The 144,179-nt window shown below is 39.8% G+C and overlaps 9 protein-coding genes and 1 long non-coding RNA gene across 14 annotated transcripts in view; 7 read left to right on the forward strand and 3 right to left on the reverse strand.

Moving 5' to 3' along the window:
• Positions 1-451: 451 nt before the first annotated feature.
• On the reverse strand, positions 452-10,536 carry LOC119504118 (V-type proton ATPase subunit C 1-B-like). 2 transcript variants are annotated; one of them, XM_037796192.1, is made up of 13 exons: positions 10,414-10,536; positions 9,999-10,200; positions 9,414-9,481; positions 7,441-7,526; positions 6,797-6,891; positions 5,965-6,056; positions 5,780-5,875; positions 5,611-5,679; positions 3,960-4,052; positions 3,781-3,868; positions 3,595-3,692; positions 3,379-3,508; positions 452-674 (listed from the first exon to the last, which is right to left on the reverse strand). In XM_037796192.1, the coding sequence occupies exons 2-13, from the start codon at positions 10,125-10,127 to the stop codon at positions 585-587; spliced, it is 1,134 nt and encodes a 377-aa protein (XP_037652120.1). In that variant the 5' UTR covers positions 10,128-10,200; positions 10,414-10,536; the 3' UTR covers positions 452-584. The 2 variants fall into 2 exon arrangements, with proteins under 2 accessions (XP_037652120.1, XP_037652121.1); XM_037796193.1 differs by lacking the exons at positions 3,379-3,508; positions 3,595-3,692.
• A 1,838-nt stretch (positions 10,537-12,374) lies between these two features.
• nol10 (nucleolar protein 10) lies at positions 12,375-38,969 on the forward strand. The gene is made up of 21 exons (XM_037746862.1): positions 12,375-12,584; positions 13,573-13,618; positions 13,713-13,811; positions 13,922-13,999; positions 14,090-14,127; positions 14,733-14,869; positions 15,004-15,069; positions 16,872-16,932; positions 19,620-19,705; positions 19,969-20,047; positions 21,560-21,709; positions 22,587-22,653; positions 24,118-24,170; positions 28,675-28,801; positions 30,575-30,654; positions 32,094-32,192; positions 32,539-32,631; positions 34,333-34,509; positions 36,006-36,319; positions 36,627-36,729; positions 38,117-38,969. Exons 1-21 carry the CDS (start codon positions 12,519-12,521, stop codon positions 38,375-38,377), a joined length of 2,280 nt encoding a protein of 759 aa, XP_037602790.1. The 5' UTR covers positions 12,375-12,518; the 3' UTR covers positions 38,378-38,969.
• Positions 38,970-50,812: 11,843 nt separating this feature from the next.
• On the reverse strand, positions 50,813-54,508 carry LOC119474734. 2 transcript variants are annotated; one of them, XR_005203633.1, is made up of 4 exons: positions 54,385-54,508; positions 53,504-53,608; positions 51,863-51,921; positions 50,813-51,721 (listed from the first exon to the last, which is right to left on the reverse strand). It is a non-coding gene; the product is annotated as an uncharacterized LOC119474734 (long non-coding RNA). The 2 variants fall into 2 exon arrangements; XR_005203632.1 differs by lacking the exon at positions 54,385-54,508 and having other exon boundaries at positions 53,504-53,846.
• odc1 (ornithine decarboxylase 1) lies at positions 54,395-60,035 on the forward strand. The gene is made up of 11 exons (XM_037746930.1): positions 54,395-54,543; positions 55,722-55,872; positions 56,093-56,230; positions 56,703-56,876; positions 57,026-57,198; positions 57,286-57,502; positions 57,594-57,677; positions 57,833-57,995; positions 58,102-58,217; positions 58,318-58,532; positions 58,649-60,035. The coding sequence occupies exons 3-11, from the start codon at positions 56,129-56,131 to the stop codon at positions 58,785-58,787; spliced, it is 1,383 nt and encodes a 460-aa protein (XP_037602858.1). The 5' UTR covers positions 54,395-54,543; positions 55,722-55,872; positions 56,093-56,128; the 3' UTR covers positions 58,788-60,035.
• A 2,147-nt stretch (positions 60,036-62,182) lies between these two features.
• Positions 62,183-69,815, reverse strand: LOC119504329 (G-protein coupled receptor family C group 6 member A-like). Its single transcript, XM_037796392.1, has 5 exons — positions 69,509-69,815; positions 67,764-68,579; positions 66,897-67,109; positions 66,692-66,809; positions 62,183-64,081 (listed from the first exon to the last, which is right to left on the reverse strand). The coding sequence occupies exons 1-5, from the start codon at positions 69,785-69,787 to the stop codon at positions 63,156-63,158; spliced, it is 2,352 nt and encodes a 783-aa protein (XP_037652320.1). The 5' UTR covers positions 69,788-69,815; the 3' UTR covers positions 62,183-63,155.
• A 5,885-nt stretch (positions 69,816-75,700) lies between these two features.
• Positions 75,701-95,651, forward strand: LOC119504263 (matrilin-3-like). Of its 2 annotated transcripts, none has more exons than XM_037796299.1 (8): positions 75,701-76,193; positions 78,100-78,240; positions 78,601-79,293; positions 80,376-80,495; positions 89,521-89,640; positions 89,758-89,877; positions 92,751-92,852; positions 94,407-95,651. In XM_037796299.1, exons 1-8 carry the CDS (start codon positions 75,827-75,829, stop codon positions 94,457-94,459), a joined length of 1,716 nt encoding a protein of 571 aa, XP_037652227.1. In that variant the 5' UTR covers positions 75,701-75,826; the 3' UTR covers positions 94,460-95,651. The 2 variants fall into 2 exon arrangements, with proteins under 2 accessions (XP_037652227.1, XP_037652228.1); XM_037796300.1 differs by having other exon boundaries at positions 75,702-76,193; positions 78,601-79,173.
• Positions 85,171-89,374, forward strand: LOC119504264 (matrilin-2-like). The gene is made up of 9 exons (XM_037796301.1): positions 85,171-85,342; positions 86,107-86,226; positions 86,484-86,516; positions 86,649-86,768; positions 86,950-87,069; positions 87,671-87,790; positions 88,403-88,522; positions 88,626-88,745; positions 89,028-89,374. The coding sequence occupies exons 1-9, from the start codon at positions 85,192-85,194 to the stop codon at positions 89,270-89,272; spliced, it is 1,149 nt and encodes a 382-aa protein (XP_037652229.1). The 5' UTR covers positions 85,171-85,191; the 3' UTR covers positions 89,273-89,374.
• Positions 95,652-97,511: 1,860 nt separating the features above from the next.
• Positions 97,512-121,163, forward strand: wdr35 (WD repeat domain 35). 2 transcript variants are annotated; one of them, XM_037747283.1, is made up of 28 exons: positions 97,912-97,935; positions 98,931-99,048; positions 100,433-100,504; positions 100,652-100,744; positions 100,834-100,962; positions 101,117-101,250; positions 102,656-102,821; positions 102,928-103,073; positions 103,522-103,647; positions 104,519-104,704; positions 105,513-105,548; positions 105,655-105,715; positions 107,983-108,127; positions 108,508-108,577; positions 108,890-108,943; positions 109,532-109,641; positions 109,773-109,992; positions 110,081-110,161; positions 110,495-110,631; positions 112,361-112,564; positions 112,715-112,861; positions 114,301-114,433; positions 114,534-114,644; positions 116,667-116,831; positions 117,093-117,233; positions 117,321-117,477; positions 118,312-118,552; positions 120,726-121,163. In XM_037747283.1, the coding sequence occupies exons 1-28, from the start codon at positions 97,912-97,914 to the stop codon at positions 120,874-120,876; spliced, it is 3,558 nt and encodes a 1,185-aa protein (XP_037603211.1). In that variant the 3' UTR covers positions 120,877-121,163. The 2 variants fall into 2 exon arrangements, with proteins under 2 accessions (XP_037603212.1, XP_037603211.1); XM_037747284.1 differs by lacking the exon at positions 105,513-105,548 and having other exon boundaries at positions 97,512-97,935.
• Positions 121,164-126,629: 5,466 nt separating this feature from the next.
• Positions 126,630-128,230, forward strand: kcns3a (potassium voltage-gated channel, delayed-rectifier, subfamily S, member 3a). Its single transcript, XM_037746842.1, has one exon. The coding sequence runs from the start codon at positions 126,777-126,779 to the stop codon at positions 128,070-128,072; it is 1,296 nt and encodes a 431-aa protein (XP_037602770.1). The 5' UTR covers positions 126,630-126,776; the 3' UTR covers positions 128,073-128,230.
• Positions 128,231-132,885: 4,655 nt separating this feature from the next.
• The window catches only part of LOC119474421 (scavenger receptor cysteine-rich type 1 protein M130-like), a 19,156-nt gene continuing 7,862 nt past the window's right edge, over positions 132,886-144,179 (forward strand). The window contains exon 1 of the mRNA XM_037746452.1: positions 132,886-133,190. Coding sequence (XP_037602380.1) covers positions 133,142-133,190 — 49 coding nt within the window. The 5' untranslated portion in view covers positions 132,886-133,141. The remainder of the gene's footprint in view (positions 133,191-144,179) is intronic.

Raw genomic sequence — 144,179 nt, forward strand, 5'->3', positions numbered from 1 at the left:
ACTATATAGACTACTCTATTGGTACTTTAACTTAAGTAAAGGATCTGAGTTCACCATAGCATTACATTTAAAAACATTCTGAGCAAATATGAGTTAAAAGAAAAATGATATGTACAGAGTTATGATATGCTTTCCCTTCAGAATATACTGTATAATGCACTAAAAAAAGTACTGGACTGCTGTTGAATAATGTGCATCTGTGCATGAAGAGAGCTGCTGTGCTCACTGAAAATGCTTGAAGCCCCATGCTGACCTTAATATTTACAGTATGTTGTTGCATATTTAAATGGTTCCACAGTTCCACGTGCAGCACATCACAAAGTGTAGTCCAGCTGATACTGCGGTGAAGAGGACCCAAATCCATCTACTGTTCACCTGACAAGATTATTTACACTGCTGCTGTCCAAGGGTCCAGTTATCTCTGGCTCATGAGACATGTTGAAAACCAAGATTAGGATCACTAGACGTGTTTTATTTCAGAGTTGAGGGTCTTAAGGCTCCTGGCTCTCACTGGTCCATTCCACCAGGTGAGCGGCAGGGCCCTCATTGCTTGGTCATTGTGCTGGTCCGCTCTTCGTTGACTGCTAGCTGATCTCCAGCAGATTTGTGTTGACGTGGTAGCAGATATAGGAGAGGTACTCATGCTGACAGATTCCTGGGATGTCACAGTTCACCTGATCGGCAGAGGGAGACAGGAGAAGACGGAAAACACATTTAATCATTGTACTGCAAGAGTATTTGTCTGTGCACCATCGATTCAACAGATTCACCTATGTATTGCAATTTTTTTTTTTACAACTTTTAAATATATTTTTAATGCCAGAATCAATATATTTGCTTAATTTGAGTCTATGCGGAGGTAAAAGGAAGTTACCGCTTTTATTGTTGTAGTCTGAGTATCGTGACGTCATATCCGTACCGTATCCGTCAACCAAAACAAACCGCCGCAAGCCGAAACAAGAAAGTACAAAACGGTGGAGGGTCCACAGGGATACGACCTGCACCCTCACATTTTGAATCCAAAGTGGTAAACAATACACATCCAGTAAAGGATGGAAACACTTTGGGTTTCACACATTGACAGGAAAAGCAGAGCTAGACATCACAGCTAAAGCTGCATGCTAACTCTGTCACGGACAGGAAACGTTATCGTATTGTGGTGAACCCAGCGAAGTTAGCGGAAGTTAGTGGAAGTATACCCGTGCGGCTACGTCTGTTTTTCAAAATAAGGTGTTAACAAAGGGAACTGTATATCCAAAATACATATATGGAAATAAGATTGGGTGGATTATATTCACCAGAAGTATAAAACATTACATGTCCCTTATACATAAATAAATAAATAGAAAATGCCACTACATTGTGAGGGAATTGTCTTTATTCTTTGATTTTTGGGTTGCTGGAAAAAAATCTAATAAATAATTCCTGACAATTACTGATATATTTGACTTCAGGACATCGCTGACTACATACCTGCTGAAAATTAAACATTTTTACTGTATTAATTTAGATTTTTTCCAAAGTAAAAGTCCGCAATAAATCGAATTGCAATACTTAAAAATCGCAATACATACACATCACACCCTGGGTTGATTTACCGAGTTGATCACCACCTTCGGAGGACCGCTTTGCGGGATCTCGTTTGTTAGGGTTAGACAAGCCAGATAAAGAGAAAATACCCTGTTGAACTCGCTTCATAGTACAGGCCTCAGGTCACCAGAAACAGCCCTTTAGATGAATGCTAATGATGCTCTGCGTCTGTTGGATGTGCAAATATTCAACTGTTTTCTAACATATTCCCAACAGCAGCTTTATAAGGCGACGGTGTGTCGGTGTTGTGTTTACAGCTTAGTGTGCTGCCCTGAAGTGGTTAACAGATATAAACTAATGCAGGTTTAAAGGCGCCCTGTGGAGTTTTATTGTCAACAAATAAAAGCTATGTTTACATTCAGTGTTACTCACCAAAAGCCACTGTGTCTACCCTCGAGGTCTAACGAATGTGCACAACGTTGTGAAACCTCAAACTTCTTCCCTACCTCTGATAGCGCATTGCTGTTTTTTTATTAAATTAGTGCCGCCTGTAGATCACTGGAATAGTTTGAAACTATGCATTGGCCAGACTGTGTATTGCGTTATCTGCGTGCATAGCGGGACTCACTCATAAAACACTGCTCCGTAGTGCTACTAGAGGTTTAAAAACACAGGGTAAAAGTAAAAGTACAGAAGTATTATCAGCTAAAGTATCAAAAGTAAAAGTAGGTGTTATATATTTACTGTCATATATATATTTGGATAAGATATATGATACTTCAAATTGGGTTATCTAAGAATTGTGACCAAGATATGTACTGTGGACATTTTACAGTTGAAAAATAACTTGTGAGTGCTCAGTGACAATGTATTGGCATCACTGTTTCTAAATGACCTCAAACATATGTTTGGCTATAGGCTGACACACTATTGTGTCCAGGCAGAAACCTCTAGGGTCTGAAAGGTGAAGCCAATGCTGAAGTGCCTTAAACTTGCATTCTTTCTAACAGCCAGCAGGGGGCAACTCCTCTGGTTGCAAAAAGAAGTCTGATTGTATAGAAGTCTATGAGAAAATGAGCCTACTTCTCACTTGATTTATTACCTCAGTAAACATTGTAAACATGAGTTTATGGTCTCAATCACTAGTTTCAAGTCTTCTTCAAAACAGCATGATGTTCATTTAGTAAATTATGGTCCCATTTAGAGTCAAATAGACCATAAAGCAGGGGATGCTACCTTGTGATTCTGGGAGTTGTATGTGTTTTTGTCTTAAAACTCTAACCCTTTCACCGTGTGTTTTCAGTTCATGAAAGTTAATTTTATCATATTAATCACCTAAAAATATCCTATTCAGCGGTCTGGTTGCAAAAAAACAAGATGGCGAAAGCCAAAACGCCGAACTCGAGGCTTCAAAACCGTAGTCCACAAACCAATGGGTGACGTCACAGTGACTACGTCCACTTCTTATATAAAGTCTATGGTTGTGTCACATTTATCCACGACAGAGTAGAAAAACGGACATTTCCTGCATTCATTTAAAACTCCATTATCACTTTTAATTGGAACTGGCTTAGGTGTCATCATGTGACTGATATTTTACAATTAGGTCACCTGAGTCAGTTCTATAGGCTGATGAAGACTGGGATTGAGAGCTTCGGAAAAAGCTACTAAGTGGACCATGCGTTGACATTGTTTTCTCACACATGCTGATCCCGGGGCCAAGAGTGAACACTCATGCTCAAGAATTTGTACATTGTGTCTTTATGTCTTTTCTTCTGTGCTTTAGATGAAATAATGACATAATTATAAGCAACATTTGAAGCAGTGAAAGCAGATTTGGCCTCTTACATCTGTCTTGCTGCCGGAGGTGGTGGGGTCCAGATGTTTGAACAGGTCGGCGAGTTCTTCCCTCAGTTTCTTTGAACGCTTACTGTCTGTGTGCAGCACAAGAGCCTGATAGTTCACCGGTAGTCCATACCTAGCAAGAGACATCCTCATCATGAGACTACTCACAAGAATATGAATCACATGCCATTTTTTTAAGGGGAAATCACCAGCACTGACCTGAGAACTGATTCAACAAACACCCTCAATGCCTTCAAGTGAATCCAGGCAACAAACACCGAGCTGAAATTCACCTTCAGCCAACGCACAAAGACTCCCTATGGAGGAGGTATTCACATTTATAATATACTATAACATACACTCAAATCCTAAAAGAAACTCTATAGAGCATGATGTTGAACTCACGTATTGTTCTTTCTTGTGAAAACTTTGCTGCCTCATCTCCTGCTGCTGCTTCGCCTCCAGATCAAAGGTATACTCACGCACGATGAACCTGTGTGGATCATAGGCTACACTATGGTAATTGACACAGACAATACAGCTTTGACTTGATGTGGTACTCCCTGGCAATCCGTCCTGCTTACTTGCTCTCCTGGGCTATGGCTTTGAATTCACACACAGCTCTTTTGAAAAGTGTAACTGAGAAAATGGCTCCCTCTCCATCCTCGTACAGCTTCCTGATGGTCACACAAGATATAATGACAGGAAATTAGAGCGACACGTGACAACATGCGACAATTATGCTGTGAAAACAGAGTCACATGAAGACTCATTTGGTTTGTTACACTATTACACACAGTCAGGTGTTGTCAGGCCCTATGACCTCCTCATAAATGTGTTGCAGGTTGTGTGAACCGATCAGGACGGCGACTTTTACTTGTATTTACTATAGCCAGCAAGAGCAACCGTAAGTTAAAACTGGAAATGGAACAAAGGAAAAAGGGGTGTGCCGCATACAGTAAGGTTAACAGAGACATTGTTGACTTTGTCAATAGTCTTGGTACATTCATTAATTCAAAGACCCTGGGGTGACCTTGACCTGGGCTCACCCGGTATAGAGCGTGCGCCCCAGGCTGAATCCTGGAAAGCGGCCCAGGTTTGAACTCGATCCATGGCCCTTTGCTGAGTGTCATTAACCCCCCCCCCCCACTCTTTATTCTCCAGCTGCTCTAATAAAGACAATAAAATCCCTAAAAATGATCTTTATCTTAATTTAAAGGCCTGTATTTTCAATAATCCTGGCTGATTAAACCTCTACTTATGGGTGTAGCTATGATGGGAATCACTAAATTTTGCCATTTCAAAGGGGTCTCTTGACCTCTGACCTCAAGATATGTGAATGAAAATGGGTTCTATGGGTACCCACGAGTCTCCCCTTTACAGACATGTCAACTTTATGATAATCACATGCAGTTGGGGGCAAGTCATAGTCAAGTCAGCACACTGACACACTGACAGCTGTTGTTGCCTGGTGGGCTGCAGATTGCCATGTTATGATTTGAGCATATTTTTTATGTTAAATGCAGTACCTGTGAGGGTTTCTGCACAATATTTGTCATATTTTGTGTTGTTAATTGATTTTCAATAATAAATATACATATACATAAAGCAAGCATATTTGTCCACTCCCATGTTGATAAAAGTAGTAAATACTTGACAAGTCTCCCTTTAAGGTACATTTTGAACAGATAAAAACTGTGCGATTAATCACGATTAACTATTTTAATTGATTGACAGCCCTAATACCAGCATCAACTTTCAAAAGCCCATATTAGTGAGACTCTAAACTGTGATGTAATGCGGAGGAACAGTCAAGACTTGATCTGTTGCTTAAAGCTGGAGGGCTGCTGTACAGGACTCAAATGTGTTTTTCCTGTTTGAAAACAAATTTGGGTTTGACAGCACTTTTTACTTCTTCACTACCAAGCACTTTATTTTTCTTGTAAGTTATGCTACTCAGGTTCTGGCATGATGTCATAAAGCATTCAAATATTTAAAATTTTAGTTGAATACAACTTTTCCTCAGAAAAACAAAACAAAACAAAACATTTCCTTTCCTGCAACTGATCCAAGCTACACGGACTCTTACTTTCTGCCGGTAATGGAACACCTGTGCTTACTTAGCCTGACCTTTTAGATGCTGAGAACAGGTACTCTGAGCTTTTCTGGTGCAAGTCTACCGAGATCAAGTGGAATGGCTTGTCTTACAGCCAAGAGTGCATAAAGAAAGCTCACCTGCTGGACCGCGGAACCACAAACTTTGACAGAGATTCATAGGTCTCCTCCCACTGCCGGTAGCTCCCTCTGTGACCAAAAACACGTAAAGAACAACATATGAATATACACGCACAAACTCTTGTGTTACGCCGTAAAATGAGGGTAGAATAACCTTTGTGTCACCGACCTGGTCACCACTACCAGTAGAGTGGTGAGGTACTCTGAGACCACCAGGTCTTCCTTCTTCACTATGTCATTCAGACTGCGAGTTTGCAAAGTCCCGCTGGAAAGACAGACACTCCAGTTAAACATTTCATAGTTACAGTAATATAATGATGTATTTTTGCTTAATATGTAACTGACGTCACTCACGCTAGTATTTTCTCGAGGCTTTGCAAGCTCGTTTTCACACTGTTGTACGCTGCAGCTCGAGATTTTAATTCCGTCTCCATCTGGGAAACTTCCTGACACACATGACATGTAAACATCAGGAGTACATGTGATTACCTCAAAACTAGTCCGATATAAGAACGCATTAAATATCTTTAAAGAGGACCTATTATGCTTATTTTCAGGTGCATACTTGTGTTTTGGGTTTCTACTAGAACATGTTTACATGCTTTAATGTTCAAAAAACGCTTTACTACGTAAAAAAACCCCGCTAAACTAAGTAGTTTTTTTTGTTGCCTAAGCTTAACCAAGTCGATTTTTTCCTAAACCTAACTAAGTAGTTTTGTTGCCTAAGCCTAACCAAGTTGATATTTTCCTAAACCTTACTAAGTAGTTTTGTTGCCTAGGCCTAACCAGGTCGATCTTTTCCTAAACCTTACTAAGTAGTTTTGTTGCCTGGGCCTAACCAGGTCGATCTTTTCCTAAACCTAACTAAGTAGTTTGTTGCCTAAGCCTAACCAAGTCGATCTTTTCCTAAACCTAACTAAGTAGTTTTATTTTGAAAAGACCGGAGCGGAAATTGACTCATGCGTCACGTGTTGCCGGACATTCGTAGGAAAAAATAGAAACATTTTCTGACTATTTCACAAAGTGCCGTGAGACTTTGTTGGACTTTTGACTGTTTCTTTTGCGTCTCCCGACTTTGTGAATAATAAATTGCAGGAGAACTCCTTTAAGGTGAAGATTATGACTGTAATAACTATATTTACATGTTCTCCTATATGTATATATGCTCATTTTCATGGGTTAGTACCTTGCCGATGATGTCTGCCAGGCTGGAGAGAGGCAGAGCTGTGGGATACTTGGCTTTGTCCCACTGAAACTTAGTGGTGTAGCTCATCAGGTCCACTGAGAAACACACACACAATAAGTCATAACTAGAAACCATCTGGAAACACACACCACCACCACACAGTAGAATACGAGGGTCATTCAGAAAACACAAGCGTGAAAGCACTGTAAAAATGCACACTTTTTAGAAGGAGTCACACACGGCACTACACTCCAGCTCAAAGAGCAAATTGCCAGCGGATAAAAAATACCCCTCAGAGACTTGAGGTAAGCTTTCAGGGGCGACACGACGGCTGTCTGATTCACGCCGTGGTCTGATGGGGAAAGTGATCAGAGACACTGGTTAGCCTGGTTTGTGTTGGGCAGCAGTTACTGCCTTTATGTAAGAGGCTAACACAAGATAAAGGGACCAGTGTAGGCTGTGTTATCTCTGTGGATGTTTGTGTGTATACATGCATTTGGAGCTCGCTTTAAGCAGCTCTGAGTCTCGTTTGCAGCGTGCACATAGCCTGGGGTTTCTACGCACTTACTTAATGAGTTTCTATACGATGTAATTAACACCCTCAGCCATGTGCATCAGCATGTGTGTGTTTGTGTGTGACTCACCTCCATTGGCTAAGGCGTTTTCCAGCACTTTGTCACCGGACTGCTCCATCACCTCCCTCATACACTGATGTGTTTTTTTAATCACACTGAGCAGACAAGCAACGGGAAAAATATCATTAGGGTTTACTCAAGTTAATTATTTAGATATCATTTGAATCATTTATTGGCTCATTTCCTGAAAATCTCTTTCCTTCTAATTCTGGCACTGAGGCCCACAATGAACTATAAATGTCCAATAAGGGTTTTATTTATCCACGTAAAGACCTCTAGCTGAAGAGAGATTCAGAAAACAATGCATCAAACTGAATAAAAACAAGTCTGGGGTAAATTACGATAGGTAGGTAGGTAGGTAGGTCGATAGGTAGGTAAGTAGGTAGACAGGTAGGTAGGTAGTTAGGTAGGTAGACTTTAACACCACAAGATCCCTAGATCACAAAAAACGTGCATCACTCACACAAAAAGATGAGATAGGTACGAAAAACGCTGTATTTACAAATCTCTATATAAATGTACATACCAACTACTACTTTAAACTAGATAAAAAAATTAAAAAAAATACAATAAAATAGAATTAAAGATATATTTCCGTTGTGCAAATTGAAATAAAATGTGCCTTGTGTATTGCCACTCAGACAAAATCCCCTGGTTTGATCTACATTTATGTCGCAAATAGGCCATGACATCCTCACTTACACTGCGTCAGCTCAGATATACCAACAATGAATTTAAAATCAGGAGGGAAAACTAACCGTCAGCTGCCCCTGACCATCAATTAATCATGGTGTGGAGCGCATACAGGCTCACAGTTACAAGTTTTAATTAAGGACAAAGCTGCACATTAAAGGGGAACACCACCCACGTTTTGAATTCCAATATGTTATTTCCATGACCGAGGAAAGTTCAATCAATATTAGTGAACATGAGCTACTCTCTCTCAAAGCCAGAAACCAAAGAAGTCTCAAACTTGTGATGTCATCGGGTAGAAAGTGGAGCTGCTCCATAGACAATGAATGGGAGACTGACTTTGTGTTGTTTTCTTTTTATACCTAAATGAGCTTTATTCTATTGTAGTGTTCTCAGTTGTGAAACAGAAAATGTTCCCATATACTCCGAACGTTCCGCTGGATGCTCTCAGAGTCATCCAGAACATCTCTCCCAATTAATTGTCTATGGAGCAGCTCCACACTTTATACCCCTGTGACATCACAAATTTGAGTTTTAACACTCTAGTTTTTGGATTTGGGAGAGAGTTGTTTATGTTTAATAATATTTTTTGGACAGTCTTAGACTGTAGGAATAACCTATGAATTTTGAAAATGGGTGTAGTTCCCCTTCAAGTTACAAACGTGTAATGAATGATCATTGAGACGCACAGGTTCCATGTGCATCAACATATAGAGAGCTACAGGATGAGTCTTAAAAACAGGAAATGAGTTAGCATTTTAGCACTTCTGGTTCCCTCATTTCGAAGTCAATGAGTTTTTTGAATGGGTCTTTAGTTAGGTCTGTGGCTAACACAAGCTGAAGAGAATTTAACGTTTTTTTCTACAACATAAAATACAACGATAAATACCCCACTCGTGAATTTTACTTTACGTGTCTTAAAAAAGGCGGTTACTAACAAGTGGCTCAATGAGACTACTAAACGTCATCATGCCTACTCATTTATAGCCTAACGTTAGCTTTTTACTTCTGGCAATTGCATTTACATTTCAGAAATCATAAAAGTGGTGTTCATTTGTGAAGATTATCTTGCTGTACAAAACATGTAAGTATCATAAACGTTTGTTTGCCACAGAGTATATTTTCTGCAATAATCTAAAATCCAATGGGATTTTTTCATTGGCTTTTTGTTGAGGGAACCCAGGGTGATGCTAACTTCCTGGTTGGCCTACAAAAAATACGTCATCCCTGGAGCGCTCTGTTGGGCAACATATTCAGTTTGGTTTAATGATTCTTGGACTTTTTATTACCTTTCGGTCAGTGTGTCGAGCCTGGAGAGATCATCCGCCATGCTGAGCAGACTGTCCAGTATTCCCACCTGGGGTCACAGCAGAGACAGCACAGTCAGTGTTACTGTGGCTGGTGATGTATCATGGATTTGACATGGAGCAGTCCTGCATGTATAATGACTTGTGAACGCACTGGCTTTTAAGATTCAGCCTCATATGTCCGCATATGTTATATTCAATACCACACACGTTTCATGTTTGAACTCAAATGACAAACTGCTGTTAAGGTTCCTGGCAGCCGAGGTGAACATTGATCACGTTGAGTGAAATGGGTCGGGTGGAAATTTTGCCTCAAACTGTAGAGAGCAACCTGAGCCTTCATCCCTTCACAGGAGAAGGACACCAAACACCATCATCCTCCTCAACCACACTCTACTGTACTGGTATAAACGCAAAACTAACATACTCTACTCGCTTGTTTGTTTTTAACAATGCTGTTCTCACAACAGGCCCTTCCATATCCGGTCCTTATGTACATATTTAATCCCTATGGTTTGCTTGGCCCCCTCGGGCTCTTTCATTAGGACAGACGATACACAGCCTCACCTTGAGATCTGGAATGGAGAACTTGCAGCAGGAGGCCAGGTTGGTTTTGGCAATGGTGCGCTTGAGTTTCTCTACACTGGTCAAAGTGGTCTTGTCCAGAGGGACAGAAATCAACCATAGGTCTGTCATGACTCCCAGTGCTTCACAAAGAGACCTCCAGGCAAAATCCTCCCCACAAGAACAGGCTTTGGCACCAAATAGACTGTGACCCAGAGCAAACAAACATATAGTAAGATGAACTCCATCATCGAAAGCATATATAGGCTTTAAGATGACTGTTTTTTGTTTATAGTATTCTATTTCTGTTTCCAAGTCATTGAGCATCATATTAACATTGTCCCTTATGGCAACTTGAAGTCAAATAAAAGAAACTACAAAATGAAAAGAAATCATCTTTGAAAGCAAGGATTCTTACCGTCAGGTTATCTTCATGACCGCCCTGTGTCAGTCCCACTGTGAATGTTGGAAAGTCTGAGCAGCAGCTCCACCTGAGACTGGCTGACAGCCGGCCCACTGCCTTCTAGGATCACAAGAAGCTGTTACATAACCTCAGGTGATTTGAGTAGACGTTACCTAAATTAGTTGACTTTCAATTTGCAACTTTGCTGTCACTCTGCATGTTCCTCAAAGTAAAAAAAAAGAGAAAAAAATTAAAGTTTAATTTGTTTAAATATTTATGTATGGGAACAATTTAAAAAAGCCTGCAGCCTAAAACAACATTGGATTTACAATTTACAATAGTCTATGTGTGTGTGAAAGAGCTAGCCTACATTTGCACAGTTAAGAAATGCATAACACACTGATACTTTGTTTGAAATTGAAAACGGCGACAGAAACATTTCTGGCTAACTACATATAGTCAAGTTAAACAGTAGATTAAAGCTATGCTATTCAACAAAGTGTGTAAAATAAATACCTAACCTTTTGTAGTGTTTTATCATTTTTATCAATAATAAAGTTCCGAAAGGAGATTTTTTTTTATATTGTTAGTAATAGTTGTAGTAGTTAGTATAAGTATAATATTGTTTATAATATATATATTATATTACAAACAAATTGCTGTTTTTACTTGTTTAAAACAGTGTTAAAACTTTGTAAGAAAGTGTATATATTAAGCCACACTAATATAATATATTATAATATAAAATATAAACCTCCCATAATAACCTTTCAGCTGTCAATCACTCGCAAACTCCGATCAAACGGTCAAACTAGGCAGCGCTGATCGAATATGAATCAATATTCTGTTACTGTAATAACTATTTCTCTCCTCAAATGTTTTCAGAAACATCTTGTAGTGTACGGTTTAGCTGTGAAATGAGAAAGTTTGCTTCAGCTGATGGGCGGTGCTTGGTATTTCCTCAACAGATCTCAACATGGCGGATCTGATCTAAATATTCATTCACACAGATAGCTATGCGGGAGCAATTTGGGGTTAAGTGTCTTGCTCAAGGACACATTGACATGTGACCTGGAGCAGATAGATATATATATATAATATATATATATATATATATAATATATAATATATTATATATATATATTATATATATATTATATATATATATATATATTATATATATATATATATATATATAATATATATATGATATATATATATAATATATATATATTATATATATATATCATATATATATATTATATATATATATATATATATATATATAATATATATATATATATATAATATATATATACATGATTGAAACCATTATATATCATATATATATGATATATAATATATGATATAATAATAGATATATATGATATATATATATATTATATATATCATATATATATATCATATATATATATGATATATATAATATATATATATATCATATATATATATTATATATATATCATATATATATATTATATATATTATATATCATATATAATATATGATATATATATATATATTATATATATATATATATTATATATATATATATATATATATTATATATATATATATATATATATATAATATATATATATATATATGATATATATATATAATATATATATATTATATATATATATCATATATATATATTATATATATATTATATATCATATATTATATATGATATATAATATATATATAATATATATATATGATATATATATCATATATATATATGATATATATATATATTATATATATAATATATATATATGATATATATATATATATTATATATATAATATATATATATATCATATATATATATTATATATCATATATTATATATCATATATATATGATATATAATGGTTTCAATCATGGTTTAAATCCAGAATAACTTTGGAGAGGAGGGGGAACTGTGTTCAGTCGGTCTTGTTTCTACTCGGACCTATTTCGCAAAACTCCCTTGACTTCCTGTTTTTACTCGGAGGCAACAACGTGGGTCCAGTGCAGCTCACCGGTCTGGTGTGTAGTAGCAGGATCAGTATCAGTGTTATGTGTAACCAGAGTCTGGTTCGCTCTCCACCATGCAGATCTCTAGTGTGAATGACGTGAAGATCTATAATCTCAGTCATGGAAAGTCTCTTCCAGAGGTAAGAAGCTCCTAATGCTCCTAAAGCTGAGTTACATTCATCATGTAGGAAGTCTCTGCTCACACTGAGGCACGCTAGCTAGCTAACACAGCTAAGCTGTGACAACACTAGTCCTGACTTTGTTTATTGAGAAAATGTCAATGCCAAACTCTACTCAACAACACACCACCTTAATACAACGGCTCGTATAAAGGAACACACCTAGCTCTATAGTGCAGCACCATTTGAGCCTCTTGTGTTCAGCCTTCATTGTGACATGTCAGTAAATGCTGTGCCAGGAGTATTTATTGGTCTTTTCCCTTGGAGGGCCAAAACTGGAACTCAATGGAGGGCCACGGGCCAAAATGAAACACCTAATGTATTGTATTGTTAAGATGCAAAATGATACTAGGATCCCAAGTTCCCATGTTTACTGCATTCAAAAAAACTGCATGTTTCCCCCAAAACTGCATGTGATTATTATAAAGTGTGCATGTCTGTAAAGGGGAGACTCGTGGGTACCCATAGAACCCATTTTCAGTCACATACAGTATCTTGAGGTCAGAGGTCAAGGGACACCTTGACCAATGGCCATGCCAGTTTTTCCTCACCAAAATGTAGCCCAACTGTAGAGTGTAAGCCTCCTTCCTGACAAACTAACATGACATGATTGGTATAATGGAGTCCTTAGGTTTTCTAGTTTCATATGATGCCACTATCTTCTAACCATAAACCCGAGCCTGGTACGGACTCCAAAAGACAGTAAAGTCGGTTGGGTCTTTTAATAAAAAAAAAAATAATTTGCTAACATCTGGCGGGCCAAATCAAACCTGATGGCGGGCCAACTTTGGGCAGCCCTGGTCCAGACTAAAATAAACCCAACAAAGGTCAGAAGAGAGTAATATGAAACACAGCTATACAATTTGAAAGTATTGCTGTGACTAAGCATTGCTTAATTGGTCATTTGTTTTAATGCCAAATCCTAATCACCTTTACCTCTTCAACGCAGTGGCTGTCAGATCGGAAGAAGAGGCAGTTACAAAAGAAAGATGTTGGTGAGTTGACCTCTACAATTTCAGCATCACAGACTGGTTCATTGTTTTTGAAATGTATCTCATTTTTTGTGACTTTTCATATATTTTTTTCCAGACATCCAGCGCAGGATTGAACTCATCCAGGACTTTGAGATGCCCACAGTGTGCAGCTCTATCAAAGTGTCCAGGGATGGTCAGTTCGTCCTGGCAGCAGGTAAGACGCACTGTTTCAACAAACCTTCATTAAAAGTGAGAGTGACATCAGATGTCAGTCAGAACAGGCCTCCAAGAGTATTTAGGTGACATGTTTTCCATTAATTTCAGGCACTTACAAACCCAGGATACGATGCTATGACACCTACCAGCTGTCTCTGAAGTTTGAGCGCTGTCTGGATTCAGATAGTAAGTTAATAGACACACTTACTTGTTGTATAGCATGCATGTCATGTACTGTATGTCTAAATTGATGAATTGCTTTTCTCTTTCTCAAAGTTGTGGCTTTTGACATCCTATCTGATGACTACTCTAAGGTAAGACATACAGTACAGTAGTATGAGTGCCTCATACAACCCTATTTCAAAACACCCAAACTATCCCTTTGAAAGAAGTGTGAGGTTATCAGAAACTAGAAGAACTAGACATTAAAGTTATCCAAATGTTCACAGGGGTCCTTAGATGTAAGAGTTGTAGTTGTAGTTTTTAATAGGACAGACCTTTTCATGATTAAAACATTTTATTTTATGGCTTATAATCTCATACAGTTGGGGGAAAAAAATTGGTCAATATAGCCAATGAAGACAGGTTCCTTTTCAGCAGAGGAACCACCTATTAATTAACTGCATATGTATTATCTGTTCAATCTCCTAGCACCGATCATATTAACTTCCACAGAGAAAGCATTGCTATCTTTACTACTAATGTACCACACTGTCACTGTCAACTAGTACTGTTTTACACAGTAAATTCATAAATAGCATAGCTGGTTATGGTTAGAATATACTTGATTAACTTAACTGTCAAAATGGGAATGCAATTGAATTTCCATGTTTGTCAAGTCAATCCTCTGTGTTCTCCAGCCTTCTTGACTACACTTGCTTTTAAATTCACTGTCTGTCTTTTGGGTTTGTCTGTACAGTTGGTGTTTTTGCACTGTGACCGCTACGTGGAGTTCCACTCCCAGCATGGACACTACTACAAGACACGTATTCCAAAGTTTGGACGGGACTTTTCTTACCACTATCCCTCCTGTGACCTCTTTTTTGTGGGGACAAGGTGAGAGCGTGATCGATTGATAGATGTGGAGGCACTCTGTTATTATTTTGGCATGTTTTTAGATTCCTCTCGTGCATGTCGGAGGAATATGCTGGCTGGACGACACTGTTTGATGTTTTTGTTTTCATTTTCAGTTCCGAGGTGTTCAGACTGAATCTGGAACAGGGCCGCTTCCTCAACTCACTTCAGACTGATGCTGTGTACGTATAACAAAAGTGTTTGCCATCACTGTTGATAGTTTTTATCTGCAGCTGTACTTGTCTGATCCACTCTAGATTCAGCCAGGTGAAAATATTATAATTGTTATACCACTTAAGTGTATTACTGAAGCCGAGATGTTTTTATGCTGTTATCTCGAGATCACAAGTCAATTATATCATTATCTCGACAAAAAAACAACCTTGTTATCTTGAGATAACAAGATAATTAACTTGTTATCACAAGAAAACCAAAAGCACAGTTCCTGCATTAAAACGGCCCAGATCGAGCTGACCGTGACTACACGTGTGACTCCGTCTGTTTTTCAAAATAAGGTGTTAACAAGGATACATACAAAATACATAATATGGAAATAAGATTGAATGGATTATATTCACAATAAGTATAAACATGTTACCCGTGTCCCTTATGAATTAAAAAAAAAATACCACTAAACTATGAGGGGAAAAAAATAAATGAATTATTTCTGACAATGACTTTTACATTTGAGTTGAAGACATCTCTTACTGACTAGATTTGGAGATATTCCAAAGTAAAAGTCCCGTATTTGTACCTTGAAATAGCTAGGCTACATTTTTGAATACTTGAGGTGCTATAATAACTGGACAGTGACTGACATATTTGACTTCAGGACAACTCTGACTACATACATACTGAAAATCAATTTCTCTATCAATGAAGAGATTTTCCAAAGTAAAAGTCCAACATTCCTACCATGAAATAGCTACATTACTTTTCAGATCTGAAATCATTTCATTATGTATGTAGTCATCCTGAAGTCAAATATGTCAGTCATTTTAAGGAATTATGGAACAATGTGTTTTTGTAGCACCTTATGTTTTCAGAAATGTAACTATGTCAATGTAGAAATGTTGGACTTTTACTTTGGAAAATCTCAAAATCGATACAGTAAAAAAAAATCTTGATTTTCAACATGTATGTAGTCAGCGATGTCCTGAACTGAAATATATTAGTCCTTGTCTGGAATTATGGAGCAAGGGTTTTTATAGCACCTCAAGTATTCAGAAATATACCTATTTCAAGGTAGAAATGTTGGACTTTTACTTTGGAAAATCTTATAATTGATACAGTAAAAATGCCTCATTTTCAGTATGTATGTAGTCAGCAGTGTCCTGAACTGAAATATATCAGTCCTTGTCATGAATTTATGGAGCAAAGTGTTTTATAGCATCTTACGTTTTCAGAAATGTAGATATGTCAAGGTAGAAATGTTGGACTTTTACTTTGGAAAATCTCAAAATCGATACAGTAAAAAAAAATCTTGATTTTCAACATGTATGTAGTCAGCGATGTCCTGAACTGAAATATATCAGTCCTTGTCAGGAACTATGGAGCAAGTTTTTTTTATAGCACCTCAAGTATTCAGAAATGTAGCTATTTCAAGGTACACATACTAAAGCAAAAGTCTACTTTGGAATATCTCTAAATTGATACCGTAAAAATGCTTGATTTTGTTTCCGTATGTAGTCAGAGATGTCTTCAGCTAAAATGTCAATCAGTCATCGAGGAAACGTCGTTTTGTTTTCTCGTGATAACGAGTTAATAATCTTGTTTTCTCAAGATAACAAAACTTGTTTTCTCAAGATAACGTCACAATTAACTCATGATGTTGAGATAACGGTATTAAAAAATAATTGCAAGCAGAGCCGTTCTCTGCTTCTGTAGTCTGTGGTGCGATTTGACATTGACTGATAAGCCCTCTGCTGTCATTGCTCTCAGCTGATGTTCACGCCGCTTGTTTTGTTTTTTCTTGACTTCTCAGGGAAAACAATGTGTGTGATATCAACCCCGTCCATCATTTGTTTGCCACAGGAACCTCTGAGGTAAGTGCCATAGCAGGCTGTGCGTGAAATGAGGCACCGGTTATGAGCAGACTCAAATGAAACTGTGACTGTGTGTGTGTGTGTGGGGCCGTTCATCGCTTATTGCGTTTTAGAATCATATACTATACTATAAATCTTAGTTATGTTTAGACCTGCAATGATTATACAATTAGTTGTCAACTATTAAATTATTCGCCAACTACTTTGATAATCGATAAGTCAGTTTAAGTCATTTTTTTAAGACAAAAAAGTCCAAATTCTCTGATTCCAGCTTCTTAAATGTGAATATTTTCTGGTTTCTTTACTCCTTTATGACAGTAAACTGAATATCTTTTGAGTTTCGGACAAAACAAGACATTTGAGGACGTCATCTTGGGCTTTGGGAAACACTGATGGACATTTTTCACCATTTTCTGACATTTTACAAACCAATTGATCGAGAAAATAATCAACAGATTAATCGACAATGAAAATAATCGTTAGTTGTAGCCCTAGATATGTTAATAAAAATATAGGCCCCTAATAAGGATTAAAATGTCTTTGGTGAAATATATCAGAAGGCTTATTTTCGGACCATGCTGTATTAGGTTTCTTTGTGCTTATAGTAAAACAGAACAGTTCAGTTATTATGCCACAGTGAGTTTAACTTTCATTGGCTGTGTTCAGTAAGACACGGCTGGATTTTCATATTCTTTTGTTAGATGGTTCAGAAATTGGCTTTATTTGTTTTTGAGTTCCAGTACGGTGGATCTTTTTATCTTCTCTCATTTCTTTGATATGGTATTGCTATAGGCTTCACACACCAGCTGGGCTGATAAAAATAAGTGTGCTACAAGATGCCTGAGTGTTAAAGTTCAAATTTGTCAAACCGTCACTTACATTAGGAGCTGCCAACATGAGAAGTTCCCCGTTGCAGCTTTGTATTGGTATTAAACCAAGAGACACCTTCTGGCAAGAACATTGATTTTCATGCACTGGTCAATTTAGAAATGTTGGGTTATTTTCCTTCCATAACATGTCTTCTTTCAGACTAGTGGAAAGAAAACAACCAAATTATACACATTTAGGTGTTCATTTTACTACTTTGTCTATTTGTGTATTTGCTGATTTCTCCTACATTCACCAAAAGTGAACATTAGATAATGTCTCATTTGCATACTTTTAAACATAACATTTAAAAAAAACAATACAAATGCAAAAAGTAATTGTCTTAATGTAAGTAATCAACTGGGGAAGTTTCATGGCGATATCTATTAGTTCGACATTTTCACCCTAATCCCATTTAGTATCTTTCAAAATGTGTGGAATTGTACAATCCATATTATCTATAAAAGCCAATTTCTCAAAATAGGTCTTTTTCTCAGACTCTGAGCCTGAAATCTCCACTTCAGTAGCACTAACATGTATGTATATTCTATATATCATATACTGGTATTTTAGTTCCTGTTTAAGTTTTTACCAATTTGTTGCTGCATTAAAAAGGTTTAAACTTGGAATTTTAATTCCTGTTAATTTTGAAGATTAATTACCAAGTTGCTGGTGTACAATTTATTATTTTAATATTAAATAACAATTCAGTAAATTTATATCTACATATTTATTTGTTAGATTTTGTTTTACAGAGTTAGGAAAGCAATGTATAAGTCAAGCCATGAGGCTTATTAGTTAAACACTGGTATCGGTATCAGTACTCGGTATCGGCCGATACCCAAAACCCAGGTATCGCTATCGGGACTGAAGAAGTTGAATCGGTGCATCCCTTCTATCTACTGTATATTCTGATGGTTTTTACAGAGGGGTTTGTTCATAATATCATTCATTGCCTGACTTATAGAACATTTCATTCCCTAAAAAACATGGCGAAAATTACTATTTTTTAGGGCTGTTGACAGTATTTTCTGATTTATGTAGCAATAAAAAGAGATATCCAAAATCCCCTATGTAAAAACCGTTGACTCTAACGTGTAAAAAAAATGGAAAAATAATTTTGAAACTGGTTTTATCCAATGTTCACATTTCTGGAAATGTATGCAAATTAGCACATTATTAATAAGCTAATGCCTCATTTTCATATTTAAACATACACTTTCAGAAAACTTGTATTCCAAAAAATAATTGTGTTAATGTAAGTAATCAACAGGGAAAGATATCTATGAGTTAAAATTAGGGCACTCAATCGATAAATTAAAAAAAATGTTAATTGTGATTAATCGCAAATTAGTCACACATTTTCTTATCTGTTCGAAAAGTACCTTAAAGGGAGATTTGTCAAGTATTAAATACACTTATCAAGATTGGAGCGGGCAAATACAGTATACTGTTTTATGCAAATGTATATTTATTATTGGAAATCAATTAACAACACAAAACAATGATAAATATTGTCCAGAAACCCTCACAGGTACTGCATTTAGCATAAAAAATATGCTCAAATCATAACATGGCAAACTGCAGCCCAACAGGCAACAACAGCTGTCAGTGTACAAAACAAATTTGCATGCAATTTGCAACGCGTTATTATCGCAATAACTTTGATAGCTCTAGATAAAATATATTTACCCTATTCAAATGTAGTGTCTCCCCTTAAAAAACATATTTTTATTGTCGTGAGATGGAAGCTTCCTCACATCTTTCGTCCCCCTGCATTTGTCTGACTTGTCATGACATCTCTTCCGTTGGATTACCAGGGACGGGTGGAATGCTGGGACCCTCGTGTCCGGAACAGAGTGGGCACGCTGGACTGCGCCCTGAGCAGCCTCGCCGAAGGAGCAGAGTACGTACCGAGCTGCAAACACGGAGATGTCAAACGCTGATGTCAGCCTGACCATGCATATGTAGCCACATGGCGCTTTTCATCCGCCGCACGAAAACAAGCTGCAAGCTGTGCACCATTATGGTCCACTTTAGAAATATCCAGCTCTCATCTGATTCACAGTTTGATCCTGTTTCAGAGCACTGACAGCGTTAATTATTATGTCATATATTTTGTTTTTGTGCCTCACTTGTGTTGTTCTTGTTGTGTTTTTTTCTTGACAGAGTCCAAAGTTTGCCTTCAATTAGTGCGCTGAAGTTTAACGGCTCCCTCTCCATGGCAGTGGGCACCAGCACAGGACAGGTGTGACAAAACTATGTTTTTAGCTATGACATTATTTTCATACTGGTCTATGACTTTGTTCTGCACTTCCCTCTCTATTTGTTGTTGTTGTAAACTATCAGCTGCCCACACGGCGTGAAATTCTGCCTCTTCTTCCTGAGATTAGTCGACTCACGAAGAAGTGGCTGATGTCATTCAGTCTCCTCTAAAAAGTTACGCTGTTCTCAAGACAAGAACTGAGTTTTCACTGAAAAGGTCAGGAGCAGCCAGTGGCCTTGTGATGTCGCCTCTTTTGGTTTAGTGTAGCCATGTGCTGCTGGTTTTGATGACCGTTGCAGTGGAGGATAGTATAATGGTCTTGAAACACATTTGGAAGCCTGCTACATGCAGAATGAAATACACTAGTGCAGTGCCCGTTCAGAGCGCGTGCCCGTCTAGCGTCTGGTCTCGGCCCCCAGAGGTTCTGCTTCGAGGACCGCAGTACGGCTGCTTGTACACGACAAGTGTGAAGTCGATTGGATGAACGGTTGTCGAGATACGCGCATACATATACACACAGACAGATGATGTATGGAACATCAACAATACAAAAAAGTAACTTTTTCCAGCATAGTCCAGAGATGTTCTGTACCAAATTTGGTAAAGATTGCTCGAAATCAGTAGGAGGAGCATCAAAAACTGATCCGAAAAAATCGATTCACCTATGTATCACGATTTTCTTTTTTTTACGATTTTGAAATTGATTTTGCCAGAATGAATATATTTGCTTCATTTGAGTCTATGTGGGGGTAGAAGGAAGTTACCGCTTTTATTGTTGTAGTCTGAGTAAAGTGACGTCATATCCGTACCGTATCTGAATATCGTATCTAAAATAAGGTGTTAACAAAAAGAACTATATACAAAATACATATATGGAAATAAGATTGATTGGATTATATTCACCGGAAGTATAAAACATTACATGTCTCTTATAGATTAGATAGAAAATACCACTAATTTGTGAGGGAAATGTCTTTATTCTTTGATTTTTGGGTTGCTCGAAAAAAATGTATAAATAATTCCTGACAATGATACTGATATATTTGACTTCAGGACATCTCTGACTACATACATGCTGAAAATCAAACATTCTTACTTTATTAATTTAGATATTTTCCAAAGTAAAAGTACCCAGAAGTGTATGAGTCAACTTTTCCCCCACGGTCTAGTGTTTAAAAAGTTAACAAAAAAATCGCAATAAATCGTAATATCGAATCACAACACTTAAAAAACGCAATACATATCGAATCGGCACCCAAGTATCGTGACCCGCAGAAAGGGTTCATTAAGTTTAAAAAGTTACAAATCAAAACGTAAAGTTCATTGTTATAGCGCCACCATCAGGCCAAATTGCATCACATTCGACACTGCACTCCCTTGGGTCCTGAGCAATACACCCGCTAAGTGTGAAGTAGATCGGATGAGCAGAAAGACAGACGGAGGTTCCTCGCTTTATAGTTAGATTTGTGAATATCGGTGTTGTTTGTCTTGAAGGTGCTGCTCTATGACCTGCGCTCCAACCAGCCGCTGCTGGTTAAAGACCACTTCTACAACCTGCCAATCAAGTCACTCAACTTCCACGATCAACTGGACCTGGTCGTGTCCGCCGACTCCAAGATTATTAAAATCTGGAACAAAGACACGGTAAGATTCAGTAACAGCCATTACAGGACCTGACTTAATAGCTAGTTCACACTAAACGACTTTAGGCCTGATTTCCCGCTCCCCGACAGTTTTTGGAGCTCCCGGACAAAAGCCCCAGATCAGATCAGAGGCAAATCCTCGTTGGCTCGTTTTCATATTTGTATATTAGGGCTCGTGTTCACCAAAGCCGTTTTTTTTTTCAGCTGAGACGCTTTGGTTGAGTCTGGTTGCCATGAAACGGAGTACATAAAATATCGGCACAAGGTAGTGCATGCTCTGGCCCTTGCTCTGGATGAAGGGCAGGATGAAGCATGTAGAGAGAGAGGACAAACCTACGTGGGTTGAGGAGATTTTGTGGGCGAGGAAACATCTCGGCGACTACCGTCATTTGGTTCAGATTCAGATCAACTTTATTATTTGTTTGGTCCAGTGCTCCAGACATGAGGACAACATAAAGTCCACAGTAAAAACAATAGTATAACATACACAATAAGACCACGACATACTCATAATAATAATAAACACATTTGATCACGTCTTTGTGGTAAGCTATTTGTCCCGCCCCTCCTCCGCTGTCATTCGACGGCTGGGTAAAAAGGGACCGTGTCGAACGCAGCGTTTTTAACCAAAGTGAACTTTTCAACTCTGCAACCAGAAAAAAAACACCAACGTGCAACCCTCAGCGTCCCACGGTGCTGGCGTTTGTAGTATAGCGTAAATATGCGGTGCTCCTATTGCAAAGAATTAAAAATAAAACGCTGGCCTCAGGAAAGAAAATGCTTTGGTGGACACGGCCCCTTAGCGTTTTCAAGCGTCCTTACCCTAATATCAGGACTTGACTGTCTAGACTCTTATTTCTTCTCTCTATTCACCACAGGGCAAGGCCTTCTCCTCCATACAGCCTCAGACCAACATCAATGATGTTTGCATCTACCCTAACTCAGGTGAGAACAACTTCTGCATCAAGATCATGACATAAGATGAATGTTATTGGTCCCATGCAGGTAAAATACAAGCCTGCTACAGCAGCAGAATGCACAAGAGGAGATACAGCTTTAAAAAACTAGAATACGAAATACACAATGAACATCTGCTGGATATAAATGAAACATGAAAATAACTATATACTGTACACCAGCATAAATAGTAACTTTAAAGAGTATTGAGACAAACATGGTCACTAATAAAGAGAGGAGGGCTCAGAGAGGAATGAAACCGGATGGTGGGTCACAACTTCTAGTATTCATGCAGCCGTCTTTCACCTCCGGGTGGCGCCATGTTACAGTTCTAGGAGTTCACACACTTTGACTTTGACTATGCAGTTATGCCTCTTCTGTCATTGCATACCAATTGGTGTTCACTAAGAACATAACTGAAAGTGAACTTTGACCTTGAAGTCATTATTTGGTCCAGACTTTCGATCTGAGGTTTTGTTTTTCAATTTGTTTTTAAATGACGTTTCATGAATTACTCACCCCGGGGTGTCAGTCAGAACACACTGGAGACAGGAGACAGGAGGGAGCTGGTGATGTCTTGATGAATTGAAGTAAATGAGAGGGCCGCGTTTAACAACAGCAAAACTATATCAAATCATCCGTTTACAAACTCTCACACAACTCGTGCAGTAGAATCCAAACCTCATTTATCCAGTCGTATGCTCTCTACTTCCCACAAGCATGCATCATCACTACAACCTTACTATTTAAAACTAAAAGCTTTTAAAACAATTTAAAAGCTGCTTATACATCCCCTTTTTATTTTCTAAAAAGGGGATGTCTTTATGCTGCATTACATCCCCTTAAAAGGGGATGTAATGCAGCATAAAGGGTTAAATACGGACATACATTACATCCCCTTTTAAGGGGTTGTAAATGCAGCATAAAGGGTACAATACGGACATAGAAAGAAAATAAATAAATAAATAAAGAGATAAATATTAGAAATAAAAGAAATAGGAAAATATAATAATAATAATAATAAAGATAAATAGATACAAACTTATAATGATAAAAAACAATAATAATAAATAAATAAATACATACAATGACAGCACAGTGGTACAGATTAGAGAGCCTGTGGGAGAATATTCCTACCTACATTTTTTAGCTCACAAATTCTAATGTTTTGTCTTTCAGCTACCAAACTGAGTTTTATAGTTTTCTTATTCCCTTCTCATTTTTTGTGGACGTATGTTTATTCTGCCCTAGGATATTCAGATTCAAATCTTTATCAACCACTTTTCACTATTTCACATTTCACCAGTTTAATTTTTTAAAGTGTAACGGGACCTTCAAACATGCAACGACTGGAACTAAATTCAGGGTTTACACCACAGATGAGCTCTATTTATATCTGCCCCCGCTTCCGTCCTCACATTGTTTTGCCTGCATCCTGTGTCTCATTGTCAGGGATGCTCTTCACCGCCAACGAGGACCCCAAGATGAACACGTTCTACATCCCGGTGAGTGCGCAGGCGTTTCCATTCCACACTGGTGACTTTACAACCCGCGGCAGGACAGGTCATGTTCACATCCTGTTCATCAGGTGCCGGGCTGACGAGCACACATGTGAGACAGTTACTTTATGGTGCAATAAAGGATATGCGATGTTACAGAACACCTGTTCGTACACGCTTTAGTGTTTCAGGGGTTTGAGGACTTGTGTAGGAGAAAGCAATCAATGAGCGTGTGTGGGCAGTTTGTTTTCACTTTCATTACTGTGGTTCTCACAAGGCCGCTGCATAATGAGTAAGGCTGCTGTAGGCTTGTTGGCATCAACAGACTTGTCCTGTGACTCTGATATGGTCTGACAGTGTTGGTGTGTGTTTGCGTCTGTGTGTACAGTAAACTAGATTTTGCTTTGTGTAAATGAGTAAAATCCAGACGATGATTGACATGGATGTGCTGAACTTTGGCCCTACTGTCCTGCATTAGAGAGAACAATGCATCGCTTAGCTGTCGGATCTACAGCTGAAATGGAGTTGGACTTGCATTTATGTAGCGCCTTTTTAGTAGGGATGTTAATAATTAACCGTTTAACCGACATTAAGCATTTTAACCTATCGGTTAAAACGGTTAAAATAAATGTTAATAATTCATTAAAAAGCTGAGAAAAACTCATCACTTGAAGGGGGAAAAGCTGGTCCACCTTAAGAGCATACCTTAAGAGGTAGGGCCGGCGTTACAGATACAGGAAGTTGGTTCCAGTCTATAGCTCGCTCAAGCGGAGGAGTTGTAGCCTCGTAGGATTTATTCACCGACAAATAAACTGTACACACACTGTCTGCTACACCTACGTTCACAGCTATAACACCGCCGACAACACAGTCGGTCGTAAAACTTGATGAAGTTACGCCCCGCTAGAGCGTATGTGTGTGGCTACAGCGGGCACGAAGCCAACGGCAACGCTAGCAGCTGCATAATGTAGCACAAACGCACACACTGTTTGTCGGACAATCGCTATCGTTAATCCGGACAGACGGAGTATCGTTACGCTGGCCAGACACACAGCGGACAACCTGCTAAACTAAACTAAATGTGCGGTGGAGACTTTTACTGGGAAAGTGGCCGCCTGCTAAATTAACTCTCCCAGACGGTGAACTGGAGACAGTGAACGCAGCATACGCTCCCGTACGGGTGAACTGGGGACTCCATTGTCTTTTGTGCTCATACACTGCAGCTGGCGCACCGCTGCTGCATGCGAGGCACAAATCTTGTCGGTTAACGGTTAATAATCGGTCAGCGAGGGTCGGTTATCGGTTAAGAAAATGTTTCAAAATTAGCATCCCTACTTTCTAGTCTTCCGACCACTCAAAGCGCTTTACACCAAATGTCAACATTCATCCATTCACACACACATTCATACACTGATGGCAGAGGCTGCCCATCAGGATCTAATCTAAACGCTCAGTCACACACCGATGGCACAGCCTTTGGGAGCAATTAAGGGTTCAGTATCTCGCTCAAGAACACTTCCACATGTGGACTGGAGGAGCCGGGGATCGAACTGCCAATCTTCCAATTAGTGGACGACCCGCTCTACCTGTAGGCCCTGATGATGGTCGGCCGTCAGCCAGTTTGGGGCTGTCGGTGAGCGTCTGTCGGCCTAGTTTTTGCGGTGTGTCCCACGCCGTCGGCTCCAGCCTGCCAATGTTGGAGGTTTTTCATTTTCATCTCATCCGATCATTCCAATACACGGATATTTCCATAGCAACATGGCCATCTGGAATGAAGCTAAGTGGTGAGCGAGAGCGGTGTGAAAATGGTCGACAGACGCCGCTTTGTTTCATGTACGTATCATAACGGCTTGTATATCCGCAGTCCTCGGTCTTCCGGTTTCCCTTTTTGAATGACGAATACAGACTACCGCCACCTGCTGGTGTGGAGACTTATTTCATCTCACTAACGTACGCGCTAACTGGCCGTTGCCTGTAGTCTTTGCGGTATGTTCAAGTGCAACTTGTCGGCCAAGACAAAGGCGACGTGAGACACAACAATCAGCCTTCGTCGCCGCTAGTTCTCTGATGTCGGTTTAGTGTGTCTGGGCCTTATGAGCCACAGCTGCCCCAAACTATTTCGCTCATTTATTAAGTTGAGATTTCTTTGATGGACTTGTGCTTTAGGAAATTGTGACAAACATTTCCTACTACTTTCTTACATTGAATTGGCCAAACAATGAAGCAATAAATTGAGAAAGAAATTGAAAGATGAATCGATGGTGGAAATTTAAATTGATCGTAATGAAAGTAATTGTTAATCGCAGCCTTAGTTGGATCAGAGGATCAGTACTATTGTTGTTGTCTTGTTGTGAAGCTCAGGTTCATCATGTTCCCCAGAAATGTGCATGAACATTATAAAAAAATAAAAAAATACGGTGTGCTCTCCTGCTTACAAAGGGGTTACATACCTGTATTCTAACAGCGCCATAAATTACATTTATACAACCACAATAACCAAAAAATCTATTTCAGATCTAACACTATTCTAGTAAATTAAGACCAACTCTTTTAATCTGATCTATTTTAATTTAATCACTTTTTTCAATTTGAGATTTTGTTTGAGGATTTGTTCTTTTTTGATAAAATATGATGACAGCCATTTGTAAATATCCTTTTCCTTAAAATATCTAAATAATAGTTCATGTTTAAGCTTTGCAACAGTGGATATATTACACTGAAGGAATATTTAAACTTAAACTACTGAACTTCTTTTTTGTTCATATGAAATGTACCCCTAATTATAGAATGACCCATATGTCATGTCTACCTTGAAAGACTTATGGGTTACTGCAATGTCCCGTCATTGGGACTTTACTGTATGTGATGAGGCCAGTCCTTTATTTCAGCTCTCTGAACAGTATTTCCTTGGTGAGACTCAGAGGGATACTTCCTGGCAGTCACATGTAGGTTTGCTGCGGGGACAAAACTCTGTCTCAATCAATAAACCTACAAACCATGACGAAGATAACTGCTCGTTTTGGCTGACTCAGACTACTGAAGCAGCACAATAGTTGAACTTTAGAATGCCTTTTTACAGAACAAGGGTTGTGGATTTTGTCCACATCACTCAGAGCCGTCTCTTCTCGCAGATATCGCTTTACAGCCAGTAAGGACAAAAGGAATGATGACATGTTAAGCAATAACGCTAATTTCTTTAACGCGTTAACGTAACTTGCGATTTTTAGGTTGTAGCGGGCTCAGTTTTAAAGCTAGAGTGAAGATACTGCTATCATATGAAACTACAACACCTACTGAATCCATTGATATCAACCAGTCATATTAATTGACAACAATGAGGCTAAATAACGCTCCAAACTCACACTACATTTTGGTGAGGAAAAACTGGCATGGCCATTTTCAAAGGGGTCCCTTGACCTCTGACCTCAAGATATGTGAATGTAAATGGGTTCTATGGGTACCCACGAGTCTCCCCTTTACAGACATGCCCACTTTATGATAATCACATGCAGTTTGGGGCAAGTCATAGTCAAGTCAGCACACTGACACACTGACAGCTGTTGTTGCCTGTTGGGCTGCAGTTTGCCAAGTTACGATTTGAGTATATTGTTTTATGCTAAATGCAGTACCTGTGATTGATTTCCAATAATAAATATATACATTAATTTGCATAAAGCATCATATTTGAAAAGATTAAAACTGTGTGATTAATTTGAGATTAATCACGATTACAAATTTTTATGAATTGACAGCCCTTGTTAGAACCAAGATCCCAGGAAGAGCGCGGGGCTTTGAAGCACATTTTCGTAGTAGCCAAATGGTGGAATTACAACTTCCGTGTCCGTCACATGATGCCATTGGGCCCAAAAATATTTTTTTGACTTACACTGGTAAAAAGACGTCTGCAAATCAACGGATAATTTTATTTGATGTAAAACAACTTCCCAGTATGGACACTGGAATAACCCTTATTTAAATCATCAGGTCCTAAAAGTTGTAAAATGCACTAAAAGTGAATCCAGAGTTATTTCCCTTCCGCGGGCTGGGAGGCGGGGTTAAAGGAAACGATACTGCCCCTGCTCTGTGGGCCCAATGGATGCGGAAGATCGCTGGCTGATCCGGGTACTTTATCACTCGGCAGTCGAGCCATTTTGGCATCATGCGCCACTGAGCAACATTCATATGAATGAACGACAGCCCGCCTCCGGCGCTGTATTCAGTTCTCACTCTACATCCATGAAATTGAGTTCCTTCTTGACTGCTCAACCTGAGAAGCAGTGACACTCTGCTGTGCCGATGCTTTCGTTGCACCCGTTTCGGGTTACATGTCCGCACACTTCCACGCTTCTTTGGAAAAAAGGTACAGCTCAGTCATTCTCTATCTGGTGCTGGAAACATGAGCTCGGACAGTTGGCCTATTTTTGTTTCAACAAATACATGACAGGTTTCGTACTTACTCAACAGTCTAAATCTGAACCAAGGATGTGTGTGTGTGTGTGTGTATGTTTAGGCCCTAGGTCCTGCACCTCGATGGTGCTCCTTCCTCGACAACTTGACAGAGGAGCTGGAGGAGAGTCCCGAGAGCACAGTGTACGACGACTACAAGTTTGTGACCCGGAAGGACCTGGAGAATCTGGGTGAGACCTTGCTGCCTTAATTTCTCCTCAGGAACCTCACTGCATGTGGAAACAAATGTCAAAGCTCTGCAACTAATTACACAGAAAAGACTTCCCCCAAAACCAAACGATCCCAATTACTCTTTTAGTTTGAAAGCACAGAGGGTAAAAGAGAACCCTCTATAAAGAGGGAATTTAATCCCAGCCCTGAAATGAAAACCCCAAACTATGAATCAATCTGAGCCACTTTGCCGCCTTAGGGGTTTTGGGTGGCTAGACTACCTAACTACAAGCCTAGAGAATGATTGAGAGGTTTTACGTAATGAAAAGCAGCGTGTGTGTGAAGGGGGGGGGGGAGGTTGGATGTGTGTGAGGAAGGAGGGTCGGGGGAGTGGATACTGGAAGGGTTGAATGAACATTGGAATGCAGGCTCAGCAGTAAAGAGATCAAATGACAAGAAGCAGAAAGGTGGTTGGCTGCTGTGGAATAAAAGGCGAGGCGGGGGCAGGGAGGGGGGACGGCAGTGTTGATTTACAGAAGCTGTGTAACGTGGCTCTGTTATGTAACCTTGAGGAGGCCCGGCCTAGAACACACCGACGGGAGATCCTGGGAATTTCATTTCTCCATGTCCCTCTTATCTCACACGCTCTCACTCGCCTCAGGCTTTGACGTAATACATGTTCTCCAACAATCACCCGTGCACGTTGCTGCTCACACCTGAGAGCGAGTAATCTCACGCTGGAGATGATCTCATTTCAATCGCACGTTTTTTTCCTCATACATTTTGAACTAAATCTCACAAAGTAGTTTCTCTGTTGAACAAATTTCTTCTCAGGTAAATCCTAAAAAACAAGAAGACTTAAGAGTCTACAGTCACGCTAGCGGCTCTGTGAGGTCGTACTTTGGCAAAGCTGTGTTTTTGAGCTAAATGCTATCGTTTGCACCATGTGTGAACTGTTCAAAGACACGAGCCAAGAGGCTTGCTGGTTAGGGCTGCAACGAACGATCATTTTCATCGTTGATTATTCTGTCGATTATTTCCTCGATCAATCGATTAGTTGTTTGGTCTATAAAATGTCGATCAGTGTTTCTAAAGCCCAAGATGACGTCCTAAAATGTCTGGTTTTATTCACAACTCAAAAGATATTCAGTTTACTGTCATAGAGGAGTAAAGAAACCAGAACATATTCACATTTAAGAAGCTGGAATCAGAGAATTTTGACTTTTTCTTTCTTACTCAAACCGGTTCATCGATTATCAAAACAGTTGGGGATTAATTTAATAGTTGACAAATAATGTTGCAGCTCTATCACCGGTGCATCACAGACGCATCCCAGTCTAAATATCAGTGTAAAACCCTTTAACTTTAACCCTTTCACAGTGTGTTTTCAATTCATGAAAGTTAATTGCAACATTTTTGGTTGCCTAAAAACGTCTTATTCAGCATTCGGTTTTACTTAGCTCCACCCTCTCATGTCACTTCTGGTTGCAAAAAACCATGATGGCAATGGACAAAAACCAAAATGCCAAACTCAAGGCTTCAAAACCGCAGTCCACAAACCAATGGGTGACGTCACAGTGACTACGTCCACTTCTTATATACAGTCTGTCATTGCCATCCATATAGACACTGCTAACATGGCTAAAAATGTCTAGATGTTTCTACACAGAATTTCTGATAAATTCTACTTTTTCTCTGAAATGGTTTGCTTGAATTTTTAGTTTATTTTTATTAATCTATATAGCCAATTTCCCATTATTGTGATAACTTTGCTTTTTCTTTATTTGTGTCAGGTTTGACTCACCTGGTGGGATCGTCTCTCCTGAGAGCCTACATGCACGGCTATTTCATGGACATCAGGCTCTATCACAAGGTAAGGTGTCTGACTGCTATACAGGGATGTCACAATACCGGAAATGTAGTAGTTGATACCAAAACCAGTGAAATTCCACGATTCCTGATACCCAATTCGATGCCACGGTAAAAAACAAAAACAAAACAATAAATCCCATGTACTTTAACATACACTCCTTTATCACAGTTTGCATACCGGCTTTTAAAAATGTATTATTAATCCCTGATGTTCTGCCTCAAGGTTCTCCCCAAAAACAGCATTTTACAAGATCACATTTTAACTAGGGCCGTCAAAGTTAACGCGTTAACACAAATTTGTTTTAACGTCACTAATTTCTTAAACGCATTACGCAACTTGCGTTTTTTATGTTGTAGCGGGCTCAGTTTTAAAGCTAGAGTGAAGATACTGGTATCATGAAACTAGAAAAACCTAAAGAATTCATTGGTACCAACCATGACATACTAGCTTGTTGTGAAGAAGGTTAAATAACACTCCAAACTTGTGTTAAATTTTGGCGAGGAAAAAGTGTTATGGCCATTTTCAAAGGGGTCTCTTGACCTTTGACCTCAAGCTATGTGAATGAAAATGGGTTCTATGGGTACCCACGAGTCTCCCCTTTACAGACATGCCCACTTCTTGATAATCACATGCAGTTTGGGGCAAGTCATAGTCAAGTCAGCACACTGACACACTGACATGTTATAATTTGAGCATATTTTTTTATGCAAAATTCTAAATTTTAAGGACAGTACCTGTGAGGGTTTCTGGACAATATTTGTTTTGTGTTGTTAATTGATTTCCAATAATAAATATATACATACATTTGCATAAATCAGCAAATTTACCCACTCCCATGTTGATAAGAGTATTAAATACTCGACAAATCTCCCTTTACATTTTGAACAGATAAAAATCGTGCAAATAATCGCGATTAAATATTTTAATTGATTGACAGCCCTAATATGAACACATCATTATAACGTTAGAATTTACCTATTTTTTACTGAATAGAGCTTGAACACATCATAATGTATGTGTAACGCAACCCCCGTTAACGTTAGCTGTTAGCTCTGTTATTTAGCCAGGCAGCACTGTGCTGCTAACAGCTAACGTTACCTAGCGCTCCTCCTGCCGATTTCAACACAGATTTGTTCTTCACAATGTAGCACTATCAGAGACACTTTCTCTGGTCCCTCAAACAATGGGATGCCGTTAGTCTCGGTGCCTGTGGTACTGTAGGAAAACAAGTATCATCACGTTTTCAGAATTTTGGCATCGACTTGGTACCAAAGCATCGGTTCTTGTGACATCCCTACCAGCTATATCAACTTTGTGTTAACTTACAATAATTAGCTGAGTCGTTTTCGAATTCTGACCGATCATGACATAACAGACAAAAACCTTTTGTAAGAGTGTCTCAAAGATTTAACACTTTTTGCTGTTTGGTTTGGCCGCAGGTCAAAAGCTTGGCCAATCCTTTCGCATACGAGGAGTATCGCAAGGATAAGATCCGCCAGAAGATTGAGGAGTCCAGGACCCAGAGAGTGCAGGTCAAGGTGGGTGTCTCGTCTCTCCACATAGTGGTTACAGCTTTACCCGGTTTGTAGAGTAGAACTGTTCCAATCTCTGGCCCTGAGATGTATGCATGTTTGTGAAAGGGAGAAAAGCAGTTCATGTAGTAAAATGTACCTTTTCCCTTGGTTACTGCGTGTGAAACTGTTCAACGCCTGAATGCAAAGCGTCTTCACATCCTGTCACGCCCATCCCAAAAGTTTAAAACAAATACCGTTCAGCTTAGTAATAACTTGAGTATGTCTATGCAAATGTCCCGAACGATGCTGATAGGATCTCATTGCCTGTTCCCTGTGTGTCTAATCAAATGTACAATGTGATCTGAGACAGAAGCTGCCCAAGGTGAACAAGGAGCTGGCTCTCAAGCTGATGGACGAGGGTGATGACGAAGCAGAGCTTACTTCTAGGAAAAAGAAGGGCAAGGTAGGAGAACATAGATTACTAAATCATGGTTATTATGTCTTCATTTGCTCTTCTCAGGTCTCTGGATTTACTAACTCTAAAGATATTGTCTTCATCACAGCAACATGCCGTAAAAACTCATCATCTGTCATGAGTTTTTATTTATTAGGGCTCGAGCACAAAAGTGCCAGGGGCCCAATTGTATCCCTGGAGTGCAAGGAAACCTATTGTTTTTGTAAAGATTATAATTTTTCTGCTGCCAAATCACATTTTTGAGGGGCTTGGGATGCACGAAAAATTCAGAAAAATTGGGACACACTTCAGAACCGGTGAAAATGTAATAGTTCTGCGGTGATTGGACTCGGGCATGGCAAGCGGGCTCCATAGCGCCCCCAAACGCAAGCAAGAGTTGCGAAAATGTTCTTTGATGTTCATGAAATTTGGTTGGATCATTGTTCTCATCTGTAAGAACATATCAACATTTTTTTTTAATTCTTTCACCCAACAGGAAGTCAGCCATTTTCATTTTACAAACCCATGTTTGAGGACTTTAGGATGCACAAAAACTCACAAAACCTCAAACGTTCAAATTAGTAATTATTTCGAGTTGATGTCGTAATTGGTCTTGGGTATGGTATGTGGGCTCTATAACGCCCCCTAATTACTTTTAGCCTTTGAACGCATTTTTGACGCCCTTGAATACTGGAACACTCTCGAAACTTGGTGCATCCATCAAAACCTGTGAACTTTTGTGAGAATATACAGCGATTGGGTTCAGGCGTGTTCAGCGAGCTCCATAGTGTGGCCCTAATGCGCGGAAGGCCATAGTTGGAACAAAGTTGCTCTGATATTCACAAAGTTTGGTACCCACATTGCTCTCATCATTTCAGATATGTTTCCGATTAGCTTTCATTAGCTCCGCCCAACCGGGAGTCGGCCATTTTGAATATTATACTTTTTTCATAAATTTAATGCAAACTCAAACTCCTCCTAGAGGGTTTATCGGATTTGTTTAAAATTTGGTTTGTATAACCCTCCGGCTAATATGACGCTAAATTGCGAAGGAATAGTCGATACCTCAAATGATGATGTCATAGGTCATGTGACAATACGGCATTTTAGGCACTTTACAGGTATGGAACTTTTCGAAAGTCTTCCAAAATGTTTCAACAGATCCATCTCAAATTTGGTCAGCAGAATCTCAACACCTTCATGATGGTAAATTGCGAAGCTTTTGGGTATTCGTGGAACGGCGTTGCCGTAGTGAGGCGGGCAATTTGCATGTTTCACGATGAAACAGGAAGCTGTTGCAATTGGACTTAACATGGTCCAATCAGCCCCAAATTTTACATACTGGATAAGAGTCCAGGCCTGACGACATCTACATGCCCATATTCAGTTATAGTCACAGCACCACCTACTGAAAGCAGAAAGACAGCCTTATGTGACAAAGATCATCCGATTTACATGATATTTACATGGTGTGATCTACACCTGATATACAGCAACATAGTGTATAATTAGTGTGTGTGTGTGTGTGTGTTCTCTAGCACCACACAGTAAAGTTGAGAACTTTGTGTTTTATGAAATTGAAATAAAATTTTAAAGTTTCTTTCTGTACCTGTTTAGCCTGATATCTTTTCCACCACAGCATTTGTAGGCAAGAGAAAAAAACGTCAACCCTAATCATTTCCCCCCCATCTCAACTTTTCAAACCTGCAGGCTCTCCCCAGCGTCCTGGGAGACGACCGCTTCAAGGTGATGTTCGAGAACCCGGACTACCAGGTGGACGAGCAGAGCGAAGAGTTCCGCCTCCTCAACCCCATCGTCTCCAAGGTCGGACAGAAGAGGCAGAAGAAGCTGCGTCTACTGGCTCAGCAGGCTGCCGCCTCCCAAAAGGTAAAGCTTTTGTTAATACTCACGCGAGGCACCGTGGCGCGGACCCTCCACAGAAGGCACGCGCACAATCATACACAAAGGCGTTTATGCTCAACGCTTTGTTATTTGCAATATTCTCCGAAAAGCCAGAGGGCAGACGGACAAAAGATTTTGTGAAGAAGCAAAAAGTCAACGAGTGTTACCGGCAAAACGCCCATAAAACCAACTCCTTAATGCCGAGGAGGAGTTGTAATTAACTGTAAACTCATATCTCATATTCACTGACATACTTTATCACCTTTATACCATCCCTGTAAAGATAGGAGTCAAGTAAATGTATTATAATGAAACAAAGGTTGAAAGGTTTAGAGCTAAAGCTAAAGTGAAGATACTGGTATCATATGAAACTAGAAAACCTAAGGAATCCATTGGTACCAACCATGTCATACTAGCTCGTCGGGAAGGAGGTTAAATAACACTCCAAACTTGTGCTAAATTTTGGTGAGGAGAAACTGGCATGGCCATTTTCAAATGGGTCCCTTGACCTCTGACCTCCAGATATGTGAATGTAAATGGGTTCTATGGGTACCCACGAGTCTCCCCTTTACAGACATGTCTACTTTATGATAATCACATGCAGTTTGGGGCAAGTCATAGTCAAGTCATCACACTGACACACTGACAGCTGTTGTTGCCTGTTGGGCTGCAGTTTGCCATGTTATGATTTGAGCATATTGTTTTATGCTAAATGCAGTACCTGTGAGGGTTTCTGGACAATATCTGTCATTGTTTTGTGTTGTTAATTGATTTCCAATAATAAATATATACATACATTTGCATAAAGCAGCATATTTGCCCACTCCCATGTTGATAAGAGTATTAAATACTTGACTAATCTCCCTTTTAAGGTGCTTTTTGAACAGAAAAAAATGGGCGATTAATCGCAATTAACTCCTTTTTTTTAACTATCGATTGACAGACCTGATATATATATGTAATAAAAAGGTAAATTATATATAGGTAAAGTGACCACAAGTCTTGTGGTGTGTTGTATGAAGCTCTCCCTGAGCCTGGTGGTGCGGAAATCACACACGCACACACCTAATTTAGGCCTATAGCCACGTGTTGCAAAATGATTCATCACTTGACATGACTAACTGTCTGACTCATTCCACTCAACCATAAAATATGCAGGTTGTGCAACGAACTGGCAACCACTTGTTGTGAAGTGAATGCAATGAAACGGGGGAGGGAGGACGCCACATCTAGCGGCGGAATGTTATCAATGTTATCAATTGTACCTTTAATTGGTTTGTGCCAGAAGGGAGCGGCGTAACTAAATAAATATTATACACTGCATGAAGAGTGATATTAGCTTGCGGCGCTCATCTGCTCAAGTGAGCTGTGTTTGCACATACTGTATGTCCTATATACAGTGTATAGGAGGAGGCTTCAGGCCTGTCCTCGGTGCCAAGAAAGAATATCACACTAATAACTCTGTAACGTCTTCCATCCAGGCGGATGAAGACGACGAGGAGCCCGAGGGGCGAGCCAGCTCCGAGGAGGAGAGCTCCGACGACGACAAGAGCTGGGTGGAGGAGGTGAGGGAGCAGCGGAGGTTGATTCGGGAAGAGGGCCGCGACCGCCGCCGGCTGCAGAGGAAGGAAGCGGACCGCAACACCGTCCTGCTGGAGAGGGAACAGAACGGAGGAGAGAAAACCTCAAACACGGCCGACAGCAAGAAGACAAGTCAGCCTCAGTATTATCAGATCAAAGCCGGGGAGGAGTTCAGAAGTTTTAACGATATGGCCCGCAAGCAGCGACTACAGAAGTATGTCTTTTTGGATTATGTATGAAATGGGACTGTTAGAGAAGTGCTGGCTTACTGTGTGGGATCAGACTATTATTCAGATTGCTTCAGGATTTGCAGCTGTTTACGACGGGGGGGGCGGAGGGGGGAATAACCTGATCTGTTCCAGTTATGGAGGAAACGTTGTGGTGCATGCTATCTCTAAATGAATAGATTTACAAACTCACTGGAGTTCTGAGCCAAATGACACTACTCTCTGACCGAACTGTATCCTCTTTGGTATATTGTGTCTGAGGAAATGTGTGTGTGTGTGTGTGTACTCTTCCAGGGCTTCTTTGGAGGACCGTCTGAAGTTGGAGGAGAACTCTGGAACCAGCAGCATGGCCGACACTGCAGTGGGCAGCAAGCAGCTGACCTTCACTCTCAAAAAGGTAAACTGTGACCGCACCGTCCTCTGTGTCTCCTACAACTCACTCCTATCACTCCATTGTTTGATGCAATGAAGTACAGATATAAAAGCCCAAACCCTGTTGTCTACTGTAAACCAACTAGTGCAGCAAAAAAGGCCCAATTGACCTTAGCATCGGCCAGCTCCGAACAAGGTTCAGACAACTATATAGCTCTGTTCCATAGACTCCTGCAATCGTTTCAGATTTTCTTCATTTTCAGGCTGTTTTTTTTGTGGATTTCGAGCTAGTCGTGGTTAAACGCTTTGCCTGGGGCATGTGTTAATAGTGATACTCGTTACCCGGAGAGGTTGGAAGGAGATATATACTAGGGATGTCGAGGTGAGGACATTTTCCCACCGGTTAATAAACCTGTGACAACACCGGTGTTACCGATTACACCAGGCATTTTACAAGAAAAGACAGCGCTCAACATATGTAGCGCGCTGACTCTGATCTGTACCCCCGGGTGGCCGTGTGTCTGGCCTCTCCAGTGGAGCTTTAGCTGCGGAGCCGCAGGTTTCCACCCTGGAGCCGCTGCGCCGCGCACACCGGCTGCAACCGATCCGTCCTCCTCACGGCGATTGCCTCATTAACGTTCTGGATCTCTTATAGCGTTGGGTTTAAATCCGAAGTGTCGCAAAAAATAGGCGCTTTTGCTTTGACACCAAATTCTGCGCCATCGTCTTGTCTGTCAACTCTCTCTCATCCCGTGTGTGTGAAATCGGAGTCCTGCTGCTCTGAGCTGAGACTCCGTACGAAGCAGACACTTTCACTTTCAGATTGTAGTGTCCGTCACCCGAATATGTCTTGATAACACGGCACTGCTACGCAAAAATGAACTAAATGTGTTTTATTTCTATAAAAAAAAGCAAAACGAAGGTGGGGGTGGTGTGCCCAACCACCGTGTAACACCGTTAACTTCTATGCTATGCCAGCTACTGAAGGTATACCGAATGTATACAAATGCTGCTTTTGCTTTGTAAGGATTGCAACAGTGAATAAAGACCTACCCGGCTTTCCAGGAACAGTGTTGTTCCTTTTCTTTTTAACCTGCTTTTGCTGCTGAATCAGTTTGACATCCTGATAAAACCTTCAAACGCATATAGTAGATCCTTCTGTCTGCTTCGCTCTGAAATCGCTTTTTCACAAAAATATTCTGGATATATATGCAGGGAGTGCAGTTAGTGACAGTGTGGGCTATATGCAGCTCTGGCAGCTTGACGGAGCAGCAGCTGCGGGGGCTTAAGCGAAGGGTCAATTGTGGGTTGTATTCATTCAATGAAACATTACAGCAGTCGTCGTTGCAGACACACACCTGGCACTCTACTGAGTTGTTGTTTAACATGCGTCATTCTGTCCTCATTTGCAGTCGGAGCAGCAGACGAGGCAGCAGCAGGCAGAGCGGGAGCACCACGAGGAGAGGAGGAAGCTGAGGCGCTCGGCCGGACACCTGAGCAGCGCCCGTGGCGGGAGAGGCAGGGGCGGCGGCTTCAGGGGCGGCGGCGGCGGCAGGGGCGGCGGCTTCAGGGGCGGCGGTGGCGGCAGGGGCAGGGGAAGGGGAGGAGGAGGAGGGAGAGGAGGAGGAAGAGGAGGGAGAGGAGGGGGAGGAGGAGGGAGAGGCCGGTACTGAGAAGGGCAGCCTAGTCCTCATCCAGGGCCTTTTTGTCCAGAGGCAGTACCGACACAGTCAAGGTGTTGTAGTGGCTTTCATTAACTCAACATCAAGCAAGTTGAAGAATACAGATTTTTACACTCTAGAGACAAACTAGAGATTCTGCACAAGTGGCAAAGACTGACATTGACAGATAAGCCTGCCCCTTTCCCCCGCTCCTGGGTGGTCTGTGCCATGTGTTTAGCCGCTCTCTGCAAATTCAGAGCACATTAGAAAAGATTAACTATGTCGCCACCTGTGTGCTTACGCCATTATCCGAAAGTACCTCGACTACATCCTCTTTTTTTTTAGCAGCAGCGGCACCAGACCTCCGTCTCTTTAGAGATATGAAGAGCTGAAAGGACTTGACATGACCTGCCTTGTCTCAGGCGTCTGGTTTCTCACAGCTGCTCCTCAGTTGAGCCGACTATTTCAGTTAATGGATAGGAAGGAAGTTATGCTTGTGCAAAAAAAAATGTATTTTTTAATGCTCTTTGTTATTAATGTATATTGTTAAGCCAACGCTGGATTAACAACACTTGTACTATAAATTATATTTGGTACAACACTTGCTTGTCTACATCGTTTTATTGCTGGCTGCCAAAATGGCTCAAAATGTGCAAATACTCAAATCAGAGCATGCTTCCTTTGCAGAAGATCACGTCACAAGTCAGAGGAAGGGAGCAGAAAAATGTGAATGAGGAAAGTTTTTTTTTCTTTTTCCTTTCCCCCGCCAACAACTGCAGTTCTTGGAAAAAGAAGGCCCGCCTGGGTGTCCTCCCCATCCCCCAGTGTGCTGATGGTGTGAACCCCCTCTGCTCCAGCATTGGTCCATTTCAAACGGGAGGGAGGTGCGTTTCAGCCCTCAGCGTGCCAACACCGGCCCCCAGGCTCATTTGAACTCACTTGATGTCGCCATGCTTTTTCACCGTGACCCCATCTGTCAGGTTTTTGTGACAGCCTTGAACAACACCTCATTGAAGAGAAATCCCGTAAATCAGCATGTCGGGACAACAAATTTCTCTCTGGACATTTGCTGCGAGAGCCAAACATAACTTCCAACGTCGTAACCTTTTAGAGGAAGAGTTTGACAGTTTGGGAAATACACTCGCTTTCGCTTTCTTGCTGAGAATTACATGAGAGGGTTGATGTCACTGTCGTGTCTGTACGGCGAGCTAAAGCCGGCAGCCGGTTAGCTTAGCTTAACATAAAGACTGGAAACAACTAGTCAAAATTTGCATACCAGCACCTCTAAAGCTGGGGACACACCAAGCCGACATCACGCCTCACGTCACCTTTGTCTTGACCAAAAAGTTGCACTCAAACACACTGCAAAGACTCCAGCAAACGGCCAACTACCACGTACGTTCTGCGCCTGCGTGAGATGAAATAACTCTCCCTACCAGCAGGTGGCGGTAGTATCCGAGGACGTCGGATATACAAACCGTTGTTATGATACCTACAAAGCAGCGCTGGCCGACTATTTTCACACCACTCTCGCTCACCACTTAGCTTCATTCAGATGGCCATGTCGCTGTGAAAACATCCGTGTATTGGAATGATCAGATGAGATGAAAAATTACTTTACTCGTTGGTTTGTTTTCCTCACTTCCGTTTCTCTTCTCGTGCACTGATTCGCTTAAGCCGAACAGCCAATCAGAGTGATTTCTCTCACCGACGAGCTCCGCCGCCGATTTAACATGCTGAATCTGCCGAAAAAACTCAGACACGGGCAGACTAGAGGCGACGGTGCTGGACACACCGAAAAAACTAAGCCGACGGACACTCAACGACGGCCCCAAACTGTCCAAAAAATAAGCCAGTCATGTGCCAGACTCTTGGCCGGGGCCTGTAACTTCCTGTAATGTCGTTTTTACACTTTAGATTTTATACAGAGTAAAAAAACGAGATATAATGTTTTTAATAGTGAGCTTTGGAGCTGCAAAATGTGTTACCTTTTGACAGAGCCACGCAGGCTACTTCCCCTCTGTTTCCAGTCTACGTGCTAAGCTTAAAGTTTGCTGACTCCAGCTACGTAAGCCCCTTTTCCACCTGCAGGGACTTTCCCCTCGGAGCTAGGAACCTTTTGAGGAACTCATTACGTATCGACCACAGGGACCAGGGTCTAAATTAAAGATGGGGTCGACGATGTTGGAAAGCTTGCATCATTTTAATGTAGCATCACCTCAGGAGCTCCGTCTAAACCCCCCCCCTCCGCTCGCCCCCCACACACACACACACACGTGCACGAGCACCGCCGCATCGCAACTACTTCACAGACACAGAGCGGAGAGAGGACCTCAACTCAACAACGCTACCTAATGACAAGTAACGGCGGCAGTGCTACTGCAGGGCTGAGTTTTCTCTTCCATTCTCCAGTAAACGTGCGGCGGCAACGTGCTTTGAGTTCAGGCTGGTGCACGCCAAGGTTAGAGTATGAGCTGGGAGGCAGCTGATTGGTTCTTTCCAAGCGGGCCGAGAGGCAGTGATTGGTAGACGTTTTTACAGGATTACAGCAGCTACTGACGACGGCTCTTTTCTGGTTCCTTTTTCAGAGCTCATCAGTAATGGATCGCTGTCCAATATAACAAATAGCGTATACTGGATAACATCATCAACCCTGCCTTTAAGTTCCGGGGACATTTTCCGGGGCCTTTTTACCTCCAAAAAAGGCCCTGATCATGGGGTAGTACTTTCTGAAAGTACCGGAACTTTCTGGGTGGACTTTGCAGGGATGACCGTCACTGATTGGTAAAACACACACACACACACACACACACACACACACACAACGCTGCTGCTTCAATGGCTTCAACGGCTTCAACTCATGTACCGCTTCATTCATAAACAAGGAAGTACTCCAGTATCGATTTACGACCATTTTAGGAGAAGGGGGAGAGCATTTCTCTTTGTCTGCTCTGCTGTCGGCTTCCCTACTCTTTAAAAAAAAAAAGACAGAAAAAAAAGAGAGACAGATCGTGAGTGGTAACGTTAGAAGAGGGAGACTGTGAATGCTGTGAATGAGAGAAAGAAAAGTTAGTTTCTGATTGTTTCATGGCGGTTACGTTCTAAAGCACAAATAAATAACCATCAAACACTCAACAGATGATTTACTGTGGAGACAGAAGCTCTTAGTTTCACTTTCACACCTTACATCCAATGCGCATCAGTGAATATCGTTGCAGTCAGACGAAACCGAAACGTTTCTGTGTGTTTTTTAGATGAAACAGGTGGACACACTGATCTGCAGGCTGCAAGAGTGTGTTTACTGCTGTGACCACCAGCAGCCCTCGTCACGTCATGTTGCTTTTTCATAATTCTAATTCTAATTTGCCTAATCTTCGCTGGTCTTTAGACTGCGGTGGAAACACAGACAAGAGGACAAGGGCTGAAGGAAACTTTTAGTTCCTTGAAAAGTAGACTAAAAGTCCCAGGAACTTTTGGTGGAAACCCGGCTATATTTACCGTATGGTATCAATCCTCTTATCTAACTCCCAGCCATAACACCAGAAAGCGTTTTTCCCAAAATGTCGAACTATGTGACCTTTTTTTTCTTTCTTTTTTTATCGCCGTGTCACTTTAAATACAGCTAACTAGATCAGAATCAGGGTTTTTTATCACACTTAAAAACAGACATTCAGTGGAACAAAGCATTTCGAGGATGAACAGGAAGCTTTTTATGCAGGTGTTGTTGACAGGTAGGTTCCTGAGGCCAGACGACAAAGCTCCAGCCTATTCACTCCTTTGTGTTGGCAATCTGTCCCTCTGTAGAACAAATAAACATCATTTAGCAAAGTGTCATCTAGTATAGTTCTTTAATCTGCCCCCTTTCTCTTTGCTTTGGCGTCACCATGACAACTGGCAATCAGGCCACAGGAAGTGGGTCAACCAAAGCTGACACAAAGAATAAGGAAAGTGAATTTCCACAAAGGCAAGGAAGTGCTATTTGATATACTTTCCCTTGTATGCCAAACCGTTACATAACCATTACGTGTGCCTCGTGGTTTGAGAACTCTGAAGATTTGTGTCTCGTTGAATTTATCAAGACTTATGTAATGATCAAAGATATTGTTTACTAAAATCAATACAAATCAGAGCTTGATTGCAGTAGGACATCGGGCGTGTTTCAGGTTTAATTATACATCAGATCGGCAATATGTCATCCAGATCAGGCTCTCATGACCACACCCTCTTTTGGGGGAAAACAATCCTGTGTCCCACGGTATACAGAGTAAACAGAAGAAACATGTCTCCAAACTACTACATTAAACAAACGCTATGCAGAAGAGTTGCTGTGTAGTTGGTTGCAGCAACAATAAATCTGCTGATCTCTGATTTGTTCCCCTGCCGTGTCCTAAAAAAGATCTAATAGAGGGTCTCTAGGCCTCCAAGCTGTAGCCCAGACCAGCATGGCTTTATGGCTCCGAGCTGTAGCCCGGACCAGCATGGCTTTATGGCTCCAAGCTATAGACCAGACCAGCATGGCGTCATCGCCGAGTCTGCGCTCCCTTTTGGGGGAAAGAAACTCGCTGTCTCAGGAGAGAAAATGATGACACAACACTATGAAAAGCTGTTGTGTGGCGGGTTAACCGAGGCTTTCACATTGAGATTTGAGGCACATACGATATGTGAATATCGTCTGCTGCAGTAATACAGTCATGCATTAACATTATAGCAGCATCAGACTGTTGTCTCCAAATAAATCTCAGCCTATATATCAAACAGTTGGCTATTAACACGTTGGTTATTTACAGCAACACCTAACGTGATTCAATCAAATATGATGTCTGGATAAGCCATAATATCCAGCCACTGTGTTGGACGGGGGAAGACTGAAGGGACATGGCGGTGATCGACCTTCATTTATTAAGGTATCGCAAACGCTCAGGTTCAGACCAAGCCCCCAGGAAGAGCGGCGGTCGTTGATTCCAATTTTCTTAGTGGCCAAACGGCGGTACTACAACTTCCGTGTCCGTCACGTGATGCCATTGGGCCCAAAAAGACTTTTTCCCATAGACTTACATTGGGAAAGATAGGTCCTTAACTCAGTGGATTATTCTTTTTAGGTAAATCACCTTCCCAGTACGAACACTCTAATAGCCCTTATTTAAATAATTAGGTCCTCAAAGTTGTAAAATGCACTAATAGCCAAATCCAGAGTTATTTCTCTTCCTCCGTTCATGTGAATGAAAACCAGACCGAGGCTGGAGCGAGGGCTGGGAGGCGGAATTAGCAACCCGTGACGACAGCGTGACAGATGTGACAGAGCCATGTGACGCTACTGCACCTGCTCCATGGGCCCAATGGATGTGGAAGGTCGCTGGAAGATCCGGGTACTTTTCCAGTCAGAAGTCGAGCTATTTTGGCTTCATGCGCCACTGAGCAACTCTCACAGGAATGAACGGGGCCCCGCCTCAAACGCTGTATCCAGTTCTCTTAATACGTCCGTGGTTCAGACAAGATCGCAAAATAATTATCAGACATGTGTATAAAACAACCGTTTGTATAACAAGAGATGAATGCATACGAACTTGTCAAAATTACGATCCAAACATACATCAAATTGCATTGAAGTTAACGGGACCTTTGGTTTTCCATCCCACAAAAAGGGGCGTGGCCTTGACTTTTTGCTACCCATATGTGCCGTTCTGATGTATAAACACAAAAGAAGCAAAAAGCAGGGATCCTTTAATGTAACTGATCAAATCACATTTGATGAAGGGTTGTGGTTCCTTCATGGTAGCGTTTCCTGTTTCCCTGGAAGGGTTGTGAGTTAGTGTTACTCCTGATAATAATAAGACACAGAAGACAATGTCAACAAGCATGTTAGCATAGTCATTATGAATATGCTAATATGCTGTCATTAGTGTTTAGCTCAAAGCACAAGAGTGCGTCAGGTTTTTCGGCCGATTCGGCATGTTGGCGCCGGTCGGTGAGAGAAGTCAATCTGATTGGCTGTTCAGTTGTAGCGAATCACTCACTGCACGAGAAGAGAAACGGAAGTGAGAAAAGCAAGCCAACGAGTAAAGTTAAGAGGAAAAACACTGAAGGCTCTTCTCATTTTTCATCTTCATCTCATCTGATCATTCCAATACACGGATATGTTCACCATATCAGCTATGATACAATATAGAATTTCTAAACTAATTATCACACAAACTAAGGATAAAATAACAAATTGTATTATTATTAATTATCATTTCATTGTTAATAGTAAAATAATTTTAATTAACTATCAATTTTCCATTTATAAATGATAGTTATTATAGTGTTAAGTGTTCCCCTGTTGGGTTCATGGTAGAACCATGACTCCTTCAATGTGAAGCAGTGAGCCTCCTCTCTTCAGTTCTTTCCCCCCAGAAGGATCAAAGAGGTGAAATGTGCTGACGCGGCCCGTTCGCCCAGCTCTGGGCCAACCCAGGAAAGCACAAAAGATCTTCCAGTGAAAATATGATCACATTTTTCCTTTTTTTTGCCTTGGTCCCTCCACAGAGCCGAGTGAAACCAACCCTGGGCAACTCAACCTTGAAAGGAGAAGGAATGATGAGTCAGCAGAGAGCCAGATTAAACAACTCTCCTCTCATCATTCCAGGAACAGAGGTGACAAGTGGGCAAGTGGGGCAGCCGCATGCTCATTAGAACAAGCTTTTGATATAATATTAGGCTCTAATGCAGTATTTAGATTAGGGCTGTCAGTCGATTAAAATGTTTAATCGCAATTAATCGCATGATTGTCCATAGTTAATCGCACATTTTTTATTTGTTCAAAATGTACCTTAAAGGGAGCTTTTTCAAGTATTTAATACTCTTATTAACATGGAAGTGGGCAAATATTCTTGCTTTATGCAAATGGATGTATATATTTATTATTAGAAATTAATTAACAATAAAAAAACAATGACAAATATTGTCAGAAACCCTCACAGGTACTGCATTTAGCATAAAAAAAATATGCTCAAATCATAACATGGCAAACTGCAGCCCAACAGGCAACAACAGCTGTCAGTGTGTCAGTGTGCTGACTTGACTATGACTTGCCCCAAACTGCATGTGATTGTGGGAATGTCTGTAAAGGGGAGACTCGTGGGTACCCGTAGAAACCATTTTCATTCACATATCTTGAGGTCAGAGGTCAAGGGACCCCTTTGAAAAATTTAGCGTACGTTTGGAGCGTTATTTAACCTCCTTCACGACAAGCTAGTATGACATGTTTGTACTAATGGATTCCTTAGGTTTTCTTGTTTCATATGATGCCAGTAACTTCACTCAAGGTTTAAAACTGAGCCTGCTACAACCTAAAAATCGCAAGTTACGTTAATGCATTATTATCGTGTTAACTTTGACAGCCCTAATTTAGATCATTAGATATGCAAATTGAATTATATATTAACACTTTTGTTACACTCAGGATTCTATATAATAACTAGTTGTCCTATACTTGTTCCCGTTTGCACTGATGTAAACTCAGGAAACTGTAAACATCTAGCAATATTTGTATTCACCCTGACTCTTCATTCATTCTTCTCTCTCTTCTTGTGTGTCTGACAGACGGGCGTAATACAAAGACACAAAAACAATTTAGGTCACTGTCACAGGGAGCTTTCACGGTGATGTTGAAGATGTGACCCAGATGTGTCAGCACCAGCGCTCCACCCGGAAAGTAAAAAGCAGAGGGATACCAACTGTAGAACACCCCGCAGTGAGTGCATAGACTAAGACATTGTATCTGTGTACCAGCCATGGCTGGATGGTGAAAACAGGTTTTGGGGTTAATATTGTATCATCTCTGCTCTTTGACTTTGTTAAAGGTCCCATATTGTGAAAAGGGAGATTTGCATGTCTTTTATATCATAAGGCAGGTTAAAGTGATATATAAATACTGTGAAAGTATCAAAATACTCAATCCATGGAGAAATACACACAGATCGTATCCAGAAACTGTGTGTTTGAAATAAGCCGTTAGGATTTCTGTCCATTTGTGATGCCACAAATCTACAATATTTAGACCATTTCACAGATTTAAACGTAAACATACTAAATGTGTCCCAGTTTATTTTGCTGTTGCAGTGTATGTGAATGACATCAGCTGACAGGATTTAAACATGGACCCAAGCTGTTTCCAAGCAACGCAATTCCGTTGCCATTCCGTTGAAATGCGCTAAAACGGAGTGTTTCAGACAGAGCATGAATACAGGTATATTCAAACAGACAGTATGAGAAAAAGTATGTGTTTTTTGAATATTAAAGCATGTAAACATGTTCTAGTAGAAATCCAAAATACAAACATGAACCTGAAAATGAGCACGATATGGGACCTTTAAAGTAATTAAACACAAAGGCCTGTAACAACCTTCAACATTGTAAGGATGTTGGAAATTTGGAGTCATTCTGACCTTCAGATTCAAGACACACAATGATACAAGACGCACTTGAGCTGTGTGATATCTCAACATTATCACCGTGACATTTTAAAAAGTAAGCAGCTCACATATTTGTCTTGATATGGTGATATTAACGCCACACTATGGAGTTACAGTCATTTAACTACAAATGTTCCCCATTAAAATGCATGCATTCATATGGTGTGCTCTGCAGGAACAAGGATGTGTATAGTTTGATCTTGTTCTCATGCATCCAAAAGATTCCCCATCACTGTCATTATGTCCCAAATACCATGTAACATGGTGGAGGAATGCTGTATGCGTGTCTATGGTTCTTTGGTTAACAAGAAAGAGTCTACAGCCACGCTGGCGGCTCTTTGAGGCTGCACTCTTTAAGTACAGCGTTGCTTAGAGCTTAAGCCTAAAGTCAACATGCTAACATGCTTACAAATGAAACCAATGTTTTATCAAGCGACTCCTGGTCTTTTTATCAGCCGGGAGGCGAAAGAAGGATCAGACCCGTCGCTGGTGTAAGTTCAACCCAGTAGGAAACACACAGACATTGTAGCTTCAGAGAGAGAGACGTCACTTATGCGACTTTTGGGTGTGTCGTCTTTTTAATTACGTATTTTCACATTGTTATACTTCGACAGTTTTACAACAAACTGCAACTTTCTTGACTTGCAAAATTATCTTTTATATTGAAAAACATCATATGTGTGATTCATGGCGCAATTCAAACGGGATCAAAAAAAAATAAAATTTGTCTCTCACCATTTACCACCGTTCACATTTTTTCCGAAATAAGGTCCCATGGTGGTCCACCGGAAGGGGCGTGACTTGGGCTTTCTATATCAGGACCTTTAAGCCGAAGCAGCATACTAACAGTTCATATTCAGTAAAAAAAATAATTACAGAGCTGGGGGAGGGGGGTAATATTCCAAGAATAAACTCGTAATTTACAAGAAAAAAAAACTTGGACATTCTCTGAGATTAAAGTGGTAAATATACGAGAAAAAAAACTCACAAATGTACAATAAAAAAAACTTGAAAATACTCTGAGATTATAAAATCACAAATTTGCGAATTTCTTTTTATTAAAGAACCACATCGTCTTTTTTATTTCTGGCGATTGCATTCACACTTCAAAAATCATAAAAGTGGTGTTCATTTGTGAAGATTATCTTGCTGAACAAAACTTTGTTGTTAGTATCATAAACATTCATTTACCACAGAGCTTATTTTCTGCAGTAATCCAAAGCCCCAATGGAAAAATCCCATTGGCTTTTTGTCGAGGGAACCAGTTAGCCATGCTTACTTCCTGGTCTTCATCCCTGGAGCACTCTATTGCTGTGAAACTGAAGTTACTGAGTCATGTCGTTAACTTTAAGGCTGTTATTTTTATTGTGCGACTGCACTCAAAACCCAACCGGTCGAGGCAGATGGCCGTCCAACCAGAGCCTGGTTCTACCCGAGGTTTCTACCCGTTTTCTTGCCACTGTCGCACCAAGTGCATGCTCATGGGGGATCTCTTGTTGGGTCTCTAAATGATAGAATACGGTCTAGACCTGCTCTATATGAAAAGCATCTCGAAATAACTTCGGTTATGATTTGACACTATATAAAAATACATTTAATTGAATTACTCTACGTTTTAGCATTTACATTTATTCTGTAATCGCCACATGTGGCCGCAGTGACTGCTGTTCAAAAAATACAGAGGGAGGGCGGGAGTGTTTCCTTTATTGGTGGTGGTGAACCATTTATAAATCCCAGCACTGTGCAATAAAACGTGTAAAGTTCAAACAGTGGCCTTTAAAAAAAACTATTAAGATTTCATTCTGCAATTTTTGTAGCCTTTGTATGTGGTCCCGAGAGTGAGGACATGCATCTAAAAATAGATTACCTAGACAGGATGTCAAGAGGGCAGGAGTAGTGTGACATCAGCCTGACTATGGATGAGTCCAGTCAGCAGAGACCCACAAGACCAAACCTTCAATTAACTTTTTTTTTTAAGGTATTGCGGTAACATGCCAGACACAGCGTGACCTAAATTACAAGCCACCCATTGTCTGTGTATTTTATGTATATACAGATCTTGACATTTACCTCCACTCTGTCCCTGGAGTGTCTTTGTCACAGACAGTAAGTCTAATTCCTGTTTGATGCGTTGCATGCCAGTCTGCATTGACATAACAGAATCTAAATTCAGAGATCGCAATACAGTTTACAACGATGCACTTCCTGTCTGTGGCTGGCTGGTCACAGTTCAGTGGCGGTGTGGTCTAAAAACGGTTTAAACTCTACCCAGCTGTCTGGGTGGAGTCTATGGCATCATCAGAGCTTTAGGTTGATTAGGTTATCTGTGTGTCAACATGCTGCCGGGAAGGGGGTAGAGGGGGGGGGTTTACCCCATTAAAGTCACACTGAGCTGAGTCAAAAGAGTTAAGAAACACCACAAGTACCATCTGTTACATAAGCAGCTTTCTGGACCAGCCAAAAGTGCTCTGTAGGTATATTGACACCAAGCCGTCATGGATTTGGCTTGTTTGCTTTTTATGAACAAGCACAACAAATTATTGTCAGTGAGCTATATACACATACACACACCTACGCCTGCAGCAAGGCCATGGTACATCCAGTTTAGTTACACAACATCAACTATGTTCTGTCTTTTTTTAAACACAGATACATACGACGGAGTATTAGGGCCACACTGAGGAAAAAATGAATGAATCCGAGATTTAGAGAATAAAGTCATAATATTATGAGAATAAAGTCATAAGTTTAGAAAAAAAGTTGTAATATTAGGAGAGTAAAGTCATAGGTTTACGAGAAAAAAAGTCGTAATGTTATGAGAATAAAGTCAGAAGTTTACGAGAAAAAAAGTCATATTATTATGAAAATAAAGTCGTTATATTATAAAGTAGGAATTTTAGAGCGGAAATAGAGCAGCTGTGTGAAAATGGGGAACGGGGAGCATCTTGTGAAGTTATACTTTAGTATAAGTTTCACAAATAATGAAATACTTCATCAGCACCACATTATCATTAGTATAAGGACCTTGAAAAGATTGTGTAAGAAACTGCGTTTATTCCAAAGAAAGAACCACATGGAACTGGAAGAAAATTGCCTCTTTTGTGGAGGTTGAAATTACTTTTTTTCTCGTAAAGTTATGACTTTATTCTCGTAATATTACGGCTTTTTTCTCGTAAAGTTATGACTCTATATTCGTAATATTATGACTTTTTTTTCTTGAAACTGTATGACTTTATTCTCATTAAATTCCGACTTTTTTCTCGTAATATTATGACTTTATTCTCGAAATCTCAGATTTTTTTCCCCCTCAATGTGGCCCTAATACTCCGTCGTAGATACAGACCACACGCTGACACAGATAACTGCTGTTACTATGTGCACAAAAAGGGAATATATATTTATAAAGGCAATAAAAGGTATTGAAAGGAGTAGGAAAAAAATGACTTTGGGGACTGTAACACAGGAATATACACCTGAATATAAATATTTGGGATTTACACTCAATGAATTTATGACTTATGAAGAGAAGCTGGGAGAGCATTAGCGTCTGTTGTCAACAAGATAAACATTTGTAAAGATCTTAGGTACTTTACTTATTCACAACTTTATGATGCATGTGTCTCCCCCATACTAAATTATGCTTCAGACATATGGGGCTTCAAAGATTGTAAAATAGCAGACTCTATACAGAACAGAGCTCGAAGAAAAATGGTCAAAAGATATATTGTTAAAACCAAAATTACGAACATATATTCATATCAAGCACAATTTTTGCACTGAATCTTATCTTCTAGCAAACTTATCATGGAGTCAAAGGTCTTTAGTTACACAGTTAAGAACAGGAATCCGTCCTCTAATCCTTGAAGTTGTTTTAAAAGATTTAAAATCATCCAGGAGGACAACAGGTTGTGCGAAGTATGTGAGTTAGGAGAAGTTGAAAATGAGTCACATTTTCTTTTGTATTGTCCATTCTAATGCTTATAAGTTGGCTACTTTTGTTTCTCAAGCTTTGAAAAACACATCAGGTTCATTTGTTTAGTATTATTTGTAATTTATATCGCTACTCTGGTTTCTGCCTTTGTCTTTTCTTTATTTTCTAAATAATGGTGTCTTCTATGCCCATTTGGGCTGGGCATATTATTTATGCATGACACAATAATAATTAAATTAAATAAAAAATAAAAATCATATACCCCATGACATCACAAGTGGTGTTGGGACACGATTTTGCAGAAGATCTCACTTGAGAGGTGTTATTTGCTCCATCAGCTTTCATCGTCTCGGTACAAAATGAACTAGGTCACAGTTTATTCACTTGAGAAATGTCAGGGAAAGTTGTGGTTTGTTGCACACTGAGCTGGATGGTACAGGAACGTGAGTTGATGAAACAGTAAAAACTGACATTGGGGCCTTTCTTTGTGCAACTATGAACTATGAACAAAGAAGTGAAAGCCAGATGCAGCGATACACATGACACACGGTCACCGAGGCCCGTACACTGCACTGTATCTTGTGGGTGGCCAATAACAATCACCATCCTTGTCCTTTGTGAGGCCTTGTAAATGTGGGGGTTAGGCCACAATGGTCCACAGTGGCGATAACAGAAAGTCCACACAGAGCGAGAGATAGACATTACAAGAGGAGGGGAAGGAGAGACATTTGGTGGAAGAGAGACAAAAACAGAAACAAAAGGAAACGACTGGAGTCGAGAGAAACAATCTCACTCTGGTTTTCTGTGAATACGTGCAAGTGTATTGGGATCTTGTGATTTTGAACAAGCTGATAAACATCTGTTGAAAATGAATTACCCCCAAGTGTGGGCCCACTTCCTGACTGACAGTTTGCAGAGGACGCGAGGCCTGCTAGAACAAGTTCAGATTCAGGGCAGGAACCATAAGGAAACCTGCAATGTATGAAAACGATCGCAGATTAGGTCATCGTACAAATTTACCGCTTAACCTCATTGACCAGTTCAGAAAGGGCTGCGCTTTTGACTTTTTTTTGATAATTAAACTGCTTGGAAAACATGACTTCATTCACCAACCGTGCAGAAGATCTGAATGGAAACCCCGTTGTGCAGAGACTTGATTGTGGCCTCAAGACCTGGAAAAGATATTAAATTATAAGCCCACAGATATGTGGTCCTCGTGAAGCCCTGAAGTTTGCAGTTAATGTCCTGGAACCGCTGCTTGTGCAACATTTCCACATGTACTGTCGGGTCACACTAACCAAATTCTTCATTTTCCTCCATTTGGTAATGTCTGCTTGCGAACGAAATGTCTCTGAAAGCAGCCTTTGGACTGATTAGACTGTGCAGAGAGGGATAAATGTCTGGGGGACAAGAATTTGAGGGCTCTGGGTGAAAAAGTATCAGTAGAAGCACCATAAGAGACTTTTTAAAAACCCTTCATACCATTCTAAGTAGTTTAAAGTGGCATATGTATATGTATTAATAGCAAAAAATGCATGCAGTAGGTAGAATATTTTTGGCATCATTGGGCAAAAATTCCATAATAACCCTTTCAACATATTGTAATTCAAGTGTTCTGAGAGAAAACTAGACTTCTGCACCTCCTCATGGCTCTGTTTTCAGACTTTAAAAAATCTAGTTTGATCGGAGTTTGCAAGTAATTGACAGCTGCTCAGAGACAGCAAAGCTCCAGTTCGGCTCTGATTGGTTGTTTTCCTCCGGTCTGTGAAATCTTGCAGATGCCATGAAGACACCGGAGGACACCGGAGGACACAGAGGAACACGATTTTTTTCAGATTACCTGTCTCATGCACTACTGTCAGGATATCATGACCGTCTTATAAAAATAACTTTTTTTTTAATCATATTTGCTCCAATTCTATCCACCTCAGCTTTAATTTGGCTTTACAGAGCTGTTGTGACATATGCGCACATATGTCACAACAGCTCTGGCAAGGTGTCAACACAGGCATGCCTGTGTTGACACCTTGCCATCTCCGAGTCTTCTTGTGATCTCCTTTAATCCCATCAAGCAGGTCAAGAATGAGACTGAGCAGACTGCCATCGCGCCAGGTCACATCATTGAGGCCACGCTGTCAGTCAGAGCCAGACAGCGTGAGTGAGCATGCACCTCTGGGATTAACACAAATACAGGGCAGGTTTCTTCCATCACAGTTGGCCATGGAGAACCTGCACTGATGATCACTGTTGTCATCGTGAAGTCAGGTAGATTTAAGCATAAAAATGCTTGCGAGGGCTGTGACTAATGATTCATTATCGATTCTATCTAACCTAGGTTCCCTATAGGCTGGAGAATGTTTGATTTTTTTGCTTGAAAAATGAAATGAGATCGTATGCATATGGTGGTGTTTTTACTATGACAGTTTTCCAAAAAATTAGGATAAAAACAATTGCAATATATCGCCTTGCTTACAGTATCGCAATATATTGAATCGTAACCCCTGTATCGTGATATGTATCGTATCGCCAGATTCTTGCCAATATACAGCCCTACTGGCCACACAGTCCAACAGTCAAACACACAAAGATGCATGCTTTTTCGTGAATGTTTGGACTTCCCTTAAAAACTTCAAATTAACATCAAAATAGATGTTTAGAGGGTCAAATCTACATGTATTTTTTCAGTGAGGTAATGAAACCTTGCAATAGACACAATACTGGCCAAGTTTTTTTACATGGGAAGTATCTTACAACCTGGGGCTGGACAGTCATGTGGGTGCTAACTAGTCATTCTGATGGGGTCTTCAACCTGCGAATCTGGAGCCACATGCGGCTCTTTAGCCCCTCTCCAGTGGCTCCCTGTGGATTTTTTTTTAAAAAATTGTGGAAATGAATGACTGTTTTTTGTTTACATTTTCAATTTTATTTATGATTGTTGTAGGTTTAAAGGTACGACGAGTACGAGTATTAGGTCCACATTGAGGAAAAAAATTAGGTCATAATATTATGAGAATAAAGTCATAATATAAAGTAGTAATTTTATGCTTTATTTTCTTTTTTTCTCGTAAAGTTACGACTTTTTTCTCGTAATATTGACTTTATTCTTGTAATATTACAACTTTTTTTCTCGTAAAGTTATGACTTTATTCTGGAATATCTCAGATTTGTTTCCCTCAATGTGGCTGTAATACTCCGTAGTACATTTGCTCTTTGGCCCTCACTGCATTAGACTTATATACGATATACTTAGACTATAAACTGTATTATTTTCATCACAATGATCAAATGTTTTGCGGCTCCAGACATTTTTTTTTGTATTATTTTAGCCTAAAATGTCTGTTTTGATAGTAAAGGTTGCTGACCCCTGAGTTAACTGCTGAGTCCATGTCTGTCTTGTCTTTACCACAACATGTAGTGTAAAGTTCTTAATATAACTTCCTTTGAACTGTCTGTAGGCCTATCTAGTGTGTGTGGTGGTCTACTAGGTAGTAGTCTAGCCCTGTCTCGGACCCTGTCCTGTCTGTTTGTCTTCCTCACCATGTGGATGAGGTTACAAGCCTAAACCGGTTCATACGTGGAGGGGAGGCCGGTTTCAGCTGGCTGCGTTGCCATAGTAACGAGCTCCCTATAAATACCGTGGCGCTATCCTCTGCCGGCTCCACTTCATTCAGTCTCAGTCAGACAGAGGAGGCTCCTCTCGCGTCGCTACTTCATCGTGAAGAGGAACGGCTGTATTTTTTTTTTATCCCAGCATTCTGGACTAATGGACACACTCTTTGTAAATGCTTTTTAAGGTAAGTCGCACTACTACTAACAACGTCACATTTTAGCTGAATGCTGTTACTTCCGGTAACGTAGCAGGCAGATTCAGTTAATGGCGGGTCAAAACAGGACAATGAAAACGGGTCTTATTAGGGTCTGTTCTTGCTATTTCACCGTAACGTCAATTTAATTCAACATTGAATTGCTCTTGAGTTAGACCTAATATTAACTTTGCTAAGCCACGGTAGCAACTTCCAATGCTAAACCGCCTCATGGCACTGAAGAGCCTCTAAACGGAACCGGCATATTGACGTCGGCGTCATTTGCTGCTCACCGATTGGTTCATTTCACGTCATTCTTTCAACTCAAGGCGGATCTCCTTTGTGATTGGATTAAATCTGCTAGTGGGCGGGGTTTAATCACTTGGTCCTTTCAGAGAGTCTTTCCTGTGCAGATGGTGTCTAGTACCGTTAGTCATGACTCATGACACAGTTATTAAAGACTAGAGACTGGGTGTGAATGTCATGTGCATACCTCAAGTTTTGTCAGTTTTAAGATAATTATAATTGTTTAAATAGAAATAATCCGTAATTTTGTGTTTTTAATTTATAAATATAAAATTCCCAGCAGTAGAGAATACATTTATATTATTTGTAATTGCTTTTCCCCATGTTGTCCATGTATCTGTTTTTATGTTTTTTTTTAATTTTTTTCCCACTCACAATGTTGTTTGGTTACAATTACCCAGCACTCTATAGATACTTAAACAATATCCTCCTCACAAACACTAACTATACACTTCCACGCAACACACACACACACACACACACACACTGGTCTTTTTTGATATATTTACTGTATTGTTATTGTTGTTATTTTATATATCTTGTCCTAATTGTTTATCACTATTATGTAGTCATATTATTTCTTTATATTAATCTTGTCTCTAGGTGGAGGCTTCAGATAAGCTCTGATTTTTTTTTTTTGCCTCTTCCTGCACTTTATATTACTCATTTATTTCTTTTGTTATGTTGTATAGTCTTAAATTGTGCAAAATAAATAAACAAATATTGTAATATTAAGTTTAATCTTGAGCTTTAAACTCACTGAAGTTGAGTCTATAGATAGTTCTGCTACTTCTTTCCTGTGCCAGCTGTTTCCCCTTCAGGAAATGCAGTTTTGTATATTAAAATACTGTCTTTGTTTACAGAATCAACACTCTAGGAAGACGCACACTGGCTACTCAGCAGGCCCAGGCCTTGAGTCTTATTTGAAAGGATTTAACTTCACTGGTGAACCTCCTTGGCTTCTCTGCACCTGATAGTAACTGCAACAATAGATTTCATCTCTTTCATATCCAGGTAAGTGTCTGCTGTTTCAACTTGGTTCAATTACAGATAACACTGCAACAAAATGTTCATTTAGTTCAAGTGCCATGCTTGGAGAATTACTCACACCTGCACTGTTATAGACTTTCCCATGAGTGGGGAGTATTATAGACTTTAACAATCAAGGACACAAATGACAGTGTGTTCTGAAAGCTGAATGTAATCTCAATGTGTCCTCCGGTCCCTCTCTCAGTTTACTAGTGACTAATCAAAAGGACTGCTTGTGACCATGAACACCGCCGCTCCCACCGAGTTGGACTTCTCTTTCCTGGAGGAGGGTTTCTCCGCCCGGGATATTGTTGAGCAGAAGATCAATGAGTCATCCATGACGGTAAGAGTCCTGTGCTGTAGGGGATAGATAGATAGATAGAATAGCACCAATTGTTCAGTGATAAATGTCAACAGGTTTAAACAGCGGTTTTAACTGATATCCTACACTGTTGTTCAGGTTACTGGTATTGCATTGTCTGAATTGTATTTCCTTCACTTGACTCTTAAGACCATGGTGGTGTGTATATATAACACACATATTGTTTGCAGTGTATCAAGTTGTTGCTGTTATGTTTATAAGGATGATTGTATTTAATTCATTATTGTTATTCAATTGATTGAGAGATCGATCGATTGTCTATTATACAAAGAGGAGAGAGTAACAAACAGGAACAAAGAATCTCACTGCCATCTCAATGTGTATGTGATCAATAAACTAAACTTGACTTGAACTTGATCATGTAATATTCTTTATTGGAGAATGTTTTTTTGTTAAACGCACATGTCCCCTTTTTTCATGACCTCCATCACAGGATGACAGGGATGCCTTCTACGTCTGTGACTTGGGAGATGTACTAAAGAAACACCTGCGCTGGGTGAGGGCGCTGCCTCGCATCACTCCTTTCTATGCTGTCAAATGCAACGACAGCCGGGCTGTAGTTACGACCCTGGCATCCCTGGGAGCTGGCTTTGACTGTGCAAGCAAGGTGCGTGTTGGAAAATTCCTATAGCACTTTCAGAATAACATGATACAAAGCTCTCTTGATGATTAGCTGAAATTGCATTGGCAGATCCTGTTTTTTTTTTTTAAATTGGCACTTTTTTTTGCTGACTCTTGGCATCGTCCCCCCTCTAGGTGGAGATTCAGATGGTTCAGTCTCTGGGAGTGGATCCAAGCAGAATCATCTATGCCAACCCCTGCAAGCAAGTTTCTCAGATCAAGTACGCGTCCGCCCATGGGGTCCGGATGATGACCTTTGATGGCGAGTTGGAACTCATGAAAGTGGCCCGCACTCATGACAATGCCAAGTGAGACATTTTACCATCCACAATATTATTTTTTTATTCATCTGCCTTCATTTTTTTCCCAACTAACGGTTTCTGCTTTGTGCCCAGGCTGGTGCTGCGTATTGCCACAGACGACTCCAAGGCACTGTGTCGCCTCAGTGTGAAGTTTGGGGCCCAGCTCAAAGCTTGTCGGGGTCTCCTGGAGCGGGCTAAAGAACTGGGGCTGGATGTGATCGGCGTCAGCTTCCACGTTGGCAGCGGCTGCACTGATCCCGAGACCTACTACCAGGCTATTGCCGATGCCCGCATTGTCTTCGATATGGGGGTGAGTTGTGATAGAAATGCACTTACAACTGTGATTTTATTTTGGTTTTCACCCAGCAAAGTAAACTGAGACTGAATTTTTTTGATTCTAGGATGAGCTGGGCTTCAACATGGACCTGTTGGACATCGGAGGCGGTTTCCCCGGTTCAGACGATACTGAGCTCAAATTTGAAGAGGTATCTTGCTTTTTTTTTATCCTGTTCCCTTCCATAGGCCAAATATTGTCTTGTTAAACAATACGAGACAATTTAGCTGCAACATTAGAAGTACTATGAAGATAATTCCTTTAATAGTCTGATATTTACCCATTTACCCATTTCCCCCATGCTAGATCACCGCAGTAATCAACCCAGCCCTGGACAAGTATTTCCCTGCTGACTCTGGCATTAAGGTCATTGCTGAGCCTGGGCGCTTCTATGTGGCCTCTGCTTACACACTGGTTGTCAACATCATTGCCAAGAAGGTCATCATTGACGACGAGTCAGCCTCTGACGGTAACCGCCTCGATTTAGAAAAGTTACTACGATTATAGAATGTTTATTCTGAAAGCAGATTTGTAACATTTCTCAGTAGTAAAAATGATTTCTGCTTTCTTCACAGAGGAAGACGAAGGGACCAACGACAAGACTCTGATGTACTATGTCAACGATGGAGTGTACGGATCCTTCAACTGTATACTCTATGACCATGCTCACTGTTTGCCAACACTACATAAGGTAAGGGAGATTCAAAGATTTGAAACATTTAATACATACACATAAAAAGGTGAAACAAATGCAAATGTTTTGTGCATCTTTCACCTTTTAATACGAATAGAAGCCAAAGCCGGATGAGGCCATGTACCCCTGCAGCATCTGGGGCCCAACATGCGACGGCCTCGATCGCATTGTTGAGCAGTGTGACCTGCCTGAGCTGCAAGTGGGCGACTGGCTGGTCTTTGAGAACATGGGTGCCTACACGGTGGCCGCCGCCTCTACCTTCAACGGCTTCCAAACGCCTGACATTCACTATGTCATGTCCCGCACTGCCTGGTGAGTAGATGTCACAAAAGCCACTTTCTGGAGTATTGTCTGATCACCAGGAAACATTTGCAGATTTAAGTGCGTCTTCAGACAATCCTAACTTGTGTCTGTATTGTCTTCTACAGGCAACATGTGCAGCAGATCTGTTCCCAGGGCATGCCAGCTCCTGCGGAGGAGTCTTGCCTTTTTGAAGTGCCAGCCTGCTGTGGACGAGAGAGCAGCTTGGAGATGCCCACTAAGCCCTGCCAGGCCCATGTGGTTTAAACACATACTGCACACCACAGCAATGTTCTCCAGATCTTGCATCCTTTGGTATTAATTATCAGAGTTTTTTTTTTTTCCCCCCTTCTTCCCAAATGGACGTCGACATTTCATGGCCAGTTACTTGACAGGAGAACGAGAGGGGCGTGTTGCACAACTTTTCTGTGTTCTGTGTGGAAGTGGGGATCAACCCTCAAATGAAATGAGGCTGAATCACACTCTGAGTGTCTCTGTGTGTTCCAGGCAGAGTGTTACAGGGCAGCTCTGTACTTGAGCTTGTTGCTGCAGTCTTCCCGCCCTAATTTGGGGGGGAATAACTGTACGAACTGGAGAACTGTAGTTCATGAAGAAATAGTGTAGGGAGAGAAACCGTTGCTTTGCAGAATAAATCCTTCTCTGAAATGTTTCCCATCACCATAGGACTCACAACACTTGAAACTGTAGCAAAAGTCCAAGAGGTGAAGGGTCGCTCGTGCTATTAATTTATTACTTATTAAAAGAATACTAGCAGATTGCTTCCACCTTAGGCAATCGCCAGTGGTGACTGACATTATTATTATTATTATTATTATTATTATTATTAATAAACTGCTGACCCTTTTTATCCCTGTTAACATCTGGAGTCACATCCCTATCTAGTAACTTGCAAAGAGGTGGTTGGAGGGGTGATTTAATTCCTCAAAAAATGGCTGCTATGTTTATATTTATCTTTTCCATGATCTCCACTTCTGTACAGAACCTCAAGTGTTAATCCTCAAGATGCTGACATAAAATCTAACATTTTATAGGTATTCTTTTCCATGCAAAATTTGAATTTTGGATATAGCTACACACAGAAACTTACAGTAAATGCATGCATCACTTTCTGCATGTCAAAACACCATAGTGTGTGTCCATGCTGCAGCATTTGAATTTGTCATACAGCACCATAGATATATATACACTAAATAGACTACGCATGTTACAGGTGCAACCCCAAAAAATATCTTCAAGATTAACACTTAAAACACGGGGACTCAAGAAGCACACTGCACCTCTCCTCTTCTCCTCCTTATTTTTATTTTTTTATTTTATTTTTCTTGTAACTTGTAGAAGCAGGAAGTCTGTTCATGATTATAAGCAGCAGTGTTAAACCATACATTTGAAATGGATACGAAAGAGACGGGATTGCAAATTCATAATGCTTTCCTATGGAAACTTTTTGAAGTTTTGTATTTTTGTAATAAATAAAACATTAGGTGCAGAGCCAGATGTTGGTTGTTGTGTGTTTTGTTCATATGGGAAAAACATGTATAGCACTATGGACCATAATACACTATTCACAGCATGTTTCAACAGTTCCATCTAGTGTTTGCAGCAGGAACTGGTTTAAAACCAGAGCTGTCTGGGATGTTGCCACAGTGTGGCGTTCTCAATAACAGGTGTTAAAATTAATTTCCCTTACTTTCACTGTTCTTTCTTTCCACTGTGTTTCAAACACATGCAATGTCTAAAAGTAAACCTATTTACTCAAATAGCACTTGTGCCCAGATGTGATTTAAAAAAACAAAACGCTTGTCTGTGCCTGGAATGTAAATTATCCCTCAAGTCAATCCTGACTAGATATTACTCAATGTAACAGCTGGATTGCAAAACATGCCTAATCTTAAAGATAACAAATCAACTTTGTTCCAGAGAGTCACCTCATCTACATAACAGTTTTCATTGAGACCTTAAGGGGAAATAGGAATATATTTTTTGTGTGATTTGTGTAATCTGACCCTTTATAAAGGGGAGTTTGTTACCTTGTAGTAACATAATATGTTGATACTAGGCCTGTCAATCAATTAAAATTAGCCGCGATTAATCGCAAGATTGTCCATAGTTGATCACATATATTTGCATATTTTTTATCAGTTCAAAATGTACCTTAAAGGGAGATTGGTCAAGTATTTAATACTCTTATCAACATGGGAGTGGGCAAATATGCTTGCTTTACGCAAATGTATGTATATATTTATTACTGGAAATCAATTAACAACACAAAACAATGACAGATATTGTCCAGAATCCCTCACAGGTACTGCATTTAGCATAAGAAATATGCTCAAATCATAACATGGCAAACTGCAGCCCAACAGGCAACAACAGCTGTCAGTGTGTCAGTGTGCTGACTTGACTATGACTTGCCCCAAACTGCATGTGATTATCATAAAGTGGGCATGTCTGTAAAGGGGAGACTTGTGGGTACCCATAGAACCCATTTTCATTCACATATCTTGAGGTCAGAGGTCAAGGGACCCCTTTGAAAATGGCCATGACAGTTTTTCTTCGCCAAAAGTTAGCGTAAGTTCAGAGCCTTATTTAACCTCCTTTCTGACAAGCTAGTATGACATGGTTGGTACTAATGGAATTTAACTGAGCCCGCTACAACCTAAAAGTTGCAAGTTCCGTTAATGCATTAGAGAAATTAGTGGTGTTAAAATGAATTTGCGCTAACACATTATTATCACGGTAACTGTGACTCCTAGTTGATACATGTATATATTCACTACACACTTAGTTATCCTTACATTTACAACATGTTTTACATTTAGGAGTTCTTGTAATATCTGTAATCAGTGACAATACACCCATATGAGTAGTAGTAACAGTTATTTGTCATGCCACATTATTGGCCTTTGTTTTGTATCTTAATGTACAGCTTTTTAACTTTTTATATTTCTAATGTATTATAACAAACAGAGGCTTTTTAAAGTTGCAGTCTCAAAGATTTTCAGTTAAATAAATGTCTGTTAAGTCACTATCTATAACCAAAGGAGGTAACACATTGGTGATTGAGCCTATGGCCTATGGCGAATGTTTGTCTCTTTGTATTTGTCTCGTTGTGTTTGCCTTCCATCTTAGTGCAGATGAATTCTCTTTAGAGTGAACACTCCACGGACAAACTTTCAAGGAACACAGGAGGTGTACTGCAGTATTCACACAAAAAATGTAAGTTCATTTATTCACAGTATACAGCTCTACATGACAAAACATCTCTTAAAAATGTGTCTTCACAGGCATAAAACTTTCTGATATCTGAAAGACTATGATCAACAATGTAAAAATTACACACAAAAAGGTCATTATTTAAATAGTATGTTTACCTTGCATAGCCTACACACACACATACACTTCATAGTTTTTCATCTTTGGTTCTTTAAACTGTATGAAATGTTTTGTTAAAGGTACAGTGTGTAGGATTTAGTGGCATCTAGTGGTGAGGTTGCAGATTGCAACCAACTGCATCCAAAAGGCCCTATCTAGAGCCGGTGTTTGGTTTGTCCATTCTGGGCCACCGTAGAAACATGGCTCTGTGAAGAGCTCCCTATGTAGATATGAGCGACTCATTCTAAGCTAAACGGAAACACAACGATTCTTAGTTTCAGGTGATCATACACTAATGAAAAGGTTGTGCATTTTATATTACATTTCTGATAATAGATCCCCCAAAATCCTACACACTGGCCCTTTAAATTGACAATTCAAGAGAGTAAAGATCATAACCTTTCTTAAATTCTTTTTAAAACATCTCAAGATTTAGCAGCAAAAAAAGTAGGATTTCTGGTAAGAAATGTATCATTGACACAACCTTTAGAACTTCTACAAGTAGCAAAAACTACTGCACATAACAGGACACAAGTAGTGTAGGCCTATATACAGTGTGTGACACAACACGGATTGTTAAAGAAACAGTTTGACATTTTTTTGGAAATACGCTTATTCACATTCTGGCAGAGGATTAGATGAGCACATTCATGTTAAATACAAAGGCTACAGCCAGTTAGCTTAGCTTAGCACATAGACTGGAAGCAGGGTGGAAACAGCTAGCCTAGCTCTGTCCAAAGGTAACAAAACAAAATCTGCCTACCAGCCTAACTAAAGCTCAGTAAATAACATGCTATTATTCAGTTGTTGCAAGTATAAAAAAGGCCAATGATGCTATAATTTCACTATACATCAGACCGGGTCATCCAGAGTAGGCTTGCATGACCACGCCCCCTTTTGGGTGGAAAACAATCCCGTGTCCCTCATAGACGGTAACAGAGTGAAGAGATGAAACATGTCTCCAAACTTCTACCTTGAACAAACCCGTAATAGTAATAACGCTATGCTTAAGAGTTGCTGTGTAGTTGGTTGCACCAACAATAAATCGCAAAATGCTGATCTCCGATTTGTTTCCCTGCTGGTGTCCTAAAAAAGATCTAATAGAGGGTCTTTATGGCTCCAAGCTATAGACCAGACCAGCATGGCATCATCGTCCAGGCCGCGCTCCCTTTTGGGTACGGTGACCAGACGTCCCGGTTTGTCCGGGACAGTCCCGGTTTGTCCTTGGATGTGCATGTGAGATTATGATTTTACCACAGTCATGCCTCTCTGCTCATAATGCTTCTTGATGTACGCAGTGATGGCGTTCTCATTATTCAGCTCTTTCCTGAACACCATAATGTGACACTTTGGGGCCAAGTGACAGCCGAGGATGCTGTAGCTGGAAATGAGAATGGCTGCGCATTCAATGGCTTGTTTGTCCTTCCCAACCAATTTGAGATGAATCGGGATGAAGAAAAGCCAAACGATTAAAAACAGCAGCATGCTGATGGAGATTAGCCTTGCATTTTTATACAGATCTGGCAACTGTCTACCTTTGAATGCAAACAGGAAACAAATAAGGGCCAGGAGACCGTTGTAGCCTAACATAGCAATAAGGAGCGCTGTGGAGCCTATTTCACACTGATGAAGGATGGTCCTGCTTGATACCACTCGACAAGGACGTGGGGGATAAAAGCACAGCCATGACACACACAGGGCCAACTGGATCCCAAAGACGATCGTCACCACAGCGATCGGCTTGTTGAGCTTCTTTATCCAGGACCCTAGCTTCAGGTCAAAGTTGAAGCCCACTAAGATTTGGAGCAGGTTGGCCAGAATGCAGGAGATGCAGAGAGAGAAGGCTATGCCGAAGAGAGGCAGGCGGACCATGCAGGAAGCCGTGGTGGGTTTTCCCACGTAGCTAAATGTGAGGCAGAAGCAGGCCAGCAAGGAAAAAAGCTCCAAGAAACACAAGTAACCTCCAACAGCCTTCACAATGGGAGTGCTCCGATAGATCGTAAACACAATAGCAAACATGATGGTAACAATTATGCCAAAGACTTCCATGGAACTCAAAAAGATAATGAAGTGATCTCGCCAGCGTAGGAATTCAACAGTTTTATTAAAACACTTATCCTTCTGTGGAGATGAATACTGCTCTGACCTGCAGCGTGTACACTCCTTGCCTATAGAAGTAAACAAATGCAAATATTTTTACATATTCATCGTGACGGATAAATTCCGTCGAAAAGTATCATGTGTGAAATCCTTAAAGGGGACATACCATGCACATACATTTGGGTATCTGAAGTGCCTACCAACCCACAAACTGGGAAATAACACGACCCAGTCAGTTTGTTGTGGGTTGTCTAGATCAGAAAACATGTGATTCAACAAGCCATTCAGATTTGGCTCCCCTCCCTATGTCACATGCAGGCTCGTGAGAATATACCGGCCACAGCTTGAGAACATGGATGTATTAAGAGAACTGGATCCAGCGTTGGAGGCAGGGCCCCGTTAATTTCTATGAAAGTTGCTCAGTGGCGCATGATGCCAAAATGGCTCAACTTCCGATTGAAAAAGTACCCGGAATCTTCCGCATGCATTGGGCCTCATAGAGCAGGCGCAGTAGGGGCCGCTCGGTCACATGGCTCAGTCACGGGGTCAAAACGTCACGCTGTCATCACGGTTTTGTCTAACTCCGCCTCTCAACCCTCGCTCCAGCCTCGGTCTGGGTCTCATTCACATGAACGGAGGAAGGGAAATAACTCTGGATTCAGCTATTAGTGCATTTTACAACTTTTAGGACCGGATGATTTAAATAAGGGCTGTTAGAGTGTTCGTACAGGGGAGGTGATTTACCTAAAAAAAAAATATCCGCTGAGTTACAGACGTCTCTTTCCCGATGTAAGTCTATGGGAAAAAGTATTTTTTGGCCCAATGGCATCACGTGACGGACACAGAAGTTGTAGTACCGCCATTTGGCCACTACGAAAATTGGGATCAACGACCGGCGCTCTTCCTGGGGGCTACCTTTGCAAATGTGCGCCATATTTGTCTCATAAGCCAATCAGAGCAGACTGGGCTTTTTCAGGAGGGGTCTTAAAGAGAAAGGCGCTAAAACAGAGCGTTTCAGACAGACAGACAGTATGGGGAAAAGAATGTGTTTTTTGAACATTAAAGCATGAAAACATGATATAGCAGAAACCCAAAATACAAGTATGAACCTGGAAATGAGCATGATACGTCCCCTTTAAATATACTGTAGAATATTTGTTCCACATGAACGGAATAAGGGAAATACCAAACCACAGCATCTGTTTACCATTACAGTACGGCAGTGTGAAAGTGAAGTTAATGCAAATTAATGGAAAACTGTCTTTGGACATTTGGGAAAACAAGTCAGGCAACAAATATTATTAAACCTGGACATCATATTTTGCATGCTACTCCTGCATTAGAAAGTTTAAATTGTTAAGCTTTTAGTATGTAAACCTTTTGAGTGCATTATGTAATATTTTGGGCTGTCAATCAGTTAAAATGTGTAATCAAGATTAATTGCATGATTGTCCATAGTTAATCACAATTAATAATAATTAATTAATTGCAAATTAATCGCCCATTTTTTATCTGTCCAAAATGTACCGTAAAGGGAGATTTGTCAATTATTTAATACTCTTATCAACATGAGAGTGGGCAAATATGCTGTTTTATGCAAATGTATGTATATATTTGTTATTGGAAATCAATTAACAACACAAAACAATGACAAATATTGTCCAGAAACCCTCACAGGTACTGCATTTAGCATAAAAGAATATGCTCAAATCATAACATGGCAAACTGCAGCCCAACAGGCAACAACAGCTGTCAGTGTGTCAGTGTGCTGACTTGACTATGACTTGCCCCAAACTGCATGTGATTATCATAAAGTGGGCATGTCTGTAAAGGGGAGACTTGTGGGTACCCATAGAACCCATTTACATTCACATATCTTGAGGTCAGAGGTCAAGGGACCCCTTTGAAAATTGCCATGCCAGTTTTTCCTTGCCAAAATTTAGCTTGAGTTTGGAGCGTTACTTAACCTCCTTTGCAACTTTGCTAGTATGACATGGTTGGTACCAATGGATTCCTTAGGTTTTCCAGTTTCATATGATGCCAGCATCTTCATTCTAGCTTTAATACTGAGTTTAAAAACTGTTAATGCGTAAGTTGCATTAATGCATTAAAGGAATTAGTATTGTTAAAACGAATTAGGGTTAACGCGTTATTATCAAGTTAACTTTGACAGCCCTAGTAATAATATAATCAACAGTTTTTTGGGAGTATAACTGGTATCTCAAATTTCTGTTTCCTGAATAGTCATACATAATACCATTTACAGGGGGAGTAGAGGTTTGGTTAAAACAACCATTGGTGGTGTGAACAAATATATACCCACATTTTACTTACATACGTTATGACGTTATGTATTTTGTTTTTAAAGCGGGTACCATTATACATTTTTCATTAACAAAACAAATGGTTAAAAATAAATACATCATATTTTATCAATAATTCTTTCATATTATTGGCTTATCAACAAAATGTTATATTGTTCCAATCAATCTCACACTATTGTTACAATTCTTTGTATGTACATGTAGCTATGGATTGTAAAAACAATCCTTCAACCTCCCCTATTACATATATGTAATGATATCCACAGTTATGGATCCATAATATGGATCCTCTTAGAAGATAGGATTTGTGTTTTTTGAGGCGGTGGATATTTAATATAGGAAAGAAATACTTACCATTTCCAGCGGAAATCTCTCCATCAGCACATGGAACACAATCATCGCAGCACAGCTTGCTTTGCAATTTCAGCTGCTGCCCTGGTTTACACGTTTTAGAGCAGTTGTAAACTGTTACCTTTGAAAAGATAAAACTGAATCAGTACAACATGATAATCCATACATTATTTGGGGAAATAAATATATGATGACATTTTGACCTTACCGTCACATTGCGCATCTTTCTAACAAGATCATCTGGGAGTTTAATTTTTCCATCCGGCCAGTATTCTCCTATAGTTTCTATGTGTGTGCGCTTTTTGGATTCAGTCATGTTCCAATATACAATTTCATATCCCAAACTAGGGTCTCCATTCTGGTCAAAGAATATATGTGTGGTGTTCACAGTGAAGTTTACTTTCTTGATTTCCATAAGAAGCTGTGGAGACAAACATAAATAAAATGTAAAATGAAAGAAATGTTCTTATTATTGCCTCTCTTACTAGCAAAAAAATGACAAATCATAAAACAGGAACTATTTCAAAAAGGAGACTTCCAAAAATGTTGGGAAGTTTGCAGTCTAAGTTAGAATATTATAGGTATATTTTGTCAATGACAAAAAAAGACATTTTAGTTTAAAGGAATAGTTTGACATTTTGGGAAATACGCTTTTTCCTTTTCTTGCAGAGTTTTCGATGAGAAGTTGGATACCAGTCTGCAGGTTCCAGTAACTGTAAGACTATCCATTAAGTGCAAATTGCGGTTTTAAGAATGTGCGGACTATTCTTGGCCAGGAACGATAACTTTTGTCTGTTTTCCGTCCCCTTCGAGTGGACCCCATGGGACCTCATTTCGGACAAAATACGTACGGTAGTCAACAGCGAGAGACAAATATTTTTTTTTATCATGTTTGAATTGTCTAAGCTAACCAGCCGTAGCCTTATTATTTACCAGACAGACAGAGTGGTATCAATCTTCTCATCGAACTCTGCAAGAAAGCAAATAACCATATTTCCAAAAATGTTGAACTATCGCTGTAAAGACAAAGGACATTAGCAATGCAAAGTATGTCAGAAAGAAAACTTTACTGTACCTCCAAGGCTGTAAATTTGGCGCTACGTTCACACCGGTGGTTGTCACACTTTAGCAAGCGCCTAAGACCCTCAACAATGACCTGAACAGCTAAGTAGATATTGTATGATAAATCCTTCTCAATGTAGTTGGCCAAGCAGGTTGGGTCCAGACATCGCTTGGACCCCTGTTGGCTGTTTGTTAGCGAGCAGTCACTTTCTCTGTTCGCCTCAGACTGATTAGAACAAAGTGGATAATGAGTGAAGTAATGTTCGAGAATGCTGTTAGTGGTCCCGTCGAACCTTGAGATGACATAGTCTTTAAAACCAGGCACGTCATTCCTCTTAGAGGTGAATCCGAAAATCTCCCCGGCCATCTCAATGCCCGAAAGCGCAGAGACCGTTGTAGAGGTGGACCATGCATCACTTGCAATCCACGTTCTGTTGAGGTTGTATTTAATAGCTGCTTTCATGATGACAGCAACATTGGATTCCTTGGTGAACACGATGACGGCCTCAGCAGAGGATTCATTGATTCTGCTCACCAACTTAGCCAGCCTCGTATGGCATTCGAAATGGCTCTGGGAGAAGTCATCAGGCAGGATGACAGTGAATTCAACGCAGACATCCTTCATATTACTGAAAATGTCCACGAGTTTATCACTGCCGTACTTCCCGTACGCATCGTTACTTCCTACAATGGCCACTGTTTTCCAGTTGAACTCCGCAACCAGCTTAGCAATGGCTTTTGTCTGATATTCATCACTAGATACTGTTCGCAGAAAAGTGGGGAACTTGAACTTCCTGCTGAGCAGCTCGCTAGTCGAATAATAGCTTATCTGTAACAAACAGGAATGAATAATGTTGAAATTGTTCTGCATTCTGTTTGCAACATTGATGCATTTAAATGTACAGACAAAGGATTATATGTATTACAATTATTGCATTATATTTGACAGAATCTTAGATTTTGTTTGGCAATGATTTCAATATTTTAGTAACAAAATCAACTCACAAGAAATATAATTTTTACTTTATAACATTTTGGACTGTTTTTATATTGAATGTACATACTTTACTTTGGATTATTTTTTGTCATCTTATTTACATTATTTTTGATCTTATTTGTTATCATCTAAGTTTTACTTGATCATATTTCGTTATTATAATAAAACTACTCCATTTGGAGTCAAAATTATACATGTTAGTTGTTTTTATTGATTTTATACTGTGCACAATTGTAGAATGTGATGATGCACAGAGGAAATGTCATGGCCAAAGGCTCCATTGTGTGCACATAGCCTGTAGTGGATATCAGTAGTATTTTATAGCCAGATTCCCTTTCAAGAGGTAGAAAACCCATTTGGCACACTATCCAATTGGCCAAATGGAGAGTCCTCCTGGTCCTATCCTGACTAAAACCTTTGTAGAATCTATGTGCTTTGTGTTATTTATATCTGATTTGGCACAGTTGTAGTCAAGGAGTTGCTGAATGAATTCAGTGGCATCTCTGTGCATGGCATCATTGCTATAATGGTGTTATCCACTGATAATCTAGAAGCTACTCAGGCATAGTAACAGTCACAATGTTACTTACACTGGGGGATTTCTTACCTATCCACAGAGACTAAGATCATGCATATAGACCTGCTAGTTGTGGAACTATACTTGATTTATTTCAGGTATGTTTGTCTAGGCAAACCACACCTTCCAGCACCGTAGGGCTAAAGAGATTAATAGGACACTTTCAAGTACATAGAAGACAAACCTGGGCAACTGATGACAGAGCAACAACTCGTGCAACGGCTATTGACACTTCAGAATACGCTTCCCCTATCACTGCCTTTGTTTGGGGTTCAGCTAAAGCAGATTGAAAGGTTGCAGGTACTACACAGCTCTGAGGGTCTGACTGGTTCTTCAGCAACTGGAGCGTTGCTCTGATGGCAAAGTTGACATCTCCACAAGTGTCATAGATGTCATATCCTAAGGTGAGGTTGGGCAGAGCCCTTGGTGTGCGCTGGTTTATTTCTCTGATGGCGTATATCATCGCTTGAGTGCGAAGTAAGGCTCGGATATCATTGCTGCAAAAATTGACAGAGCAGATGGAATTTCTGAAATGACTCGCTTATATTATAGTCATGTAAATGGACTAATTTCAATGAGAGCATACTTACTCAGTACAGGAGAGTGGTCCAGGCATTGTGCTTCTATTGGTTTGTTGATGAATAGGGAAAAGTCCTCCAATCATGATGTCCCCAGGAGAGTATGCATGTAGAGGGTCTTCCCCTCCCGAACAGAGGCGAAATACCCCCATGATACTCACAAATAACCGTAACATGAACATTGTGGATACCCAGAGGTAAAACACATGCACACATTTGTTCCTCTCTCTAGAGTATGAACTGGTTCCTGGACAACAGCTCTCATATCTAGTTAGATACGGAGCCAGGTGTCGGAAGTCAGACTGGATCATTTGCATTGTCTGCATGCAAAACAATAACACATCTACAAACCATGCATGGATGGGACCAAAATAACACAGTGATTTGAATTGCTCATAGAGGGCTATTCATTCACGGTCATCAATTATCGTCACGTAGTTTTTACTTTTATCTTCGGATAAGATTCTGGTTTAGACAAGGTGTCTGTTTGGCTGCATTTTTAATCATGCAATGGCACGCTCTTATATATGGAGGACGGAACCTGCCAAAATAAAAAATAAATAAATAAATGACTCAACAAATTAATAAATATGTAATTTAAATGTAGCAAAAAACATAAAAAATTAAACAATTGCTGTTAATTTACAGCAGGATTTCAACAGTATTAAGCTGTTATTGCTAAAAACAGTGCTTTACTGTTAATACAAAAGAAAATAAATACAAATAAATAAATTACGCTTATTGGCCATTTTTTAACTGAACTACAATGCATTCTTAAAAAACAGCACTTTACTGCTGATCAACCGTCTAAAGTATCATAAGTAACAGTTTCATGCAGTATTTTTTTAATTCTGGGAAGAGCAATTTCACCTGATCTGCACATGTGAGGCTGGATCCGTTCTTTTCTTCATCCATCCAGTAGTCATTTTATTTGATTATAAATCTGTGCAAAGTCTATCAGTGATGTTTCCAGTTAGTTTGCATTACTGAATATGTGCATGTCATGATAGAGGGATTCAGCAGCTAAAGCTAGAATTTCACAGATGATTGCATATTAATCGAACAACACAAGGAGCTCATTTTAATTTCTATGTACCGAAATTAATATCTAAGTTAATGTGCGGATACATGTATTTTGCCAGTGAATTCATGCATAACGATAGCCTTGACGGTGTATACATTTTACATTTTATGGAAGTCACTTCAACATTTGAAGTAACATTAAGACTTCAGTGCACGTAGTTTATTGGGTGTTAATTCAGCAGAGCAGATGCAAAATTGAAGGCAAGGTTATTTACTAGCTAACTAGTGTTTTTGAATGATATCTGAAAACCAAATGGTTTAGAGAAATGAGCACCATTGGACATACAGTATCTGTTTTTGCATGTGGACTCTTCACATGTTGCTTCAAAACCACCTCTGACTGTACCATGACGACTTAGTTGTATGAGCATCACTTTTCTGTGACAATCACAACTTCACCTCTCAGCATGTTACTGTGCTCATATTGTCACTGGGGGCAGTTGAAATGAGAGGCAGCAACTGTAAGAAACCTGTTGATTCAGGGTTCTATAGAAACAGATGATCAGAATATTCATAATTGATAAAAAAAAAAATGGTTTCTCAACCACTAATGCACACCACTCAACACAATTAATTTTAAACATCGACTAAAAATCCATGAAGTTGACTGAGGTATATTCTCTCTAAGTTTCAGGTGAAACAGCAGGAAGCTTTATTTGGCGCTGGATGGTCAGCCTTGAGGGCCACTTCATAATGTGAGGGGATCCAGCCCACCTTCTTGATGGGGCTTGCTGCATTATTTTCCACCTTCTACATCTGCAACGTTCAAGTTAAGCTCAAGGTTAGATACTTGAAACCTGTATTTTTTATTGTGGCATTAATCTAAGTGATTTACACAACTTGATTTTTACACAGTGCCTGAAGAAACACTGTCATTTTTCAGGTGCACCGTAGGAATAAACCCTGAGAGAGGCACCAAGGATGGACAGGGCAAAGTCTTCTCAAAGAAAAACTGGCCAATTCACTAACAACAAGAACAACCGTATATCCACATGTATCCACTCTGCTGAGGACACTCGTGGACTTTGAGTGGGACTTCATTTAAAATGGTGAGTTTACATAATGATAAGAGGAAATGAGGGGTACACACGCTGATTTTGTATGTGAGAAGTTACAGTGAAAGTTATTTTGAAACTCATATATCTCTCTCTCACACAGTCAGCGGGCTACCAAGGCTGGATTGAGAGAACTGGTGTCTTTCAGTGGGCCGTAATTCATTAACTCACTACCCACCATCGCCCAATACTTGGACTTCCGCACTTATCCATGTGCCTTGTTAGGGCCTGAATATTCATACTTGGACATGATGTCACATGTCTGCTGGTGTTGGTGCAAATTATTTTTAATTTAATGTTAATTTTTTTTTTTTATTTGTACCACTGATATGCCTTAAGGCTCAGCAATATATTCATTATATTCACATGTTACATGATGTACGGCAATATATTATTTAAGTGTTTTGTTGTAATTCTATGATGTAGCTCAGCTGTCTGTAACTGTTCCACCAAGTAAGGTTAGTAAGATTGACAGATGTCTTCAGAAATGCTATTTCTTCTGAAATGTGGTTCGTAATCTATGTCAGGTTTTTGTTGGCGCTAGCATGCAATTATTCTGCATGTGCAGTTTTCAACTTTATATGAAAATAAAAAGTAAAGTGCAATAAGTCAAGCTGTAGATTTTCTTTTCTCACACATTGGACATGATTGGAAAATCAGTGAATTAGCTCTGTTCTTCACTCACATTTTGTTATGGTTTGCATTCTGTGCTTGTATCCAGCTATAGACAGACATTTTGGGCCTTATAGCCTTAATTATAGCCGTTTTCTTAACATGTGCCTTTAATTGTTTTTATTGTGACTATTCCTATGTCTGTAATTTAACGTCACTAACAAATTAGTAAGATAATGTAAAAGAAAGGGGAAAAACTGCTATATAATGTATCTTTAAACAGTAAATTAACTGTAAAATACTGTGAAATTAATAAAAAAAAACAGCTCATACTGTATTTTTCATTAACAGTACAAAGCTGTAAATTTCAGTGACAGTATAATAATGTTAATTTTACAGTAACAGAAAGGCAACCCTACTGCCAGTTCTTCACTGTTATTTTACTGGGAAATTCTTAACAAAATGTAGTTATTTATTCTTGCATTTATTTTTTCTTTATTTATATTTTTTCTTGATTTTGTATTTATTTTAAATGCATGTATTTATTTATGTTGTAAATTTTAAAAATAAATACATTTAGGCCCATAAATAGGTCATTACTGGACATGAAGTCCTAAAAGTGCTCCGAATAAAGGAACATTTGAACATGCAGTTCCATGACAACTGAGCATCTGTCCATCTGCTGATGAAGACAGTGTGATACAGTCAAAACCTTAAGTTTAGATTGTTTTGCCAGTTGCTGTTTCCCAGGTCAAAAATGAACTATCCAGCTCAAAGGCCATTTCTTTATGGCTATTGCTTATTATGTCAACAGAGGTCAGAATTGTAAAACTTATTACAGAATATGAGGCAGCACGTGTGTGGAATATTGTGGATGGACATTTGGAGTCACTTAACTTTAAAATTCAATTCAAATAAAACTACTAAAACTGTTTTTTTAATCTTTTAAAACTTGTGAAAATACACTACATGTGTGCAACATTAATATATTCTCAGGAAAAATTATTATAGCCAGTGGTAGAAGAAGTACTGAGATCTTTTACTAAAGTAAAGTAACACCACCACACTATAAAAATATATATAATATATATATGCATGCATTCATAACGTTACTTAAGTAGAAGAAGAAGTAGAAGTTTCAAAAGTAAAAGTAATCATTAGGTGACAGAATGTACCCCTGTCAGAATGTCATGTAGGGGAGAGCGGGGTCAGTTGGGAAAGTGCCTTTTTTTGCTCATACTCAGCCACACCCTCTTAACTTTCACCCCAAAGTGGAGACCTTCTGACTATTCCCCACATTCTATTCACAGTTGTGAAATAGCATGTAAGTAAATTGTTGGCTCTTTTGTTATTTTTCTTCTACCATACTGTTTTTTTTTTGGCTGCCATAGGAGTCCAAAGTGTGTCTGCTCTTCCTGGGACAGTTGGGACAGTATTGTTTATAGTTCCTACCTTGTTACAAATCAACAAAAAGCTGACAAAAACAAGACGAAGGCTTTTCCTGATTGAATAAGACCCACTGTGATGTCACTGAGTGAATGTTTACTCAAGTGGCAGCCAGTCAGAAACTCTTTGTTTTTTGTTTTTTTTTGCCAAATTCCATATTTCAGTAACTTATGAAAATATAATCATTTTACAAATGTTATTTTTTTCTCAAAGAAATGTGTGAACAATTGACATTGTAAATATAAGCTGTTCAAAGATAGACTGCAATTTTCTTTCAATTTAAATGATCGACTCTACCTACTGTCCCAACCGTCCCAGGGAGGCAGAGTTTTGGGGAGATGTACTCCTTTTCACATTTGGGTTTGGCTCTAAAAAACTTTGAAAAATTGTTAGCAGACACCTGTAGCTGTTCAGGGATCAAATCAAATTATTTTCATTACTGTTCAAGTTGTCTGTGAGTAATAGAGAGGCAAAGTCCTAATGGGACCTTATTTCGGAAAAAATACGAACTGTATAGTCAAAGGCGAGAGACCAATATTTTTTTGTTCCCGTTTGAATTGCGCCATGAATCACACATATGATGTTTGTCATTTTAATACATAATTTTGCAAGTGAAGAAAGTCGCAGTTTGTTGTAAAACTGTCGAAGTATAAGACTGTGAAAATACGTAATTAGAAAGACGACACATCCAAAAGTTGGTCTATCGCTGAAGCTGTGATTATTGTGTATTTCCTACTGGGATGTACTCAAACCAGCAATGGGTCTGATCGTTTGTTCTCTTCCCCGGCTGATAAAAAGACCAGGAGTCGCTGGATAAAACACATCAGGTAAGATAACGTGTCATTTGTGCGTGGAACATAGCTAAGTTAGCAAGCTAGCTAGCTAGTGTGGGTGACGTATATTGTGCGAGACGAGAGATGTAGTTCACTGAGTCGTTTCACACAAAACTAAATGATACTACGACAAACTGAGACGTTCTTGACTTGCACATGTTTATGTTTTAAATCAACAAACATCACATGTGTGATTCATGGCGCCATTCAAACGGGATCAAAAAATATTTATCTCTCGCCGTTGACTACCGTTCATATTTTTTACGAAACAAGGTCCCATGGTGGTCCACCGGAAGAACCGGAACCAAACTTCGCCTCTCTATTGAAGGTTATTTGGTGTCGATACAAAAGTGTCCCAACTGACCCCGCTCTCCCCTATTATTGAATCATTATTATTACTGATCAATTAAGGCTTAATTTTAATGTTTTATCTAGTTGAGGTGGGGCTAATTTAACATACATTATATACTATTTTGGTAGATTAACAATGCATTGTATTTTATAAGCTGATTATATATTTTTAAAAAGAAAATAACCTTCCAAGGTTCTTGATTTAGGAGTAGTCTATTTTAATAAATATAACTTAACGATTTAGGCTAACCAAGTCCATGGACATCCAGGACAATTCAAACAAATTATTTTTTAAATGAATGAAATTGTAGTGCAGACTTGTAGAGAGTAAATATATCATGGACTGCTGCTGCTCTGATTCCTCCCTCCCTTGTGCACTCCTTCCTTCACCTCCTCCCACAAATGTCTCTGGGCCTCCTGCTCCCCACGCCCTGTGGGCAGTGGACAGAGATCACATAAATAGGCCCACAGTCAGCTGTGGAAGTGGACCGAGGTGCATCCAGACCAGAGACGCAACACACAACTGTGCTTGCAGCCAGGCACCATGACCTCATTGACGTGTGGACTGCTCCTCTGCTCCATCGGCATCCTGCTGGCACCGGGCACTCTGGGAACTTTCCCACAGTTTGGGGCACGCAACCGGAAGATCCACTCAATTAGTCCTTTTATCCCACGGGTGTCCTCGCAAGTGCCTCCATCATCCAGGGTCCATCAGAGCTCCGAAGAGATCAGATCTATCGAGCAAACCTCTGACGAAGTACCGAGGAGTGCTGAAAGTTTCCAGGAGGTCCAGCTGGCTGCTCACACTGTCCGGAGCCTCCAGCAGCAGCAGCAGCTGCAGCAGGGCGCACGACCTGGTGCCAACACCAACACCTACCTGGAGCAGGAGAGACGCACCGCTGACAATGGAGGTAAGTTGGTAGCCTACTGTAGATATTATTACGTGTCCTATATGTTCCTTGTCAGTATCCATCCACCTGCTGAGCATGCCTGCACTGCAGTAACCCTCTCATTCATTCGTCTTACATGCGTTTGTCAGGGTTTGGACACATTTGTTTTCGAATTAGGCGCAAAACTTTTAAATAAATGTGACTACACCTGTAATTAGAACTATAATAGTAATAATAATAATTATTATGCATATTTAAATGAATTATATTATAGAGTAATTTATAATACCAGGGAGTTGTGTAACCTGTGGTTTATGTCCAGGTCTATATGTATTACCAGGGCCGGCTCTAGCTTTTTTGGTGCCAGACATCACAATGGTTTTAAGACAAAATGTATTATTTTTATTTTCATAAATAACTGTATTTATTATAATATAGATAAACAATTGGTCCCTGAAATTGTTGCTTCGAAAGTGTTTAGTTAGTTTTCCTCTACGATATACACTTTTGTTAACAAATAAGTGCAGCAGGGCAGATGAAAAAGTAAGAGAAAGAGAGTTATAGGGGTCAAAAGTGTATTTCTTTCTTTCTTTCTTTCTTTATTTGTTCATTTTTACCTCAATACAGATAATGAGGAAGGGCGCCCACCGGCATTTCAAAAAAAAAAATATATATATATATTATTTTTCTTTTAAGGGGCGACCAGCGCCCCCCAAAAGGTGGCGCCCTAGGCGACCGCCTATATGGCCTATGCCTTAAGCCGGCCCTGTGTATCACCAATACATTCCAGTCAAGCATAAGCTGCGATCTCTGAAAAACCCAGAGGGTTGTTTAACAACACCTGCTATTCCAATTTGCAATTTAAAAAAAGTTATTTAGTTATAAAAATGTACAAACAATCAGTCATAACATTTCAATTATAACAAAAAGAGAAAAAAAGCTAAATCTGAAGTGATATAAATAATTATATGATGATAATAATAATTATAAGAATAAGAATAAGAATAAGAATAGAAAAAATAAGAATAGTTTTTGTGACAGACTTCAGACAAACATCTGAGTAAATTCTAGCTACTGACATTTTGCATCTGCATTTCTCATTTGTTACAAATTTAAGGGACTCAAAATAGCATTCAATTTCAATTAAAAACAACAAATTTAGCTTTATGAATATGACATTTCCCTGATAAGATACAAAAGTTAACAATAGTACATAAGCTATTATCATCACATCCAAAATAAGTGATCATATCTTACTTTAAATAACAATTGCATGTGTTGTTTGGCACAATATATAATTCTCAAAGTTGGGCAACCATAAAACAGATGAATTATACTGTCTTGTTCATTCTTGCATAAAGTACACTTGTTATCAATATCTGAAATAAATTGCAAATTCCTATGTCATTGTCCTTTTTGTAACACACAAGATAAACATTATAAAATATTCAGTAATTAACATCAATATACACCAATATAAGTGAAAACAAAATGTTAAATTTGATTCATGTTGTACAAATTGAGCAAGGAGACATGTCATTTCCAGCTACCATTTTTATTTTGATTAAGAAAAAGAAGCGCAAAATCGACTAGTTTTCCATGCAGCTGTTTAGAGTGAGGCTTCTGGAAGGAAATACCTTCAGAACAGCAGTAACAGTTTCAGACAGTCAGATGTGTGGTTCTGTAATGTTAATACATGAGTGACTCAAACTGGGCTAAGTCAGACCTTGTTGTTCTCCACATGTACCAAATGTACAGCCCCAAAAGTCTATAGCCCATACTATTTTCCCTTCTGTGATATTCACATTGAAAAACTGTGATTAAGCCAATAATCATTATGCATGTCCATCATGTTGATTGAGTTAAACCAAAGTAACTACTACTCTAATGCTTTCCCCTCTGCCCCCACCTCCCTCCCTTTGCAAAGCTGATGGCACTAATTCTGGGTTTCATCGCTATCAGTCCTCCCATCGCCAGCCGCCAAAGAAAAGCCGTCCGCTCTCACAGCTGCAACACAAAGCTGCACCAGTTACATCCCGGCAGCCTGCATCCATCAGAGCTGACGCAGGTACTTAAAGGGGAACGCCACCTAAATTAAGAATTCCAATATGTTATTTCCACGGCCGAGGAAAGTTCAATAAATAATAGTTAACATGAGCTGCTCTCTCTCAAAGCCAGAAACCAGAGAAGTAAGTCTTAAACTTGTGATGTCATTGGGTATAAAGTCTGGAGCTGCTCCATAGACGATGAATAGGAGACTGATATATTAACCCTAGTGTACAGTACATGTGTGCAGGGATGTGTAGGAGTGCATGCCAGATATTTCCATTCTCACAATTTGTGAGAGTTATAGTAATGTGTCTTCAATCTGAATAAAATACACTTTTAATCCGATTAAAACTTCCTTTTTCCTTTTTTTTTTTTACAGCAAGGTCTAACTGCAGAAATCGTCCTATAGACCTGGTCTTCATCATAGACAGCTCCCGCAGCGTGCGCCCTGCTGAGTTTGAAAAGGCCAAGGAGTTCCTGCAAGATATGGTGGACAGCTTGGAGGTCGGCTCGGACGCCACGCGGGTCGGCCTCGTCAATTATGCCAGCACGGTGCAGATTGAGTTCCTACTGAAGACGTATTTCACCAAGTCTGCCCTGAAGCAGGCACTGGCCCGTGTTGAGCCCCTGGCCTCAGGCACCATGACAGGCATGGCCATCAAAATCGCCATGGAGAAAGCTTTCACCGCGGAGGCAGGAGCCCGAGCTAGCTCCGGCACCATTGTCAAAGTAGCCATCATAGTGACGGACGGGAGGCCCCAGGACAAGGTAGAGGACGTATCAGCCGCAGCTCGGGCATCTGGGATCGAGATCTACGCAGTGGGAGTAGACAGGGCTGATATGATGTCCCTCCGCCTCATGGCGAGCCAACCACATGATGACCATGTCTTCTATGTGGAGACCTATGGTGTCATTGAGAAGCTCACTTCCAAATTTAGGGAAACCTTGTGTGGTAAGGATGTCGATAATGGGAATGAGGATATTCCATTAGATGGCGAAATTGATGATTATGGACTAGGCCTAGCTAGCAGAAAAGACGAGAAAGGAATAAATAATGAAAATGACGATAAAGGTATGTCATATCTGTCCTTTAAATTTCAACCTGTGATCATATGGGCAGCACCATAGAGGGAATCTCCATTCTAAAGTCACTGGTCCTCTTCTTTAGTCGTAAGAACAAGGGCAAGGTAAGCAGTGATTTACCGCCGCTTGTTGTGTTTGGATTTTCCCACAAAAAGGTGTTCACTAACTGTTGCAAATGGTGATAATAAGTGTCGTTAATACAGTAAAAAAAAAACACGTCCAGTAAGTCAAGTACTGTACTAACCGACCTAAAGAAGAAGACAAACCTCCGATCACCGGTTGACCTGCCAATTCAGAGCAAATTCTACAACCGTGAACCCTTTAGAATGGCTGAAACCTGATACGATGCTGCCTGTACTTTTCACATGGAGCGCGCTGCTTTTTGCACTTTGCGCTGCATCTTGTGCCTTAATGCCGTGTGCCCTGCTCAGCTACCCGACGGCGTGCTAAGCTGCCCAGCTCCACAATACGGGCTTTTGCAATCTGTGACAGAACATTAACGGCCACTCATCCTGCACGGCATAAACTAAATTAGCTTTGCTAAATTTGATTTAAATGTATTTGAGCTGAAACTCAGATTTTAAGAAATTATTACTAAGATTATATTAACATTATGTTATTTTAAAATATGCAAATTAAAATAAAAAAGACAATAAACCAGTTTAAAGGAATAATTTGACATTTTTGGGAAATGCACTTTCTTGTAGAGATGAGAAGATTGATACCACTGTCATATTTAAGTTAAGTTATTTAATTTGTTATTTGTTATTTAATAAGAGTGTTGCCTTTAGTAGATTTTGTGTTTGCATGGAATATCCTGTTGGAAGATTAAGATTGTTCAGGTGCTCTCTTCCTTCCTTCACAAATAACAGGATTTTATAACCGCAAGAGGAATTTACTATAACAACACTATAGTTGAAGCACAGAGATCAAGCAAGCTAACCTGCATGTGGCTATGTAGAGTTAATAGTACAATTACTTACACCTTACTAACAGAAATATAACTCAGATATAACAATGATTGATTTCACTAGGCCTAAGCCAATCAGACATTGGAGTGTTTCTTTTCAGGTTCGGATGCATGTGCTCAGGGACACAATTGCCAGCACGTTTGTGTCAACAATGACTACTCATACGACTGCAAGTGTCGCGGCGGCTTCGTCTTGAACCCGGACAAGAAAACGTGCTCACGTAAGAATCTTTATCTTGTCTTTATGTTTTTGTCCAATGTCCCAGTGTCACAAAATGTCATTGTGTTTTTCCGTGATTCGCTATATGAAAATGACTGCTGACAAAGGTTTAACATGGCTAAGATGTTATATTTTCATTGAATCTTGCTTAAATATTGATTTGGGATTGTATGGGGAAAACCACATCATAAGTATACCTAGTAATTTCTTACTTTTAAGATATTTAATGTAAGATTTCTGACAGAAGCTTGGAGTTCATATGCTTTGAAGCTCCCTTTGGACATCAGTTATGCTGCATTGTTACTGCATGGTACTGTACGGCTCTTTTCCATTAGCAAAAGTTGTGGATAGTACCTGGTACTTGGTACCTGGCACCTGGTACCTGGTACCTGGAACTTCTTTTTGCACCAGCTTGGTCGAGGTTTCAAGTGAGCTGAGCTGATACTAGAAGGTGGGGTTAAAACATTGCAGATCACTGATTGGTCAGAGAGAATCGTTACTAGTGCAACACGGGACATCCTGCACAAACCCCTTCATTTTTAATTAGCCAGAATACTGTCAACAGCGACCTCATTATTTTAATCACTCGACCAAGATTTTAAAAAATGGCAGCCCGCAAAACTCCGCCATACACTATGCCGTATAATTGAGGAAGTGCAGACGTTCCTCTGGTTGTTTGTCGATGAAAGGATTCAGCGATTGTCGCATTGAAGATGATGTCATGGCAGTTGCACGCGGTGCCGCTGTGGGGATCAGCTGAGAATTCTCAGAGCTCCTTAAAAAGTTCTCAAGATACTCCGCCCATCCGCATCTGCATAGCTAGAAAAATTGGGATGTGCACTGACAGGCGAAAACCTGCAGCACTGAATCCCTGCGAAGCGCTGTATCTGATGATGTGACGTTACTTTGGTCGAGAGGATGCTTGCAACCCTCGCGGATGCGGCAAGCATAAATCACGCTTCAGGGGGTACTATCCGCAATGGAAAACAAAGTAGAGAACAAAACCCGGTTCCAAAAGAGAGTTGAGTTGAGTCGAGCCAAACCATGCAGTGGAAATGAGGCACTTTGTGCTGTGAGCACACTGCATACCATCTCTTGTTACTAATGTTTTGGGTTGCCCTAAATAGATTAGGGCAGACACTATTCAGCACAAATTAAGTGAGCAGGACAATTATGAAGGCCTGGACTGATGAGAGGGACAAATTCTACAAGTAAATAACGACCACTTAGAAGAGGACAAGTAGATACTCTCTTCAAGTCAAAGGCTTCACTGAATATCATAATATCTGTTCAGGAGGTCAACTACCCCTAATGTCCCGGGGTGTTTTAAACCTGGAACTAGGTTTGCTGCCAACTTTCAATTTTGTACTTTAGAGTCTAGATGCAATATTGTCTGAAGCTCATGGCTGGAAAGTCAACAGCTAAACTTCCATTCCACAGCCACCTGTTTGACATATAGAGTGGACAGTTAAGACTTAGGGATAGCCCCCATAAGCTCATCACAGATCTGCAAAAATTAGTAGTTAAAGCCAATTTAAAGGGTGGTGTGCACATGAATGAAATGGAACTGACTCAAGGTCTTCTTGCTGTATGTAGTTGAACTTAGTTGGTTAGATGTGGAAGTGTCTCTTTTCAGGTTCAGATACATGTGCCCATGGACATGACTGCCAACATATCTGTGTCAGCAATGATGATTCATATCTTTGCAAGTGTCGTGAGGGATATGCGTTGAATGCAGACCAGAAAACATGCTCACGTAAGAACCAGAATATTTTTCATAGATTTGTTGCCTGTTTCTTGGCAGTTCCTATGTTTTGCATGACTGAAAGTTTCTATGTATCCTTCATATACTGTACATAGCAAGAGCTGGTGAGGCACTTTGTACGGTGGGCACCACTTAGCTTGACTGAACAGGAGATGCTTTAGCTTATATGAACTGTAATTGCACAATAATGGCTTCATGTCAGATGTGGGAGTTTTTTTCTTTTCAGGTTTGGATTCATGTTCCCAGGGACATGATTGCCAGCATGTTTGTGTCAGCACTAATGATTCGTACATCTGCAAATGTCAAATGGGATTTGTGTTGAATGCAGACCAGAAAACATGCTCACATGAGAATCCGGACTTTTCAGGTAGATGTTATCTTTGTTTCTTGGCACAGTTTTCCCTAAAATCTAGTTATGTTTTAAACAAAGGCTGTAGAAATATATTGACTTGTGAGTTGGTCAGATTATTTTGTGTCACAACAGGAAAATTGGGATTTTCCCAGTCGGCAAACTTTGGTGCTGAAAAGTGAAGCCAATGCAGAAGTGCCTTAAACTTACATTATTTCAACTGGTCAGCAAACAAGAAGTCTGATTGTAAAGAAATCTATAAGAAAGTGACTCCACTTAGAGTAAAATAAACGATTAAGCAGGGTATGTCCACTTCTTATGCAGTCTATGGGTTTTTCCAGTCTTTGGTGTTGTTGAAGTATTCTTGGAGCCTCCATAGCAGCCATTAAACTGCACTTTAAGGCACTTACACACTGGCTTCTACTTCAATTTAAGTGGTTGCCACTTGGATTTGGGTTATTCTTAAAAGTGGATAGTGAGTGCTCAGTTCAGCTTGAATTTGTACAGGGTCAGGAACAGATCAGCTCTTGTGATTATTGTTAGCAGAGTTGCCCTGAGTGGTGCACCACAAATGGTTGTTGTGCTCAGCTACTGTCAGTTACATGTAGAAATGTTTCTTTTCAGATTTGGATACATGTGTCCAGGGACATGACTGCCAGCATATTTGTGTCAAAAATGGTGATTCATACCTTTGCAAGTGTCGTGAGGGATATGTGTTGAATGCAGACAGGAAAACATGCTCACGTAAGAACCCTTACCAATCAATTTCATGTCCATCTCTTGGTGCAGTTCTTCAGGTTTCCCAAAAGTTCATTATTGTTGGTACTTGAGTAAATGTAGAACTAATTCTTTGGAGCGCTGAAGAATTCCTACAGCTTTGTTAGACACGCTTTAAAACTTTATCTTGACAGCAAGAGCTGCTAAGGCACTTTTTTGAGTGTTCTGAGTGTGTAGCAGTATACAGTATATTGAATTGATTTGAAAACGCATAGAATTAGGAAACTGGGATTGATGCACAGAGTTCGAGCAAATTAACATGATTTATACATTTAAAAAGAAGTGACGGCCCATTAAGCTCTCTGTTGGGATGTGCTTGCCGTGTGTAGTTAGACTGAGTTGGTTAGATGTGGAAGTGTCTCTTTTCAGGTTCAGATACTTGTGCCCAGGGACATGACTGCCAACATATCTGTGTCAGCAATGATGACTCGTACATCTGCAAGTGTCGTGAGGGATATGTGTTGAATGCAGACCAGAAAACATGCTCACGTAAGAACTTGGACTTTTTAGGTAGACTTTATGTTTGTTTCTTGGCAGTTCCTGTGTTTTGCAAGACTAGAACTTTATATGTATCCTCCATATACCGTACATAGCAAGAGCTGGTGAGGCACTTTGTATGGTGGGCTCCACTTAGCTTGACTAAACAGGAGCTGCTTTAGCTTATATGAACTGTAATTGCACAATTATGGCTTCATGTTAGATGTGGGAGTTTTTTTTCTTTTCAGGTTTGGATTCATGTTCCCAGGGACATGACTGCCAGCATATTTGTGTCAGCACTGATGATTTGCACATCTGCAAATGTCGAATGGGATATGTGTTGAATGCAGACCAGAAAACATGCTCACATGAGAACCTGGACTTTTCAGGTAGACTTTATATTTCTTTCTTGGCACAGATTTCCCACAAATTGTTTCTGACTGAGTATGCAGCAGTATATATTGAATTGATTTGGAAAAGCATAGAATTAGGAAATACACAGAGTTTGAGCAAATGGCCCGGACATGACTTAAACATTTTAAAAGAAGTGACGGCCCATTACGCTCCCTGCTGAGATGTGCTTGCCGTATGTGGTTAGACTTAGTTGGTTAGATGTGGAAGTGTCTCATTTCAGGTTCAGATACATGTGACCAGGAACATGACTGCCAACATATCTGTGTCAGCAATGATGATTCATACCTTTGCAAGTGTCGTGAGGGATATGCGTTGAATGCAGACCAGAAAACATGCTCACGTAAGAACCTGAATATTTTTCAAAGATTTGTTACCTGTTTCTTGGCAGTTCCTGTGTTTTGCATGGCTGAAAGTTTCTATGTATCCTCCATATACTGTACATGGCAAGAGCTGGTGAGGCACTTTGTACGATGGGCACCACTTAGCTTGACTGAACAGGAGATGCTTTAGCTTATATGAACTGTAATTGCACAATAATGGCTTTATGTCAGATGTGGGAGTTTCTTTTCTTTTCAGGTTTGGATTCATGTTCCCAGGGACATGATTGCCAGCATATTTGTGTCAGCACTGATGATTTGTACATCTGCAAATGTCGAATGGGATATGTGTTGAATGCAGACCAGAAAACATGCTCACATGAGAACTTGGACTTTTCAGTTAGATGTTATCTTTGTTTCTTGGCACAGAATTCCCACAAATCTAGTTATGTTTCTTAATGAACTGCTACTGCTAAGGCACTTTTTGGGGGGAACTGTTCAGAGTGTGTGGCAGTATATATTGAATTGATTTGAAAAAGCATACAACAGTCCAGGCTCTCTCCCTGACTGATGTAATGATATGTCAGTTACCTAATTTATGTGGAAATGCCTCTTTTCAGGCTTTTCAGGCTCTGATCCATGTGCCCATGGACATGATTGCCAGCACATTTGTATAAACAGTGATGACTCGTACATCTGCAAGTGCCAAGTGGGATATAAGTTAAATACAGACCAAAAAACGTGCTCACGTAAGACCTTGGACCTTATGATATGTATGTTTTAGGGTGCCATGCCATTGTTCTGACGGCCCGTTGTTCCGAAACCCCAATAGTTCGATAAATGTCCCATTGGACCAAAAGCCCATTTGTACGACAGCCCACTATCCCGAAAACAATCAACCATCGCTCCGGCCCATTGTTCTTAAAATACAAACTCTCCCTGCAACAAACAGAAGTACATGGCTAATTATTATGTGGAATGATTTCACGGGACCTTCCTGGTCACAAAATCTTTTGCACGTAGACAAATTAGTCTTCAGGGCTTTCTGCCAGAAAGGGTCTATTCTAACCCAAACCATGATAATTTCCTAAACCTAACCAAGTTGTTTTAAACCTAAGGAGATTTCTGGCAGAAATACAATCGGTATGGTATGATGACGTCTTTCTTTATAATAATTAGCCATGTGCTTCTGTTTGTTGGTATTATCAGAGCAATAGGACTTCGGAACAATGGGCATTTGTTTTGGGGATGACGCGCTGTCTGACAAATGGGCCTTCAGCCCAATGGGACATTTTTTGGACTATTGGGGTTTTGGAATAATGGGCCGTCGGAACAATGGGCAGTCCCCTATCTTAGTGCATTTAGACTGCTTAATTACATTTATTTAAATGTACATGCTTGTTTAAAGGCAGAAAATGGCTTAAAGGATTTGGCGAGGCCATCATATTTTTACAATTAATGCTGGTCTATTCTGATGGTCTAAGCGTTAGCTGTGGAAGTGTCTCTTTTTCAGGTTTGGATATATGTGACCAGGGACATGACTGCGAGCATATTTGTGTCACAAATGGTGATTCTTACCTTTGCAAGTGTCGTGAGGGATATGTGTTGAATGCAGACCAGAAAACATGTTCACGTAAGCACCTGCATTTTACCTATATATGTTTATATGCATGCCAGGGTGCAGTGTTTTGTGTCTCCTTCGAAGTCTGTTATTCATTCATTAAAAATGCTTGAAGTATTGGTGTTTGCTGCTCCAAACGTTTAATTTGGACAGCAATAGTTGTTGAAAGTACTGCGCTGTGGATGCGGGTCAGCTCTTGGTTCTAGGTCCAGTTCTTGGTTGTTCTAAATGATTAGGAAGTTAAATTGGAATTTATTTTGAATTTGCAGGAAGTTGGGAGCCTGGGACTGATGCCCCTACAGGTATGGAGCACATGGTCATGACTTAAACTGCAAGTTGATTGGTGCTGCTTTAAAAGCTCCACAATAGGCCAAGTGCTTCTTGATGGCTATAATTCAATTTAGTCAGTTACAAGTGTGAGTGTCTCTTTTCAGGTACAGATAAATGTGCCCAGGGACATGACTGCCAACATATATGCATCAGCAATGATGACTCGTACATCTGCAAATGTCAAGGGGGATATGTGTTGAATGCAGACCAGAAAACATGCTCACGTAAGAACTTTTTGACTTGATATGCATGTCCTAGTCTGTGGTTGACTGCAATCTTTGTTGTTATATACTTGATTAAATGCAGAAACAGGCATAGAGCATTTGTCCAGGGCTTTTTGGACAATCATAAGCTTCACCAAGGAAGTTTGCTGTGGATGTTAGCTGTGGAAGTGTCTCTTTTCAGGTTCTGATGCATGTACCCAGGGACATGACTGCCAACATATTTGTGTGAAAAATGGCGATTCTTACTCTTGCATGTGTCATGAGGGATATGTTTTGAACGCAGACCAGAAAACATGCTCACGTAAGAACCTGAATTTTAATTGTATACTGCCTTTGACGTGCATGTTCTTGTACAAACTGTCCTACTAAATTCCAACATTAGATACTTAATGAAATACTATACTAGTACTTGGTGAAATGCTACAAAAGATAAAAAATATTGACTAAAGTTGCTACAGCAAGAGCTGGAGAGGCACTTTAATATAAATATTATAATATATTATAAGTCAATATACATATATTTCAAATTAGCAGCAAGTTAGGATACTGGGGCTGATGCACATAGATACCTACCACATACTCATCACCAACATAATATAAATGGAATGGTCGAGTGGAATGTGTTGTTGATTGCATACTAGAAAAACAAGCTCATGTAGAAATCTGGACCTTATCATATGTAGCCTATGTCTTCATGCAGTGTGTATGGACTATTAGAAAATGCATAGTGCTTGAATAAATGCAGAATAACCAATAGGGTAAATTCCCATAGAATTACTTTAATTACTGTTGACCCATCTTTAGCTTCACAACAGGCCATAGATTCATTAACTGAATTTTTGCAATTAATGCTGGTCTATCCTGATGGTCTAAGCGTTAGCTGTGGAAGTGTCTCTTTTCAGGTTTGGATACATGTGCCCAGGGACATGACTGCCAGCATATTTGTGTCAAAGATGGTGATTCTTACCTTTGCACATGTCATGATGGATATGTGTTGAATGCAGACCAGAAAACATGCTCACGTAAGAACCTGAATTTTACCTATAGGTTTGATGTGCATGAGAGTTTCAAGTGAATGCCCTAGTACAATGTGTCAGGTCCCCTCCAAATTGAGGTCTTCTGAGTACTTGACTACATTTTTATAAAGGCCTTTCCGTGGTATGGGTGTTTGCCACTAGCCCCAAAGTGTCAACTGGACAGCAAGAGCTGATGAAGCAAAGATTCAGCTCTTGTAGGTTGATTGTAATAGTTTAGGATGGTTAATAGACTTTAAACAGGCAGAAAATTAGGACATTGGGCTGAAGTGTTAAGTGTGAAGTGTAATTTCACATATTTCTGTGAGATCACATTGGGTATGGTTTACATAGCCATGATTTAAATAAATTGCAAAGGGATTGGTGGCCCATTAAAAGCTCCACAAGTGCTCCTTGACAGATGTAATTAGACGTCAGTTACCTGTGGAGTGTCTCTTTTCAAAATTGGATACCCGTGTCCACATGGCTGCCAGGATATTTGTGTGTAGCCTGAAAAGGTTAGACACTTGGGAGATAGTTCCATCAATTGAAACAATGGTGAGACAGAGGCTCCAACAAGTGATGCCATAAGATGTCATATCAGAATATGTCTCTTTTCAGGGTCTGATCCATGTGCCAATGGACATGATTGCCAGCAAATTTGTATAAACAGTGATGATTCATACATCTGCAAGTGTCGAGAGGGATATACTTTGAATCCAGACAAGAAAACATGCTCACGTAAGAACCTGGACGTTTTTTAGAGTTGAACTAGTGTTACATACTAATGGCTCTTTGATTGATGTAAATTGAACCCATCAGATGTGGAAGTGTTTCTTTTCAGGTTCAGATACATGTGCCCAAGGACATGACTGCCAACATATTTGTGTAAGCAATGATGACTTGTTTGTCTGCAAGTGTCGAACGGGATATGTGTTGAATGCAGACCAGAAAACATGCTCACGTAAGACCCTGGACCTTTCTAAAAGATATGATGTTGTTTCTTTGGTACAGTCTTTTAGATTTCCCTTGAATCTCACTATGTTATTTTCCACTTTGTACACGGTCAGACAGATTTCATATCACCTCTTGTAAGTTATGGTATTGATAGGGCATTTAGCTCATTGTGAACAAGCTCAGAGGAATAGAGTACATGACGATAGATTTCATGAACTGTTAAAAAGGAAATTCGTCCAATCGGGGGATTCTCAAGTCAATAGTCAGATGTGGAAGTGTTTCTTTTCAGGATCGGATGCATGTGCCCAGGGACATGATTGCCAGCAGATTTGTGTCAAAAGTGATGACTCGTATATCTGCAAGTGTCACGTGGGATATGTAATGAATGCAGATCGGAAAACATGCTCACATAAGCACCTGATTTGTCTCAATATGCATATTTGTCTGTGGCGTGATCCAGCATCTCAGATATTCCACATTTGGAGCTTCAAAGAACTTTTCATCAGAGCACCAAAAGCCCCAACTGGAGAGTAGGAGCTGGTGAGGTAGTTTGTCAGGCGGACAAACCACATATAAATTCTTGCAAATAGTGTTTTCCATTTTGGGGGTCAGCGTGAATAAGCAGGAGATATAGAGATTGGGAATGTTGAAATGTATTGGTCACATAGCTGAGGCACCCGCATCTTTTAAAGATGAACTGTGACCAAAGGCTCCGCAAAAAGCTAAGTTGTTGTTTTTGATGTCATGAGACAAAGTCGCTGAGGTGTGAGCTTTTCTTTCAGGTTCGGATGCATGTGCCCAGGGACATGACTGCCAGCACATTTGCGTCAACAATGGGAACTCTTACGTCTGCAAGTGTCGAGTGGGATACGTGCTGAACATGGATCAGAAAACATGCTCACGTAAGAAACTTCTTCCTTTCAACGAGACATTGGTGCAGTACCTCAAGATGGTTTGTGTTATTCAGTAGTAGGTCCAAAGACTTCTGCAACAAGAGCTGTGGACGTGTCTCTTTCCAGGTGCAAATGCATGTGGTCAGGGACATGACTGCCAGCAGCTTTGTATCAACAACGGGGACTCATACAACTGCAAGTGTCGAGTGGGATATGTGTTGAATGCAGACCAGAAAACATGCTCACGTAAGGACCTACTTTTTCTTTTTTAACATACATAATGGTGTCTGAGTATTGAAACCTTTCAAGAGATTTCCCATGTTTTGGATCGCTGTCTTGAGTTCTAGCCTCAGGAATTTGTCACCCACACCTCATATATTATTGCCTTGTGAGCTGTTTTGTACAACTAGTGTTGAGTTCAGCCACACTGAGAAAATGTGCCAGACTGGCACTAACTTACCGAAAAGTGCGGCATACGGTTTGGATTCCTCAAAGGAATTTTGAGCAACCGAGTTTCAACAGCTGACCAGGAGCTCCTTGGATTCTCTTTCCCTATAAAACTTGAAGAGGCTTTATCAAAGACGGGTTGGACCTTACTTGACAAGAGCCATTCTCAAACCATCCTATATGATAGAAGACGATTTAAGGTGAGAGGGTAAGGTGTTTTCCAAATGCTATCTGTTTCAGGCTTACTAATAATCCACCATCCAATATCGATTTCCTCCATATCATGTCACATTTCACCATGCAGGCTTTGCCCTCTTAAAGGCTTATAGGCTTGACTAATTTCCCATGCAGAGTAGCACTGGAATTTCAAAAGTCTGCTTTGGCATTCACCTTGCTATTACTGGCCACATGGACAGTCCAGACAGCCTAGAGTGCAGGATGTTATAGCAATGGTGTTACTTCTTCCATGCATGAAGGGATCAATCTGGACAATGGATTATCCTCTGTTGACATTCTGGCTCAAAAGGCCAAAAGGCAATACCAGGCACAGTGAATGTAGCTTGTATCTTAGCAGGTCAGCCATAGGTATTGGCATGGCTTCACCACTGGCTGTACCAGGCTTGGTATAACATGACAACCCACAAATAGAGAAACTGCAAAGTCCTCCTTCCTTTGAAGGCTGCCAATATTGTGGCAGCAAAGAAAGGCCACCTTTTTCTATGTAGACAACCCTATATTACAGCTAGATCCCTAAAGTGTGCCACGATTTACACAGTTCAGTTGACTCAATCCATAACCAGATAAGGGTTTGCCATTATCTAGAAGAAGAGGCCCAGTTGTCCCAAATTCTGCACATGTTGGGCTGAGCTCCCTAAAGGGGGATCAATTGTATGTTTCTTTGCAATGGTCAGTTAAGTGTCCTTTCAATGACACCTTCAGGTTTATAGTTGTGTCTACATTAAACCCTTGATTGCCACAGCACTGCTTCAATACTTTGTGATTTGAGATTCGAAAAAGAAATTGTTTAGAGTTACGGAAAAAGGTGAAGATAGTCGATTTTCAACTTATTCCATGTGGTCTACACTATCAGAAAAATTCTACCAGAACTGGAAATGTAGGCAAAATTAGTGGGAAGAAACACAAAGCAGCTCAAATAGACCATTTCTCGTGGTTGTGAAGCCCACACAGCCCGGACTTTACGTTTCACATTTTGAGGGGGTGCACAATGGCTACAGCCAGACCCTCTATGTAGCAATTATGCATCCATGTTAAAGGTTGTCTATACGATAACCAGATCATTGATATAGCGTCAAATAATTATTTGTTATGTAAAGATAGGAGGAGTATGTCTACCTGAAGTCGCTCTCCCTGTTGTGTTGTAATTCGAATTTGTTGACATAGTTGGGCCTTTTTTGGGCATGCCTTTTAGTGCATGTTTGTGCATGTGAGTGTGCCCCACTGGCTAGCTCACAGCCACCGCTCTACACTGCGCTCATACAGTGGTTACAGCTGATAACACCATCCTGATCGACCGACAGCGCTGTAGTGGAAGCGTAGCACCCACCCTTTGGTTCCCCCTCAGGTAGACACTGTTAACTCTGTCAGCAGTGTGGCTGTTGTTTGCAGTGTTGGCGCTGCTAGTACCATTAGCTATGAGGCACCGGCTCCCAATCTTGCATTCAGCACCTTTAAGGTATCTCAAGATCTCAATGGAAAACCACAAATTCACCTCAAGGATGTAGCTTGTATGAAATAGGTGCCCCAATACTATGACCACAGGTCTGTAACCATGTCAACCAATTTACACAAATCGCTGGAGCTGACAATTTGTGAATGCAGATTGTACTAACAGTACAATAGCTTGTATTGTCTATGCTCACATGTGTAAATTTCAGTGCACTGCTGCAGGTCAGGACTTGGTCAAGCCTTTGGCACTGATAGGGGCCTTTAGATTTAGGGTTACAATGCATTCAACTTTTTTATAGTTATCATAACTTTCATGTCTGTCTTTTTGCATTCTTTAGCTGTGGAGAAGTCTGCAGGTTGACTGCAACCAAAGCCACTGTCCAGCGACGAGCAATACTTCTACTGGTCCAGTCATTAACAGCACAGTTTATAGGACATACAAGTGTGCTGTGCTGCTGGTTTAAGGAATAAGAGACTGCCATGGAAGTTGTGGTGGGAGCCCACTGAGAACTTTGGTCCAAGTAAAGGACCAAAGAAAAAATGGTTGTAACTGATTTGCCTGTTGTGATTGTATCTTTTTCAGTGAATTGGTCTTGTATGTATATGTATTGGTCAAATGATTATTAACATGTGTCCTCTTTAACGCTATCCACGCCTGACCTCAGTAACTGAGCACTCCCAGGTTGTGATTAACTAGTTGAAGTGATTGAATATTTCCTAATCTCACTCACAAAAGAAAAATCATAATTGTACCTGATCTCTGCTATAGGCCAATTGTTCAAACAAAATCCATTGTACATAAGACAACACCTAACTTTTATCTGATTTCGTCAGCTCCAAAATGTTCTCATATTGAACATTGACTCTTTGGGGGAGGAACATAAGATTGGCTGCGTGGCTTTTTGGAGTATTACAAAGAGGCTACACAAAGAAGGTTAAAACCTCACCTGTATTGACCTTCTCCATATTTTCTCTCATTCTTTCAGAGGAAATGAGGAGTGAAATCACTCAAGATGCCTGCATGTGTGAAGCTCAGATTCTGTTCCAGAAAAAAGTACAGTCAACCATTCAGGAGCTGAGCAGAAAACATATCCTTTTGTTGAATTTGATTATAAAATTGAGATTATTATGTGAGAGAAATATCTACTTTGTGCCTCTAAAAATGTAAGACGTGCACTATTGGGCTGCTGCTACAATCACTTTGTCTTATTAGTACTTTTAATGGGAGTACATTTAAACTGAAAAGTTTGAATCTGTCGATTTGTAACAACACAACATCACGGCAGTTGATGAAATACTCACGAAATTTAATCTATTTGATTCTACATAGACACAAATTTCCCTTTTTTGTGATGCTCAGCACGACTTTCACTTTCGTGCATTTTCCTACGAATGTCCAGCAACACGTGATGCACATGTTCATTTCCTTTCCAGTATTTTCAAAATAAAACAACTTAGTTAGGTTTAGGAAAATATTGACTTGGTTAGGCTTAGGCAACAAACTACTTACTTAGGTTTAGGAAAAGATCAACTTGGTTAGGCTTAGGCAACAAACTACTTAGTTAGGTTTAGGAAAAGAGCAACTTGGTTAGGCTTAGGCAACAAACTACTTAGTGGGTTTTTTGGAAAAGAGCAACTTGGTTAGGCTTAGGCAACAAACTACTTAGTTAGGTTTAGGAAAAGAGCAACTTGGTTAGGCTTAGGCAACAAACTACTTAGTGGGGTTTTTGGAAAAGAGCAACTTGGTTAGGCTTAGGCAACAAACTACTTAGTGGGGTTTAGGAAAAGAGCAACTTGGTTAGGCTTAGGCAACAAAACTACTTAGTTAGGTTTAGGAAAATGTCGACTTGGTTAGGCTTAGGCAACAAACTACTTAGTTAGGTTTAGGAAAAGATCAACTTGGTTAGGCTTAAGCAACAAACTACTTAGTTAGGCTTAGGAAAAGATCGACTTAGTTAGGCTTAGGCAGCAACGTACTTAGTTAGGTACAGGAAAAGGTCGACTTGGTTAGGCTTAGGCAACAAACTACGTAGTTAGGTTTAGGAATAGATCGACTTGGTTAGGCTTTGGCAACAAACTACTTAATTAGGTTTAGGAATAGATCAACTTTGTTAGGCTTTGGCAACAAACTAATTAGTTAGGCTTAGGAAAAGATCGACTTGGTTAGGCTTAGGCACCAAAACTACTTAGGTTTAGGAAAAGATTGCGGTTTGGGTTAAAATAACTCCGGAAGTGCTGTAACTTAAGTATGGAAGTTACGTGACAAATAAATCAACTTTGACATCTGGTTTCACAAAGGATGCTAACACCAGTGTCCTGGGTGAAAGTCCTGTATTTTTTGACCCACCCATCGACCCCCACCTCGACCTACTCCCTATAAGGCGTTCGCCGCTCCCTATACCTCCCGATTCACAATTACGTGGATTACATACAAATTGATTTTGTGCTGACCATGAAAAAAAAAGTGTGTAATTTGTGTCTATGTACACAAATCAATACATTGATTTGATGACTATTTCACAAACTGCTGTTCGACTGGCCTGTTTGTTTTGGTGCGTCTTTAGAAATGCTCAGTGTGATGGTGAACTGGTAAACATTACAACTACATGTTTTAAATTTGATTTCCTTGACAGTCTGTTCACTTGATGAACTTTCAGACAAAGTGAACCTGATTGAAGGCCAACAGAAGTATTAAGGACAGCGACGGAGATGACAGAAGACATGTTCACGACTAGCAATGTATCCAATACTTTTGATCAGCGGAAGTCATCTGTAACCCCTCAAAACTCTTAATGTTACAGTAAAATGTCTAAGATTTAGTAGAGGTCTGCATGGTATTGATTTATCGTGCAGTATACTGGTGGCATTACTGTTTTACTGTATATTATAAACCTGCATTTTGCATTCACAACACCGTCTGTTATCATTTCTTACAGTAAAGTCAGATATAACTGGTGTAAATGTTTACATAAACTGTATTTGTATATTTGGAAGCTACATTTCCTCGTAGTGTAAGCCATTGAGTTGAGACTCAAACTATATAAAATAATTAGGGAAGTTAAACAATAGAGAGAAGAGCAAACTTTTAAAAACAAAAAATGATAAACATGTTAAAACTTTACTTTTGTAATGAATGTTTTTGTACCACGTCATTGTTGTGTATCCACTGCTCCGAGAGCATTTCTTGGTAGAACACAAAGCCTCCATCCATAAGCTAATCTCTTATACAACAGGATTATTGTTGTTACCCCTCTGATTGCAGCATTATTATGCAGAGTAAAAGACCACAATAAAGCCTGATCTAATTGGCATTGTTACATCACAGTGATTATAGTAATTCACTGTGATGTAACTTTTTTTTCTTGACCTTTTCTTTGAAACCTGAAATATTACAACAACTATATTGTAGAAAAGTAATTGCTATTACTGTTTTGTTTGTAACAGATAGGTACAATTATTTTAGGGGGAGAAGGAAAACAGTTTAGGGATTTCAAGGGTTACTGGACGGCTTCAATATTTTGCACATTTGACAAGTCTTGGACCAACCTCTGGCAGCAGTCCTTGCAATTAAATACTATTTTCAATGTACTAAGTTTTGAAATTGTGAGAGTTTAAGTCAAGACCAACTCAGTTTTTCCATCCACTTAAAACAGTAGTTCACTGCACAGTATTTTCTTCATACAATGCACACATGTACTATATTTTCTACTTTGTCATGTCCATGGAACACACATTGAAAAGAGTGTTTATGGTGGGACAGACTTTGTTTAAACTGACATTTATGTGCATACATATAATGGTGCTTTTGTGACAGAAAACAACGTGTCTGTATATTTTCTACTGGGTGTATAGTTGTACATGGAAAATAAATATTCTGAAAGAATGGATCCATCTCTTGTATGGTGTGTTTTTTACGCTTAGTTATCAAGGCACTTTTAAAATCAATAAAGTCACGATATGGACTTTTTGCACTTCCAGCCCTCTTGAGAGTGACCAAACCGTCTATGAGAGTTACTATGATACCTTCATTAAACTTTTTTTTAAATATTGTTTTGCATTGATCACATAATTAAATACAAAATTGTAAGCTATTTAAAAACTTGTTGTACACTGAATTGCTGGTTTGTTAGGCCTAAGCCAGGGATAAGCAACCTTTTACTATCAAAAGAGCCATTATAGGCAAAAAAATAATTAAAAAAATCTGTCTGGAGCCGCTAAACATTTGAGCATTGTGATGAAGGTAACACAGTATATAGTCTAAGTATATAGTATATAAATCTAATGCAGTGAGGGCCAAAGAGCAAATGTACTACGGAGTATTAGGGCCACATTGAGGGAAAAAACATCTGAGATTTCCAGAATAAACTCATAATATTACGAGAAAAAAAGTCGGAGTATTACGAGAAAAAAGTCATAACTTTATGAGAACAAAAGTCGTAATATTACAATAATAAAGTCATAACTTCAATAGAAAAAAAGTCGGAATATTACGAGAATAAAGTCATCACTTTACTAGAAAAAAAGTCATAATACTACAATAATAAAGTCATAACTTTACGAGAAAAAAAGTCAGAATATTACGAGAATTAAGTCATACCTTAACGAGGATAAAGTCAGAATATTGCGAAAAAAAGTCATAACTTTACGAGAAAAAAAGTCGGAATATTACGAAAAAAACAGTCATAACTTAACCAGAAAAAAAGAAAACAACACGTAAAATTACAACTTTATAATATTATGACTTTATTTTCATAATATTACAACTTTATTCTCGTAAACCTATGACTTTATTCTCGAAATGTCAGATTTATTTTTTTTCCTCAATGTGGCCCTAATACTCCGTCATACCGTGGTACTATAGACCTACAACAATGATAAATAGAAATGAAAATGTAAACAAAAAACATTCATATCCATTTTTAAAAATCTACAGGGGGCCACTGGAGAGGGGTTAAAGAGACGCATGTGGCTCCGGAGCCGCAGGTTGCAGACCCCTGACCTAAGCTTTTCCCATGGTGGCAGATTATTATGTAGTGGGCCTGCAGTTTACACTATGTTAAAATAAGTGCAAGACATCCCTGCAAAGCTAATAAAGTAATGTTAGCTTTTCCTTAAAGGTCCCATATCGTGCTCATTTTCAGGTTCATACTTGTATTTTGTGTTTCTACTAGAACATGTTTACATGCTGTAATGTTCAAAAAAAACTTTATTTTCCTCATACTGTCGGCCTGAATATACCTGTATTTACCCTCTGTCTGAAACGCTCTGTTTTAGCACATTTTGACGGAATTGCAAGAGAATTGCGTTGCTAGGCAACAGCTTGGGTCCATGTGTACTTCCTGTCAGTTGATGTCATTCCCATACACTGCAACCAGGAATAAACTGGGACACATTTAGAATGTTTACATTTAAAACTGTGTAAAGTGTCTAAATATTGTATATTCGTGACATCACAAATGGACAGAAATCCTGACGGCTTGTTTCAAATGCAGAGTTTCTGAATACGGGATGTGTGTATTTCCCTGTGGATTGAGCGTTTTGATACTTTCACAGTATTTATATAGGACTTAAGCCAGCTTTATAATAAAAAACATGACAATCTCACTTTTTTTTATAATATGGGACCTTTAAAACTGGAAAATTAAACGAACAACTAATTTTAGTGATGGAGCCAACGCGGTGGGGGTGGGACGTGGAACTTCAACGCGAACAAGAAAAACTACAAATACCAGAGATACCACAAACCCACTTCCGGTTTACGGTTACCACGGGCGACGGAGGGAAGCCACAACCTCTGAGTGCTGAAGGGATGCAACACTAAAGCAACGAAACGGAGAATTTGAACAGTTTTCTCCAATGCATGCTAACGTTATCAACTATAACCGTAGTCGGTCTTTTAACGGGCGAGACTACATTTACCGTGAACCGTTCTTTGGTACTAGGTCTGCTAACGGTGTCGCGTTAACTAGCAGAGCTAACAGTAGAGGCTAGCTAACCATGCTAATGATGTAGCATTGCTAGCTTGACAAAGTTACCTCACTCTAGCTAGCTTGACGTCAGGTTGGTGTATTGCTATGTTAACTAGCATAACTACACCGTAAGCAATAGTTTCGTATAATTGGTAGAGGTCTGTTATCACCACCAGCCATGTTTATCTACCTCAGCAAGAAGGTGAGTGTCCATCCTGTGCTCTGTCACCCACATAACCACCTGTCAGCAGGTCAGTTTGAATGTATTGAAAGGATAGGATAGCCCCTTGAGATGTAGCATCTCATTTTCGAGGGGGTCCTATAGACACAAATACAAAAACACATACAGACAAAACAGCATTACATAACAAACATACACTGCAAATACACAGATACAGACAGCTTGCTCACCATCTCCCACCCAGACCCCCATCAGCCCTCTGCTGTTATACTAGAAATATATATATATATATATATATATATATATATATATATATATATATATATATATATATACATATATATATATATATATATATATATATATATATATATAATCAATTACATCAGCATAAAGAACAATTGCAACAGTTTGTGTCTTAAGTTTATATGTAGCACAAATAAACTGAGGATCATAAGTACACAAAAATTAAAAACACAAACAGGTTGTTTTAAGATGAAAAAATAAAGATGTCCTGAAGCAATGGAAAGAGGTAATAGATCTCAGAAAAAGAGGAAGATTATTCCAGTCTGATGGAGCTTTGTATTGGAATGACCTGCGTCCAACTTCTTTGAAAATTCTTGGGACAAAGAAAAAGGGATGTTGCATATGTCTGAGTGAATATGAAGATCTACATGGAACCAAAAACTGTTTCAAATAGGAAGGACAATTAAAATAAACACATTTGAAAATAAACTGAACCCAGTGAAATTGCCTTCAAGATTTCAGCTGCAACCAATTAAGTGATTCATACATGGAACAATAGTGAGTTCTATAAGGACACCTCAAGACAAATCTACAAAGAGAATTATATACAACATTAAGGGGCCTAAGATAAGTGTCAGAGGTGTTTTGTTAGACAATGTCAGCATAATCAATAATAGGTAGTATCAACTGAGAAATTATTCTTTTTCTGACTTAAGTTAAGACACAAAGCGTTGGTTAACAGTGTGGCTTCGATTTCCCGTGTTTTATAGATTGCTATCCCCAACAATATCCATCTGAAATGTGTCTCCTGGAACAAAGATCAGGGCTTCATCGCCTGTGGAGGAGACGATGGTCTCCTCAGAGTGCTCAAGCTTGAATCTCAGACAGGTAAGTTCAGGGGGATGGAGGTTGGAGCTATAACAACCTGGTACACTCTCATGATTTCCAGGCTATTTGTAGCTACCTTACCCCTGATCTGATGGCTGTAGACAGTATAGGTCTAAGCCACAAGTGAACAGCTGTTTGCATGAAAACGAAAATCTGAATCATGAAAGGAAATCTACAAAATACTAAACATACATTACACAATGCAAATTTGCTTGACATGTGAAGTGCTCCACAGCATAACTGAAGGATGTGCTAGATAAAAAAATAGCATATATTCCACCCTAAAATGACTGGAGCACTGTCACTCATGTCATTAGATCAAATCCCTTTCTAACTTGAAAGATTGGTAAGACTTGATGACATAATAATAATAACAATATTAGTAATAATAATAATAATATGGCTGACCTGAATGCTTCAAAGCTTTAACCGCTGCCATGATAATCAACCTCCAAATCAGTATTCAAATGCTTAGTTTTTAAAAATATATATAAGTATGTAATAATAATAATAATAATAATAATGTATAAATCCCCAAATAGCCCACAAAATAAGAACATTATTTATTATTAAAATACAATATTAATTATTATTAGATATTGGGTTTGTTGTGTGTAGAGGTGCGTGTGTGGGCAGCAGCGGTACTGTCCCGGGCACAGAAATGGGGGAGATGGAGACAGACGGACAGAAGAACATGTCAGCCTGTTGCGCTGCGCCGCTCACAGCCCTAAATAATAATAATTATAATAATTATAATAAATAAGTAAATACAGTATAGCCCAATGCCAAGAGGACAACATGTGTAAAAATTGTTATAAAAAAAGTCCACTGTTGATTACCCATACACTAATGTTTTTTGGGCCTGGTTTCAGGTGTTCTGTGTCAGTGTGTCCTTGTTCAGATTTAAATATTCTACATATATTTATTTATTTATTGCTATTATTTTGCTCTAGGATAGAATAAAAGTGGTCAGCTAAAATATATATATATATTTTGGTTTTGATGAATGTTTCATTCATTCAGCCTTGTGTTAAAGTTTATTTGTTACACTCAGAGCCATTATGTAATAGCCATGTGATTGAGATTTGAGGGCTTTTACACAGTGTGTAAGAAATGTTCTGAAACTTTCATAAGCTTTTTTGGCTCTGTTCTGGTGCCTCCGTGTCCAGTCACTGTAAGTAGAATTGTTACCACTCCGTCTGTTGGATAACAGTGGGTCTTGTTATTACGTTATTATGTTGTTAAACAAACAGGGAAAACCACAAACAGCAAAGTGAAAGAAACCCTACAAACTACTAACGTTTCTTAACAAGTCCCTCACTGAGAATTGCCTGGAATATTGTTGAGGTTCTAAAGCTAATCTCTTTTACTGCTTTCACAACAGATGATGCCAAACTTAAAGGTCTTGCTGCACCCAGTAACCTGTCAATGAACCAGACTCTAGACGGACACAGTGGTAAGTTCTATTCAGTAGCTTCCAAACGTGTTACCATTATGCTATGTTGGTAACAGGTAGTGTCCATACACTGTAGTTTGTTGGTGCAAGGACGTGGAATGAGCCACAGGAAAGTTATCTGGAACTTTATGATTTCTCTTCTTGCAGGCGCAGTACAAGTGGTCACGTGGAACGAACAGTATGAAAAGCTGACAACCAGTGACCAGAACGGACTCATCATTGTATGGATGCTCTACAAAGGTGATTACTGCCGTCAGATTAAATAAAATGCAATTTGTCCTGTAATAAATTTGGCTTTCTATAGTTGTCTGTCTTTGCCCCTTCCAAAGGTGCATGGTACGAGGAGATGATCAACAACCGGAACAAGTCGGTGGTGAGGAGCATGAGTTGGAACGCTGACGGTCAGAAGATCTGCATAGTGTATGAAGATGGAGCGGTCATTGTTGGATCTGTAGACGGTAAAATTACTGCTGGCGATCAATCACTATATTTTTCCAACCAGATTTAGCATGAAATCACTAAGGCTCCCTTGACAAGGATTGCTTTGTTCTGCCGAGGGAATGAGTACGAACATGTACAGAAGGATAAATGCCCTTTTTTTTTTTTTTATAGGAAACCGGATTTGGGGAAAGGAGCTAAAAGGAAATCAGCTTGCTCATGTGGCATGGTCGCCAGACAGCAAGATCCTCCTCTTCGGCATGGCCAACGGGGAAGTGCAAATCTATGACAATCAAGGAAACTTCATAGTGAGTGCACAAGTTTAAGAAAATTGAAATATTGCTTCATTTGAATCTGTACCCATGTAGAACTACACAGCTTCCTGACTCATAGGATGCTAATTTTATGAATAAAAAGGCAGGTGCAATGCAGACTCAAGTGTGCAGAGGGAGTGGCAACACACAGCTGGTATTTTCATAGATGCAGGCTTTCAGTGTACATGGAAACAGCAGGTTACGGAAGAATCTATTATAGGGGTGCACAATTAATTTAAATTTTATTGAAATCACAATATGTTCTACTGCAATTTTCAAATCGCAGGATGAGGAGGAAATCGTAATATTTGTGTGTACAAATGATCATACCTTCTAATATCACAAATTATATCACAATTGCAATATCAGTCAAAATAATTGCAATCGCATGTTTTTTCAAAATCGTGCAGTCCTAATCTGTTGTCATTCATTATCAGAGGGCATAACATTAGACTCATTAAAGCTTTAAATTGTGGCAAATTATCTTGTTAATGATCCAGACATAATTATGGATTTTGTAAAGCTCCCAAGTGTAGGACTTGAAAATATCTGACTTTGACGACTTCTACTGATATCGAAAAAAGACACTGCGGTAGACAGCAATGCACACCACTACCAACTCCAATGCTTGCTTAAAGGGAAAATTCGCCACCATTTATGTGGATGTCCACTCATTGTTGATGGTGAAATGGTCAATTGAATCAATAAATTCCTCAGTGCGTGCTATATTGACCGAAAAAGCTGAGTTTTCCTGCTCGCGGAGGCGAGCCAGCAGTGCCAGCAGTGCCTTCATGTACCAGGATGCATTGTGCGCAAACTTTTGGCCCGCCGGCCATGTCCTCTTTCACGGCTAATGCAGCCGCAGCCTCTCTCCGCTGTATTACTATATTCTGGCTCAAACAAATATGGCTGAATGTCCGAGTCAGCCAAAACACTGTAAGATGCGTCCTCGTCCATAACATCCTCTAAACTCATATTTTAGGATTTTCGCGGTTGGAAACGTAGCTAGTTTGCAATACAAGCGAAGAGGAAGTTATTTTTTTAAACTTTATATACACAATGGAACTTGCAACAGGTTTGGGAAGTTCTGTTTTTGAGCACCTAGAGCACGGCGCCCCCTACCCAGGGGCGGAGACTAGAAAACCAAGCTGAAACAGCAGCCTGTGGTTCTTCCTTGCATCCAAGTACGTCACTTTCACGTAAAATGACACCACTGGATGCAGGAAGAACAACAGATTTTGTAGCTGAGAGCTCAGATTTCTTGAATTTATTGCTTCAATCGACTATATTTACCATCAACACTGATTGGACTTCCACACAAAAGGTGGCAAAGTTTCCTACACTTTGCATCGTGTACCTATATGAAATGAATACAAAATAATAATGTGATGTGTTTCAGATGAAAATGACCATCAGCTGTCTCACCAATGCGACTGGAGCTCTCAGTATTGCAGGCATCCACTGGTATGCAGGAACTGGGGGTTACGTTGAACCAGACTGTCCTTGTCTTGCTATCTGCTTTGACAATGGAAGATGCCAGGTGATGCGCTACGAGAACGATGAAAGTAAGGAGGGAAAAAGACCTTCAAAGGCCGCATTATATTCTCCAGGTTACACTTCAATGAGATGTTTACCAATGGTGACGAGCTATGCTGCTGCCCTTTTCTTCAGACCCAGTGTGTATTGACACTCTGATGAATGTGGTCAGCATCCAGTGGAATCATTGTGGCAGCGTTCTGGCGGTAGCAGGTTCCCTCAGAGCCGCGAACGTGGAGAAAGAATTCAACGTTGTGCAGTTTTACACACCATTTGGAGAGGTGAGGGGGAAGACTTTATTCCCTTACTTACACAGAGTTTTATACATGGAGATTAGGCATTATGCGGTACACTACCATGCAGTGTTCCTCCTGTTAGTATCATACATGGGACCAAAAAGAAGAATTTACATGGGATGGACTGAGTTGATAAAGACTACAATGTCTTTTGTGTTTTGTTTCAGTAATTTAATTTAAGAATTAAATACCTTGCAATGCCAGTTTCTCTGTTGTTGTGCCATCCTACATTGTTGAGCGGTTGAAAATGCAAGTAGGCTGGGATTTGTGCTCTGACAGCCAGGAATCTCAGCACCTGGCAAAATAGTTCTTGAGTCATTGATATTGATTAAAAATCATCCCTTGCATGCCTATACTGACCCCAGTGGGGAGATACAAATGACACAAGACAGTAACAAAATTTGAGATTTTGCATTTTTTCTTGTTTAAACAGCATCTGAGAACTCTTAAAGTGCCTGGGAAGCAGATGACAGGAGTTGGCTGGGAGGGAGGAGGGCTGCGTATCGGCCTGGCTGTGGACTCCTTCATCTACTTTGCTAACATAAGACCAGACTACAAGGTAAATGGCAACACGTGTGGTTCGCTTTTAATGAAAGTTTTTTGGTAAGAAACAGTTCTTGAAGACACTTGTAGACAGAAAAAAACTAATCTAGCATGAGCACAGTTAAAGGGACAGTTCACCCCAAAATCAAAACAACATATTTTTCCTCTTACCTGTAGTGCTATTTATCAATCCAGATTGTGTTGGTGTGAGTTACAGAGTATTGGAGATACCGTCCATAGAGATGACTGCCTTCTTTCAAATATAATGGAACTAGATGAAAAAAATACATTTGAACTCAACGGCAATGTCTCTTTCCAGAAATCATGAACCAGTTACTCAAGATAACCCACAGACCTTGTTGTGAGCAGTTTCATTTAGGACCTATTTTCTTTCTACCAAACTACATCACCCAACCGTATCACTGCGTGATGCATGAGTGGAGCGTGCATCTACTCATGGATAAGAGGCTAGTGTACGTGACAGTGCGAAATGTAAACATTAATAGAGTGCTCCAGGGATGACGTATTTTTGTAGACCAACCAGGAAGTTAGCATTGCCCTGGTTCCCTCGACAAAACTAGCTTGTAATGCACACTTGCTTCTGTGCGGTGATAAGATTTAACATTGATAGTTTCACATCATGCTTCCAAATGTTCAAAGATAATCTTAAATAACTGAACTGCCTGAGAAACCAAGAAAAATACTTCCTCTGAACCTGCAGTAAATGTGACTACTAAATAGCTACTGCTCTACAACCCCACTCACTAAATTCTGACAAAAGGGTTGTTTGAAGGAACATGTGTTGTGTTTGATCATATTTTCCTCCCAGAGTTTAGGAGCCCCACACAGAAGGTGAATCTCACCAGCTCTTTTATATCTCTTAACAGTGGGGCTACTGTTGCAGCACAGTAGTGTACGCCTACACAAAGCCAGAGCGCCAAGAGTACTGCGTGGTATTCTGGGACACCAAAAACAACGAGAAGTTTGTCAAATATGTCAAGAGCTTGATGTCCATCACTACCTCAGGGGACTTCTGCATCCTAGCCAGCAAGGCCGATGACACCCAGCCTCAGGTACAAACACACATGGCAACAGTGAGAGAGGAAAGCATTAAAAACAGGAGCGATCTATAAAACAGGTTGACTTGATACGCTAGTCACATGCTGTATGACTCGGACAAGCTTATCCACTGCTTCTGACAGATCTATTCTAACTTTTACATACAATGGGGATGTAAAAGTTAGGGTGGGGTCAAAGATCACAGGAGGTGCGCCAGGATTTGTCTGCTCTGAGGTTGTCAAAATTAGATTTGCGCATGTATAACTTCGAAAACAATCGTAATAACACACATACTGGATCATTTCTACAAAAGTCTTTTTTGCTACTAGTAGGCCACATTGCGTTTAATCCCTGTATTTCTTCTGCACAGTTGCAGATAAAGATCAGACCGCGCTAATATTATTAGTATTATATTATTAGTGTGAACTGGTGGCTGCGTAGGATTGTTTCAGACTTGTGTGATCCAAACATTTCCAATAACTCCAGAGTGTTTTTTAAGTCGAAAAAATCAACATTTATTGAAAAAAGATAGATGTTATCATTTCCAAAATACACAACATGTTTTTATCTAACAAAATATTCTGCTTCAGTCCATATTTGTTGGTGTTTAGCCTTTCAAAAACAATATTTTCACTGCGGTCAAAAACTTCCACCCGCCGCACTCAGATGGAGGCACTGACGAGTTATATACATTAAAGAATGTAGGGGGGGCTTCGAGGAAAATAGGTTGGGAACCACTGCAGTAGAAGATACAGAGTGAGCTGTAATAGGAAGGATCACAAATGTTTCTCTGCTGTCTTGCCCCCTGTTTTTGCCACACAGGAGGATGCTGAGTTAGAGTCTGGGACTCACGCAAGGGTAATGTACAAATTAAAACCACACACTCGAAATGAGAACTATTTGTTTTGATAAAGAATCATAAATTGACCTGTCGAATAAAGTCGCACTACTGTGTGTTTTTCAGTATGTCCTGATTCTGTGCAACTCCATTGGGACTCCACTGGACTCAAAATACATTGACATTGGTGAGTTCATACAGTATAGAAAGACATATTTATCTTAGGATGCACACTTTTTTTGCATTTTCAAGTTAACACATTTTAAACATCTTAAAAGGATAGTTTGGGTGTTTTGAAGTGGGGTTGTATGATGTACTTCTCCATAGTCAGTGTATTACCTACAGTAGATGGAGGTCGACACGCCCCCAGTTTGGAGAAACAGACAGGAGTACCAGCATGGGAGCAATGTACTGCTGTGGATGGTGGCAGTAGCAAAACGGATTTTAGACACCTAAAAGAAAGGCTCACCTAAAAAAATAATAATATCAGTTTAAGTGTACGCTATATTTAGAATATTTTCACTGCTTTACCTCGCCGTCAGACAGCTATACGGTCAACTGAAGCCGTTATTAATGCTCTTGCCAAAGCAGCCAGGCTCCAATAGCACAAACAAACTAACTGATCGAGGCAGCGGTAGACCAGCAACCTCTGCGTTCAGCGAGGTAAAATTAAAGTTTTTTTCAATGGAGTCTGGTTGCTTTGGTGAGAGCATAGATGGATACAGTGGCTTCAGTTCCTCGTTGGAAAGGGTTGTCTGACGACAAGATAAAGCGGTGAAAATATTTGGAAAAAATAGCGTACACTTAAACTGATATCGATTTTTTGCTGCCCCCATCCACAGCAGCACATTGCTTTGCTCCCGTGCTGGCACTCCTGTCTGTTTCTCCAAACTGGGGGCGTGCTGACCGTCATCTACTGTAGGTAATACACTGAGTATGGATAAGTACCTCATACCACCCCACCTCAAAACACCTGAACTATCCCTTTAAATAAACAAGCCATGTGCCCTTCAAGCTTGCATTCAGAAGTGGACTTGGAAATAATCTTCTTGTGATGCACAGCAGTGGGTTGATCAAAGTCCTAATTTACCATAAGGTTGGTGTGTTTCTTCAAGCCAGTGTGAGAGATCGCACCCTGTGTATAGAGAAACGGTGGTTGGCGTTCTGCCACCTGCCGCCCACAGTTCCATCTTTCATGGGCCCACAAGCATCCTATAGCAAATAGACATTTAGCACGGGGCATCTTTATATCTCACAAACATTCAGCATTCTGTCTCTGCTCGACGTGCAGAATGTTTGCTGAGAAGCTCAGGCCAAGACGGTTCAAAGTCTGCAGATTTGAAAGGCTCAGTGGGTCTGAATGGGTTTCAGATATCCCACCTAGGTACATAATGAGAGAGTGAGTTCAAGTGTGTGCCTTTTGGAGGTGTCTACTCTTGTGGCTGACACGTAGCTGAGCCGTGCCTGAGTCGCGCTGCCCACGCGGTCTGTGTGGCTGCTCTAACCTGTTAACATGGACGGCAAAATAAAAAAACAACAGGTTCTGCAGCCGCCAAGCGGCCGTAACGTCCGGACCACACGCCGCCTGCATGACCAACACGTGGCGGCTACCTCGCTGAACTACTGCGTCTCTCATGCGTGTGGTGTCAACACCGGCAGCATTTCTGCTGCTGTTGCGCTGCTACTGCCAGACCTTTCTTTCTACATAGTTTGGCCATTTCATTTCATTATAAATGTCATTTATATTTATTTTAGACAGAAAAAGGTTAAGAAGCGTGTGCTCATTTGTAAATAGTAATGATAGTCCGCAATTTAAAGCCGGTACTATTAATGAATGGAGCCGTGCAAGTCACTGCATTTTCCATAACACTGTCCTGCAAATATTTCAGAATAAAAGCCTTGTGTTAACAAATGAAGGGATTCTGTCCACAGAAAAAAAAAAGCTAGAGGGCTTTTATTTTTAAAGTGTTTAGTTAAAGAAAATACTTTATTTCCACGTCTGTGACATATTCTACATATACAGACATTGAAACTAGTAATTTTGCTGGTATGATGTCAATATATGGTCAAAAGGGAAAAATAGGTGAGACTGTGACCCACACGTGCTGCTGATGCAGGCAGTGTGGCCCCTGCGTAAGTGAATGAATGGCATTTTATGTAACTTTTCACCACCCAAATAAAAAGTGAATATAAAATTACTATTTATGTATGCACTGAAACTGTATGGTTTGACAAGAACAAACTAAAAACTTTAAAATCCTCTTAGTTGGTGACGTTGGTAAGCTCTGCATTTGAATTGTGATGCTAGGAGCTGGGCACACATGATCCACAAAATTACATTAAAAAAAAATTGCAAGTGATACAATTGATTCAGTTGCTGTGACACACCTTCATATACACTCTACATTGATCTTCATCTTTGTAATTAAGTCTGTCATTTGTCTACTTGGTCAGATCCACTGTTTGTCACTATGACCAAGACACATGTGATCGCTGCATCCAAAGAGGCTTTCTACCTGTGGCAGTACAGAGTGGCAAAGAAATTAACTGCCCTGGAGATCAACCAAGTGACCAGAACTAAAAAGGAGGGAAGAGAGAGGTGAGTTAACATTCACAGCACAATGGAGCTGCATCTAAACTGTATTTAACAAAAAGCCAGGTAGTGGATGGGGACACGGCCACGTCAGAACTTGCACGACACATCAAGCAGATCATGGAAAGTTACAGGCAGGCTAGATTCTGTGAGTCAGTGGAGGAAACCTTAGGTTTACTGGCTCACTGTTTCAGTGTAGGATGTTGGCACTTACTGACAGTGCTATGAAAAGGATTCATTCATCCGAATCAAATGCCACTGAGGTTCCAGACTGGCTGGGCATGACCTAATGTTCTGCCAGGGCTGTCCTAGCACCTGGACAACAGTTCACCTCAGTGGTGTTTGTCTGTCTGTCTCTCATTTGTCCTCACTTCCTGTCTTTCTAGGGTCTATCACATTGACAGCAATCCATCTGGGGCCAATGACAGCAGTCCAGATTTTGCAAAAGCCTTCACAGTAAGAGACATTCTTACCTCTCAAGTTGCACAGGTTTTTGTAACATCCAGGTTGTAGCAAAAATAAAAAAAATAAAAACTCTATTAAGACGCTTCTGAGCCATTTTTAGAACAGTATACTGTGAAACTAGTACATTACATTTTAATTTTATATAATTCTTTTTTATAATTTCTACTAATAGTAGTTTAATTTAAAATACATTGTTGGCTCACAAAAGAATCATTTCAATGAGAATAAAGTGTTTTTTATTTTTACGACAAATAAATTGTATAAATCGTCATGGTTCGCATGTATGTTTCTGTTCCGTTTCAGGCAACTCAAGATCCCATTTGTTGTATTACAGCAACAGATAGGACCCTGGTTGTGGTATGTACATATCTGTTTTAATTATACAATTTTGAATCATGCAATTAAAGTAAAACATTGAGTGTTTGGGTGTAGGGCTGCACAATTATTCGCAATCACGATTTTAGCTTCCCATAACACCGCTAATAGAAAACTCCGCTGCATATCAAATCAAGCGCTTCCTAAACAAACAGCCAACCACCAGGGGGCGATCCAGATGTTTTGGCTTCACTTTTGGGGAGCTGTCATGGCGCTGCCTGTGAAAAACTTTCCTTAATGTTGCAGCTGCAGTCCAGAGTAGAAGAGTAATATACTGTATAGTACTCGTTTTGCTTGTCAAAATGAAAATACACTGAATTCAGGTGAAGAAGAACCTTATTTTAAGTCTGATTTTGATGGAAATATTTGTTAATTTGCAGGAATGTAGGACAACAAGTGAAAGCAGTGCACTGTTTATTTAAATATGAAAGCGCGATGAACATATTTTGTCCCTAAAATCAATGAATAATCGTGATACATAATCGTGATCTCAATATTGATCCAAATAATATTGATTGTCATTTTGGTCATAATCGTGCAGCGCTATTTGGGTGTATGTGTGCTTTACAGGGCCGTGAGTCTGGCACCATCCATAGATACAGCCTCCCAAATGTGGTTCTCATCCAGAAGTACACTTTGAACAACAGAGCCTACTATCTGTCCTTGAACTGCAACTCCAGGCAAGCATCGTTTGATGTTACGCAGATGAAACATGTTGCTGTACAGATATCTATTATTAACCAGCTCAAACACAGTTTGTCAAATTTGAAAGCTGAATTATTCATGAAAATTTAATTATTATTTTCTTTAGTCGTCTAGCCATAATCGACATTGCGGGCGTGCTGACTTTGTTGGACCTGGAGGTTCGTGCCTCCGGAGACGACGGCACAGGAAACCAGGCGTCTGCTGGGGATCCATCCAAGTTTGAGCGCAAGGACGTCTGGGACATGAAGTGGGCCAACGACAATCCGGATCTGTTTGCCATGATGGAGAAGACCAGGATGTATGTCTTCAGGAACCTAGACCCAGAGGTGAGGGTCCAGCTGCATTGTCTTATTGTTACTAAATAAACTATAAGCAACTGTTGCCATCATGTATTATTGTATTTTACAAAAACAGGAACCCATCCAAACATCTGGGTACATTTGCAACTTTGAAGACCTGGAAATCAAATCTGTCCTGCTTGATGAAATCATGAAGGTAAAACACAATCATGTTGAAATCTGAAACATAATCAGTAATGCTAATATCTAGATACTTATTTTCTCATAGTTTCAATTGAAAGTTGTATTTTGCCTCTTAAATATCCAGATGGATTTGCAATAGTTTTGACTTATTGTTGACTTGTCTCGATATTATCTGTTGACCAACAGCTGATTGCAAATTGATGAGAATTCATCCCTTTTTATAGTGTTAGCAGGAAATAGAGAAAGGCTTTTCTCATAACTACTTTGTTGTACCTTGAAAGTGCTGAACGGTGCAGTATGCATGTGTTGATTTAATGAAACACTATTATGGGATCTTGCTTGGCAGGATCCAGAGAGGCCGAACAAAGACAACCTCATCAACTTTGAAATCCGCTCCCTGAGAGACAGCCGTGCATTGATTGAAAAAGTGGGGATTGAAGATGCCTCGCAGTTCATCGAGGACAACCCTCACCCAAGACTCTGGTAAACGCAGCGTTTTGATCTTTTGATTCAGCATAAAACGGTTTTAATGCTTAAAGTTTGAGGGCCCTATTTTAGTCAACAAAGTGGAAGGTCTTGGCTGCACAGACTGTGTGGTCGTCTCCAAGTGTACCTGCTATTTTGGTTCATGTATGTGCAGCAGTGCAAAGTGCAAAAGGTCTGGGTGAAGTGGAATATAGAGTAAAGGGTGTTGGTGATTAATAAATTCACTCCCAGCCAGTCACATCACTGGTGTCATCGCTCGGAAACAGCTGAGCCAATTAGTGGTTGTGTGCTTGTTTTTACCACTGACAGGCTCAGATTGTTATTCGTTGGTGTCTGACAACATAATGGAAAGGACCCTACAGAGAAATGAAACCTTTTTCTTACCGTTCACTCGATCCGGTCTGTTTGTTATTTTCGCTCAGAGAAGTCTGACAACACCGGCACTCCTCTCTCCTCTCTCACTCACGTTTCCACCGTCGTCTGTTCCGTCAACAAGTCACATGACACAATGACAAACGGAAAGGTTAGAAAAACGTTTCATTTCTCTGTAGGGTCCTTTCCATAATGCTGTCAGACACTTAAAATAACAACCTGAACCTGTCAGTGGAAAAAACAAGCACTTTTAGTGGACGAAAATTACGGTACCAGGTTGCCCCAAATGATTACATTACAGCTTGTTTAGCGGCTGCTGGTTACAGCGTTCTCCCTCAATACTGGACCAATTTCAAGACGAGTTCTCCCAATTAGTCACTTAGACACAAAAACATGGGAAAATAGGGTCCAGGTTGAAAAATACCAAAGTTATCCTTTAATGAACTTTGGTAATCTGATGTCTCCCACATTGTTCTACATTCCTGCTAATTAACAAGTCTTTGCATCAAAATAAGACTTAAAAATAAGGTTCTTCTTCACCATATTCAGTAACGGAGAGCAGACGGGCAAAACAAATCAGTATATTACTCTTCTACTCTGGACTGCAGCCGCCATAACATCACGATCGCCCCCTTAGGAAGCGCTTGATTTGATATGCAGCGGAGTTTTCTATGAGCGGAGTACACATTTTAAACATCAATATCGCAGTCGATCACGTTCGTTTAATTGTGGGAAACCAAAATCGTGCTCGCGATTAATATTCGCTTCATTGTGCAGCCCTACTCTGATGTGTGTAGAGGTGTGCGGGGTCATTTGGCAGCAGTCTGGTATCGTTTACATGTAATTTAATCAACACAGGGCATAGTGATACAAAGCAGCAAAATCAATTCTCAAAAACTATTCCTGATTGTCAGTTCAAAAGACATTTGAACTTTGCAGAGTGTGGGAGATTTATGGTAAGTCTTCTGAAGCAGCAGTCTGATCGCTGCAGCTTATGTGTGTTCTCTGGCTAGTGTGTCAATTCTTGCAGCATCCCTCAAAATCTGGCAACATCTAAAAATGGGTTTCAGTTCCAGTCTGTTACTTAAGGATAATCTTTGCACTCATCTCATAGAGTTATAAAGTCATAGAATCATTGAGTTTGACACAGATGGATTGATCACAGACAATGAAATGGCAAAAAACACTTAACTTGTCAACAGATATTGATTTACAGTCACAGTTAACTTTGTCATGGATTGTTGAGTGACTTCATACAGCTTAATAGCTAAATTGATCATATTAGAGTGGGTGTAAGGATTTATGCATGGTGATAGTAGCCAACCTCCCTCTCTCTCCGTTATGAACCCGCAAGGCGTCTTCTGGCTGAGGCGGCCCTCCAGAAATTGGATCTGAAGACGGCTGAACAGGCCTTCGTCCGTTGCAAAGACTACCAGGGCATTGAGTTCGTCAAGCGACTGGGCAACCTGCAGAGCGAGCCCATGAAACAGGCGGAGGTGGCAGCTTACTTCAGCAGGTTTGAGGAAGCTGAGCGGATGTACCTGGATATGGATCGCAGGTACATTTAGCCACATTTGACGGTGACATCCACTAACTGATTCAGTTCTGGTTTGCTTTTGTTCCGTCTGACATTTTTAGTGTCAGCATTACCTTGTGCCACCATTCTCTTTAGGCATGATGGCTTTAATGATGGATTTATTTCTTGTAGGGACCTTGCCATCAGCCTTAGGATCAAGCTGGGAGACTGGTTCAGGGTCCTCCAGCTGCTCAAAACCGGCTCTGGGGACTGTGATGACTCTCTGCTGGAACAGGCCTACAATGCAATTGGAGACTACTTTGCTGACAGACAGAAGTGGTATTGAAATTAACTTTCCCTTTCTTTATTTAGTATAGAAAAAATGTAAACACGTGTTTGAAGTGTATTTGTAAAATGCTTTACACAGTATATGTTTTTTTTTGGGGGGGGGGGGTATTTTTTTGTTCTTTGTTCAGGGGATATGCATTATTGGTAGAGCTATAGTAAATTTGCAAATTATGCAAATATAAACTCACATTTTCAATCACAAGACCGTCATTAGTACCATGCAGTATGTTTAGTATATCCCAAGCATCTAAACATTTAGATAATAAGCCATTATTTGCTCAGTTGTATTATAAATTATAATAAATTAATATAAATTATAAATGCTAATGAAAAGATTCCATCATTTAAAGGGATAGTTAGGGTGTTTTGAAGTGGGGTTGTATGAGGTACTTATCCATAGTCAGTTTATTACCTACAGTAGATGGCGGTTGGCACGCCCCAGTTTGAAGAAACAGACAGGAGTACCAGCACGGGAGCAAAGCAATGTGCTGCTGTGGACGGGGGCAGCAGCAAAACGTGTTTTAGACACCTAAAAGAATCAATATCAGTTTAAGTTTAGGCTATATTTACAGTATTTTCACCGCTTTACCTTGCCGTCAGACAGCCCTTTCTGGCAGGGAACTGAAGCCGTTATACGTTTGACTTTGTTTTTTAAGGGGTTAGTTTGGATTCACCGAAGTCACACAATAACACAAACAAACTAACCGATGGAGGCAGCGGTAGACCGGCAACTCTTGTGTTCTGTGAGGTAAAATTATTGTTTTTGTCAAAAAAGTCTGGTGGCTTTGAAGAGAGCATAGATGAATACAACGGCTTCAGTTCCCCATTGGAAAGGGCTGTCTGATGTCAAGGAAAATATTCTAAATATAGTGTATACTTAAACTGATATTGATTTTTTTAGGTGAGCCTTTCTTTTAGGTGTCTAAAATACATTTTCCTGCTGCCCCCATCCACAACAGCACATTGCTTTGCTCCCGTGCTGGTACTTCTCTCTCTTTTTCCAAACTGGGGGCATGCTGACCGTCATCTACTGTAGGTAATACACATACTATGGATAAATACCTCATACAATCCCACTTCAAAACATCTGAACTATCCCTTTAAGGATGGGTGGACATTCTGTCAATTCTATCTTGCTCCCATGTCCATACATTGAGTTATTGGTCCCCCATCATAATCATTCCTCCTGTCCGTACCAGCTGTGAAGCGATACCTTCCTGACAATTTCCATTGGATTAGCAATAGAGGGGCCCTCCTCACAGCATGTATGGACAGTAGGAATTATTAGAACGACCAATAACTCTTCCTGTGCACTGATGATCATGCAAGTATTGTTCTAAGCCCGGTTTTGAAAAAACAACTGTACTTTAAGATCAAGGGAAACTTTTCCTCACTATAGGTTTCAAATAGAAATCCTTTCTGTTTCAAAGGGTCAATGCAGTGCAGTACTACCTTCAGGGTCGTAACCAGGAGAGGCTGGCAGAGTGCTACTACATGTTGGAGGACTATTCGGGCCTTGAAAAGCTGACTACTACGCTGCCAGAGAATCATAAACTTTTACCGGTGAGCCAAATGTTCAGATTTGACCAAAAATAAATCGTGACTCTGAGTCCATAAACCAACTCTCCATTGCCTCTCTATTATCTCCATCTCTGTTTTTCAGGATATCGGACAAATGTTTGCCACTGTGGGCATGTGTGAACAAGCTGTGAAGGCATACCTCAAGTGCAACCAGCCTAAAGCTGCCGTTGACACCTGTGTCCATCTGAACCAGGTGAGAGACAGACTTGACAGGAAACCTGTGGCGCCAGAGTTCCTGAGTGACTCTCTGAACACATACATACGGCGGCATTCCCTTCAGCAATCACACACACTTTGACAGCTTTGTACCTCAGCAGTCACTGTGGCACCTGCTGTCCTCCCACTCCCATCCTCTCCCTGAGTGATATCCAGCCAAAGAGTGTGAACGCTGCTCTCACACTTTGCTCTTCCAATGTCAATTTTAACATTTAGCTCAAGATGGTTAACAGTTCTGAGCTCAGGTCTGGACAAAAGAAAGAACTTTCTTTACATACATAATGCAAGCTGCAGCTGTTATACTTTGTAAAAGAAATGTTTAGCCACAGCTGGCTTTAGTTTGATGTTAAATTTGTGCTGAAATCGACCCCGTGTTAATCCAAAAGGAGACATCATTAGCAGTCCGAATTTTCTCCCCTCTAGGTAGGGCTGTGTATTAGCAAGAATCTGGCAATATGCTTCAATATATTGCGATATATTGTGATTTTTTTAAATATAATTTTAGGAAAACTGTCATAGTATAAGGAACACACCACCATATGCATACAATCTGAGTAAAAAAAAGTCACATTATGAAATGGCTACGACGGGGACTAACATCATTAATCATGAATACAATTGGACTCATTGGATCCACAAGAGTCTCTGCTTTCCAATCATACCCAGTTTATGTAATTCCAAGACTGTTAAGGGACCACCAGTATGCAGAAATATTCAAACACACCGTTTTAGAATAGGAGACAATAACATTAATAAATTATTAATTTGTATATAATTTGTACTGCATGCAAAAAACTGCATGTTTTTTGCCCAAAGCTGCATGTGATTATCATAAAGTGGGCATATCTGTAAAGGGGAGACTCATGGGTACCGATAAAACCCATTTTCATTCAGATATCTTGAGGTCAGAGGTCAAAGGACCCCTTTGAAAAAGTTTTTCCTCACCGAAATTTAGCGTAACTTTGGAAACTTATTTAGCCTCCTTCGCGACAAGCTAGTATGACATAATTGGTACCAATGGATTCCTTAAGTTTTCTAGTTTCAGCCCGCTACAACCTCCGAAAGACAGAATAGTGGCCGGGAATTTTAAGATGCCATCAGATTTTTAAGTTTATTACAAAACACAATATAACGATACTATGTGTATCGTTATTTTCTTACACCCCTACCTCTAAAGCGGTTTCTCCTGCTGCGTTAATGCTGTGTTTTTGACAATGAAATGAACTGGCTGTCACTTTAACTGTTTCCTTAACTTTCCTGTTGGCTCGTCCCTGGAATGTCAAAGTTACAGTGGGTTCTCATGTTATCTAACCTTTATGCTGTGACTAAGTGAAATATGCAGCTATGGGTCATTTTCATCAACCGGGTGCCAGATTTAGTTAGTAATTTAAGTTCAAAACTAGGGCTGTCAATCGACGATATTTAATCGTGATTAATCGCATGAGTGTCCATAGTTAATCGCAAATTAATCGCACATTTTTTATCTGTTCAAAATGTACCTTAAAGGCAGATTTGTCAAGATTAATACTCTTATCAACATGAGAGTGGGAAAATATGCTGCTTTATGCAAATGTATGTATATATTTATTATAATTAACAACACAAAACAATGAGATATATTGTCCAGAAACCCTCACAGGTACTGCATTTAGCATAAACAATATGCACAAATCATAACATGACAAACTGCAGCCCAACAGGCAACAACAGCTGACAGTGTGCTGACTTGACGCTGACTTGCCCCAAACTGCATGTGATTATCATAAAGTGGGCATGTCTGTAAAAGAGAGACTTGTGGGTACTCATAGAACCTATTTTCATTCACATATTTTGAGGTCAGAGGTCAGGGAACCCCTTTGCGAGTTTTTCCTCGCCAAGATTTAGCATAAGTTTGGAGCGTTATTTAACCTCCTTCGCGGTTTTCTAGTTTCACACAACGCCAGGATCTTCACTCTATTTGTAATTTTGTTTTTGAATGAATGTTGTCATTTTCTTCCAGTGGAACAAAGCAGTGGAACTCGCCAGGGCCCACAACATGAAGGAGATTAAATCTCTTCTTTCAAAATACGCTTCACATCTTCTTGAGAAGAATAAAACTCTAGAGGCGGTGGAACTGTATCGGAAAGCCCACCATTTTCTTGATGCAGCCAAACTCATGTTCAAGGTAGGTTTATGTTTCCATGCTCATTAATGTTGAGTGAAAAATTCTATGCGACTTTCAGATGAAGAGGTCTGTTCCTAAATAATAGGATCACATCTAGGACCTTGGCCATTTTATTATGTTATGGCAAACAGACACTAGGCAATTTGATAACTGAGAGAGATTATTCTGTGATGAATATATATACTATGTCTATGTATTCTATTCTGATATGTAGCTTGAATAACTTGTTTGTGGGCATGAACTTTGTGACTGCTGTTCCAGATAGCAGACGAGGAGGCGGAGAAAAGGACCCGACCGCTGCGGGTGAAGAAGCTCTACGTGCTGGCAGCGCGCCTTGTTGAAAATTACCATGAGCAGGTGAAGACGTCACAGCAGAGCAAAACCAAAGGGAAGAAGTCTGAGGTAACATATTACTACTAATACACACATACACGTACATACAGGAAATATATTTGTTCTTTAATAAAAAGCTTTTAAATATTATATTAGGCGACATCTGCGCTCGCTGGGCTGCTTGAGGAAGACGCAACCTCTTCAGATAATCGTATCGTGGACAACGCCTGGCGTGGAGCCGAGGCCTTTCACTTCTTTCTGCTTGCTCAGAGGCAGCTATACGAAGGCTACATGGAGAACGCCACGCGCACAGGTGCCAAATCACAAAGGACACGACACCATATGATGTCATAATTATCATACGGTATTTTTATAAAACAAAGTCATAAATTATAGTATTGCCCAGGTTGTCTCTCCATACATTTTTATGTGTAGCATTATCAAATTATATTAGATACTTCGCGCTTGTGCTCGCATTACGTAGATGCGAGCGAGCATCGGTCAAAACGGTGAGGCGACACACACGAGACTGAACGTGATTGACAGCCATCATGTTGATTAACGTTAGCAACATTAGCCAGCTAAAACCACAATATTACTTTATATTTCACATGCTTGCTCCGCTGCTCGCTTGTTTTCTCACACACATTCGCTGCTGCTCTCTCTCTCTTGCTTCACCATTCACTTCCCCATGCACACACACTCCTGCATGATGTCACATCCGTTGGATTTTCCCGGAACACCGGGCCCGGGTTCTTCACATTAATAGCAGTCTACAGTCTGATAGAGGAAACCCAGAAAGTCGCGGAAGGTCTCATTTTTTAGGTTAGGTTACAGCATGTTCACACATTGGCAATAAAAAAATATAAAAAAACTTTTATTCGTGTAAAAACTTACATACAGTCCCTTTAATTTGTGTAAATACTGTAAGTAGTGCAGTAGTCATTAGATCAATATCCTTACTAGCTATACAAACTAGTAAAAGTAGAGAAAGAACCTGGACAAACCTAAGAATGACAAAGTATTGAGTATTGATTTTGTCATAAATTAAATTCTTGACTTCAACAGTCTTTACTGAGTCAAGTTATTTTCCTATAATAGACACAACCAGACAGAGTGGAAGTCTAACTCTTCTCCCTTTTTAAAGCCCTTCACCTTCGTGAGTACGAGGACATCATCCCGGCGGTGGAGATCTACTCCCTGCTCGCCGTTTGCTCCTCAGCCAACAGGGCCTTCGGCACATGCTCACAGGCCTTCATCAAGCTGGAGTCCCTGGAGAGTCTGGACCCTGAACAGCGGCAGCTTTATGAGGATCTGGCCCTGGAGATCTTCACCAAGCACACCCCAAAGGACAGCCACACGGTGGAGCAGTACGGATCAACAGAGGGGTGAGGGCACCGATGAGTTCAGAGTGAGGTTGAGATGAGAAATAGAGACATATTAAAGGCATGATGAGTTTGTCCGAATCTACATTGGGAGGAACAACAGTAATTGCTTTGACAATTCATTAGGCGAGTGTTTTGAAATGATTAGGATTAAAATATGAACCAGTAGTATTAGTGGCTGTAAATTGCAATAAAAAACAGCCCACATTACTCTTTATTTGGAGTTTCCCCCTGTAGTCAACACAAGCATAATACTGTTCCTGGCCTGTGAAATATGTATTATAATTATATTTAACTTTATTATAACAACTATAATTATATTTTAAAAGTTCTGTCCTCCCTCTACACGCGAAAGCCAAACAATAGATAAATCTCAAGCCCAAATGCAGTTAATTGTTACTGACACATTTAAAATGAGCTCTAATCATCACCCAGAAATGTATTTTTCTCTAGTAACCTTAAAATTGATGTTTAGATGATTTGTATACACAACAGTTTGGGTCAATTTTGGGGGATGAAGTAGATTACTGAGCCAGTAATTTATCATCACTCTCTAAAAGTGAATGCTGAATAGAGGAAATACTAGAATCTACAAATAGTTAATTTAATCCATTAAAGGAATAAACAGAGGGATGAATTCAACGAAAAGATTGTGCAGCTTTTGCGGCTGCTAAACCTGCACAAATAAGACAAAAAGAAACTGTAATTCTCAAAACACCTGCAAAGGGTAAAATGCACCCCTATTGTCTTGTGCTATTTGCACATATTTAAATTAGGTAATATGCAGACATTTGGCACAAAATTGGCCCCTTTCTATACAAATGAGCCTCATTGCAAAACCAGTCCAATTCACAATGATCAGCGCCAATAACCACACACAGTTACAGTGAAATGAATAGTGTCTCCAGAGAGTTGGTGGTAACTGAAGCACATTTATAAGAGGTGTTCGCTCAAACTCATTTATTTTGGGATGCAGGGACAGGAAGTAATGACAGTTGTGTCATGAGAAATAAGTGAATAAAGCTCCCCTACATGTTATTTTAAAAAATACATGAGAAAAAGAAATGAATGAAAAATAAGGTTAATATATAAACAAATGAACAACTTATTTATTTCCTCTCCCAACTTTCCCAAATCCTGTGCTGGCATTTTTCCCCTTTCCTCTCCCTTGATTGCCTTCAGGGGTTTGGATGGAAGTGGCACTCAGGCCAGCCCCACGCATTGGCCCCGACGCATTGGCCGCAAGCGCATTTACATTTTGCCACATAGATAATTGCAATCAGATGCGAAAAAGGGCAAATTGCTCTCAGGTGCAAAACTTTATGGGCGTGTTTGTGCTGTAAAAGAGTGCTGCAGGGATGACGTATTTTTGTTGGCCAACCAGGAAGTTAGCATCACTCTGGGTTCCCTCAACAGAAAGTCAATGGGATCGTTCCATTGGGTTTTGGATTACTGCAGAAAATAAGCTCTGTGGCAAACAAACGTTTATGATACTTAAACGTTTTGTTCTGTAAGATAATCTTCACAAATGAATGAATGCAATCGCCAGAAATAAAAAGCTAAAGGCTATAAAAGCACTACACCACGGTTGCATGAGATCGAGTGAAGACAACGAGGCTGTAATGGCTGCCGAGTCGAAGTGATGACGTTTAGTAGTCTCATTTAGCCACTTGTTAGCAACCCCTTTTTTTAAGACACGTAAAAGCTTCTAAATTCACGAGTGGGGTATTTATTGATGTATTTTATGTCATAGAACAAAACGTTAAAATCCACTACAGACCTTATTTCAGGCATCTAAATAAAAACCCATTAAAAAACCCATTGACTTCCAGACGAGGGAACCGGAAGTGCTAAAACGCTACCTCATTTCTGGGTTTTAGGACTCATTTCTGTAGCACTCTATATCATTATAGCGCACAATTCTTTTGTGAATCGGACCTTGATACAGGGCAGATAGCAGTTTTAAGTGAGTAGGCAATAAACAGTTAAGATAGAGCTATAGTGACAGGGAACAGGGATATGTGGCGTATGCGTTCATCGCCAAAATGTAAATTTAACCAACAGACCACCCTCTAAAAACTCTTTATCTTCCTTTAACCCTTTACAGAGGTTCTCGATGGCCTTACTGCATCACAATATTCCCTGACCCCAACTAATTCTATTTTTCCTCTTTTAGGGCGGAAGGAAAATTACCCACATGCATTGTGACAGGACAACAGATCCAGGAGTACCAGTTCTGGATGTGCAGTGTGTGTAAACACTGCGCTCTAGGGCAGGAGATCAGCAAATATAACTGCTGTCCGCTGTGTCACAGTCCTGTAGCATGAAGCTCCATCCCATAAGAACACTTTCATTTTCATATTTCAAAGCATTGTAATGTACTTTAGCCTGAATATATTATATATTTGTATGAGTTTGTGGAGCACATGAACCAAAATGATTTTACTTGTGGAAATAGCTGCACTTGGTTTCAACTTAAAGGAGCAGTGTGTAACATTTAGGCAGCTCTATTGGCAGAAATGGAATATAATATTAATAATAGGGCTGTCAATCGATTGAAATATGAATCGCGACGAATCACATGATTGTCCATGATTAATTGCACATTTTTTTTATCTGTTCAAAATGTACCTTAAAGGGAGATTTCTAAAGTATTCAATACTATGTCAGCAACATAGGTCAGAGGTCAAGGGACCCCTTTGAAAATGGCTATTCCAGTTTTTCTTCGCCAAAATTTAGCGCAAGTTTGGAGTGTTATTTAGCCTCCTTAGCAACATGTAAGTATCACATAGTTGGTACCAATGAATTCTTTAGGTTTTCTAGTTTCATATGATACCGGGACCTTCACTAGCTTCTCTAGCTTTAAAGCTGAGCCCGCTACAACCTAAAAATCACAAGTTGCGTTAATGCGTTAAAGAAATGAGTGGCGTTAAAACAAATTTGCGTTAAGGTGTTATTTTACTTATTAATAAGTATGTTTTCTTTAGTATATAATCACCTGAAAATAAGAATCATTGTGGTTTCGTTTATATCTACATAAGGAGTGGGTCCTCTTCACAGAGCCGGTCGCCACGTTACTACATACATGTTACTACGGACAAACCAAACACTGGCTCTAGATAGATCCATTTGCGTTTTCACATTTTTGTGTCGGCCACGTTAGTTCTCCTACACGCTTGGCACACGGGAGAAATTTCAGTTGGTTGCAATCTGCAACCTCACCACTAGATGCCGCTAGATCCTACACACTGCACCTTTAATGCTTAACGTTTTTAAACTGAAACCGTCATATATTGTGTCCACAGTCTCAAAACATAGAAAATATATGTTCAGCGAGCTTCAATTTATGTCTTTAATAATTTAGTTACATGTATTTCTTTTACCTTAAATGTTGTAAAATACTTGAATGAACATACATGCTTTGTTTACATATTTTTATATGGAAGTAAACAGTGAATAAACTCTCACATTAATACAAAAAATTCAAATGCGCTTTGCTTGGATTTCATTTTGCTGACCTTTTAATATCATGTTGCATTTCTGATCACTGCACATGTTGTGGTAAATACTGTCACCCAAAGGACACAAAGGCTTTTAAACCATTATCACCAATGCATAGCAATCAATGCCACCACCATCAGTAGTGTTTACTGAGAACACCACTACACTTGGGAATAGGGCATAACAAATAAGTATCCATGCTGACCATCTGTAGGGAATTCTTGAGTACGTCCAACCAGATGACCTAGACCTGGATGCACTGTGCGTCCCAGAGGTCAGTCTGGTAGACAATGAGGCTATGGTTCAAAGGGAAACACTTCTTCTGTTGTGGTTTTAAGTGATGGTACATGATAGGATGGAATTTGCAAGGGGTGAAATTTTTTTTTAGCCTTTTTACATTGCTGTCTCGACACAAATCATTTACGTGAATTTGAATGTTTTTTTTTAAATTGACCCAAACATTGATTGCATAGCAAGTACACTAATGGATGCTGAAAATTACATTATTGAATGTAATGTAAAAACCATATCCTCATGGCTCCACCACTGTAGTCTGCACTGAAGTGGCTCTTGCTGTTTGGTTTCATGTCAGTGATCCATGTTGACCTGCTTCTGATACAATCTTCTCCTGCCATCTACTGTCAGTAAGTGGTATCAGTGAGAAGCCTACTACAGCATCATAAGCAGTCATTGTATAAAAGCTATTTTTCAGGTTGTCTCATCTGACTCAGTGTTCTGTTTGGCATATTTTACGAATACTCTGGTGTGCCACTGCAGCTCGATTTGTCATGATTATAACTAGGGCTGTCCCAGAGACCATTTTTTGGGCTTCGAAGCTTCGGTGAGAAATATTCAAAGGTATTCGTTACTGTTTTATTCCCAGAATTTCACACTAGGTTTCTTCAATTCATATCAGTAATTCTCTTACATTATAAATCTTGTATATTGTATTTTACTACAGTTAATTATTTTTACAACTTTTAATTCTATTTTTAGGTTTTGAAATGAATAATCTGAATTATACTCCACGTCCACATATAAATAAAAGTGGCAATACATGCTGATTGAAACATAAATGTCTGTTTACCACCCACAAAGCCCATTAAGGGTATACTCTTGATTTTGTGCCATCTCAAAATGTGCCCGATAGTAACGTGGCATGTTTAAATGTTGGTGTCACTAACCACTGAGTTTGGCACTGCCACCCTTAGCCATAGTTAAACACTAAATCTTCCCGAGCTCTCTTGTCCACTCTTACTCCTCCCTCAGCAGCCAGGTCATCAAACTATACATCAAAATTGTGTGTGTATGTGCATAACAGTGTGTGAATCGTGGGTGGATTATGAGACAACAGGACCCTGGGCACAGGAATACAATGGCCCCACCATCTCTCCGACATATATACTGTAGGAGCAAGACACACAGACTTTAGGGTTGTTTAGAGTCTTTTTGTTGTTACACATCCGTCTGTTTTGGGTCACTTTGGATTTGTTTTGTCTTTTTGGTGTTATTTTTTTTCTGTGGTTGTTTTGCCCCTTTTTGTAGTTGCTTTGAGTCTCTTAGTCATTTTGAGTCTCTGTATTTCCTTTGTGTCTCTTTATAGTCCTTTTGTGTCTGTTTAGCGTCTCTTTGTAGTTGTTTTTGTGTCTCTTTGTAGTCATATTGAGTCTGTAGTTGCTTTGAGTCTCTTTGTGGTCATTTTGTGTCTCTTTGTAGTCATTTTGAGTCTCTGTAGTTACTTTCTGTCTCTTTGCGGTCATTTTGAGTCTCTTTTTGGTTGCTTTGTGTCTCTTTGTGTTCATTTTGTGTCTCTTTGTGGCAATTTTGAGTCTCTGTAGTTGCTTTGTGTCTCTTAGTGGTCGTTTTGTGTCTGTTTGTGGTAGTTTTGAGTCTCTTTTTATTTGCTTTGTGTCTCTTTGTAGTCATTTTGAGTCGCTTTGTAGTTATTTTGCATCTCTTTGTAGTCATTGTTTGCCTCTTTGCAGCTGTTTTGCATCTCTGTAGTTGTTTTGTGTCCCTTTATAGTCATTTTGAGTGTCTTTGTGGTCATTTTGTGTCTCTTTTGTAGTCATTTTGAGTCTCTGTAGTTACTTTCTGTCTCTTTGTGGTCATTTTGAGTCTCTTTTTTGGTTGCTTTGTGTTCATTTTGTGTCTCTTTGTGGCAATTTTGAGTCTCTGTAGTTGCTTTGTGTCTCTTTATGGTCGTTTTGTGTCCGTTTGTGGTAGTTTTGAGTCTCTTTTTATTTGCTTTGTGTCTCTTCGTAGTCATTTTGAGTCGCTTTGTAGTTATTTTGCATCTCTTTGTAGTCATTGTTTGCCTCTTTGCAGCTGTTTTGCATCTCTCTGTAGTTGTTTTGTGTCTCTTTGTAGTAGTTTAATGTTTCTTTGTGGTCATTTAGAGTCTCTTGATTGGTACGTGTCTCTTTGAGTGACATGTTGTAGGTGAAGGCCAGGGGGGGCCCCTGACACGTTGGGCCCCTGGGCCTGTGCCCGGTACAGTAATCCATCCATGGTGCGAATGATATATAAGCTACTGTACTACAGACCTATTACTATTTTATTTTATTCTATTTCTTTCCAATATATTTAGTAGCCTACTTTTTATTCCTTATATCCCCCTCGGCTGTTTTTTTTTTATTAGTTTTGCAAGTTTCATAAGACAAAAAGTCAGCACAGCAAAACCCAAATGTCACAGAAAATAATCTCACAATAAGATGAAAACAAATGAGAAGCACAAGGCACAGAGCACTTAGCCTAAACAATCATCAAATATTTACAGGGATAAATTGTGGCTCACATTTTAACGCGCTGGCACGCACCTGGACACTGCAACACATGACACCCTGAAGTTTAAAGTAATATAAAACAGCCTGTTAGTGGAGAATAATGTGCCATGTGCGAGCCAGCCGGGTGATCAGTTGTCCTGTTAGGAGCTGCGTTCCCCTCTGTGCTGGACTCTGAGACAGAGACACCACACCACTGCGATGTAGCCTCCTCTGGTCACTCCGGACTGTAGACCTGCAGCCACAGGACATCTGCTCCTCCGGGACAACCTCATGGACAGGTATGCTGCTCTAATCATCTCCTCACACTTTCTAAGTTCATGTAGAGATGCTGGAACAGGAAATATTCTTCCAGTGCTGTGACTGTTGAAATTATTTGTCTAAATCATATTTTGCGCAGTTTTTACAGATGATTTGGTGCATATTCTTCTTAATGTCCTTGGCGCACATTCTGCTTTATTTCACTTTAGTCTTTTACTTTTTTTTTTTTTTTCCATCGAATCTTTTTTTTTAGAGTTTAAAATGCTGACAACTTGTATTGCTGCAGAACTGTGTCAAATCTGACCTTGGTTTGCCATTTCACTGCAATTTGAAACGCTATAATACCGTGCGTAACACAATACAAGGAAGACAGGGCTGCTCCTTTTAGAGATACAAGCAGGAGTGACAGCAGGTATTGATGACTGGGGACGAATACCAAGTAGATGTTTGTATGTCAAATGTTGGTCATGTTTGGCATCATTATAAAGATGTGTGTATATATATATATATATAATTTGGGCGTCACTTGTATAAACAAATAAAAAGAAATATAAGAAAATAGAAATAAAGGCGTATGTAAGATGTAAATGATGTGCATAATGCTATAATATAAACAAAATATATGTAAAGAAATATAAGTACTACAATTGGAAAATGAGAATATATATAAAATTAATATGAAATATGTACAAATATTTGCATTAAGACGTGCGATATATAGCATATAACCACAGTGCAAAAAAGTAAATACAAAATGCTGAGAAGAAGTGGGTTCTATTAAGTGTGTTAAATATAAATGCCAGAATGGTATAAATAAGAAATGAATAAGAATATTTCTTGAATAATTATAAGATAATTCACACTAGGTTTATGCTCTGAGCCACTGACAGCCAATACATTCAATTTTATTTTAATTTTATTTTTAAGAAAAATTGTAACTTGCACACTTTTCTAATATATAGTATGTCGTTGCACACTTGTTATTGTTCATAGTACGTTATTGTTATTCTATGTTAATATTTTATATTTTATATTTTCTAAGCTAGTTGTAGTAGTCTGGTATATTTATAGTGTATTCTAATATATTATTTATATTGTGTATACTATAGATATTACCTCTAGTGTTGATATGTATATTGATTGTATATTTATTGTTCCTGTGCATTTTCTGGATAACCTGCTGCTGTAACACAAGCATTTCCCAATTTGGGATCAATAAAGTACATCTATCTGTCTATATATCTATCTATCTATCTATCTATCTGTCTATCTATCTGTCTATCTGTCTATCTATCTAATGAGCCAGTTGTTCTTGTGTTAAGGCGTAGGTTATTTCTTTGCACATCCAACTTTAAAAGTTGAATTATGGTGTTCAATGCATACAAATGCATTCTGTAGAATACTGTCATGATGTGTGACACAAATAGAAATGTAACTTTTAATGCCTGATGGAAACATTATCTTTAGATTGTGAATAAACAGCCGGTGATGCTGTTGTCGTTTAACCATTCCATGACAGGGTGCCACAGAAACCCAGATGCAACTTGATGCTCGGCGGCTCTGCTGCAATGCACATCATTGTGATCAAATGACACACTGTACAAGAAAGTGTGACGTATTCTAATTTCAGTGTCTTTGTCTGCAGGCAACGAAGCCTCTGAGATTCTCAGCCGTACGACGTCATGATGTACGGACAGATCCTTCATCCGCACGACCCCGATGATCGCTTCATTAACGTCAACGTTGGTGGTTTCAAACAACGAATGGAGCACGACGTTCTGAAGCGATTCCCGCAAACACGTCTGAGTCGCCTTCTGTGTTGCAGCTCCGAAGAGGCGGCCCTGGAGCTCTGCGATGACTTCAGCCCCTCTGAGATGGAGTACTACTTTGACCGCAATCCGCGTTTTTTCTGCTACGTTCTCAACTTTTACCTCACGGGCAAAATCCACCTGGTGGACGGGTTGTGCGTGCTCTCTTTTTGCCAAGAGATCGAATATTGGGGCATCAAGGAGCGCCACCTGGACTTCTGCTGCAGCAACAAATTCCACGAAATGATGGATCTCGCTGAAGACAAGAGCTGGGACCAGGAGAGCGATGAACTGCAGCTCCACAGCTCGGACTCATCGACTGAGGAGCTGTCAGCTTTGGCGGAAGAAATGTTTGAAGGCTCCTGGTGTGCAGATGTCCGCAGGAACATCTGGATTCGACTTGAGGATCCAGGTTACTCCACTTCAGCCAAAGTGATGGCCGTAGCATCCCTAAGCGTGGTCCTTGTCTCTATTGTTGCCATGTGCGTCCACAGCATGCCGGACTTCCACCAAGTGGATCTCAATGATAAGAAGGTTGAAAACCCGGTGCTGAATATCTTTGAGGGCCTCTGTGTTCTGTTCTTCTCTGCAGAGTTTATTCTTCGCTTGGCTGTTGCACCATCAGCCAGGAAGTTCTTGTGCAGCCCTCTCAATATTATTGACTTAATGTCAATTATGCCCTTCTATGTCACTATGGCCTGTGATGTAATGGATGGAGGTGAGAGCCCAGAGCTGGAGAATGTTGGCAAAGTGGTGCAGATCTTAAGGTTGATGCGAGTGTTTCGAATCCTTAAACTCGCTCGCCACTCAGCTGGCCTCCGCTCTCTCGGTGCCACGCTGCGCCACAGCTCCAGTGAAGTCGGGCAGCTGGTGCTCTTCTTGTCCGTGGGCATTTCAATGTTTTCCGCTCTCATTTACTTCGTGGAAAAAGAATCGCAAGAGTCGGAGCTGCAGACTATGCCTATCGGCTGGTGGTGGGCCACCATTAGCATGACTACAGTGGGCTATGGGGACACCTGTCCCGTCACTCCTGGTGGGAAGCTGATAGGAACCCTGTGCATCCTCTGCGGGCTGCTGATCGTGGCTCTGCCCATCACTAACATCTTCAACAAATTCTCCAAGTTCTATGAGAGGAAAAGACAGCTAGATCTCAGACGAAGCAACAACTGAACCCTCGCCAGCGAGTTCCAGGATGCAATGTCAAAACATTTAACCCCCACAAACTCCTTCATCACTCACAAGAAGTTGTAAAAGAAGCTGTGGCCATGACACATGAGCAGGGGAAGAGGATTAGCTGCACAATGTACTATAATGAACTTGGCTAAAATAAATGGGGGATTAGTATTCAAAGGTCAAGCAAGTCTTTTTTTCTTGTGTCGTGACAAATATGTCTAGGGCTTAAAGGAACAGTGTGTAGGATTTCGGGGGATCTATTGGCTGAAATGGAATATAACATTAATAAGAGCGTTTTATTTAGTGTATAATCACCTGAAAATAAGAATCGTTGTGTTTTTGTTTGCTTAAAATGAGCCGTTTATATCTACATACGGAACGGGTCCAAAGAGTGCAGAAGAAAAGAGACGAAACTCAGCTGTTTTTTTGACAACAGTCGCTGCCGCCATTTTGGACTGAAATCACTGGTTATATTTATAATATTTTATTGTTCAACACAGGCCAGTAGAATATGACAAAAGAACAGAAATAATTTAGTTTTACTTTTGTGCGGCACTTTTTAGGCGGACGTTTTACTGGCGTCCGGTAGTTGCTTTCAGTCTAAAATGGCGGAAGCACTGATGTTGCAATGGAACGAACAATTGGCTTTCACTTCTTGGCAATATATGTTCTTTGGCGGGTCCTCTTTAGGGAGCCGGCGGCCATGTTTCTACAGCAGCCCGGAGCGGACAAACCAAACACCGGCTCTAGATAGGACCATTTATGTTTTAACGTTATCGCGCCAGCCACCGTAGTTCTCCGACACGCTTGGCACACGGGAGAAGTTTCAGTGGTTGCAATCTGCAACCTCACCGATAGATGCTGTCAAATCCTACAAACTGCACCTTTAAGGGACTAGTTCAACATTTTAGGAAATCTGCTTAATCCTTTTTGTGTCAAGAGTTAGATGAAAAGATTGATACCACTCTCATGACTGTACAGTAAATATGTAACTAGCACCAGCAGCTGGTTACCTTAGTTTAAGCTTAATAGAGTGCTACAGGAGTCCTAAAACCCAGAAATGAGTTAGCATTTTAGCACTTCCGGTTCCCTCGTCTCAAAGTCAATGGGTTTTTGAATGGGTTTTTGGTTAGATGCCTTAAATAAGGTCTGTGGTTAACACAAGCTGAAGAGATTTTAACGTTTTGTTCTACGACATAAAATAAGTCAGTAAATACCCCACTCGTGAATTTTGAAGCTTTTACATGTCTTAAAAAAGACGGTCGCTAACAAGAAGCTAACTGAGACTACTAAACATCATCACGCCGACTCGTCCGCCTTTACAGCCTCGTTGTGTATACTCGCTCTCATGCGACCGTGATGTAGTTTGTTTACAGCCTAACGTTAGCTTTTTACTTCTGGCGATTGCATTAACACTTCAAAAATCATGAAAGTGGCGTTCTTTCGTGAAGGTTATCTTGCTGAACAAAACGTGTGAGTATCATAAACGTGTGTTTGCCACAGAGCTTATTTTCTGCTATAATCCAAAACCCAATGGAAAAATCCCATTGACTTTTTGTTGAGGGAACCAGTGCGATTCTAACTTCCTGGTTGGTCTAGAAAAATACGTCATCCCTGCAGCACTCTATAAAAGGTGGAAACGGGGAAATGGCTAACCAGGCTTTGTCCAAATGTAACAAAATGATGTTGCAATGGAACAACCAATTGGCTTTCACTTCTTAGCAATATACGTTCTTTGCTGCTGGCTCCAGCTACGCACATATTTCTATACAATAACTCATCTAACATTGAGTTTTTAGAAAAGCGCTATATAAATAAAATGTATTATTATTATTATTAACATAGGCAAAAAGCATTTCCCAAAATGTCAAACTGCTCCTTAAACTCCACTGACAGTATGGACAAGTTAACCCAAGAGCAATATCGTGTTTTCAAGCCGTTAAACGCATTATGAAACTCATGATGTAGCTTATGAAGTGCCCACTGAAAAGACATGACACAGCATTCTATAGCTGTGCATGTCCTCTGTCCAAGCCCGTCTCCATTCCTGCCTTGCATGCTGTTGCAGTTCTCGTCTGCTATTGATCCACGCGTCCTGTTCTCATCCTGTCTCTGTTGTATTTTGTGTCAAAAGGCTTTTAATTGCATAATCCAATGAGAGGCTCCTTGCAGTTTGCTGGGTCATCAGTGTAATTAGTTCTGAATCAATGTTTCTGGGTCAACAACAGCTAAAGTCGATACAAAATTCTCACAGGGTGCTGAATTCACAACTCATCCCACGATGAGTATTGAGAGTCTTTAAACGGAGAAGAATAAGCCAAACAACAGAATTATGTGTCAGGCTTTTGTCTTTAATCATTAACAGGATTCATATTTCTTCCATGCAGCGGCTAACAGGTTATATTTCACATTTGTGTTGACTCTATATGCGAGATCGTGCTGTGGTTGAATGCTCTGCTTCTTGCCGCAGTTCCGTTCATCAGCAGTGTCAACGTATGCGTGTTTTATCTGTGTCATCTCTTCCGCAGATAAGAATGTGTCGATCAATAAAAACAAACCAAACATCCGAGTTGCCCTCCAAAGGATGTCAAATACTGTAGACACCAGAAACTTCTGCCTCAATCCAACTTATTTTAAAGAGGACCTATTATGCTTTTTGTGCTTGCCTTTTTCTTCAGTGTTATATAGTTTTTCGTGCAAATAAAAGATCTGCAAAGTTACAAAGCCCAAAGTCTAAGAGGTGGGGGGGAGCTAACAGAGGGTGAAAAGAGGTGCTGCAGCACAGTCGGTACGTGAAAAGTGAATCGTTTTTTTGAACATTAAAGCATGTAAACATGTTCTAGTAGAGACCCAAAATACAAGTATGCACCTGAAAATGAGCATAATAGGTCCTCTTTAATATAAATCATGGCCTCTTTTTCCCACTGGCAGCTGGGGACTACAACATTTGTGGTATTTTGCAGGTGTCAGAGAATAGCTAAGCAGCTTGAGGCTTCAGCCCTTAAATAAATCTCTACGTCAGCACTCATGGGTATGGTCACCTTTAATGCGTGGGTCCCTCCTCCTGCGTCCTTCCTTTATGCTCAAAGTCACACAGTATCGCACTCTGATTTAGTTCATCGCTTCAGTCTTTATAAGCGAACGTCACCGTCAGCAGTATCTGTGGTCGTCTGAGTATTGAAGGACAGCCAGGTGGGTTCCACACAGGAACATAGAGAGTGTCTGTGCTGGTGCTCTGATCACTAAAAGCCTGAACCTGCTAGTGACCCCCCATGAGGCTGTTGATATGATATTGATGTCATTGTCAGGATGTTGACATGCATGTTAACAACTATCACGCAGAGGTTGTAACATGCACCAAAAAGCCAACAACAACAACAACATTAGAAGCGCCTTGCTAATATAAAAATATACCATTGGGATTGTTGAATTGAGCTGCTGTTCAGACTATTTATTTATTGTTTGTTAATTGCTCTTATTTAGGCCACATTATTATAACATTTATTATATTTTCTTTAATTGAAATGTAATCACGTATACTATTTCACTCACTCCCCCCTATTCCCTACTCGAGTGACATAACTTGAGGACATTTATCAGACTTTGCACACAGCTCCCCCGGTGACACAAAAGGCTTCATATAGCAACTTTTTTCACATATGCAGTCGTACTCCCAAAAACCTGTAAAGAGATGATGTGTAAAATCGGTGGAGTTTCCCTCATACGTTAAAATGACAAGTTTATCTCGCAGATTACTTATTTTCGATATTGTATCAAGCACAGTATCAAAAATTGGGTTTGATTGACTGACAATCTTACGGATTCTAAGAGACAATACACAAATGAAGTGTGTACTCAATCAACAATTACTGTCAAATCATCGCTTTTTTTGCTTTGATACTGATGTTTTTTTCTAAGTTGAAATGTCTCCACAGGAAGGTATCATTGGTGGGCTCCCACTGCCGAAAAGTGCCTTTCATTGTCGAACCTGCGCGGGGAGACCCCATTCGATTTCTAGTCCATCGCCTTAACCACTCGGCCGCGACAACCTGTCAAATGTGGTAAATACCAATTTCCAAAAATGTTCTGAAGTTTCCCAATTGCTGAGAAAAACAGGGCATATCAATGTAACATACTTGTTCAGTTCAACCTCCGCTTGGTTTTCTTGCCTTTGTGATAGTTGGTGCATTCTTTGCTTTGATCAGTGCTTGATCTTTTCAGTTCTCCTTATAGCTAGTTCACACTACATAAATTTAACCCTGATTTTCCGCTCCCCGACAGTTTTTGGAGCTCCTCAACAGAAGCCCCAGATCAGAGGCAAATCGGCATTGGCTCGCCACTCGCACATCAGCGCTCAAGCGTTATGTGTGAACTGTTCAAAAACGCGAGCCAAGAGGCTAGCCGATGCCCCGCAGGACCTGTCGCGGACTCCAGCCGTGAGCTACAGCCAACGAGAGCGCAAGTCACAGGTTGAGGGAAAACCTGGGGTCACAGTAGGAACTTACTGTATGTGAAGACTGCAAGATTTGCAGTATCGGATGACTTTGAAAGTCTTGTAGTGTGAACATAGCTATCCACATAGTAACCTGCCCAACAGAGTCACCCTTTTACTGTGACCATAATACCTGTTGGAGACGCCGGGGATTGAACCCACTGAGCTTCATCCCCTGTGGTTTTTGGGAATGTTTGACAATTTGTTCCTCAATGATTGATTACTTGAATAACAGAATGGACGGATTCATCAACTATTAATATAACGGTTAGTTGCAGCTGTAGTTCAGTCCATTTATCTGGAAATGATAAGAACACTCTGACAGCATTAATCGGATAGGAACATCTCAGCCTGCTCTGGTTGTCATGGTAACAGAAACCACAGTCCTATAATCTGTGATCTGTCAGCAGCTTCTTATCAAAATATCAGTTTCAAAGAAATGCAGATAAGAGGAGTGTTAATATCTGTAAAACTAAAGTCAACTTAATGATGAGTAAAGCTGCAGCTCCTCCACTACGCAGAGATCCCGTGAGGACAGCACACACAAAGCAGACAGACGGTCTACCTGGACGTCATGGATCACCTGTTGCTGTTGCTGCTGCTGCTGCTGCTGTGGAGCTCAGGTAGGACTCTGCTTTAAACATGATGTGTTATTATTCACACAATTATATTGATCTTTAAATCAGAGAACAAACTGATCACACACACCAAGGCTGTATTCTAACCTACTATACTAGTAGAACAACCTCATACTATACTAGTAGTACAACCTCATACTATAATAGTAGTACAACCTCATACTATACTAGTAGTACAACCTCATACTATACTAGTAGTACAACGTCATACTATATTAGTAGTATGATTTCGTACTATACTAGTAGTACATATTTGTACTATACTATTAGTACAACCTCGTACTATATTATTAGTACAACCTCATACTATACTAGTAGTATGTACTGATTTGGCCAAAATGAGGCATGTAGTATGTGAACAAAAGCAAAATCTACAGTATGCCAAAAATAACCGGATGACGTACTGAGAAGAGGAGACAAGAGGAGAGACCTGATTTCCAATAATAAATATATACATACATTTGCATAAAGCAGCATATTTGTCCACTCCCATGTTGATAAGAGTATAAAATACTTGACAAATCTCCCTTTAAGGTACATTTTGAACGGATAAAAAATGTGCAATAAATGTGTGATTAATCATGATTAATTATGGACAATCATGCGATTAATTGCGATAAATATCTTAATTGATTGACAGCCCTAATTTAAAGGGAAAAAAGGGATTTGTGGGGCCTTACGCAACTACATATTCAGCGTATAGGACGGGCCGACTCTGATCACCCCCACACACATCACATCACATCACCTCCACACTCAAAGGAAGAAAAGACAAAAAGGGAACATGGATGCTGTGAAATCGTACACATTAAAGTTATAATTAGGGCTGTCAATCAATTAAATTACTTAATCTGGATTAATCACTAATTATTCACAATTTTTTATCTGTTCAAAATGTACCCTAAAGGGAGATTTGTCAAGTATTTAATACTCTTATCAACATGGGGGTGGACAAATACGCTTGTTTTATGCAAATATATGTATAAATGTATTATTGGAAATCAATTAACAACACAAAACAATGACATAATATTGTCCATAAATCCTCACAGGTACTGCATTTAGCAAAAGAAATATGCTCAAATCATAACATGGAAAACTGCAGCCCAACAGGCAACAACAGCTGTCAGTGTGTCAGTGTGCTGACTTGACTACTTATATAATAATAATAAACTTTATTTATATAGCACTTTTCTAAACACGGTTATAAAGTGCTTTTCAGAATTAAAAAAAACAAAAAATTAACAAAACAGAAAAACAACAAAAAACAATAAATCAGCAAAGAATAAAATACAAACAACAGAGGGATCATAAAAACAAGAAACATCTGGGGATAAAATACATTTTTAGAAAGCAGAATTAAATGGCCAGAGAGGGATGATAAAAGCAACAGCATCATATTAATTATTCAAAAACTCTTTCCTGTAAAAGAAAGTTTTTAGAAGGGACTTAAAAGATGGTAATGAAGTAGCGAGTCTGATTTCAATAGGCAGAGTGTTCCATAGTCGGGGGGGCTCTAACCACAAAGGCCCGGTCACCTTTGGTCACAAGCCGAGATCTGGGAACAACCAGCAGAGCTGCGTCTGTTGATCTAAGGGAACGCCTAGGCGGGCCAATAGATCCTTGATGTAATTTGGGGTAAGGCCGTTTAATGCTTTAAAAGTGATCAGTACAATTTTAAAATCAATTCTGAACATAACGGGCAGCCAGTGTAAATTGGCGAGCACAGGGGTGATGTGTTTGTATTTGTTAGTGCCTGTTAAAATTCGGGCGGCAAACTTTAAATTTCAAACTTATATAAATGAATCTCCACTATAGATAACAACATCCACCTGCCAACTGCTAAATGATTTACCTCTCCCCTCTGACACTGACCTCTGGACACAGGTCTGCAGAAATTCATTTGAAATGACCAAGAATACAAATCTGCAGTTAATTCAGTATAAAATCTTCCATCGAACACACATTACTCAATACAACATGCACAACATGGATCTCTCCACCACAGATAAATGTTCACAATGCACTCTAGGCACTACAGACGACTACCTTCACTCCTTATGGATCTGTCCACCCGTACAACACTTTTAGTTTCAGATAACACAGAAGCTCTCCACAATCTTGGGTTGCAGCATTCCCCTCTCTCCCTCATTATGCATACTTGGTGACTTAACCTCAGTAGATCTCCCACCAAAATACACAAAACCCTCACTGATTGCCCTAGCTATCGCCAAGAAGGTCATCCTTACAAACTGGAAAAATAAACCAGCAATAAACATCAATCATTGGCTAAATCTCATTACAGAACACATATCAATGGAAAGACAACTGCCTCTCTAACAAAACAAATCTCGCACTTTTTGATAACCTGGACCCCATCATGGATGCTGTGAAATCGTACACATTAAAGTTATAATTAGGGCTGTCAATCAATTAAATTACTTAATCTGGATTAATCACTAATTATTCACAATTTTTTATCTGTTCAAAATGTACCTTAAAGGGAGATTTGTCAAGTATTTAATACTCTTATCAACATGGGGGTGGACAAATACGCTTGTTTTATGCAAATATATGTATAAATGTATTATTGGAAATCAATTAAAAACACAAAACAATAACATATATTGTCCATAAATCCTCACAGGTACTGCATTTAGCAAAAGAAATATGCTCAAATCATAACATGGAAAACTGCAGCCCAACAGGCAACAACAGCTGTCAGTGTGTCAGTGTGCTGACTTGACTACTTATATAATAATAATAAACTTTATTTATATAGCACTTTTCTAAACACGGTTATAAAGTGCTTTTCAGAATTAAAAAAAAAAAAAAATCAACAAAACAGAAAAACAACAAAAAACAATAAATCAGCAAAGAATAAAATACAAACAACAGAGGGATCATAAAAACAAGAAACATCTGGGGATAAAATACATTTTTAGAAAGCAGAATTAAATGTCCAGAGAGGGATGATAAAAGCAACAGCATCATATTAATTATTCAAAAACACTTTCCTGTAAAAGAAAAGTTTTTAGAAGGGACTTAAAAGATGGTAATGAAGTAGCGAGTCTGATTTCAATAGGCAGAGTGTTCCATAGTCGGGGGGGCTCTAACCACAAAGGCCCGGTCACCTTTGGTCACAAGCCGAGATCTGGGAAACAACCAGCAGAGCTGCGTCTGTTGATCTAAGGGAACGCCTAGGCGGGCCAATAGATCCTTGATGTAATTTGGGGTAAGGCCGTTTAATGCTTTAAAAGTGATCAGTACAATTTTAAAATCAATTCTGAACATAACGGGCAGCCAGTGTAAATTGGCGAGCACAGGGGTGATGTGTTTGTATTTGTTAGTGCCTGTTAAAATTCGGGCGGCAAACTTTAAATTTCAAACTTATATAAATGAATCTCCACTATAGATAACAACATCCACCTGCCAACTGCTAAATGATTTACCTCTCCCCTCTGACACTGACCTCTGGACACAGGTCTGCAGAAATTCATTTGAAATGACCAAGAATACAAATCTGCAGTTAATTCAGTATAAAATCTTCCATCGAACACACATTACTCAATACAACATGCACAACATGGATCTCTCCACCACAGATAAATGTTCACAATGCACTCTAGGCACTACAGACGACTACCTTCACTCCTTATGGATCTGTCCACCCGTACAACACTTTTAGTTTCAGATAACACAGAAGCTCTCCACAATCTTGGGTTGCAGCATTCCCCTCTCTCCCTCATTATGCATACTTGGTGACTTAACCTCAGTAGATCTCCCACCAAAATACACAAAACCCTCACTGATTGCCCTAGCTATCGCCAAGAAGGTCATCCTTACAAACTGGAAAAATAAACCAGCAATAAACATCAATCATTGGCTAAATCTCATTACAGAACACATATCAATGGAAAGACAACTGCCTCTCTAACAAAACAAATCTCGCACTTTTTGATAACCTGGACCCCATTTCTCTCAAATCTCAACCTCAATTTCAATTTTGCAGGTTAGCGAACGTCACTAAACCACTAAACCCCTCACATCTACATTCTCAGACTTACCCATACATGCAGTCATATGCATGTCACACACTCAACATTTCAGAACCAAACTGTGTCACATTTTACCCCTCAACACATCATCTATTCACACTCTGCTCACTTACATCATCGATCATCTACATCCTCCTTCCTTTCCTAAACCCTATCTCTTAACTATTTTATGTGTGCGTCATTCCTTTTTTCCCCTCTCTCTCTTCTCTAAACCTCTCCCCTTACCAATACCTCATTTCCCCACACACCTCGCACAATCGTTGCTCTGGTCTCCACCATCATAACCAATGGGATTTTGAATGTTTTGTATATTTTTATAATTCATTTATTTATTTATCTTTTTCTTCTTAGTAATTTGTTTGTATGATTGTTGGTATTATTATTGTCTTGGTATAAAATGTGCAGTTTGTTGCTATTAATATAGTTTTAGTATAAACTGTGCTGATATACTATACTATTATTATCATTGCTATATCATATAGATTATCAATCAATTATTATTGCATAATGGATGTCCAACTTATTAGTATATTAGATCACTATCTATGTTTTCACTCCCTTCAGACAATATTAGCACACATATATGAGTTTCTATTCTTATTTTATTTTTACTTTTCTCTTAATGATAGTAATAATGGTTATATTATTATTATTATTATTATTATTACAATTGATTAATTGGTTGCTGTTTCAATACTTGATTAATTGGTTTATTTGGTTCTTTTCTTTCCTCTCCATTTGTCATTATTACAACGACTACCATTATTATTATTTTACTAATAACCAAATGCATTAAGTGGCTTATTTGTTGATCTACTACTAATGGCACTATGACTATAGGTATTATCCATATTATTATTATTGATGCTGCTATTGCTCCTGTTATTATTGTTATTGTTATTATTATTACTATTATTGTAGCTATTATTGACATGGCTATTGTCATGGTTATGGTTACTACTATTACTATTATTATTATTATTACTATTATACTATTATCATTATTCCCCTCAGGTATTATTTTTAACATTCATGTATTTTACTTGTTTCTTTATTAATACTACTTTTTTTTCTCTTCAACTATTATAACCTTACTTGTGTTGTTGTTGTTGTTTTTTCTCTCTTCTCTTTCTTTATTATTATATTATATTCTTTATTAATATTACAAATTACCTCTATTAGTATTATCATTATTATTAGAATTTTGTTTTTGTTTTTTTGTTGTTGCTTTAATTCTAGTATTACTGTGGTTATTCTTATTAGTATACTGTCTACTGGTTTACGACTATTATTACTACTATGTTTTCACTACCTTCAGACAATATCAACATGCATATATGTATTTCTATTTAGATTTTTGAATTTTTTATTATTATTATTATTATTATTATTATTATTATTATGTATGTGTATGTATATATATATATACATATATATATATATATGTATATATATATATACTGTATATGTATTATTATTATTATTATTATTTTTTTTTTTTAACCATTATTCTTATTACTACTATTACAATGAATCAATCAGATGGTTAGATGGTGAATGGATTGGTTAATGAATTGATTTATTTAGTTATTTACTGGATCATTTATTTACTTTACTTATCATTGTTATTATAATAATCACATATAAAAAACAGCATTGCTTGCAAAAAATACATTGCACCAACAACCCTTCACTATATCCGTCTGGCATAACACCCTCTCTCTCCCTCCCCCATCGCATCTTCACCCCATCAAGTATCACCACTCCTCCTCCCCCCTTTCTTTTTCCTCCTCTTCTTTCCCCCTTTCCTTTACTTAATCATCCACCTTCACCTTTCCCTATTTCCTGGCTGGGGCGGCCTGACGTCCGGTTTAAAGTAAATAAAAAAAATTAAAGAAATGAATTGGGAAGGAGGAAGGGAAAGATAAGGGAAAAACAAATAATAAAAAATCCCTCTCCCAACACAGAACAGGCTCTCTCCTGACGGGTCTGGGGCTGTTCAGAATGGGCAGAAGGGCGACAGTAGACAGTAGAAACCTCTGACAGCCAGCCCTCTCTCCAGCGTCTGGTGGCAGCTTAAGGGGGGTAACCTGTCTCAGGAAACAAAAAAATACAAATGCAAATACAAATAAAGACCAATATATAAAGACAAAATATGATAACATAACATTGTTGGACCATGAGATATTATAAGCCACCCCTGCCACGAAAAATCCCCCCCCCCCCCCCCCCCCCCCCCTCTCTCTCTTTCCCGCCCTTTTCTTTCTCGTCTTTAGATACAAACAAACAAACACCCTACACCCCCCCACACTGCATACATACAAACACACACAACTGTACACACACACTAGAACCTTACACAACAGACTGCCCTGCACTGTCAATAACACCCCCCCTCCCTCCACCAGCATCTCTTATTTATTTGTCTCATTTTGTTCGTTTTGTTAGAATTGGCCTGTCCCGTTCATTTTGTCAAGTCACCCGATGTATTTTATTTATTTATTTTTCTCTTTTGTTTGTTTCTGTTTGTCTTGTCAAATTTCACCTGTTTTGTCTTGCTTCACTAAATAACAAAATTAAAAGATTCGGGCGGCAGCGTTCTGCACCAGTTGGAGTCGGTGAATGGAGCTCTGGCTGATACCAACATAAAGTCCATTACAGTAATCTAGGCAAGAAAAAATAAAAGCATGTATAACTTTATGTAAATCGGAAGGAGATAAAAAAAGATCTGACTTTAGAGATCTGTTTGAGCTGGAAGAAGCATGACTTGCCCCAAACTGCATGTGATTATCATAGAGTGGGCATGTCTGTAAAGGGGAGACTCGTGGGTACCCATAGAACCCATTTTCATTCACATATCTGGAGGTCAGAGGTCAAGGGACCCCTTTGAAAATGGCATGCCTTTTCCTTATGTGTTATAGTTTCATATGATACCAGTATCTTCACTCTAACTTTAAAACTGAGCCGCTACAACCTAAAAATCACAAGTTGTGTTAATGCATTAAGAAATTAGTTGCATTAAAACATATTTGCCTTAACGCATTAACTTTGACAGCCCTGGTTATAATCTTTCAAATTTTCACCAAATCAAACCAAGTGTTTGATTCTATTTTTAGTCAAATATTATTTCTGTAATCAATGTACCCGTATGTATACTCAGTAATTATCTCTCTGGGCGGTGGTTTTAATCGTTAGTGGCGGAGTCCGCCATAGATTCAGGCTCGTGACACATTGAGAGGAAACGATGCAGCATGTAACGAGTGATACTGTTTGTAAGCTGCTCTGATTGATATCAGCCTCATTGTTTCCTGTTCACTCTCCTACAGCCGTATTTGAGCTGCATTAAGTTGCTGCTAATACTAACACATTTCCTGCTGCTGCTGCTTCACATTAAAACACCTCAACTGGACAAACACAGTGGGACTTTTATTGTGAAGCAGCCACAGAAAACCCAACGTATTCATCACTGAGGTCAAAAACGGGAGAGACCATGAACATATATACATATACATGCATACATAGACATGTATACATAGGCATATATACATAAACATATATACATAGACATGTATATATAGACATATATACATAAACATATATATGTGGCAGCTGCCAATTCTCTGGTGCTTGCTGTTGTTTCCCTTTTCCCTGGTGTGTTTTTTGGTTGAGTTGCTGAGTGATTAGAGGGATATTCAGTTCACCTGTTGCGCAGGGTGTGGGGACTGGCTCTTAAATGATAGTTGAGAGCAGCTTGGTGCATTCCCCTCTTGGCCAATCAGGGTGTAACGACGCCCTTTCTGTAGGGCTTAAAAGAGGAGGGAAACTGCACACCCCGTGTCATTCTGATCTCTCCTTCACTCAATGCAACATGTATTATCAGCTTTACCAGAAACTCTGGTCTGTTTTGGGCCCTTTTGGGATTCTGTGATCTTTGTGTTTTGTTTGTTGAGAGTGTTGACTCTCCTAGTTGGGGAAACAAGTTAAGTGCCAACCAATTGGGTTACCTGCACTGGGACGTTTAGGTACTATTTGTGCAACGATCTGGCTTGCCTTACAATAGCCTAACGCCTGCAGGCTGTATTTTTGTATTCTATTCATTTGTTGATTTTCAATGAAACCCTTTATACCCATTTCTTTTAGTGTATTTTATTTGGGAAAACTTTAAAGGAGGGTAAAAGGAAAAACACAAACCAATATTTCAGTTTCCTTAATTGTTTGTTAATATAGAGGCATTTGTTCATTATTGAAGAGGCATTTGTTCATTATTATTATTAAGAAGGCATTTTATTTTATATTATTATGTGGATGGGAACTGTTTTTCAGTCTTCTGACTGAACAACTAAAGTCTGGGGAACTCAGTACCGCCACATAATTGGCAACCACGAAGGGACACGTAACACAAAGCATAATCTTTCAATAAGGAGATTTAGTTTTGTGTCCCATCTTCTGATATCTATTTAGCAAGTGTATTTGAGTGTATATTTCTGAAATGTGTATTTGGAGTGTAGCTTGACTATTAGTCCAAATAATTACTAGTGACTATCCATCATGTCTTGGGAAGATCCAGACATTACAATGACCGCATTTGAACCGTCGCTTGCGGAATTGGAATCCGAGCTTTCTCTAAATGTTAGCTTGGATATGCCTGTAGTTGGGCAGGAGGTGCACTTACTGGATGATGATGATGATGATGATGAAGAGGGATGGGTAGATGCTCCAGTAGAACCATAATTGTCTGTGGACACTCATCCTCTTTTGGCTTTAGAGGGCTTATTACTTCCGCCTTCATCCCCAGTTCCTGTAGCTCCTCCCACCCAGGAACACTCAGATTCGGATTTAGTCATTTCTGCTAATGCTGTAGAGTCGATGAAACTTGTGTTTAAAAATACAGTGGATTGGCAGCGTGAGTGGCTGTCAAACATTTCAAAGGGCATACCCATTGATAAAGCTCTAAAAATGTGTACTACTCTCATAACAAATGTGGTGGAGAAAGCAAGTAACCATTTGCTCGCAGAAGTAAGGGATTTTGGTTCAAAGTGCATAAATGCCATTCAGTGGAATGCACAACAAACACAGTCTGAGTTCCAAGAGTCCCTGATTACTGACCGTCAAAACTTGATGAACTCCATTACATCCGCGGTCACTGAAAACAAGGATGTACAACTTCTGGTGACCGAGGTGCATACATTGCAACAGCAGATGGGTTCAGTGCAGGCTACCCTTGAGTCTCTTGTGCGTCAACAGTGTGCACTCAATTCTCAGGTCAATTCAATACATAAGCGAGAGGAATGGGTCCTTAAAGAAGCAGTCACACCTGTTGCAGTTTCGTCTCAAGCACACACATATCCTGTTTCTCCAGTTGTTAAAAATGTGGTTTTGTTGCCTACCTCCGCACCTGTGGGAGTTCCTTCAGATTGCTCAGGAGCTGCTGCTCCTAAGGGTGACATTTTCCAGGATGATGGTTGTAGAGTGACTGATGGCAAACTTCCAATTAAGATGTTTTTCCCTTGCTATGGCGGGCCTCAGGATGAGAAAGATCCTTTGGTGTATTTGCAAAGATGCAGTGACTTCCTGTCTCTGAAACCACTTACTCATGGTGAGATCCTAGCGACCATGAGAAGTGTATTGCATGGTTCTGCACGTGATTGGTGGGAGACTGTTAGGGAGAAAATCCATTCATGGGAGGAATTTCAGAGAGCTTTCCTATCATCTTTTCTTCCCGAGGACTATGTTGATGTTCTGGAAGAACAGATTCGAACCAGGGTGCAAGGAAGAAATGAGTCACTACGAGACTTTGTTTTCTCCTTTCAAGCACTTATCAAACGTTGGCACTCTTCGGCCACAGATGATGAGATTTTAAAAAGAATATTGAAGGCTATGAATCCCTTTCTGGCATGTCAGCTCCGTGGTCGGGTTACCTCCATAGATGAGATGATCCGCATTGGGAGTCAAATAGAAGTAGATTATGAAAACCAGAAAAGGTACAGGAGAACTCTGAACGAATCTCACAAAGCTAATGGTACAACTGAAAAGAAGGTTATAAAGAGACCTGAAATGGTTTTGTGTTGGCGTTGCCATGGTGAGCATGCACCAGGGTTCTGCCCTCAGTTTCATGTCTTCCCAGGTAGCTTAAAATACAGTGGACAGCAAAAGTCAGAGTCAAAACAGACTTCAGAGTCCAGTAAAAAAGGTTCCATGGCTACTGTTGCTAGTCAGCCTGCAGCCAAGAACCGCCAGAAGCAAAAGTCTACTAGTGTGGTGGGATCTCCATCTCACCCGCCCACTAGTCTAAAACAGTTGGTTGTGCCCATCACGGTACGTCAGCGTCATGGGAAAGCGCTTGTGGACACAGGTGCTACTTACACTTTATTGCATGTGAGTCTGTGGAATAAGATCAAAGGCCCCAATGAGTCCCTTGTATCATGGCAGGGTGGACCGATGTATCTTGCGAATGGCCAGCAAGCAAATCCTATTGGATGTAAAGTGCTGGAGTTCAGCATGCATGGTAACAGTTGGTTCGTACCTACCGCAGTACTGGATGCAGATGTGTTGGTGTATCCATTAGTTCTTGGTTTAGATTTTATGAGCATGAGTGGGCTCCAGGTCAACGTCCGGGACAAGGTATACTCTTTTGCTGGTGATGACACCACCAGGGTTTTCCCTTTCCAGCCTGTCCTGTGCCCTAGCGATTGTTGGGGTGTTCTGAGTGTGAGCAGTGTTGCTTTGTATACTACCTTACCACCTACATTACCGCTCTTGCCTGCCGTTAGTGATGACTGGTGTAACCTAGCTTGTATTCCTAAAGGTGATGACTTACTCAGTCTGCTCCATACTGCTGTTGCAGACAGTGGTTTAACAGGGAGGGAGGCTGAGAAATTGTACCAACTCTTGCTAAACAACCCGCAGGTCTGCACCA

Source organism: Sebastes umbrosus, chromosome 16 (genome assembly GCF_015220745.1).
Source record: "Sebastes umbrosus isolate fSebUmb1 chromosome 16, fSebUmb1.pri, whole genome shotgun sequence".
NCBI lineage: Eukaryota > Metazoa > Chordata > Actinopteri > Perciformes > Sebastidae > Sebastes > Sebastes umbrosus.

Excerpts from the sequence above, each read along its gene's own strand:
- LOC119504118 (XM_037796192.1), bottom strand. The coding sequence starts at position 10,127 with ATGACAGACCTATGGTTGATTTCTGTCCCTCTGGACAAGACCACTTTG. Across the intron at positions 5,876-5,964 it reads AGCCTCGAGAAAATACTAGC|CGGGACTTTGCAAACTCGCA; the intron begins GTGAGTGACGTC and ends CTGTCTTTCCAG. Across the intron at positions 3,869-3,959 it reads GCCATAGCCCAGGAGAGCAA|GTTCATCGTGCGTGAGTATA; the intron begins GTAAGCAGGACG and ends TGATCCACACAG.
- nol10 (XM_037746862.1), top strand. The coding sequence starts at position 12,519 with ATGCAGATCTCTAGTGTGAATGACGTGAAGATCTATAATCTCAGTCAT. Across the intron at positions 30,655-32,093 it reads ACATCAGGCTCTATCACAAG|GTCAAAAGCTTGGCCAATCC; the intron begins GTAAGGTGTCTG and ends GTTTGGCCGCAG. Across the intron at positions 34,510-36,005 it reads AGGCTGCCGCCTCCCAAAAG|GCGGATGAAGACGACGAGGA; the intron begins GTAAAGCTTTTG and ends TCTTCCATCCAG.
- odc1 (XM_037746930.1), top strand. The coding sequence starts at position 56,129 with ATGAACACCGCCGCTCCCACCGAGTTGGACTTCTCTTTCCTGGAGGAG. Across the intron at positions 57,199-57,285 it reads CGCACTCATGACAATGCCAA|GCTGGTGCTGCGTATTGCCA; the intron begins GTGAGACATTTT and ends CTTTGTGCCCAG. Across the intron at positions 57,678-57,832 it reads CTGAGCTCAAATTTGAAGAG|ATCACCGCAGTAATCAACCC; the intron begins GTATCTTGCTTT and ends CCCCCATGCTAG.
- LOC119504329 (XM_037796392.1), bottom strand. The coding sequence starts at position 69,787 with ATGATATACGCCATCAGAGAAATAAACCAGCGCACACCAAGGGCTCTG. Across the intron at positions 68,580-69,508 it reads CTCTGTCATCAGTTGCCCAG|ATAAGCTATTATTCGACTAG; the intron begins GTTTGTCTTCTA and ends TGTTTGTTACAG. Across the intron at positions 67,110-67,763 it reads CCAAATTTACAGCCTTGGAG|CTTCTTATGGAAATCAAGAA; the intron begins GTACAGTAAAGT and ends TTGTCTCCACAG.
- LOC119504263 (XM_037796299.1), top strand. The coding sequence starts at position 75,827 with ATGACCTCATTGACGTGTGGACTGCTCCTCTGCTCCATCGGCATCCTG. Across the intron at positions 89,641-89,757 it reads GGATCAGAAAACATGCTCAC|GTGCAAATGCATGTGGTCAG; the intron begins GTAAGAAACTTC and ends GTCTCTTTCCAG. Across the intron at positions 89,878-92,750 it reads AGACCAGAAAACATGCTCAC|AGGAAATGAGGAGTGAAATC; the intron begins GTAAGGACCTAC and ends TCATTCTTTCAG.
- LOC119504264 (XM_037796301.1), top strand. The coding sequence starts at position 85,192 with ATGTGGAAATGCCTCTTTTCAGGCTTTTCAGGCTCTGATCCATGTGCC. Across the intron at positions 85,343-86,106 it reads AGACCAAAAAACGTGCTCAC|GTTTGGATATATGTGACCAG; the intron begins GTAAGACCTTGG and ends TCTCTTTTTCAG. Across the intron at positions 88,746-89,027 it reads AGACCAGAAAACATGCTCAC|GATCGGATGCATGTGCCCAG; the intron begins GTAAGACCCTGG and ends GTTTCTTTTCAG.
- wdr35 (XM_037747283.1), top strand. The coding sequence starts at position 97,912 with ATGTTTATCTACCTCAGCAAGAAG. Across the intron at positions 108,578-108,889 it reads ATTTTGCAAAAGCCTTCACA|GCAACTCAAGATCCCATTTG; the intron begins GTAAGAGACATT and ends GTTCCGTTTCAG. Across the intron at positions 118,553-120,725 it reads CAGTACGGATCAACAGAGGG|GGCGGAAGGAAAATTACCCA; the intron begins GTGAGGGCACCG and ends TTCCTCTTTTAG.
- kcns3a (XM_037746842.1), top strand. The coding sequence starts at position 126,777 with ATGATGTACGGACAGATCCTTCATCCGCACGACCCCGATGATCGCTTC.